We start from the raw sequence: 123,075 nt of genomic DNA on the forward strand, positions 1-123,075 counted from the left end.
GTGCTGCCGGACCGGGTTGCAGGAGAGGCCAACTCAGAATGCAGGGCGGCTCCGGCTCCTCTACAGCTGCTCAGGAGTCCAGCCCGGGATTTTTCTGCAGCCCTCCCAGCCGCTCGCTCTGCCGGGGGAGGGGGAAATCCCGGACATTGTGAGTGCTTTACAAATTCCCCCCGGACGCTATTTATAGCGCGAAAAGGAGGACATGTCCGGGTAAATCCGGACGAATGGTAACCCTACCCACGGAGTAAACTTTGCATCCGAATAAATCCAGGCACTTCGTGTCCTTAGATTTAGGTGCTGGGGATTGCTGACCCTGCCTCTCTCTCTCATTTACTGCTAACACTACCAACGAGCAAGGCTATGGGCATGTGAACAGGTAGTTGAACCCCTTGGAGGGCATGAAGTACTTCCTCTCCACACCCTTAGCGATGGACGGGATGGAGGCCAGGGTCTGCCAAATGGTCTTTGCATTGGCTTGTATAGTTTTGATGAGAGGTAGAGAGACCCTGGATGGTCCTGCTGGTGCCAGGATGTCCACCATAGGGTCCTCTGACTCTACCTCCTCAGCCTGCAGGTTCATATTCCGTGCCACCCTGAGCAGGAGTTCCTGGCGGGCACAGCTATCTATAGAGGGTGGTCCCGAGATGGAGGTGCCCACCACTGCCTCATCTGGGGAGGATGACGAGGATGCTATTGGGGGAACTGGGTCCTCCGGACCCTCTTGGTCCTCGGGGACCTCCTGCCCCGCCTCTAGCTCCGTGCCAGCCACTCCAGGGTCTGGCTCAGGAACTGGGGTGGGTTTCAGAGGAGGTGGTGCGCCCGCCGACTCCTCTGCACCCCTGGGGTGGGGCAACTGGCCACTGCCACTGAGCCTGAGACCTTGGACTGGGCACCCTGGGCCTGGTGGTACATCCATGGGGTCCAAAATGGCCACTGTGCTGGCCCGTGCCACTGCGCAGGCCATGGCCCTGCACCGATGTCAGGTCTCTCCCGTGCTGGGGCCACTGTGAATATTTGAGCCCCGTTTCAGAGTCCGAAGACAGGGACCGGGACCGCCATGGTGCCACAACCTGGAACAGTCCCACCAGAGGGGTCCGCGCAATGAGCTGGAACGGTGCAGAGATCGGGACCTACTGTGTGAAGGTGATCAGAACTAACTGAACAACTGTAAAATACAAACAGTCTGAAAGAGAAGCTAGGGAAAAGTGAAGAGCTTGCAAAGCAAGACACCACAGTTCCAACGACCGTCACTGGCGGTAAGAAGGAACTGAGGCAGCACCATGGAGGCACCACTCCAGGGGGCTCCACAGCCGACCCAAGGGGTGCTGCTAGAGGAAAAACGTTCCAATGACACTGCATGTGGCATGCACACACCTAATTGGAATTGATATAGCAATCACGCGAAGAATCTCATTATCTCATCAGCCCAGAAGTGCAGTGCTAAATCATAGCAAAGAATGTAATTACATAACTAATTGAAATTAGACTAATTAGACTGAATCTAATTAAATTAGTTGCCATCTCTAGTGCAGGATAATGCACCTCATTCCTGGACTGCAACACCCCTCTCCTATTGCAATCTTGTGTGTCTTCATCTTCACTTCTCATCCCATATGTACTTGGTCTGCCACACCCTTGGTATTCTGGTCTTGGGTCACTCCTGAGGAGACTCAATTGTGCCATTTTTATACCAAACCAGGTGGTTATGTGCAAGAAAAACAAAAAAGGGCAACTATACCCACTAAAACAATTTTTTTTCACTTCATTTTTATAAATAAAGAACTAAGGAGCAGAGGCTTCATCACAGAAACAGCAAAATCTCAGGTCATGGCAAATCTTGAAAAAGATGAGGGCTGCATCTAAGGCCTTCTCTACATTACAGAAGTTACCAAGTTTAAGTAAGATTAGTACTATAAACTCTGCTGTGGTCCCACTGAGAGACTGAGATTCAACCCTGGGGAGATTCTTACACTAAAGCTTTGTTCCTTAGTAGATCTTTTCCCCCTCCTGTCCACACAGGCAAGAAGAAATTATGAACAGTTGGATCACAATCATATTTCACCTTGGTTACTTCTGTAGTGTAGAGCCAAGGTGTACAACAGCTCATTTAATCCTAACCCCCCCCTCCCCCAATGCCTTTCCGCTTCCCTCCGAGCAGCCCAGTGACCCAGACCTTGCTTCTTCGGACCACTATTCTCACTATGCTCTAGGCATGGGATCCAGGTGTAGCACTAAACTTTAAATAAAATCCCTAAAAGTCAGGACATTGGTTTCATCACAGCCACATATCCCATCATAAGACCCGCAATAATATAATCACCTTGCTGAGTTTCTCTGAGATTAACAATGGCAGAACTGTTCGTAGAAGTGAACTGCCAACAAACCAACCTTACAGCTTCCATTGCTAAAGGGAACATGCAATTACAAACGCAAGTTTCATATCAGGAAAGGAAATGATGACAGGAAGACCAGTTCTTGAAGTACTTTTATAAAAGAATTTAACTTTCTGAGATACTTTTACAGTTACCTGAGTATTTGAAATTACAAGTTCAAGGAAAATTCAACAATGGAATTTCAGTACAGTACTTTACAATCCAGTGCTGATGATGCTAGTGCATATACTAGTTCACTAGGGCACATATTCACACACTCTGATTCTGAAAGAAAATGAAAAGCCACCACACACACAAAAACAGGAAGGGGGGCTGGAGATACCAACAGCGTGGAAGATGTTTAGATTACAAATCCAGTGCAGAGTGTTAGGAAAACATGAAGCAAATAAATGCCGAGTTATACCCCGGAGTTATACACCAGTTTGCTTTTTTGCCATATATTAAAAACTGCAATATATGTGGTCACAAATTATTTTTTCTTTTACACAAATCAACTGGATAAATTAATATATATATATATATATTATATATATAAAATGTTATACTTAGGGCCCTACCAAATTCATGGCCATCACAAAAACCCATCATGGACTGTGAAATCTTGTCTCCCCAACCCCTCTCTCTCTCCTCCCCCCTGGTGAAATTTGGTCTTTTTATGTGCTTGTACCTTATACGAAAGGGATTTCACAGATGAGACCAATGTTTCTCAAATTGGGGGTCCTGACCCAAAAGGGAGTTGCAGGGGGTCACAAGGTTATTTTAGGGAGGTTGCTGTATTGCCACCCTTACTTCTGCGCTGCCTTCAGAGCTGGGCGGCTGGAGAGCGGCGGCTGTTGGCCAGGTGCCCAGCTCTGAAGGCAGCGCTCCGCAAGCAGCAGTGCAGAAGTAAGGGTGGCAATACCATACCATGCCACCGTTACTTCTCTGCTGCTGCCTTCAGAGCTGGGTGGCTGGAGCGTGGTGTCTGCTGACTGAGGGCCCAGCTCTGCAGACAGCAGTGCAGAAGCAAGCGTAGCAATACCATACCAGGCCATCCTTACTTCTGCCCTGCTGCTGGCAGCGGCTCTGTCTACACAGACAAGTTCCCGGCCAGCAGCTGCTGCTCTCCAACTGCCCAGGTCTGAAGGCAGCGCCGCCACCAGCAGCAGCACAGAAGTAAGGGTAGCATTACCGCAACCCTCGCTACAATAACCTTGCGACCACCCCACAACTCCTTTTTGGGTCAGCCCCCTACAATTACAACACCGTGAAATTTCAGATTTAAATAGCTGAAATAATGAAATTTATGATTTTAAAAATCCTATAACCGTGAAATTTACCAAAATGGACCATGAATTTGGTAGGGCCCTATTTATACTGCAGCAAATTTAAGTAATGACCCTTTTACGACATATTTCATTAATATGTTAACATTTTCTGAACTACCCAGAAATATTAGACTGTGTTAGCCGCAAGATCAGTGGATCAAAATTGTTATGGGAAAATTAACATTTTCATAAAGCAAAATCCCAAATAGAGTTATGGTAAATCTTATATAACTGGATCCACGTACATTCTCACATGCATACAGTAGAGACAAAGTGTCAGTTTCCTGCAATTTACAGGCTGCTAAATCAACGTAAGAAAGGCATATACATGTTCATTGATCTCTACCGAAGATCGGAGTCAAAATTCACTCTACCCATCACGCGGTATGCCAAATTGTGTGCTTATGCACATGATGTTTTCCCCAGGTCCCCATAAAGAGCAGAAGAGTGCATTAATTGCTCATATTAATTCCTTTTTATTTCAACATAACATGCTGTAAAAAATTAACAGATTTGTTACCATTTACAATGCTTACAAAGCAAAATGTATTTTAAAAGCAATTTTTAGTTCTGTTTTCAGAAATATTGCTAATTTAACACTTACTATAAACCTATTTTTAAATGTTAACATTTTGGCCAAAATGCAATATTTCATTTTACATATTAATTTTTCAGTGAAGTATTCCCTATTTGCAATATTTTAACATGACTTCTCGTGCTTGGGATATCCAGCCCCCTTTCTCCCTCCCTAATACAGCAGTAAAGACATATTAACATGCCATTTAAATTAAAGGAAGAAATGGAGTAAGTGAGACCCCGGACTGCAAAAATATATACAAGCATTTACCTTTTTCCTGAACTAAACATTTCAACCATAAAAATATTAAACAGCCGCACCCTATAGAACTAGGGCTATGGCTATTTCAATTATAACTATTCTTTATTTTAAAAATATAGGGCAGAAAGCCTTTTGGGTGATATTTATACATTAATATTTCTAGGTCTCTACATGATTCATGAATCATTATGCAGAACACAAAAACTTTTTTCCATAGCTTAATCTTACATTATCTCACTTAATCTAATCTCTCTCTTGTAAATATGTTAGCTAGCTAGGCTTCATTATAAGAATTATCAACAGAAAATATTTATCAGGCTTTTGTTCCATGAGCCATATGTTGTAAGATATCCATCAGATGTTTTGGGAGTTGGCAGACATTCCTCCAGGTAAGCTAGTCAGTTTACTTCTCATCCACCAGGGAAAAGCTAAAAGTGGATCAATTTCTCTAAAACCAGCAACATGTTTACATGCATTTCTTGGACTATGCATGGCAAAGAAAGTAAAAACACTACAGAGGTCTAAGCCATTCCCCCTTCTTACAAGCACATGCTGAGGAACAACTGATCCCTTTGCATGATCTGGCACAGAAAAGCCCTCACAATAAATGTTAGGAAACATTTTCTTCCGAGATGGAAGTTCGATTGGACAGTACCCATCTGTCCTCTTCCAGCTCTAATATTAGAAGCCTTCCAAAGGGCACTGTGACAGTGGCAGGTATGCATTAACATGCACTACTGCCATTTCAAGTGTCATCTCTCTTCCCATAGTTAGAAACTCATCCCACTGAAGTTTAACCATCTGGAGGGAGGAATGCCAGGGAGAGAGCTGACCATTTACAGAAAGTGCATTAATTCCAAAAGAGGAAGTATAATGTAAAATACTATTGTATGCTGCTAGAGAACTGTAATACAACAGATTATAACAGGAAGTGAAAGGTGTTATCCGTCCAAATCAGAAAGAAAACACACTACAGAAGTTACTGCTCAGAAGCAACTCAGGGTTGAGTTAGTCTGAACACATTCGTTCTAACCTCTACGGAGTTACTGAATTTAGTGATATAGCAACATTTGGAAGTCTGCAATCCTTGACTAAGCTTTCTAGCACCGACTATCTCTTAGCCAATTATAGTACATCAGTTCTCCACTAAAATTATAAGCAAGGCTGCTTTATAGCCATGTTTTAGAAACCAGTTACATGCTATACCTCTTCCCAACAACTGGATAAAATCTAAGAACTATCTGATTGGGCACTTAATAGCAACATCAAGTCTACTTTCCATTAACTCATTTGACAAGAAACATCAGTTTGCAAATGTATTCAGTGCATTTACTTGCAATCCCAGGTGGTCTCGTCTTTTGCAAAATGAGTGTTGAAGTACCACAGTGTTAATATTGTATCTGACGTTAAGTGTGTGTATTATATGGAAATGGATCAAAATTCTTCTGAGATAGGAGAGGGCGCTCAAACATAGCAACAACCTCAGACAGGTTATCATGCCAGAATTAACAGATTTAAAAAAACAAAAACAAAGCTATACTCTGGACATGTGCAGTAGTTCTACACCCCCTTAGCAATGATCTGAATGAAGATGAAGTGTGAAAAAGCTCCAGGAGGGGGGGAAAAAAAACAAACAAACAGTCAGGCCACACTTGAGTAAGAAACAACAGCACAAGCAATGGATTTGCTCATAGTACCCAGAGGGTAGTTACAAGCCGGCTCTAATAACACTGTTGTAAAGAGGCTTATGAGGATGCTGCAGCATTGCAGCTACCAATGGACTTCCCAGTGCATCAGTAGCAAAAGAAATGCTACTAAAAAGGAAAGACAGACTAGTTTTTAAAAAAAACGGTCATTAAGGAGGACACATTCTAATTAATGAAGAGTGAAACAAAGCAGAGCTGAGAGCTGTATTAAATCTCTAGTTAGGTCAGGTATCATTTGTAGATGAATAATTTGCTGATTTGATTTCTGGAAGGGCTCTGTAGAAATCCAGAGTTAGTGGGGATAAAGTCTCAGGATAACATCCATTTACTTACACACTAGTAATTGTTTAAATAAATCCTAGTCAAGTTTACTTTACAATGAGATGTGCAACAAGCAGAGGAAGTGAAGAACGTACATCACACAAGTTCATGTTCTTCAGGGTGCAAATTCACACATGTGATTACTCTTGCCCAAATCCTTCTGTTTCTTCAATTGCAAATAATAATTTTTCCTTCAACTGCTCATAACTCTTGTAGGGTGGCAGGTCCAAGCGATTGAAACTGAAAATAAAAATTAAACAACTTCTAAAAAAGAATGAAAAAAATCAAAACACAACAAAAACAATCATTTTACTAACAGATGCACCTTGAACATAAATCCAGGGTACTCAACTCCCCAGTATCCAGAGTAGAAATCACACTTATTACACAGCTATTTATTTTATATTTAGATAGAGAAAGAAAAAAATCCAGATAGCCTGGGTCTACACATTTTTAAAAGGTGACCAGTGATTTCAGATGCCTTTATTTTTGGGTGCAAATCTTGACACACTTGAAAGAGACTGGATTTCCAGAAGTCTGGTGCACTTATCCTCTGAAAATCAGATCCCTTTAAAGTGTTAAGCTAGGCACCCAAAATCATTAGTCACTTTTAAAAGTGTATGCATGCCCTGGAAATATTACTCTACTGAAAACTACTTATCCCCCCTCCCGAGAAAAATGAAAATGGCTGAAGGAATGAGTCTACCAAAGAGAGTAAGTTGCATCTTTTCTGTTTTTATTTTTTAAGTCAAAGGGGAATTTTTCTAATATAAAATGCATTGTGATTGATGGAATGAGACCAGATTAATGCTGACTTTTTTGGAAGTAATTTAAAAATTGTATATAAACTTAAGTTAGACAATAGCCATGTATTCTAGTTGTGCAGCTGTAGAATTTGCAGTAACAACTACCCCTTGCCATAGTATATTTGTCTGACTTTTAACTTTCATTTAAATACATTTTTGTGAAAATAACCTTGAAAATGTGAATCACGTATAAAAGAGAAGCAGTATTCTCTCCCTCAATTTGCAGACAGCAGCTTTGTGAGGTGTCAATTGACCTTTATCTCAATGATATGTCGATTCTAAAATTGGCATCTATATGTTTCAATGTCCACACTCAACTATTTCACTGCTAACCATTTTAGCAGGAATATAAAGCTAAATCCAATCCCAAACTGCCTACCCATGCCTTCACAGGTGGAGAATTTAATGCCATAACAAACAGATTTATTCACAATATTTTTCAAAAAATGTAATGAAGCTGCCATAGAATTTTCAGTATACTGTACCACAATGCCACAGAATATGGGGACCGTACTGTACATTAAAGACAGGTTCTGGCTGTTGAAAGGTTCAAGTTATTTTGGAGTGAATAAGGGCAGGATTCTAACAATATACAATAATCAACTAAACTTTAAAGTCATGAGAAATTTGAGCTTCTCTTAATGCAGGAAGGAACAAATTTAGTATGTTAAAATGGCAACAGTCAGACTTTGTTGGCATTCAATCATCTTTGCACAAGATTTACCACAGTAGAAAACAATTCCCACAGGGACCCTTGCAGCGTTCGAAACTGGCAATTAATTGAGACATTCCTATGACCAGATGTTTATGTAACCCACACTAACAGAATGAGACTGTCTCCTGATAGTGACTGCACTACACAGACAGAGTTATGGGTCTTTGCTTCGTGCTAACAGATTTTATCCTTTAACTCAAGCAGTAGAAGCTCACACTTTTAGATCTGGAGGTTCGGGGTTCAATGACTGCAGGTGACTTACCCAAGGATATTCTTACAGAAGACAGCTGGCTGTGAGCGAAGATTAAAGCTTTATTTATAGAAAGTGCAGTTACAAGGGAAGAAATTGCTATCCAAGAAACAACTTGAAGTCAGAGTTACAGCTATGCATAATTTCTGACTATCCTGGCTCCATTTTTTGTGTCAATACTTTATTTTTACTGAAACACCCATCTCAGCTGCAGAGCACTAGTCCAATGTATCCCCCTTACCACACTCCAAAAAGCAGTCTCTATCATTTGTGCCTTCCCTGCCATACTCCAAAGCATTAATAAATTTCATGCAATATAAATACTTGGCTCCTAACAGGTCCATCAAAATATGCCAAGAACCAAACTATAAACTGGGGCACAACCAGTGACAGAAGAAATGCTATATATCTGGATCTAGCTGTAGAAGAAAAATAACTAGGATTGTGTGATGCTCTTCAGTTTCTTTTACAGGCAGTTCCACTTTTGCTGAGGGCATTGTTTGCTACAGCTGGCCAGAAAAACAAGTGGAGGGCAATAAAAAACGTAAATCAAGTTAAAAAAAAAGGTTGATTACCCACTGGAAACAAATATGTGGATCACTAAGGTTTAGAATAAGACTATAAAATTGTTTTGGTACTACACTAAACTACAATTCAGTTCAAAATGATTATCCATACTTATTTAGGGCCTGACTCCAAAAGGTCCTGGGCATTCTCCACTTTAGCTAAAGCAAATGTAGGATTTGCAGAATACAGGTGATTATGGCTGTAAAGCAGATTCCAGGCCAGAGTTAATTTTTGTTTGTAATCTCTGGACCCCTAGATATTTCTGAGCATCAGAATGTTGCTATATTAACCCTTGCTAAAATATTAAAGTACTCCATCAGTAACCAAGGATTATTAGGACAATAATATTCTAATCTAATGAGTACTCACCAAGTATGACTTCTAGGTAACCAGTTTTCTTTTCCAACTTTTTCAATACAAAACTTTTGGGGTCCATTGCTCCCTGCAATAAAAAAACAAGTATTTTAAAGTGATTCTCATGCCAGTTGCAAATATGGGTAAGTGTGGGATATAGCTCCTTTCCTTAATGCAGTAGATAATATACTACACATCAAATCTGAAGCACCTCAGAGAGACAAGATTATCTTTACTGGCGATAGAAGAATAAGAAGTGTGCCTCCAATCACTCATCTCCAGCCAGATCAAACCATTTACATGGTGAAATGCACAAATTTAAAAGAAATGGTTTTGAAGGAAGTCTGGGATCACTTGAGATCAGTGTATGTTTTTTTTCCCACCCTGTCATGGTTGAAATATAATGGGGAATTATGAGAATAGCTAGTGAAATATATTTGGTTTGATTCATTACAAAAAGAAGCTGTTCATAAACAATCACAAAATACAGTTTTGTCCTATTCAAAAATGAGCTAATACATTAGAAGGATTATTCTGCATACCCATGAGGTCAGCAAATCCTCCAACTGGTAATCTGCATGTTCCTGTAACAAACTGCAATAGTCGCATTCTCTTCTCATTATCTATTTCTTTCACAAACTGAAAAGGAATGAATATAAAACAGATATGTAGGTGCACCTTCTACACACAATTATTTTCACAAAGAACATCAATGACCATAAATTAACCAATTAGTTATATTACTGTGAAAAGCCTCTGGAGCAGTAATAGTTTGCATTAATAAAGTATCTCTCAGCACCTTACAAAGTTAGGGAAGCATTATCATCCCCATTTCACAAATAAGGCATTGAATAGAGAGGTTAAATTGCTTCCCAAAAGAACATGAGTTAGGTGAAGAGGAACATGAAGTTAAATGTAACATAATATGTAAGTTATTTGGTTTCTTTTTTCAGAATTAAGAACATGTTGGGTTTCTGTCTGCATAAGTGACTATCAGAATTTTCTTTGGAGTGCATCAAGATAGCTCCTAATTATTTTTATTTTAGGAAAGACAGAAAATAAGTTTCTGAAAAATATTCTAAAATACTATCTGTCCAAGAGGTGATCATTTAATACAACACTGTTCTAATCTCCACTTTTGAACGTCAGACTCTCAGTATCCAACATTTGACACAGAATCATAGAACTGGAAGGGACCTCGAGAGGTCATCTAGTCCAGGCCCCCGCACTCAAGGCAGGATTAAGTATGGTCTAGACCATCCCTGACAGGTGTTTGTTCAACCTGCTCTTAAAAATCCCCAATGATGGAGATTCCACAACCTCCCTAGGGAATTTATTCCAGTGCTTAACCATTCTGACAGTTGGGACGTTTTTGTTAATGTCCAACCTAAACCGCCCTTGCTGCAATTTAGGCCCATTGCTTCTTGTCCTATCCTCAGAGGTTAAGAGCAACAATTTTTCTCCCTCCTCCTTGTAACAACCTTTTATATACTTGAAAACTGTTATATCCCTCTCAGTCCTCTCTTCTCCAGACTAAACAACCCCAATTTTTTAAATCTTCCCTCATAGGTCATGCTTTCTAGATCTTTAATCATTTTTATTGCTCTTCTCTGGACTTTCTCCAATTTGTCCATACCTTTCCTGAAATATGGCGCCCAGAACTGGACACAATACTACAGTTGAGGCCTAATCAGAGTGGAATAGAGCAGAAGAATTACTTCTCGTGTCTTACTTACAATACTCCTGCTAATACATCCCAGAATTATGTTTGCTTTTTTTGCAACAGTGTTACACTATTGACTCATATTTAGCTTGTGATCCACTATGACCCCCAGATCCCTTTCCGCAGTACTCCTTCCTAGGCAGTCATTTCCCATTTTGTATGTGTGCAACTGATTGTTCCTTTATAAGTGGAGTAGTTTGCATTTGTCCTTACTGAATTTCATCCTATTTACTGCTAACATCTGGGTGGAGGTTGCCTTTCTACTGGTATAACAGGGAACATATCCTTCCTGGGAAATACAGTCCCATTTTGGTGGCAGTATTAATATTAGGGGAGGAGGGAAGAGAGTAGAATGTAATTTTGATAACAGAAAAATTATGCTCAGGTTGGATAACTAAGCTGTACTGCCTATTGCCAACAGCCAAACATCTAGTTCTCCAAGCGTCATGGCAGTCATAAGGGAATTAATGTCTCCAGCACCTGCAGGAGAATATGTATTTCCAGGCTTGCTGTATGCAGGGACTAATAGTAGCATCACTAATGCGGTCTCCATTTCAGATTCACAATTTGTAATAAAGCCCTGGGAAGGCAGAGGGACAGCTGGGCAGGATACTGGAATCCCTTTAGTGCTTTGGAGTTCAGAATTGTCAGTAGTGCCAGTCACTAGCTGCCCCTACAAGGCAGGTTTTAACAGGGTTCCTCAATTTAGGAGGAAACAAGCCTCTCTGATCTTAGGTCCACTCCAGCCGAAGTTGTGGAATGCTTTATCATAAAACTGAAAACCATCAGCATTGCTAGGACAACTACTTCGCACCTTATGGCCATTTCTTTCTTTTAGCAGGTAGCATGTTTTCCTGATCTGTGTAGGGCTTTATTAATAAGACATGATAGAAGGGTGGGCTTTGCTGCAAGTTCTTAGAGAGAAAGGCCACTTACTTTCTCATAACTGTTGTTCTCTGAGTTGCGTTGCATATGTCCATTACACTGTAGGCACCTGCACTGGTGCTGAAGAATTTTCCTTAGCAGTACCCATTGGGCAGCCTTGCCCACTGCTCAGCTCCTCGGAGGGCGGGAAGGGCAGAGAAGCCTCACCCTTCTCCAGTTCCTTTGCACTAGAGCCCAGTGGTACTCTGATGCACTGGGGTGGGAGGGTGGGCCGTGTAACAGACACATGCAACGCATTCGAGAAACAGCAGTTACAAGAAGGTCAGTAACTGTTTACATGGTGACACTCAGAGCATGGGATTGCACCCCTGCCCATCTTGACAAATAGCCATTAATGGACCTATTCTCCATGAACTTGTCTAATTTGTTTTTGAATGCCATTATAGTTTTAGCCTTCGCAATATCCCCTGGCAATGAGTTCCACAGGTTGACTGTGTTGTGTGAAGAAGTACTTTCTTTTGCTTATTTTAAGCCTGCTGCTTAATAATTTCATTGGGTGACCCCAAGTTCTTGTGTTATGTGAAGGGGAAAACAACACTTCCTTATTCACTTTCTCCACAGCATTTATGATTTTATAGACCTCTATCATATCCCCCCTTAGTTGTCTCTTTTCTAAGCTGAACAGCCAGTCTTTTTAATCTCTCTTCATATGGAAGCTGTTCCATCCCCCTAATCCAGTGGTTCCCAAACCAGGGGTTCGTGAACCTCTGGGGGTTCACAAAATGTTACAGGGGTTTTCGGGGGAAAAATCCCTAATGGCAGCCAGAGCTGTCCCTAGGGACCCCGGGCAGCACGCGGCCAGCAGCCTGGAGCCCCTGGACTTCTAAGAGCTAAGCAGATCAAAGCAAGCATATCTCTCACACTGAGGAGATTTAAACTTCAAGACTCCTTATAAAAAAGGGAGGTGGGTATTTTTTGCTGTTTTTAAAATTAAATAGGCAGCTAGTATTGTTTTTAAAATTATTATGAAGAACAAGTTTAAGCTTTGTTGTAATGTGCCTTGTTTGCCTGGACTGCTCAAGATCTGAATGCTTGTGTAGGAGGAACTCTGAGTTGGCTTCTTAAATACCTTCATGCTGTTTCAAATCTGATACTCCTTGATGAAACATAGGAGCCTTGTCTTATAACAGGCTTATTCAAAGTGATACAAGCTACGAAAGTGAGATCTTGGAAGAGTGTTGCCGTTTTCATAATGTAATAAAAATACTGTAATGATAAATAATAGTTAATACTAAAGAGTGGGTAATAAGCATGTCATAAAAACAAATTTTATATTTCCAAGATCACTGCTTTTATAATTTATACTCAGGTAAAGGAGAAAATCCCTGGAAATATTCATTTTTAGGAGGGGGTTCGCGAGACTTGACATTTTAGTGAAAGGGGTTCACAGGTTGTTGAAGTTTGGGAACCACTACCTTAATCAAATTTGTTGCCCTTCTTTATACCTTTTCCAATTCTAATATATCTTTTTTTTTTTTTTTTTTTTTTTTGAGATGGGGTGACCAGAACTGCATGTAGTACTTAAATTGTGGGTGTACCATGGATTTATATGGTGGCATTAGGATATTTACTGTCTTCTTATCCATTCCTTTCCCAATGGTTCCTAACATTCTGTTAGCATCTTTGATTGCCACTGCACATTGAGCAGTTGTTTTCAGAGAGCTAACCATGACTCCAAGATCTCTTTCTTGAGTGGTAACAGTTAATTTAGACTCCATCATATTGAATGTGTAGTTGGGATTATGTTTTCCAATGTGCATTACTTTGCACAAATACAGTGGCACTGGACCTATTATGGTAGCACAGACTTGTTTTGTGATTTTGGTTTTTGCTCATCATGCTGTAGCATCATCCCATTCCTTCTGTAATTCTTACTTTTAAAAACAAAGGAAAAATCAACCACAAACCTGCCAAAACCACATAATCTGTTTGCTCGTCCTGGTGTAGTGCCGATAGATGGTGTGTCTCTGCCAGTCATTCAAGTCAATCTCTTGCATTCCACATAAAAGCACCTTTTGGGGGGGGGGAGGGGGGAATATAGAGGTATAAGCTGATATTTTGTTTCAATGGCTTCTATATGGTGTCAACAAAGGACATCTGTCCTTGCACTTGGAAACACCTACTATGACTGTATATTCACTTTTTATTTTATTTTCAAGTAGCTGCTTGGTTCCACCAATCAATAAGCAGTAATGCTGGTGACCTCACGGACACAGAGCTTTATTCAGACCTGCTATAGGAAAGGGTAATCACTGATTATGAAGAAACCAGATAGAATGGGATAATCTTCCCTAACGAAAAGATGAATAACCGCTTGTTTTTGAACCTCAAATAAAGAGCTCAGTTATGACTACTGAGTGTGAACCATAACACTGCTCTCTTCTGTGTATATAACTTTTCCATATTTTTGTTTTTAAATAAAAAATGCTTCCCAGAGGGAAATGTGTTAACCAAAGAAACTGTTTAGGAAAAATTTTCAACACTAACCAACAGTTTCTTCAACAATCACACAGCTCTGTTTTGCAAATTGAGGGCTGGACTCCCACTGAGTCTTGTTAACTTTAACATCAACAGTGCCTACCCATACCCAAATAAAGTCCCTCACCTCTAGTTCCTTGGCATCAAAGTACTGCAAGTACTGCTGTGGAAGAATTTCATTGAAGCCTTCAAAGAAAGCTTGTGTCTGTTCTTCAACACCTCGGGAGAGTCTCCATTCTGCTACCAGCCTGGAAAAGGAAAAAGATAAGGTAATCTGTCATTTAAACTGTCCCATGCTGCCCAGATCCACATTTCTTTTGTTAGCCTATTTTGTGATGAACTGTGAACTATGTTAAAGAATATTATGGAAAGTTCTGAAGACAAAACTTAATTTGTAACTGAATCTCAATACAGTGTAAACCAGCTTTAAAGTGAAGTTAAAACCTTCTATTTCTGACCATTCCGCTAAGAACTAGCTTACACGATCAAAGAGGAGGCAGTATCTATCCAGTGATTATACTAATGAGTGCACAGCAGTCCCTAGGTATTTGAGAGAAGAGAAAAAAAAATGTATTTTTGTCCAATATTCTCCCCAGAAATCTCAGTCATTAACCATGAAAAGGTAAAAACTAGGTCAAGTTGAACTGGTGAAGATAATGAGGACTGCTAGCTTACCAAGAAACGACTATGTCCATTTGGAAAGTTCCATATTTGTGTCTGTTAATCATGAAACTTTGCTCTGTGGCAGAAATTCCACTCTCCATAAATAAAAGGGTGAAAAGCAGGCAGGAGACCCGGAGAACCTGAACCCAGGGAGAAGCAGATATTATGCTGAATTCAAGCCTAACCTGTCAGGAGAATTGGAGTCTAGAGGAAAGAAGGCTAATTTCTGGTATCAATCCTAGCAACTCAGGAGACAAAGCAGGATACAGAGAAAGAGACAGAAAATTGGGAGTGCAATAGGAATCCACACTTTATCTGGGCTGCTGGAAGCTAGAAGAGAAGTTTTTTTTTTTTTTTTTTGCAGATTCTATTCAGGGGGTTTTCTATTATTAATACCTTCCAAAATATAAAAGTGTTCCCTATCTAATGTGTTACCCTTTGTGTGACTTAGTATTATTTATTTAGAAATGTTCAATACAGTTTGACACTTTGTCACAACTCATTCATGTAATTATACCAAGACCTGCCAACCAACGGTAATCTTAATAGAATAAATCGTTTAGAAATTTTAAAAAAAGAGATTCAGTTTATTCTGTGCCTCCAATACCCATTATTAGTGTAAGGTGTTCATACTGCAGCAAATATGGAGGAATTGACTTCAATATTAACAAGTTTATTTGGCCCATACATTCCTGCATTCCCTTTGCTAGTATTCAAGATAAGTGTCTTTTTTTTTAAATAAAAGATCCCTCCCACCCAACACAGCTTCAGAATGTTCCTGTAGTGAAGTCAATCTCATATTTATGACACCACAGTGTTTTCCAGGCCTATGACTGTGACATCACAAAATAAGCATTTTGATTGCACTGCACGTGCAGCTAACAGACAACCAGCTGAGAACAGAACTTTTAAACATATTTTTTGATAAACAGACAATAAGAAAGAAACATTAAAAACACATGAGATGTAAACCAATGTTTTAAATCTGACAGTAGAAAAGTGGTAGCTAGTATCTCAGTGGACTCTGAAATGGTTTATAATCTGACATTCAGATTTTTGACTATCAGAGCATATTGGACATTAAGCTTGAACATCTTCAGTACAAGAGTGGCTCTTCAGCTTCTTTTAAAAGTCACTCTTCAGAAAGGACATCCAAAACAGTCACTTGCTGCTAATAGTATCAGTTATTCATTGAAAGTATTTCTGTGGCGCTTTAAATTATGTAACTAGAGAAATTCAATTCTTGCTTGAATTAGGGAAAGAAACAGATGGAAGTAAAGGAATAGATAAAAAAACCCTCATTTGTTCTTACCTAATATATTCTTCTTTATTTTCTTCTGTGACCAAAATGTTGCTACCATTAGGTTTCAAATCATGGCTCTTTATTTCACCTAGAATTTCTTTATCCACTGAGAAATACATTTCCAAGCCACATTCTTCAATATTGTTTTCTCTGCAAGAAACAAACATCATGTATGGTAAAGAACTGCCAAGAGGTTCTGTGCTAACTAGATGAGGTTTTTATCAAGAGTCTTATTAAGTAAACTTTTTTGGAGTTCATGACTCAAGTTAAGAATCACTTTTGACTACAGGCTTTTCAAAAAAAGCTACGTGTCTGAGGTTACATGTACACTTTTCTACTTGCACAATGTGTACAGGCTGAACAGTAATTTAGTTGGATGACTGCATCAGCAAAACATGCCCTCTCATGATTAAAAGGATCATTTATTGTAATTTCCCTCTTGTAGGTCTTTCAGCAGGGCTTTTCTGCCATTTCCAGCTTGTGCAGACTGTAGTACTTGATGTCTGGAGTTAATGTGATCATACTGTATCAAAAAAATGCATCCCTGCATTTTCCCCCTCCCCACTTTAGCTGATGATGATATACCAATCTGATTTTACAATGGAACTTTTGACTTTAGAGCCCATAAACATGTAAGCTCTAGTGATTATACTTACTTTCTAAGCCTCAGTTTCATGGATACCTTTGCTCAAACCCCAATTACTAGCTAAGGTTCCCTTCGCTCAGTCTTAAGCTGCTAGGCCACTGGGGCTTTCTGTGGCGAGGTGTGGGACTTACTTCTTTCTGAAATTTATCTCAATCAATTTCTCACTAGTTTTAAATATATCTCAATATCATAGAATCATAGGAACGTGGGACTGGAAGGAACCTCAAGAGGTCTTCTAGTCCAGTCTCCTGCACTCAAGCAGAACTAAGTATTGTCTTTTTATTATAAAATATTAATTCCAAAAAGTGTTTTTAAGTTTGACCATTTGTAATTATTGTTTCCTACTCTCAGTTTCCATTTCCTTCTTTTTAAAGAGGTTCCTCCCTGTTTTTATTTGTTAAGTTTATAAGGCATTTTAAAACTATGTTCTTAATATTATTTTATTATAAAATAAAGCATCTTGAGTGCTCCAGCAATGCAGGTGCTTTATAAATAAGAACTACACTTCTATAGTTTTTGCTACTGATCACATCCACAGGGCCCATTTTTCTCTTATATTTGTATTATTATGGATCAGCTCCTTGTTAATCATCAGAGTTGAATCTAGCTTTCTATTTTAAGCATTATTTTCAAATCTTCCTCTACTTTCCCCAGAAAGTAATTAATCTTACTGAAATTTTTAATATTACACCTCAATCAAGAGTAGTTTTTTTCTGGAAGTCTGCTTAAATTTTTTTTTGTGTGTAAAGTTACGATGTTTTCAAAATACACCTCAAGTTTTATAACTTGTTTTTACTCAACTTTCCGAAGTGACTTGGACCGTCAAACTCCAAATTGTTTTGTCTCCCTTGCAGGGGAGAAGGGCCCTTCAAGGTAGGGGAAAGCTCTGAGGTAACGGTACACAGAGCATGGACAGGATATTGAGGGGGCAGAGATGGGAGAGAAAAGAGTTGAAAGGTCTTGGGGTCAAGGGAGGGGGTGCAGGGAAGCACAGGAGTCAAGGATAGGAAAAGGCAGAGATTTTAATCAAGTTAAACTTTGAAGTGCTTTAATTGCTTTAGAAATACTTTTTTTTTTATTTACACACTATGGAGTATATTTTTTGCAAATTTTAAGAGACAAGTAGAATTTGGATGGGGTGATTGATGAAGGATTAGAGGGAAGTGAGGAATAAGTTGAGATCCACTAGCTGTTCATTTCAGACATCCTAATACTTGGTGTATTTTTGGTTTTGTTTTTTCATAAAAAGGAAAGAATTTTTTTGAAAAGAAAGTAATACTGGGTTTGGGTATTAGCTGACTCCACTGAGACACCTTTTACATTAACTTACACTAAAGAAGCTTTTTTTTAATATTGAATCTACCGTTAGGCTATACAATATTTGATTATCTGTTGGAAATAGAAATGTCTGAATAATGTGTAAGACTGCTTATATTCAGTTAGATGAATTCAAAGGGAAAAACAAAAACAGAATGCTAGTTTGTGCAATATTAATTGAATTATGGAGGACAGTTAACGTTAGCATTACCAAACTACTGAACAAGTATGTTGGAATTATAGTAAAATGCAAGAAGTTCAGTGCTGGTCTGCAACGTATACAGTTCTGTTATTCAATATCTGTCTGCAAAACATTTCAAATCTATATCTAAATTACACAAATAAAATGATACATCAAAAACATCTGGACTTTTATTTCAAGAATGAATGAAAACGTTAGAAACTCACTTTACCCAGATGAGAGAGTTGTAAAACTCTGGATCAACAGATTCTAAATCCTTGAGTCCTGTTGGCTTGTTTAGGATACGCTTATAGAATGGCAGAGAGAAACCTGTATCTATGAATCTCACATGGAACAAAGCCTAAAAAACATGAAAACGGACAAGGAATGATCCAAAGGATGCTTGGTTACCTAATATTCCAATATAATGTATCAAATAAACCCTGGAGCCCAAAGGTGTTGTAAGATGTTCTGTAATACCATCACTACAATTGGCACACCTCAAAATGTGATCTGAATGCATTAGCTGTTACAGCCAGCCATCTGGCAACAAAGCACTAAATAGTTCATCTCTTGATTTGAAACAACTGCTATGTTTTAAACTAGACATTTAAAGATAAACACACTATGGTGGATGTGCACGGATTATTTGAACTTACCATAGCAATGAATCTGCCAATAAAACGGAAATATTTCAGGTGGTCTGGATTAATGTAAGAAGCTGGGTTTATCTGTAAGCAGTAGTTATCCTTCCCTACATATTCAAATAGGCAATACATTGGGTTCAACACTTCATGTGACAACAGAAAGAACCATTCCCTGAAACCACACAAAAAACAAAAATATCATGAACACTTCAAAAGAAAACGGGATGACATTGGAAAGTATTCTTGCTACTACATATGCTAAAAATTATTTTAGGGACTGGCTGGTGCTCAACTGTTAAAACTGGCCTATCTAGAAAATTATTAAGCTACCTACTGTGTGCTAGCAGTGTCAGTATGCTACATGGTTAACTGATGCAGCTCAAAAAAGTAGAATATCTAATGTCCAGAGTTGGCTAGTTCACAAATGACGTCATCACTGACTTAAGCTTCAGATGTAGTTTATTGTATCCATTAACATATGCCTGGGTGTCTAAGTTCAGCGAGCATTTCTCGTTTAGAAAGTTAATTTATTTTCTCTGTGACGGGTATTTACAAGTGCTGCTTCTCTAAGAGAAGCAGGAAATCTGGTAGAGATCAATTCTGACAGGTTCATATTTTAAAAAAAATTATTACCACCACCCTTTGTGGAAGAGGTATCCATATTATACTACAACTTGTTTCCAATTCTTTGCTGGGATTGTTAGTTCAAGAATTCACTTTTTAACCTTAAGACTAAATACAAATTAGAATTTCCTGGTAGCAAGCATGTGTGTTTTATTTGCAAAATTAAAAATTCAAGTATAATCTCCAGGTTAAAGAGTGAATCGCATGAAATATACTACTGTCTTTCTCCTCACAATATTGTCATCTTGCATTTTACATCACACTGACAATACTAAATAAGGTTAATTCGCAATGCTGATTATGAAAAAAACAAAGTATAGCAAAAACAGATCTGCAAGTAGTATGTACATATTCATTTTAAGTACTATAAAAAGACTTGCACATGGAACAAACTTTGAGAATACTTATAAAATGCTTTCTTATTCATTCTTTCAATAAATCTCTAATCTGCTGTTCATGGTTTTGTCTTATGAGTTATTGTGCAGAGTTGCATAAATGCTTGCTCTAAACTTTATTGAGGCACTTTAAACTTAATATATATTCAAACAGGAAGACACATCCTCCTCCAATAGTTTTGACAATGCATTTTAGAGCTGCAGAGGTGATGATATGTAGAGAGGGGAAAAAACTCTCATTAGCATTTTAAAAATACAGCAAACAAAGTATCTCCTTGTGAGAAACTTCCACACCAGATATTCATAGAACGAGGTGTTCAGATTGATTCATTATGTGAAACACACATTTCTTTAGTTTACCTTGCAACACCTCCATAATCTAAACCTTCTTCTCCAGGAAAAATGACCCACAAGCGTCTTCGCAGATCCTGAGGGCTGAAGCTCATTATCTTATTGAAAGGAAAAATATGGTTATGAAGAATAAAAGCAGCTGGTCTCAGAATATTACTATTTGCTATTCAATAGTGATGAAATCATATTTTCATTGACCATGAAGTGAATTAGGTGCAGTGCATAAAGCAACATTTCAGGAAATGTTTGAGGACTTGGCAGAAATATATTTCTATCTAGCAGATTAGAAGATGAAAGGGGTAAAAGTAAGTGAGACAGAAAGGAATATAAGAATTGTTAAATGGAATGTATTAGTCGCTCAAGTATAGTCTTTCAACTATAAAAAGGATGACAATCTGGACCCCAAATCAGTAGCTAATCCAAAAAGAAAAAACAGGGCTATTGAGCACCACCAATATGTCTCACTAAATGGTAAGCTAGCCAGGAAGAATAGGAGAGAAGTCTCTAACAGACATGTTAAACAACTAAAAAAGCCACAAAATAAATTATTTAAAATGTGTTTACAAATTCACATTTTCCATTCCACAGTTTCCTCCCACAAGTAGATGTATTATAATTTTCAAGATAAAATTAATCTTTGCATACAGGCCATATTTCTTTCTGGTACCAAGAAGAAACTTGGATGCTAAAAAGCAATGTCCTTAGTGCTATTTTTGGCATAATACCAAATTTGTGACTGTGCTGATTTGGTCAGACAGCAGACATTCACAACAATCCAGTCGATGTGGTAATTTCATATAAATCTTTGTCCAAGGACAACCACTGTTTGCTCTCCCATGAGACCTTGAATTTGGAATGAAAGCCACATTTTAAAAGCTTTCCTAGCTGTCGGCAGTTGTGATGTTAAATTCTATACTTCCACGAAATTCAACTGTTATTAATGAAAATCCTTGGTGCTGCTGAAAGACCGCAGGGCTGGTAGTGAGAAGCTCCTATTTGGAATCCGGGGTATTTTCTGTGTGCCAGGTGAGTCAAAATGTGAAAATAGGCATCTCGCAGACCAAGAGCCACAAACCAGCCTTGGAGATGTAAGGAGGGAATTAGGGTGGCCAGAGTCACCATCCTGAATTTGAAGTGATGGTTCAACTTGTTGAGATCTCTCAAATCTAGTAGCATGTCCCAATCTCCCTTGTTCTTTGGGGTTAAAAAGTAATGGAAGTAAAACCTCTTCCTTCTGAATTCCACAAGCACCTCTTCCACCGTTCTGAAATTTAGAAAGGAGTCCACTTCTTGTTTTAATAATGTCTTGTGAGAGGGATCCTTGAAGATGGATGGGGAAAGAGGGTGGGGGTAGTGACTGAAACTGAATAGAATACCCCTTTGCTTATAATTTCTAAGACCTACCGGTCTGAGGTAATCAGAGTGCAGGCTTCCCAAAATAAAATGGCAGTTGCCAAATGGGGGAAAAGAGAGATCTTGGAATGGTTCTGACTAGATCTCAACAATGGGGTCCAACTTACTGCTGTCAAGTGTACATGGGGCATACAGTAGAGAAGGAAGAGGCAGAAGGGCCCCTGCATTGGATCGTCTGCTTCCTATTTGGTGGCTTCAGTGTCCTCTCTGGATTGTAGTAATAAGCAAAGGGCCTCTGTCTCGTGAAGCTTTGGGATCTGGCCTGCTTCCTGCTACTAGACACTGGCATGTAGTCCCAAGAAGAAGAAGAGAGTGGCTCTTGAATCCTTCAAAGAATGCAAGGCTTCATCAGTATGGGCATTAAATAGGTCACAAACCCTCAAATGGGAGGTCCTCAATCGTTGTTTGGACCCTGTTTGGTATTCCAGAAGAATGGAGTCATGAAGCCTTGTGCATTCTGATGGAAGTAGCCACTGAACATGCTGCCGTATCATAAGCACATAACGGCCTCAGCAATGTTCGGGCTGACCTTCGGACAAAATGGATTTCAAACCCTCTCTACATTCTTGGGAGAACTGTCCTATAAAATTGTGATACCTTGCCCCAACTGATGTAGTCATTGACAGAAGTGCCAGATAGTCTGAAATACACATCTGCAGACTTGCAGAGGAATACGTCTTCCTTCCAAACAAAGCAAGTTTCTTTGTGTTATTTTTGGAGGCCCTTAGTTTTTGGACCCTCTGTGCACCACCACCGCTACCAGGGATCCCGGAACTGGGTGGGTGTAGAAATATTCAGCCCCTTGGGAGAGGATCTCACAATATCTATCTGCTCTCTAAGACATAGATACCACAGATTCTGTGGTCTGCCACAGTTGGCTTTTTTTTTTTTTTTTTTTTTGCCAATTCCAATATCCCTTCATTAACAGGCATAGCAAGTCTACCAGGTATGGAGGAGTGCAGAATGTCCATTAATTTTTGGGATTTGCTTGAACTACCTCCACAGGAATCTCCAAGATCTCTATCATATGACAAAGGTCCTGGAAAAATCTTAAAATCATCAGGCTTGCTAGGAACAGAAGAGACTACTGCCTTGTCTGGTAAGGAAGAGGATGCGGCTACTGGAATCAATTGCCCTTCCGTATCCCACAGGTATTCTTTCTTGCTATTATGATTTTGCCAGTGCAGGGCATGGGACTGTACAAACTGGTCCTCTTGAGCAGACCTACATCATCCTGTAGGAGAAGGAAATTGCATACCCCTAGGAGCCCAATAAAAGAAAGACTATATATTGCAGAGGTAATGGGTTGGGGGCGATAGGGTTGGATAACATGGTCAATATTCCCCAGGAGACCCCTGAGGTCTATGTTTGTAATGGAGAGTCCTGGATTCCCTCTCAGACCAGTATGGCTCATAAGAGTGACTGTGAGGTGAATGGATGGGGAATAACTTCTTGCTATGTTCAGAAGGACAGGAAGTTTTTCCTCCAAAAGAGGAGATACCCTGTCTGGAGTCCTAGGGTAAGTAGTAGTTTCGAGTAGTACCGTAGATACCTGGTACTTGCTGAGACTGGTCTTGCTGAGGCATCAGAGAGACTCAGTTTGGACCGTGAATTGCAGCATGAGGTGAAACAGAAGCTTGGTGAAATTTTGGTACCTTCTAAAAGGAGGCAAAGAGATGGTGACCTAGGTCTGCATTCACTGCACTCCTTCCCCTTTCTGATGACTGGATGGAAGAGGTCTTAGCAGCTAAAGGGTTCGATCTCTTCAATGAAGAGTGAGCCAGGGAGCTTGGAGCTGAGCTACAGCTAACAGGAGCACTAAATGAAGAAGACTCTTAGAAGCTGAGAAGAAAGGGCCCACCAAGTCTTGAGAAGGCATTCATTGAGCACTCTAGAAGAAAAAGTTTGAGATGGACCTCCTGCTTTCTGTGGTCTCTTGGAGAAGGAGTGACAGATCGAGCATTTATTGGGGATGGGCCCCTCTCCAAGGGGAAACACAGCAGATTTTGAATGCTGGAGACTGTGTTTCATTCATAGCAGCTAGACCCTGGTACCAGGTACTGTCCCTCAACCTAACAGAAAAAAAATTTGCCTTTTTAAAAAAAAAAAAAAAAGGCTTTGGACATTATAACAAGGAAAACTGTACTAACTGATAACTACCCAAGAGAAAAATAAAATACAGTGCATCAAGAAGGAGATATTGTAGTCGTTCTGTCTCATTACTACAGATAGAAAGAAGGAATTGAGGGTGGTTGGGCCCTCTCTGCCCTTTATGCCATCAAGTGATTTTTCCAGGAGAGGGGGAAGGAAGGCTGTCTAAGGTGCAGGTGTGGCCCCCACAGACACTGCTGGCCAAAAGAATATGCATGCACGCCAGAAGTGGAATCCATGTGCACTATCATTCGAAGGAGGATTTATTTTTCTTAAAAGCCTTTTAAATATTCTTTAAAAGGATTTATTTCCAACTGAAGACTGTGGGTTTCTGCATAGCAAATCTGAATAATTAATACACCAGTTAATGATACATGTGTGCTTGTGAGAGCAGCAGAAGAGAGGCAAAACAATTATGATGTAATCTTTTTGACACACACAAGCACCAGAGATGATAGCTGTATGCTAAGTTTTTAACATTGCCTTGTGTATCCAATTATGAATCTGCTCCAGGAATAGCATAACGAGTGCTTTTTTTAAATCATCACTTTAACCATTATTAATGAGATATCAAAAGATTAAGGGTGATGTTATCGTTCAGCTACAAAGTTCAAAACATTTGCCCTGTACCACTTTGTACACAAAGTAAGCAAGCATGTGTTAACAATACAATACCTGCTGAAATGAGTCCTCAAACAATGTCTTTCTGGACACTGTAATCTTTATGTGTTGTGGCATAGCCAGTTGCTGAAATGCAAAATGTTTCAAAAGTGAAATATATACAGCTTTTAAATAAGTGTTTTGAATAAACATTCAAACAAAATTAACAGAAAATAGAAAAGGGACTGGAGAATCTGTCTGGCCTGTATGAAACAGAAAAACAAAATCAATGTTTTGAGTTTTTAACTTATTCCCAAGAACTGGGACTGTCCTTTTGTTCATTGTACACCACTAGTACAATGAGGCCTAAGGCACTACGCTTATATTAAAGTAATAATTTGCTTTTGATCTCACTATGATATATATGATCCCAAGATATAGTTTTAAACGGGTTCTAATATAATAACCTAGCACCATGTGATATTTTCCTAGATCTATAATCCGTTCTCAACAAGAGAAACTTCCCACACAATTTTTATTGAAAGTTGTTCAGTTTTAAACTAATTTATATTTACACTTATTTTCCTCACAAAAAATACAAACTGCAAAATTATTGATGCCAATGTCTCTGTTAATTTTCAAAGTAGATTCTGAGCGACTTATGAGCCTAAGGCAGCGGTGCCCAAACTTTTCCTCTTGTGCACCCTCTCCTCCCACCCCGGAATGGAATGTGTCCATACCCCCTCCCCCGGGCTGGGAGCGAAGTCGTGGCCAGGCTGGGGGCTGCGGCCAGGAGCTAGCAGCCGAGAGCAGAGGGCTGAGCTGCAGCTGGGAGCAGGGGCTGTGCGCAGGGACTGGAGCAGAGTTGGGTGATGCTCCCCTCTCCACCCCCCATGGAGGCTGGCTTTCCCCTTCCCCCCACCCCCAATATGTTCCCCTCAGGGGGTGCATACCACAGTTTGGGGACCACTGGCCTAAGGGCTTCTCTTCACTCACGTGCTACAGTAGTGCAGCTGCGCCACTGTAATGCTTTAGTGAAGACCTTACTATGCCTACGGGAAACCTCCTTCCGTCAGCATAATTAATCCACCTCCCCTAGAGGCAGTAGGTATATCAATGGGAGAAGCTCTCCTGTCGACATAGGACAACCTACGGGGGGTTAGGTCAGTATAATTACATCACTCAGGGTGCAGATTTTTCACATCCCTGAGCGACAGTTATACCAATATAGTTCTGTAGTGTAGGCCTGGCTTAAGTTATGGAAGTCAACGAGGCTGAGGGCCTGCCTACATGATGTTCTGGTTCCTGGCAAGAGGGGATGTGATCTACCCTGCACTAGCCTGGTGTGGATTAACTATTCTTGCAGACCCTGCTGATGCACATTAACACCCTGTTAATGCGCTTTCATCTAGTTCCTTTTCAAATAGGACTAAATCAAAGCACATTAACAAACTGTTAATGCACAACAGCAGGGTTCATATAGGCAGCTAGTCCCTGGCAGGTCAGTAGGGGTAGCTCATACTGCAGATTGCTGCAAACTATTTGTTCCTGTAGACAGCTTCTCAGGCATTTAAGTCACTTCACACTTTTGAAATGTTATCCTTTGAGTCTAAGGCCATGTCCACACCAGCACTTTTGTGGGTATAACTTTTGTTGGTCAGGGGTGTGAAAAAAAACAAAACAAAACCCTGACCAACATAGTTTCACCACCACCAGATGCACCAGTGTGTACAGTGCTATGTCAGTGGGAGACAATCTCCCTCTGACATAGTTATGGCCTCTCGTTGGAGTGGTTTAATTATGCCGACAAGAGAGCTCTCTCCCGTTGGCATAGAGCAGGTACACGGGAGACCTTACAGTGGTGCAGCTGCAGTAGCACAGCTGTGCCGCTGTAAGGTCTCTAGTATAGACATAGCTTAAGATTTTTTGGTCTTATGCTAAAGACCAAGGGATTTATTCTCTTGACATGTGGGAGGTTTGGAAAATAAAGACCTGCATATCAAAATGCATATCTAATCACCAGAATTTTGCCATACAGTACATTTGTTTGATGCTTCAAGGCTATATCGAAGTACAAAAATACTTAGGAAGACTTTGATTTTCTGCCTTACAAGTATGGAATTAAAGCAGAAACTAACTCCACATTATCTACACTAAAATCCATTAAATGCCTTCAGGCAAACTTCTGTACAAGCAAAGCAGAAATAGGCTCTTCTATTGAGCCTTTTAGAAATGTTACTACAAAAATCATCGATGAAGACAAAACTGAACCCTTCTTTGTTTTAAAAAAATTTAAAACCATGTTGACGTCTAGTAGCTACTGAGTTTTAAAGCTTATGCTGGCCAACTGTATTAGTCTAAATTGCTTCAAATGATGTTTTAAAATGGTCCCAGAGGAAGCTGTTTCGATGCAGCTTTAGAAGATGCATTTCAACAAAGCCATTTCCAAGGTTAATTTTTTTTTTTTTTTTACCTGACACCAGAACCGGAAATACTGGACCTTCGCTTTGAAGTCACGCACATAGGCTATCTGGGGCCCATTATCTCTGGAAACAGGAAGAAAAAATAAGCTGCTGAAACACTGCTGAAATTCAAGATAACAGCTTCAAAATACTACAGTTATGAAGCTCTGTGGTTTACCGGGCTGGTTAAACAAACCAGTTTTTCTAATTGGGTGAATGCTTCGGAAAGGCCATCATTCACAAAAGGTTTTTTCTTTTTCTTTTTTTTTTTTTTTTAAATATTTAAGATTAATTTACTTTAAATTTATTTTTAACTTTCAAAATGCACCTATTCGAAAGATTCTGGGTTCATATGCAATTTTTTTTTAAAAAAAAAAAGATGTCTTGTTGACCAAAGTTAACAAGAAAATTCTTTCAACAAATTAACTAAATGCCAACCCCAAATTCCAATCTATTTCCACCCAACCTGACATAAGTTAGCATGTCAATTCTACATGCATTCAAATCCTGGTTCTCAGAATGCTAGAATATATTAAAGGCCTGAATTTGCATCTACCTGCACACTGAAACACACAGAAGGAGAAGGGAGGACACAGCATAAGCACAATAGCTTTTATTGACTGAGTGACTTAGTTAGAGGCCAAAGAGTCTTATCTAGTACTTGGCTGGAAAGATCACAGCCATCAGAGGGGCCTCAAGGATTAGGAATTGTAAAGCATTCAAAATATGGCATATGTAGGGGGAAGAGAACATTCAAGAATGTTGAAGATCCTCAGTAGAAGAAATATGGGAAATTAAAAGCTCTACTGGTATGCCAAAAACCTGCTGCAAAAAAAAACATACTTGGCAATACCTGTTAAATGACGCATATCTAAAAAAGCTCAGTGTAATATAGTTTGTCTTCTTGAATAAAGGCTTACAGAGCAGATTTTCCAGTGCGGGGATCTATATACGTTGTAGTTCTTCTATTGTGATCCACAAAATAGGGAATGCCATCCACAGTAAATCTCATTTCCCAGCCCTCTGGCAAGGGTTTCTCGTTTAACTGACTATGGGACACAAGAAAATACAAAGATAATTGATCAAGTTAATACATTCTGTCAACTGATCATGGACAGGGACAACACAAATTAGCAGAAATTCTGGAAAATTTGTGGTGATTTCTCTGAGGAATTTTCTGTTTGATTTGTTTCTACTTGGCTTTACTCTTAAATTTTAATGCCAGATACCAAAATTGAGAATAATCAATATCAGCTTGATAAATTCCAATAGCTAATAGAAATCTGAAGAAAGCTGGTAAAGTTTCTGGATGTTTTCTCTCCTCAACATGCAGAATTTTGTTTGATAGTATAACCAGTTTTTTTTTTAAAAATCTCTCAGTAATTTTATTAAACAGTATTTGCTATTATTCATATAATAATGGAAGTCAGAAAGAGGAAAGACATAGCATGTCAGAGATATCACCATTCCATTAATATCTGCACAGATCTTTGAAAAAATTGCCAAGAACAGATAAGATAACTTCAAAGCAAAAGCAAAATAATACTGTTTCTTTTATACTGACCCATTATCATTTAGGATGGCTTCAAACATTGTGTGGTAAATTTAACCATCAAAAATATCGGGGGTTCTCATTTCACACGTTGCAGGAAGTCCCTGGGATGATAACTGGAGGATCTGACTGGTAACATCCCTGCAGTAACTGTGGCTCTCAGAGCATTTTGTTTCCACACAGTCACTCTGAAGGTATTGCATGCCTCACCAGGAGGCCAAGAGCTTTTGAGCAGTAGTTTGTAGTTATTATTTATTTGTATTATTTCCTAACAGGAGGCTTGCACATTTCCCTCAAGTTCTATGTTTCATAAACTAAAGGTATATATAGAAATACTCCACCTTCTTTAAGGGAACTTCAGTTCCACTCTACCGTCATCTTAATAATCTGACAGATAGTTTAAAAAAAAAAAATCCTAACGTGTGTTATTTATGCTGCCTGTCTACTTTATGCAGTTCTTTCAGCTTGGACAATAAATAAATAATTTAAAAAGACAAGTACATTTAACTTTTGGGTTCTCATGCTCTAGTGCAGCAGTTCGCAAACTGTGGGTCAGGACCCCAAAGTGGGTTGCAATCCCGTTTTAATGGGGTCGCCAGAGCTGGCTTTGGCCTCTCCCGCCCAGGCTAGCGGCGCTCGCATGGGCTCAGACTTCAGTCCCCTGCCTCCTGAGGTTTTGTAGTAATTTTTGTTGTCAGAAGGGGTTCGCGGTGCAATGAAGTTTGAGAACCCCTGCTCTATTGCTATGCTGTAAAGTATGAATTACAAGCCCTAAGGGCAGGGTTGCTTAAAAGGCTATTTCTATTTAATTTCCTCTATTAATGGAAACATTTCCATTTGGTCTTTGACTTGGTAACAGTTTTTTGTTTGGTTTGGGGTTTTTTTGCAAAGAGGTGTTGCTGTTAACTTGGATTTTCCTAACTGTTTTCTTGCTATGTAAGCAATGTTCCTTTTAATAATTTCTGCTTTAGTTCTGATCACTTTCTACATTTTAAGTGAGTCTTGTCTGAAAAGCCGATAGAGGGCAGCAAGGTACGCTCCAAGCTTCAGTTGTCAGAAATGCCTCTTACTTCTCACTTTCAACCAATGTTCCCTCTAATTTTTTATATCCATGTGCGGAATGATTTTTGTTATGTGCACCAATATGGAGGTGATGTGCGGCGGGGATGGTGCTGAGGGGTTCGGAGTGAGGGAGAGGGCTCAGGGTTGGAATGCGGGGGGTTGAGGGCTCTGGAGTGCGGCCAGGGTTGAGGGGTTTGGGGGTACAGGAGGGGGCTCAGGGCTGGGGCAGAGGGTTGGGCTTGGGGTGCGGGGCCTGAAGGCTCTGGCTGGGGGTGAGGACTCTGGGGTGGAGCCAGGGATGAGGGGTTTGGGGTGCAGGCTGCCCCAGGGCTGCGGCGGGTAGAGAGGATTCCCCCCAGCCCTCTCTCCGCGCAGCAGCAGCACCTGGGCTGGAGGAGAGAGTCTCTCCCTGCCTCTCCACGGCAGCTCCGAGGATGGGGCCGGAGGAGAAGTGCCTCTCCCCACTGCAGCCCTGCACGACCCAATTTTCTCCCCACCCACCTCCTACCTCGGTGCTCTCCGGGCCTTGGCTGCATGCATGCACGGTCCTTGACAGCCTGCAGCACGGCCGCACTTACAGGGAACTTAGTGCTCAACTAAAATAATTATAACACATTAAAAATCCATTTGAAATTATTCAACTGATTTAAAAATTCTTACCCCTGATTTCTGGGGTCTTCCCATTGAGTGATACGTGTGTTGTGATTGACAAAATACACTCTGCCATTGCTGTCAGTTCTCTTTTCTAAGAGGAAATAAAATGTGAAGAAATTTCAATTCCAGCAAATTTACTCCTCTCACTAACTATGCTTCAAATAACCAATTAGTTGGACATCTTGTGGCAGTGTCTGTTTTCTTGGCACCTCAATCTCAAATTTAACATATCTGATTCTTCATCATTCCCTCTCCAAACCCATCATTTCTTACCAGTTTCTCAGCACCAGAAATCTATTTTAATGTGAATACTAGTGGAATGTTTTGAAGTGTACCATAACCTACCTGCTGTGAAAAACAATATTTAAGGTGTTCATCTGATATTCTTTAGGGACTTGTTTCTTTTGTGTGTTTGTACAGCACCTAACACAAAGGGGCCCCCAAACCCAAGTGGGGCTTTTGGACAGCAGCATAATATATTTACTATGACTAATTATAACAACAAAAGTAGAAAAGCTTTTCCCCCCTCCCATTATTTTAAAAACAGGTTTCTTCAGCAGATGCCCAAAGGAAGATAACTTATCACGGAAGAACCAGATTTGCATTTTACCTTAATTAGAATTTTTCTTACTTTTGCTGGCTGTTCTGGAATGCTCATGCAGATATTTTTCCATGTTTAAAAATTAAAATACCAATATTTATCTTTTTATTTTTAAATAAATCTGAGCCTTCCATCTTTAACAAAAACTATACTTAAAAACATCCACATATGTACAGTTATTTATTATACTATTTATTTTCCCATTCAGAGAGGGGAAAAAACAAACAAACTATTTTTAGTTGGAGAGGAAAAAATGGAAGTAGTTTTCTCCACAGGAAAACAAACTTCCATCATGAGCCATTATAAATCCCAACTCCCTGGGTTACTGCCATGGGCCCTCAAATATAGTTTAACTGGTTAATGGACGAATTAAGAAATGTGCCTGAGTACACCAGACAAGTATGGCAGCACATGAATGTGAAAGCTGTTCCCCTGTTCAAATATGAGCCAAAACTGCAGCAAAAGAAAAATGTTTACACCCCAAGTAAATAAATATGGATGTTTATTATTATCATCCCACACAGTTAAAATATGTTTAGGAACATATGCACACACTTATACACATATGCTGTTGAAAATCCATTTCTCCTTTACTTAACACCAAGATTCAGTCTTCTGCAATTTGACAACATTAGATAAGTACAGAATATGAGCTCCTCACTATGTTTTAGGTGTTGCAGGAGAAACAGCCCTGAAATCAGGCCATGGCAGGTAATAAGCATTTTAGTTCAGCTTTAAAGGAAAAGCCTACGTGCAGAGGCATGTTTGTAAGGAGATTATACAAGTAGCAGAATTCTACTGTACATGGAGATTTGATTTGGGGAGGGAGCAAACAAATTAATTAGCAGTGTTTTCTGAAATTCCACACGTGTAGAAAAAGGCGCCATGTGGGCCTGCCAGTTTAATGCATACCTCCAAGCCTAGAATTCCAAATAATAATGTTTGAAACTTTTGAAAAGTTTGATTTGCAATTTTTTAATGTTATAAAAAAATCCATGTCTAGCTCTGCCAAGTAAAGGTATACAACCTTAAAATGACATCATTCTGATTACCATCTTGTTTTCCCCACCCCACCACCTGAATACAAGGCTTAGTCTACATTACAAAGTTTTGACAGCATAGGTCTATCATTTAGGAGTGAGTAAACAGTGAACAATATTAGCTAAGAGAGGCAGAACAAACAAAAGACAACCTTGCTTTTACTAAGATATGTATGGTCAGCAAAATGCCAGATGGGGAGCAGAAATTGGCACTGTTATCTGAAGCTGCAAATAGACCAGAGGAATGAAAGGGGCACTGTGTATACTCCTCTGCAAAAGGAGGTAACCATGCACTCCCCACACACCACCGCTGAGTCTATGGAAGAGGTTCAAGCATATCAGTATGAGATATGGCATCCTCCTCCCCTTCCCAGATACCAGTGTCTGCCTTTAGAAGCACAAATGAGCAACTTGAAAGACAATTTCTATTGCCATATACTTTTCAATATTTTTCTGCTTTAATCCCAAGGTATGTACCTGTTGGACAATCAGAGGAGCTACTTCATTCCTATGGACCCAAATCAGAATTCAACATATATATTTTATACTAATACAGTTTATACATTGTTTAAAGAAAAATCCCTGTGTACTAATTGTATGTTATTTGTTAACCTGAAACCATGGGCGGAGACATTATGTAATCTTTGACTATTGGCAACTGTGCTTATCTTGTCTTGCTGCTAGACCTATCCAGGGGCTTGGGACCTCCTACCCCGTCACTTCCCTCTGCCCATGGAAAATCCATATAATTCACTGTAATCAATTGTTTGGCAGTGTCTCTGAGCCTAATAAGCAAGGTGACACTCCGCCAACACTGTGTGTAATAAACCCACGTGCTTGATTCTACACGGTGTCCATTTTGTTCCTTCAATATTGACTGCTGAAATTATGCGGGAAATATTTTTCACAAAGGGGCTGGCAGAACTATACAAATGCTTTCAAGACCAAGACCAACAAAAACTTTCCAAGCACTGGCTCTCTACCAGAAACAATACAAAACAATCTGTATGACTAAAATGGTTAACAGCAGCAGGAAATAGTCCATGTTGTATGATAAGGACACTTAAAAAAAAGTCAGTTGCAACTTAGAAGTGTAACAGAATAATACTGGGTACTTTTTAATCTATTTATGGAACTGCATATAAACCGTATCAGGAGCTGGTTCTTAAATTGTACTTTTGATTATATTTAATAAAAAGGGGATTTAAATTCAGATTTCATAAAAAAAAAAGCAAAGTACGATCAAAAACATTTGGTAAAATAATTTGGCAGAAGTATGCTTTAATGTTTAAGTTATGTTATAAAACACCATTTGAATAAGACTTACCCCATCCATGTGGCAGGGTGCCAAGAGGATCAAACTCTGCATTCTGTGTGGGGGTAACATCTTGGTTCTACAGATTACACACAAAAATGGTGCATTAATCATGACCACCCACCACCAATTTGCTCTCCAGACTTCTAATTTAGCCATAAATCACTAAAGCAAATGCATTCTTGCTAGTGCTACATATGGCATCACTGTCCACATTTTTTTTTCCTTACAGAAAAGATATAGATTTATTTCAAACTGATTATTCATTTGGACTCTTTAACACTCTTTGACCAACTGAAACTAGGGGCTCAGAGTAGTGCTATTAACATATTTTGCAGCAATTAGTACAGTTAACTGTAACTGCAATGCCAAGGGATTAAATATTAAACTTTCTTCTTTGGAAAGTGCCCCACCCTACACAGAAGGGAAACAAGTCTCAGACCTTGTTTACACCAGTGAGCTTACAGTGGCACAGCCATACCAGTGCTGCTGTAAGATCACTCATGTAGCTGCTGTATGTCAGCAAGAGAGAGCTCTCCCGTCGACATAATAAAACCATCTCCACGAATGGCAGTAGCTATGTTGGCAGGAGACGCTCCCTCACTGACACAGCGCTATCCACTGGTACTTTTGTCACTGTAAATTATGTTGCTCAGGGGTGTGTTTTTTTCATACCCCTGAGCGACATAAGTTATACAGACAAAAGTGCTAGTGTAGCCATAGTCTCAGAATCCAATACATGAAAGCCTAACACAATCAGGGAACACACTGCTCTGTTCTTGTAGCTTAATGTGGGTATGTAAGTAGCAACTAAAAACCTACATCACCTGTCTTGCTAAACTAACTGCAAGCAGTATTTGGAGATGTCCAGTCAAAGTCTACCATTCACTAGTATTTGGTGGATTTTGGATTGCTTAACTCCCCTTTTTTTCCTCCCATTCACATGCTATAATTGCATTTTACCTGCATAAAATCCCTCAATTGCTTCCTCTGGGTGAACTTCCCATACTAATCTTTGGCCAACCAAGAGAAGATACTACATAGTGAAGTGACTAAGATTTAGAATTCATTTAAGACTGAATACAAATAGAGTTAACCTGAACAAGTCTCCAAACATTACCAGCATAAAAAGCCACAACATCTGCTAGCTAGCAACAACATCTAAACCATAGCTGGTATTGAACCATTTTCTAACCAGTTTGACCTTTCTCAGTAAATCGGTGGACTTTGCCACATGAGAAATATTTCACAAGCTATATACAATACAGCAAACACTACCATTTGTCAGTTATAGTTGTGCCATACATAACAAAAGCAAGGGAGGTCTAGGTTGGACATTAGGAAAAAGTTCCTAACTGTCAGGGTGGTTAAACACTGGAATAAATTGCCTAGGGAGGTTGTGGAATCGCCATCTCTGGAGATATTTAAGAGTAGGTTAGATAAAAGTCTATCAGGGATGGTCTAGACAGTATTTGGTCCTGCCACGTGGGCAGGGGACTGGACTCGATGACCTCTCGAGGTCCCTTCCAGTCCTAGAATCTATGAATCTATAAAGGAAATAAATTAAGGCTTCCAATTGTACATACCATCCTCTACTCCCACATTCAGAGAGACACACCTCATCACAAACACACAGCCACCATACACCTCAAAGAATGCACAACTTTAACTCTGGCATCTTCTGACAGCCCCTTGCCAAGCCCAAGTGTGTGCACCTTCACAAAGCTGCGCAGAAGGGATGCAGAAGAAGGGGAAGGAAGTTTGATCTGTTTGTAGTGGAGGTGGATGGGGGGCATTTGGGAGTGGGGGGGGGGAGGGGCTCCATCATACTTTTTTCCCCTCTATATCAGAATAGACTTCTCACCCCGTATATGAACCTCTGATTAAACTGTTGCATAGCTCCTTGAAGCTGACTGCGTTGAAGTTGCCATTGCTCATAATTCCGGACAGATTCCAATGTTGGTCGTTGCCATGTTGTCGTTCTAGTGAAGTGGTCGACATAATAAATTCTCCCCATGTTGTCAACTCGTCGTTCCCAGCTAAACAATGCAAATAAGGCGTCTCAACAGCAAGCAGCACGTAGCACTCAAAGGCTTAGAACCATTTTAGAGTCAGACAAGCAGCAAGGCAAGCAGGAGATAAATGTGGAATTGGACGTGGAGTTTTGTTAAATGAAAAGTTCAATGTGGTCAGCACCCATCTCCCCATTACAGTTCCTGCTGAAACAATCTAAAGAGCTAGAGAAAAGTGCTATCTAAAATGAGAATTATTCTCAGAGCAGGCCTATACTATAGCCAGTATCGACACTCTGAGATCAATCCACCGGTGGTCGATTTAGTGGGTCTGGGGGGGGGGGAGGGATAGCTCAGTGGTTTGAGCATTGGCCTGCTAAACCCAGGGTTGAGAGTTCAATCCTTGAGGGGGCCACTTAGGGATCTAGGGCAAAAATCAGTACTTGGTCCTGCTAGTGAAGGCAGGGGGCTGGACTCTATGACCTTTCAAGGTCCCTTCCAGTTCTAGGAGATAGGATATCTCCATTAATTTAATTTAATTTAAAAGAAAATTTAGTGAAGACCCGCCAAATCGACAGCAGATCACTCTCCAGTCGACCCCTGTACTCTACCCCCAATGAGAAGAGTAGGGTAAGTCGACAGGAGAGTTTCCATCGACTCCCCACAGTAACTCGATCTAAGGTACGTCGACTCCAGCTACATTATTCACATAGCTGGAGTTGCGTAGCATAGGTTGACTTACCGCGGGAGTGTAGACATAGCCTCACTTTGTTCCACACCACCACCATCTACTCAGCCTCCCCACTTGCCGTGCTTTTAAATGGTGCTCAAGAGCTGCTTTACACATCTGGCTGGCTCTGTGTAAGTCACTACTGTTATTATACATTAGTTAGATCTGAGGGAGGGGATGGACACGTGAAGTAATTGCAGTCTACTGGCCTCTTTAAAAAAAAATTAAAGTAACATTATCAGCTCTGGCTGCAAAACTTGAGATACTCTCATGCTCTGGCACACTTCTAGTCTAACCTCACAACACCAAAAGAGTGCCCACATTTTACTTGGTTTCCACTTCATATCAAGTTGAAATAAGTGACATTCACCAAAAACCTGAAATGAGCAGTGGTCAGGTATTAAGCAAGGTCAGTTGCAATACCTGTATTGATCAATACCTGATAAACTCTCTCCACTATATCAATGTATAAGACGTAAAGTTTAGTGCAATTGGTTGGTGCGTCTGTTGGGGGTGGGGTGGGGTGGTATTTTCCCCTTTGAGATCAATTTGCTCTGCAGTTCTACATTTTCTTGTTTTGTATGCAACAGGAGTGAGAGTGTGAATATGATATGAATGAAGTGTGAAGGAAACAAATATTTTTTTGGTTAAAAGATGCAGTGTCCCCAGAAAACCAGGAAAAGGACAAATATACAAAATGTGTGCTCCTGTGTAAAAGCTAATGCTCTTGGCTGCTGGGCTATTAATGACTGGAAGAGTAGGGTAGCAAAGCTCTGCTTAAGGTGCAGGTGTGCAGCAAGGTTAGCAGATGGGAACCTGAGCTATGGTAACAGGATAGAAACCAGAGACCTCAGGAGAAAGCTAATCAGGGAAGCATTTATATAGAGCTGGTTAGTGAACCTAGTATTTTTGATTCACTAAGACTCATGTGCTGTTATTTGTGGTAACCTTTGCTATGGTTTTTCAGTTTTGGTTCCTTTCCCCAGGGTGGGGAAGACTAACAATCTATTTTCTTTTACCATGACTGATCTTGAGCATCCTTTTTCTTTATAAGCAGACACAGTTGCTTGGTGTCTGACTGTGAGTAAAACTTCCCACTCCTCTTTTTCCTATACCTTTTCCCTCTCCCCCAACCCTAACACAACAGATACAATGCATACAGATTTTTTTTTTAAATCCTTAGAGAATAAGAGAGAAAAAATGGCTAAGCCTCACATCCAAGGCACCAGCATGTACCACTCATATAGGGATACAGATGGTCCAAAGAAGCATTTTGCAAGCTCTTAATTGGGTCACAAAGTCTCCTGGGGCTTATCTACACTAGAATTTTTTTTTTTTTAAACTGGAGCTAGCCAACATGTTTATACTTGCTAGTCTGGATATTCCACTAGTGTTTGGTATTTACCTTAGGGCTCAGCCTAGGGCAAACCCACAAATGTGTGTGTCCTAGAGTAAGTGTGTAATATCGAGACTATTTTTTATTAAAAAAAAAAAAAAAGTGTTAGCTAGCTCAAGTTAATTAATAATCAATTAACTTGAGCTAAACTATAGCCTAGATATATCACCGGAGGCTAGATGTCTTCTACAGACTCACCCTGGGGGAAGAGGTTCTGGCCGATCCCACGTTGTCCTTTTTTCAACGTGATCTACATAGTATACTCGACCATGCTGGTCCACTCTTTGCTCCCATCTAGAATTAAAAAAGGAAAGGTTACTCAGCTTATGCAGTAAGTGGAGCTCTTCTAGATGTGTCCCCCTAGAGGTGCTCCACTTCAGGTGTGTGCATCCCATGTGCCTTTAATCAGAGACTTTCGGTAGCAGTACATGTTCAATCCGTGCATGCGCCCTACACATTCTCATGCTCTTTACCAAGAACATACAGGGCTGCATGGGTGAACCATCTCAGTTCCTTCACCACCGCAAAGCCCCATGGAAGAAACACTAAAAAAAGAGTAAGGAGAGTGGGTAGTGGAGCACCCATAGGGACACACATCTTGAACTCCAGTTATTGCACAAGATAAGTAACCTCTCCTTCTTTGAGAGGTGTCCCACTGGGTGCTCCATATCAGACTTCCAAGCAGTATCCCCATCAGGAGTGGGGCGCTTTGGAGGCGAATCTAATACTCAAGATAATACTACACTACCAACTGCAGCATCAGTTCTAGAGAAATAAACCGTCACATAATTTTTGGAAAGAGTATGTATCAAGGTCCAGGTTGAAGCATTGCACATTTCCAGCGAGTATGACTAATGCCACAGAGGTAGACAGAGAATGGGCTAGCACTCTAGAAGGAGAGGGGATACACCGACCAATTTACAGCAGGAGATAATGCATCCAGAGATCCATCTTGAGATTCTTTGGGTGGAGATTGTGGATCCTTTGGATCAGTCAGCAACTGAAACAACGAACAGTTTGGGAGACTTTCTAAATGGTTTGGTTCTGTCCAGATAGAAAGCTAATGCTCTTCTGAGATCCGAGGTATGGAGAGTGGCATCCTGATCAGTCAGATTTCTCTTTGGGACAAAAACTGGGAGATGGATTGACTTGGTTGATGTGAAATAAAGAAGACACCTTACGTAGAAATTTAGGATATGGCCACAATGAAATTTTGTCCTTGAAAAAATTGTAAATGGATGGTCCACCATTAAAGCGCCCATTTCCCCAACTCTTCAGGCAGAAACAATGGCCAACAAGAACGGCACTTTCAATGTCAGGGGAAGAAGGGAACAGGTGGCCATTGGCTCAAAGGGGGTTTTCATGAGAATTAAGGAGCAACTTTAGATTCCATACCAGAGTAGGGTCCCTAATTGGAGGAAAAAGGTGCATCAATTTTTTAAGGAATCTTACTTTTGTGGGATGAGCAAACACCGAGAATCCCTCAGTTGAGGAATAAAAGGTTATTATAGCCACTAAATGAACCTTGACAGAACTGAAAGAGTCCTGAGTTTTTTAATTCCAACAGGTAAGGAAAGGATAGTGGAGAGTGAACAATGGAAAGCTGTGATGAAATCTCCTCCATTTCTGAAGATAACACTTTCGTGTGGATGCTTTTCTGCTATTTAATATAATAGTACCTTTCATATCTCTGCAGAACAGGAAGTCTCTATATCCAAGAGCCATCAAACTCAGATGAGCAATCTCCAGGTTGGAATGAAGAGTCTGACCAAAGTCTTGAGATAGCAGATGGGAAATGGGCAGAAGACTCCATGCTGGACAAGAACCAAGATGAATTAGGTAAGGGTACTAGACTGGTTTTACACACGTTGGGACAATCAATATTATTTTGGATCAATCTCATTTGATATTGTTCAACCATCAGTGGCATTGAAGACCTCTCCTCCAAGGAACAAGGAAGGCATCCCCGAGGGAGTGAAGGCCAAAGCTTCCTCTCAAGCAGAACTTTCTGTATTTCCCATTGGCAGTGGTAGCATACAGTCATGAACTGCCCAAGCCAGAAAAATGTGATTGAGAACCCCCAAGTCCAGTTCTCACTCATAACCACAGGAGAAAGGTCCGCTGGGATAGTCTGCCATGGTGTTTTGTATGTCTGGAAGGTAAGAGGCTGAAATGAGGATATGGTTGGCTATACATCAGAGTTCCATAACTTATTTGCTTTGGTACAGAGAACGAGGGACCTCATTCCCCCATGATGACTTATGTGGATTTGTGCTGAAAAGGAGCACGGTTCCAGTGACAGTTCCAGGGGCTGAAGCTACTTTGGCGGGTCCCATCTGGTGGATGTTGCTGGTATCAAAGATAATGACTGCTTTGGGGGTGCCAAAATAGCATGAGATGTCTGTTTCTTCATCGTTACCAAGGGAGCCTGGGTGACTTGTTTAGGTACCGAATGTAGCATGGGGTCTGTAGATACTGCCTTTCTGTAGGTACAATATTTAGACTTTTGTAGTATGGTCATTCTTGGGCAGTGCAGAGGATGCCTTTAGTACTAGGCATGCTTGGTACCGTGACCTCTGGAAGACTTCAGAGCCCTAGATACAGTACACCAAAGGAGCCTGGAGACTCAGCGGTACCCAGACCGGGACCTGAGATCTCCAACAGTCTTTTTCTGAGAAGACAGGCTTTTTTGAAATAGGCTCTTTATGAGGAGAACTAGTACTCTTCCTTTTATGAGTCTTTCCAGTAACCTCTACTGGTCTGTCCTGCAAAGGCCTAGGTGAATGCAATGCAGAAATTGACAAAGCACTATGCTCACTTGGAGACCAATGTACAGGGAGTTCTCTTGGCCTGGATTTGAGGCCATCACTAGGAGCCTGACTCTAATCTCCCAGTTTTTATTAGCTCTGCTGTTAAATGCTGAGCAGATACTACACTTTTGAGGGAAGTGTGTTTCCCCCAAACAGTGACTACACCAGGAATGTCCAACAGACTCCCAGCAGGTGAGGCAGCACTTAAATCTTGGAGATCATAACATATCCCAGAGATGAAATCTGACGAGTAAAATAAGCATAAAACAAACTTCACACAAAAAGTAAAGTGTAAGCATAAATTAAACTAGAAGTAAATAACTACATTAAACTAAACTAAAAAGTAGCAGATTCTAAAGCTAAACTTCAAGTGGTAGATGCTAGAGATTCTGTCATAGGCTGAGGTGGTTGAGAAGGAACTGAGGGTGGTTTGCCTATACAGCCCTAGGTCTTTGGTACCAGGCATAAGGATATGTAGGGCACATGTGTAAGATGAACGGATACTACCACCAAAAATCTCTGATCAAAGGCTCACGGGGCGCACGCACACCTGAAGTGGAGCACCCATATGGACACTACTTGAAGAACAACAATTCATGTCTGGTTTCAAGTAGAAAATTATTCAAATCATGCATTTGCAGTTTAAAGCTAACAGAAATGCTATAATTACTTTGTATAAAATATTTATTATTTGCAAAGCACTTTTATAACTAGTACCTCGTTCACAGGATCTATTAAAACTGTGTACAGGAGGCAGTGGTACAACATAATACTTAAAAGGGTAATTTAAAAGGAAATATTTTCAAACACTTCAAAAGCAGAATGAATAGCAATCAAATTCCAAATAGGCTAGGGATGGAATTCTACCCACTAAGTATTAAGAGAGCTAACACCCCATCTCTGAAGCGTGTGCCACAAAGATGACAGCAGCCAATTAGAAGCAATTAATTTGAATCCAATTTTTATCCATGTGATGTCAGTGGCACTGGATCCAGAATATGAAAAGAGCAAGCTGGCACATAAACCTGAATAAAACTTTGCAGACACTGTAATTAGGAGCTGAAGTATTTTAAAATTTTAAACTTTATCACTAATTTTCTATATGCACAGTGAGATAATGTAAATACCTGAAAGAATAGGAGGGTGACCAAATTGCAGGAAATGGAAAAGAATGACAAACTGTACACAGCTCAGTTTATCCACAGTAAACTAACAGAATGGTTCAGAGCTGTAGGGAAACTATTCTAGCCCAGATGATGAGGCTCTAAGATCAGCATAATGTAGACAGCTTGTTATTTGCTGCAGTGCAGCAAACTTAAATAGCAGGTTGTAAAATTACATTGAAGACATAGATTCATAGATTATAGGACTGGAAGGGACCTCGAGAGGTCATCGAGTCCAGTCCCCTGCCCGCATGGCAGGACCAAATACTGCCTAGACCATCCCTAATAGACATTTATCTAACCTACTCTTAAATATCTCCAGAGACGGAGATTCCACAACCTCCCTAGGCAATTTGTTCCAGTGTTTAACCACCCTGACAGTTAGGAACTTTTTCCTAATGTCCAATCTAGACCTCCCTTGCTGCAGTTTAAACCCATTGTTTCTGGTTCTATCCTTAGAGGCTAAGGTGAACAAGTTCTCTCCCTCCTCCTTATGACACCCTTTTATATACCTGAAAACTGCTATCATGTCCCCTCTCAGTCTTCTCTTTTCCAAACTAAACAAACCCAATTCTTTCAGCCTTCCTTCATAGGTCATGTTCTCAAGACCTTTAATCATTCTTGTTGCTCTTCTTTGGACCCTTTCCAGTTTCTCCACATCTTTTTTAAAATGCGGCGCCCAGAACTGGACACAATACTCCAGCTGAGGCCTAACCAGAGCAGAGTAGAGCGGAAGAATGACTTCTCGTGTCTTGCTCACAACACACCTGTTAATGCATCCCAGAATCATGTTTGCTTTTTTTGCAACAGCATCACACTGTTGACTCATATTTAGCTTGTGGTCCACTATAACCCCTAGATCCCTTTCTGCCGTACTCCTTCCTAGACAGTCTTTTCCCATTCTGTATGTGTGAAATTGATTTTTCCTTCCTAAGTGGAGCACTTTGCATTTGTCTTTGTTAAACTTCATCCTGTTTAACTCAGACCATTTCTCCATATAGCACAAATACTGCTTTATCATTCTGTAAGATACTAAAGATGTTTCTTTGACCCTATGGATACCATCTAGTCTTGAGGTGCTTTATGCCTTCAGGACCAGCTAGTTTCCTCGGGTTATGGGGAAGTCTGGAAAGAGGGTGCCTCTGTGGCTAAGGAAGGAAGCTTCAGGAAACCCTCCGTGAAGACAGTCCAACCCTGCACACCATCTTATTTTGGCTTGAAACCTGCTCACCTCTCTCAGATGGCTCTCCCATTCTGTTCATGCTAAAGCGTGGCAATGGATGGATAGCTCACAGCCAAACGAACCAAAGATGAACACTTTGTGGCATGGAGCTAGGAAGCATCTCTATGATGAAGAGGAAGCTGCCAGATATGTGACTGAATGTGAGTGAGAGCATATGACATTGTCTGCTGTTTGGCAGAGGTCAAATGATGACTAGGGAAGTGAGAGGAAGAGAAACTGAAAGAGTGGTCAATGATGGGGCAGGGACAGGAACAAAGAGGCAGGGTTCCTAGTTTTCTTGGTAACTTTTCCTCAATTTGGAGAACCAAAAAGGAGTTAACTCTTGAAAAGACTAAAGTGCCCAGAGATTAAAACATATTTTCAAATCCTCTCCTACTTGTTTGTTCCCCTCTTCCCCAACCATTCTATGGGGTATGGGGACTCTATACCAGGCTGCTACTAAATGTTTTAGTGTACTGGCAACAGAGTGAAATTAAATAAAATCCTCACCTATGAAATGCTAGAAATTTCAGAGATTGGGAATCTAGTAAAATTGCACTTCTTAGCCAGCATCTTGGGAGCTGCTTGATGAATGGGAAAAGCACTGCAGGCAATAAGTCCTGAAAAGAAAGCATCTTAGGAGTCCCAAGTCCTTAAACTGGAGCTGCTCTGAGCAGTATTCCAGCATCAACACACCTGTGATCTTGGTGCAATAAAAGATATACACAAGACCCTGTTTACTGTGTGGCCAACTGGATGTAAATTTTGTGGCAACAACAGGTAAATAAAAAATTGAGGTTTTTATTTAATTAAATTTAAAAATTAATAATACAATCAGTACAGCTCTACCCCATATGTTACAGATTTTTTTCATTAAATTCAATGTTATTAAGTCCCTAAATGTTCATTTTGCCACAGATTTTTGCAGACAGCGTATATCTGCATCACAGAATTTGTCAGTGGGTAATGAGTATACAGCATTTGGGACTTTTAACATCTGAAGAATGAGTCAACCTGGTATTGGGGAATAAGTAACAATAGCTTGATATTTCTGCTGAAATTATCAGCAGAGAAATACTCAAGGTTAACATTTCCAATTCTATCGTTTGATTTCAGAGTTTACATGCAAGTATGGTGAATGGGGCAGTTCACACTCCTCAGAGCTACTGTTTCAGGCTGCCTACAGATTAAGGCAGGCAACACTTCATAAATTACACTGGTCACATTGGAAAGGTTTTCTTCACAATCATGAAGTTCAGACACCCAGTTTTGAAAAAAAAAAAAAAAAAATGCTTACATTCTGAAGTGCAATTCTGTGGCAAGGGGTTGATTCTCTGGCAAATTCTACAACTGAAGACTACGTAGGATCATGGCTACAGTGTTCACTGGACTTGTGCTATTTGGAATTAAGGACTTTAGGATGGCTTCTAGATCCTGATTACCCCAAGCAATAACTGCTTTCCTCAAAATAACAATGTTAGCTCACTACAACCTATATCATACTACGTGATCACATCATGATTTGAAGACAAAGGTTGCCAGATGAATAAAAGCTCAATAATTTGAGGGCATGTTACCAAAGAGAACAGAAATACCAACAAATTTAATTTCTTACTTGCATAACCTATGCCTCAAAACCAATCAAACTACACAGATAGTCTTACCGGGCAAAACACAAAAGCTATGGGTGTTTGTTTGCAGTACGTGAGATAAAACAGAACTAAACAGTACAATAGTACTGAACTCCTACCCAGGTGGAAGAGGACCTTGACTGACAGTACTGTGTGGCTGAGATGGAGGATTTACTGGCTGGAGTTGTCTGGATACTGGAGGCGTGGTCAAAGCGGAAGCTGCAGGAACTGTTGTTCCAGCTGTTGCCCCCTCAGGGCTCTGTTCTGAAGGTGCATTTGGAGTTGTACTTGGTGAGGATCCTGCACTGGACTCATCATTTTCTATGGACATAGATGAAGGACCATTGACACAGCCTATGAAATCAGAGAAAACAAAAATGGAAGAAAGGTTCTTAGTTGGTTTTCTCTTATTATTGTTTAAAACCCAAGAAATCTGTTTTAGAAATTGTTAATCCACAAAAACAAAGGCTAGTAAAATAGGTCTGTCAAAAAAAAGGGTAGGTGTAAAACCACACATTTTACCTTACTGGAACTCAGAAGCAGTTCTTTCCTACCTTGCAGAAATGCTACATTACTAGTACTGCCATGGATTAGCAGATAGCTTTTATATTTCTATGACGGAACATTCATTATCTTTAAAATAGCAAGTTGCCTACTTTCAATAAATACTGAAGGTATGTAAATGAATCCCTTTTTATGTTGCTCAGTTAAACTATTTTTTTTTTTTTTTTTACAAATGAACTATACCAATTTCCAAAAAAGCAAATTAGATGACATTGATCTGAAAAGAAACTTCACTCGAGAGAAAGAAAAAAAACACAATGGGTGGAAAACTTTAAAGGGAAGCATTTAAAGTTTCAATTTGGTCAGCAGCATATCATTTAGGAAAAAACAGGAAACAAAAATTGTGTTTGATTTGGCCAAGATAAGTAGGTTTGAAAAGTTGAGATGGACATTGCTGTATTTTTTTTTAAACAAACACTGAAATAATCTTTTAACAATGTTCTAAGCATTGTAAGAGATAAGAGAGCTGCACTGCCCATGTAGTTATATTAAAATATTATAAATGAGGGGTGCAGTGTAGTTTAGTGATGAAAAAGAAGAACCCAAGTCCTGATGTAGTCTACTTCCTGAGCTCTGTAGGGGACAGCATTCGCTATAGATGCTTTCCTGAGAATATTCCATGCTGCACCTAGAACTGGCTATTCAATCAAATACTATTCCCACTTCTCAGTGGGCTGCTGGGATGGCCTGGTCTTTGCTCCCATGAGGAAACTGACTCCCACAAACATCCCTTTAAGAAAAATTCATTGTGTTTTTTTCCTATAAATATGGTTTTCTAAGCACTCTATATCTGAATACAATTGTGTAACACATCATACATACCTCGATACAACGCTGTCCTCGGGAGCCAAAAAATCTTACTGTGTTATAGGTGAAGCCACGTTATATCGAACTTGCTTTGATCCATTGGAGTGTGCACCCCCCCCCCCCCCCCGAGAGCACTGCTTTACCGCGTTATATCAGAATTCGTGTTATATTGGGTCACGTTATATCGGGGTAGAGATGTACCTACACTTGTCCACAGCTCGAGATAATGTCTCCTAAGAAACTCTAGGGGGCCACTTAAATGTAATCAGAAAGGTCTGAATGTCATGGCCTTTTGTTAGCAACTGGCAGATGATAAAAAGTAACAAAAACATTTACTCTATTTTAAGGCAAAAAAATTAAGAATTTGGCAGCCTTTTGCTATTATATGACAGTTTTTAACACTGTAGATGGTTGGATTTGTAACAAACCCACTGTAATCTACCGGAGCCAATGCTGCTACCTGCTCAGGAAGGCTGTTTTAGACACTAATCCTTCCAACGCTTACTACCTAGTGTAGTCATATCAAAGTCAATTGGATAGGTCATGGTAGTAAGCATTATCCTTGGTAGTATTTGCATAATCAGGCCCTTTGGGGGCTTTCTGCACTTCTGTTAGTGGTTGCAATATAGCCATTGTTCTTTCACAGACATGAAATGAGAGATTTCTAATGATAAAAACAGCAATTAAGAAAGAATGTACCAAGACAGGAAGCAAGATAACTGCTCTGTGGCAGAGCATTTCTGAAGGATTTGCTTAAAAAAAAAGGATCAGTACATCTGAGGAAAAGATATTAGAAATGGCCAGGACTGTTCAAATGGAATGTATCTTATAAATAGCTTTTAAATGGATGGTTGGCACTGGAATACATACCAGCTGCAGAAGAGGGTCTACGAGGAGTGGGTGGAGGTGGTCGGGAGGGTCTGGGAGGCCTAGCAGGTTTAAAGACTCCATTTGTGAGTACCGGCGAATCACTGCCATTAACAGTCCTGCTTTCACTGGATCCTGCATCCTCATAGCTTTCAAGGCCATTTGCATTAGCCCTTTGTGTGGGAAAAATAGAAACAAGAATTCTTAGGAATTTATAGAAGATATTAGAACTGAAAAGTTAACTATTATGGCTTTAAGTAGAGGAAACTCTGAAAAATCTTATCGGTTATAAACATATTATACAAAACAAATAGTTTTTGTACAATGTGTTTACATATTTGTTATAGCAATAAACCTCTTCACAGTCCAGACATACAACTATACAGAATTTAAAATATATCTAACAGGAAGCATTTGTAGATGAGTTTAAACAGAGGTGAAGAAAAGCAAGAGGCCACGTTTGGAAGGATGGAATAGAAATACTGGAAACAGCAGAAGACATGGGGATTGGAAAACTGTATAAAATTCTCAGTTTGCTTTCAAAACTTATTTTTTAAATCAAACGATTTTCATACCAGCATGAACACATCTCATAAAAATCACAGATTTGTACTATGATACTGATGAGATTTTTCAGCATAACCTTAATAAATAAAGTAATCCAACATTAGAGGAAATACTTACGAATTAAACTCGAGTTTACGTAAAGGGAAATGAATACATGGAAAGTACAAATACAATACAATTTGGAGTTATTTTCAGTATTTGCATGTTGCACTTATACCATATTTGTACTTCTATAGTGCCATTTTATAGGATCTAAAAGATCTTAACAAAAATTAAGGAATTAAGCTAACATCATTCCTGCAAAGCAGGCATTATCCTCATTTTTCAGATTAATACACAACGCCTAAATTTATGAAAACAAAACAAAAAACTTTTGTAAACTTAGAGTTAAGGTTGCTAAGTGCAATTCAAGAGAAGACACACTGGAAACACTTGTTTAACAATATTAAATAGTAGGGAAATCACAAGCTAAGATTAGGTAAACAATCCTGGCACTAAATGTCACATTTCTATTGTATCAGAGAAATTTACTTGTAAATATAGCCTCTGTAATAAACTAAACTAAACTGCACTCCTTTTAAAATACCAATGTAATTGCCATGACAATGGATTGCTGGGACGTTTGGAAAAGGAAATAAGCACTTCATTTCCACGGGGATCACATGACAATTCTATAATCCAACTGAAGTGCCACAGATTTTTAGATAGTGTTTGTGCGCCCCTCTGATACAAGAATATTCCCAAGGTATTAATAATTTGGGAAGCTCCTTCCATCAGGAATGGAAAAAGCATTAATGAGGAAGCATTACAGAAAGCATTACAGAAAGCCACAAGGTACTCAAAAGAATGTGTAATGTACTCCTACTGGCGGCTTTAATTTGAAACCTTTCTTTGTTACGGGTAACAATATGGCATTGCTTTTTTATGTTTGAATTGTAAAGCTCTGTTAAACCTTAAGAAGACACACATTTTTCAGATGTATTGGCCATCCACCCAAGCACAGAAAATTTCAGCCTGAATGATTCAAATTTGACAAAATTACAAGCAACTGAAAACACGGACTTGTAATGGAAAATGTTTGACAACTTTAACTGCAGGCTTCAGTGCCGCCTATCATGAATTTTCAAACTTTTACATAAGCCATAATTCAGATATAAATGACTCAATAACTGAAGACCTTTTTTGTATCAGATTAGAATTGCTGCCATATAAACTTATCAGACCCTACACTTCTGAAAATAAAATTCTGTACAGGTACATTGTTCATTGATCAGTGTGGATGGGTCAGAATAAGTTTCACAGTGGACCACTAGTTGCAATCTCATTTAGGGAATCATAACCAAGTATCTCTGTAATAAACATACTATTTGTACACTTGGAATTTTTTATTCAAAGTAAGAGAGGCTAGGAATAGAAGTTGTATTTCACCAGATACGTGGAATCAAGCCCAATTACGTACATGTTTGACCTAAATATACAGCACTACTTTTGCTCTGTATCAGGGACAGTGCTCATGATAATTTAAGTTACTATGCCTTATTGCCCCCAAAGAATTTAAAAATAAGTGACTAATCAACAGTGATTTGAAATTTACTAGAGTTAAAGCTTAGTTTTTGCTCAGTCCCAGAACATCTTACTTGGGTTTTGAACATTAAGGTCAAGAGCATTATATTTTATCCTCTTGCATACATTATCAAAATCAGCCTCGGGGGTGGGGGAGGGGTATGAGGTATATAAAGATGTTATTTGATATATAAGAACACTTATGCTACCCACACATTCTAGAATCAGTTCGTTATATAAACAACGCATAGCTGTCCCAAGATAAACCCTCACTGAGCATCATATAATTGTAGCTGGTATGGAGATTGTGTAAGTAATTTAGACGTTCATATATTTGATAAACAGCTCCTAGAGGGCAGAGAGGTCCTTCTGTTTGGGGGCATACAGAACATATTGCCTCAGCAGCAGAGATGGCTTTCAACATGTGACAGGATGAAAAGTATCCTTGGTACCTAAGAATTAAAAAGTACCCTTTATGCATCCAACTGGTTCAAAATGCAGTAGCTTGCCTACTGAACACAATCAAGTTCAAAGTTTCAGTCCATTGTCTTCAGAGTCCTCACAGAACTGGCCCCAGATGTTGAAAGAGATTGTTTTAATAAGATCAAAGCATCCTACAAGAACTGTATTGTATTGGAACAATGGACACACTTATTTCAGTTTAATCTAAATCAAAAAGGAGCAGGATTAAACTAAACCAAAATAAACATTTTTAAACCAAATTAAGAATATCACCATGAGTTTGCACTGATTTAACTAAACCAGCTTATTTAAACCAGAGCAGGTCTGTGTATAGACACGGCCCAAGACCTGGGAGGAGGAAGAACTGACCAAATCGGTTACACAGGCACAGCCTTGTGAGCTCACAACCATTAATCTCAGCAAGGTCTGGGATTCATTCAGTCATTAAGTACTTATCAGTTTAACAGTATAAGGCAGCAGAAGGAAACCTGTTTTTTTTTTTTTTTTTTTTTCCTTTTTTTGGGGGGGGGGGGGGAGGGGGCAAGGGGAAGAGGCCTGTAACTCAGGAACCTCTTGGTCAAATGAACCCAAATTTGGATCACTAATAAGAACGGCCAAACTGGGTGCTCCAGAGGGAATGAACAGAACAGGTAATCATCAAGTGATCCATGCCATTGCCCATTCCCAGCTTCTGGAAAACAGAAGCTAGGGACACCATCCCTGTCCATCCTGGCTAATAGCCATTGATGGACCTATCCTCCATGAACTTGTCTAGTTCTTTTTTGAACCCTATTACAGTCCTGGCCATATCCTCTGGCAAGGAGTTCCACAGATTGACTGTGCATTGTGTGAAAAAATATTTCCTTTTGTTTGTTTTAAACCTGCTGACTATTCATTTCATTTGGTGACCCCTAGTTCTTGTGTTATGAGGAGGAGTAAATAACACTTCCTTATTTACTTTCTCTATATCAGTCATGATTTTATAGACCTCTATCATATCCCCCATTAGTTGTCTCTTTTCCAAGCTGAAAAGTTTAATCGTTAGACAAACCAAATTTCAAAGCAATCCAAGTAACTGTCAAGTATCAGGGGGTAGCCGTGTTAGTCTGTATCTACAAAAACAACAAGGAGTCTGGTGGCACCTTAAAGACTAAACAGATTTATTTGGGCATAAGCTTTCGCGGGTAAAAACCTCACTTCCTTCAGATGCACAGAGTGAAAGTTACAGACGCATGCATACCTGCATCTGTAACTTTCACTCTATGCATCTGAAGAAGTGAGGTTTTTACCCACCAAAGCTTATGCCCAAATAAATCTGTTTAGTCTTTAAGGTGCCACCAGACTCCAAGTAACTGTTAAGATTCTAGAGCACTTACAAGAGCTTTAAAGCATGCAAAATGGCAGAAATGGAAACCCTCTGGCTGTTTTTCTGTATTGGTGAAAAAAAAATACAGAAAAAATATACTTTTTCTTAAATACCATTCTCATTTTGGGTCCCCCAAAGCTTTTGTGGATGACACTTACTACCTTGGGTGAAACTCAACAGACAAACCATTCTGACCCATATCACATCAACAGTTTGATCTCTAGCTCTGTGGAGAAAAGCACCACATAGAATGGAAAATTTTAGAGTAATGGCTATTTTTGGGGGGATTTGTCTCTGCAACCCCTAGCTCGAATGACCTCAAATCTGGACTACTAACCTTACCCTGCACACTCCCGTGGTCCACCTAACTTCAAAGGAATCCGACTGAGCATACTGATTTTAGAGTACTTAGAAAGGTTGACCTTTAAACAAGAGTCATAATGCAAGCTTAAGTATAATGGTGACGCTGCACTGCTATAATAATCTAAAAGCAGCACATGAACAACTCAGGCAAGAAATGAACTCCTACCTTGTGTCATTTCTTGCTCTGGAACCATCGTTCTGCGTGGGACCTTAAATACCAGAAAAAGAAAGACAATGAACTTATTTAATGTAGACTTCAAGGTAGAAAATAGACTTCAATGCTCAGATTCATTTCTAATGTTGAGGTTAATTGAAGAGCACCTCCCTATTTGTGAAAGCTTCTTTCACACAAATCTATGTACCAGTCACATTTTAAGCTATTATTACTGAGGAGCACAAGAAAAGAGCATTAATACATTCTTTCCCCTCAAAGGTGTAACAACACAGAGTCTGAACATTATTCAGCTATTGTGTGATATTGCCAACCACACAAGCCCATCAATCATGAGCAATCACTTTTGTTTCCTGTCCCCATGACAGACTCAAGCAACCTTCCACTGCCAAACTCCACCTTGTAGAGAGCTATTTTTAAATGTCCTTCTCTCCCTGCTCTCCAGGTGGCAGGATAAGACAGCAGAAAGAAAGCTGCCTTTCTGGAATTTTTCCTTCCTCTGCTTCATGGATTCCTCCCTTGGTGACAACAGGTGTGGGGTTGTTTTTGCTGGGCCAGCTCTCTGGTACTCTCTTAAACTGGGCCCTTTCCCCATCACTCTGTAGGTTATTCAGAGAGAACAGAGGAACCGTTGGCAGCTTTAGCAGTTGGCTATTCTCCAAGCAAAACAGCAGTTCCTGGTGGCCTCAAACAGAACTGTAGCATATCAGCCTAAACTCCAGAGTTCCTTGTAGCTCCTCATTCAATTGCCATGTACAAATCTGGCCCCAAAACACAGCACCTGTGGTACTGTGAGTTGGGGGAGGTTTAGGTTGGATATTAGGAAAAACTTTTTAATTAGGAGGGTGGTGAAGCACTGGAACGGATTACCTAGGGAGGTGGTGGAATCTCCTTCCTTACAGGTTTTTATGGTCAGGCTTGACAAAGCCCTGGCTGGGATGATTTAGGGGGATTGGTCCTGCTTTGAGAAGGGGGTTGGACTAGATGACCTCCTGAGATCCCTTCCAACCCTGATATTCTATGAATTGCACATTAGCCTACGTCTGGTTTCCACAGAAGAATATGAAGTTAACCATATGCTCAGATATCACTATGATGGGGACAATATAAAAAAAAATCTAGGTAGAAATAAGCACATATGTAAGGTAATATATTAATTTAATCAGATCAAGCAAGCAATTGTAATTCCAAGAACAGAAAAACCATGACTTTATATATAGAATATTGCAAGTACTTCCCACAACTACATATATATCTATTCCCTTAGAGTGCATAATAAGAATGTATTGGTTACTTTTCCCCCTCTCAAAAAAATAGCCCTTCATATTTTTGTTTTTATCTTGTTAGTTTCCAGTAAAATCTGTATTTTAAACAAATGTTTGCTCCTCTACAGCCTGGCTCTTCCTATTTGATCCTGCAGTGAAGTTATAACACTGAATGTGTAACTTCTTAAGTCATCTGTAGGTCTATGGATTGGGAGATAAGCAGAGGACGACTATTTTTCTTGTAGGATCAGTAGAGGGGAGAGCTTTTATTCAAGGAAAGATCCAAAATAATAGTGTATCTTGATGCCCATGGGGAGTGGGTGGAAAGTCAAACCTGGGACCTGAGCCTCCACTGCCTGAGATAAAAGACCTGGGTCTGTTAACTCAAAACCTTTAGTGCATTCAAAAATGTATATGCATGGTCCAGCTACTAGAGGGGGACAGAGCACCACAGTCTGTAAACGTGGGTTACAACAGTAAGTAGAAGACAAAGATACTATGCATTTTCATTTATAAAACTTTTTTTTTTTTAAAGTTAGAGGTCTTGATTGATTAATGAGATTCTTTAAACGTAGTAAAGCACGTTAGATATTTGTTTCCTTCTTTCTCCTCCCAGCGAGCCTTTAAGAATAGGATAGCTGAAGTCTGCCAATAACATGAGGTGACTTTCTAAAACATTGGAAAGAATCCTTGACTTTATACTTGACTTGTCTAAAAAGATTGAATAGTTAATGCATTGTTCTCTATGAAGAACATCAAAGCAAAGTTTGTTTACTCTAATTTGAAGAAAAAAGGAACCTAAATGAAAACTATAATGAAGATTCTCTATCAAGGAATCCATTTCAATTAATCCATTTCACACATGACCAAGGTACAGCTGTGAAGAAGAGCACAAACGAGTACGGAGCAATAACTGGAAGGAATAGCTGCCAAAAACAAGGAGGAAAATTAATGTCAATAGCACCTATTTTTAAATGTATTTTTTGCTGCGTTAGGAAAAGGCATGCATGAAATCTCAAGAAGTGTTGAGACCTATTGTTTCCTCTTGTCTTCATTGTTCTAAATCTAGTCTCTAACTTTTCTTAGGAAAGCAGAAATCTCTTTCAGAATTAAGAGCTCATCATTAGTCTCATTACTTTGATAGAATGAGCCAGCTAAGTCATAGTTTTATACAGCCCTATATAAAAAGAGTTTAGAGTCACCAAGTTAATCAAGGTGGACTTGACATTAGAAGACTGTTTTGGCAGATCTACTCCCATGCTATGATACAGAATGTTTGTACAGTGAAGACCTAACTTTGATAAAGGACTCAAGTGGTATCATGGGCTTCATGTTTACTTACTGCAACAAACATGCTCCACTTAAAAAGTATAATGATTTTTTTTTTTTTGACCGCTAGCCCTGCAAACTGAGCCTGGGCTATCCAGCTTATATAGCAATAAAATTTAACACTTGTGCAGTCCATTTTACTACTGGCATTGGTGTAACTGTTTGGAACCTAACAGTTCCACTGATGAAGCATAAGATGGAAGAGATTCCAGCTCACTTAATCGTAGCTGTATAGGTTCTGTAGGATTAAAGGAGTAAAAAAAAATAGAGAATTTATTTCATCACAAAAATGAGAAGATCTGAATCTAAATACACATAGGAAGTAGATCTGCAGAATAAGGTGGTGTCATTTTACAGAGTCTATTAGGGCAGACCCACATTTTAAAAAAGCATAAAAAATTCTGCTAACCTCCAACTCTTAAAACAACATATTAAATACCAGTGTTGACAGTACAGGTAAAATTTTTGAACATTTTACTTCATAGTTGCCCAGTATCAAGCTTAGTCATTTATGCTGGTACTTCAGGCTTTATGCTCTTTCTGATATTGTTCCTAGGAGTCTGAAAATAAAAATTAATTTCCCTACCTAATTTTTCCTCTTTCCATTTACAAACATACATTTTTTTTAACTTAGTGAGTGAATTTAGTGCTCAGGAAAGGGAGAAACTAGAAGCACAAGCTCAAACCAAATGTAGTATACAAAGAGGCTTTGCAAGTTTTCCTGCCTAATTCTATCAACATACCTAAACCATGCACTGCAAATCCCATGCAATTCCAGTCCTTGTCCTTTCTTTAGGAAGAAATTCCCACCAGGGCAAGGTATGTGATAACATGATAAATAGGGGAAGGGATGATACCAAAAAACCAAACTTATTTTCACTTGTGACCAGGGAGTCAGGTTTGAGCACAGAAGTCTTCAGAAGTAGTAAGTAAACGTAAAAGGCTAGTTCTCTCTCGGATTTCTTATGATATTTAAAGGATACTTGAAATTCATATGACATTTATTGTTCACCTCCTTGTGGTTTTGCAGTAACAGCATCATATGAATTGCCATACTTGCAATTGCCAATGATCCACCTAGTCTGGTACATCATCTCCGACAGCAACCAATATTGAACTCTTCTGAGGAAAGGATAAACCTTTCATAATGCCCCCATTCCTGCTTTACGGAAGAAATTTTTATCTTATGCTCTCAACCATCAGTGCTGAGAATCCTTATTTTTATTCTAGTGTAACTGCAAAATGCTGCTCTTATTCTTTAAGGTTTTTAATCTTAAAAATATTGTATTAAGCTATTTGCCACTGAAGAGGTCAACAAAACATTGGGAATGCAATTTGTGCTCCCTCTTCTGGCTTTTTAGCAAGCAGTAAAGCATTAAATATTATAGATCCTTCATTAACAGCAGCTCGTTTTGAATAATCAGTGACTTTATTTTGAAGTACTCTGTTTGATTTAGGGCTTGTCTACACGGTGGGGTAAGGCAGACTATGGGGTTATGATTTCTAAAGCGCAATTTACTGCACATTAATTGGTCCACATAGACCCTACTGGTGTCCACTAAAGGTTCTCTAGTGTTCTTTAACATCGTACTATTTGAAACCAGCAAGGTCTACACAGACCAATTAATACTCAGTATGTTAGTATGCTTTAGAAATCATACCCCTGTAGTCAGCATTACCCCATGGTGTAGACAAGCCCTTAGAAACTGAAAGACTTTTAAACAAGACTACAATAACTGTAATGTACAATTATATAAATATTTAAAAGTTGTCTCTGTCTGCAGAATCCAAAAGGCCACACCCTGTGTACTGCAGCACTGTATACCCTTTAGGTAAATTAAAAGAATAAGTATGATTAGAAATTAAATATGAAAGTGAATAATTCAGTCATTACAGTATTCCTTTTATTTTGCTATTAAATTCAGATTATTTTGCATTACTCCTCTCTTTGTAAATGCCACAGATTTACGTACTGATGATGTACAACTACGTTGAAGACTACGTCAGTTAGGAAAGCTGGCGGTTTTGACAGCTGGATAGACGTATTTTGACATCATGGAAGGTAGTTTGGGATTGTGAGATAAGGTAGCATGGTCCAGAAAACAGGTGCCCAGTATTATTGGTACTGCACTAATATCTAGGAGTCCCAGTCCTGGACCAGGACTCCAGGGTACTATGTACTGAACAAACACACAGAATTTAGGATGAAAGTAAAACACATGGAAGTGGCCTTGTGTTAGAGGTAGGGACCAAAAGATCTGCAAAACCTTCATTCTAATATATTTGGGGCTCCGTCTTGAAGAGCTGAGTGAACTATGTAAAAGTACTTTCAAAAATGGGACTGTGAAAATTCAAGATGTGTGACTACTGCCCACAGTGGTGTCTCCTCAGAATTACATTAAGGCAGTTTAGGTCATAGTACGAATATATTGCTACACTGATATCACTATTCAAGCTTCTAGATTATGTTCTGGTAGAAAGAGCATACTTGAAAGTGCTCATCTGAACACGGGAATATGCTGTTAGTTCAAAGAGCAGAGTTTAAAAAAAGTCATGGTTAATGCAGTTAATCTGCAGATTGTTATCAGATGCTGAGGGCAGAGTCCATCTGAAGTCTCTATGCAGTACACAGCAGCTCCAACTCAAAGTACTGTGTCAGCTGCTCATTCTTTGAGACCCATAAAAAAAAAAAAAAAGAGAACCATAGGGAAAGGCATACATGGATAAAATAGTTAAATGACAAGAAAAGGGCAACTCCAGACACCCAAACAGCTGACTTTATAATCTACACATAAATAAAAAGCTTTGGGAGGAAATAAGAAACCCAAAGTGCCTAAATGGTTAGTACCTAGGAAAAAAACATTCCATTTAATGAAATTCTATAAACATGCAGACACTAGCTGCATAATAAAGTAACTAGCACACTTGGCTATGAGTCCGTAATAATCTGTTCAGCTTTAAAAAAATGAAACAAAGAACAAAGAATTCAGAAAACTGAATGAAACAGATGACACAAAGAAAGGAAAGTCAGACTGAATATTGGAATGAATCTTGAAATAAAATATTTTGAAGTCCCATCACTCCTTTTATTCAATTATTTTATGGATCAAATTCAAACTTCAAAAGAAACAGAAAGGTTAATGGAAGAGTTCAGTCTTTACACGAGTGCAATATAAGCGCTGTAAGTAATTATAAATAAAATGTTGTACTATCTTCCAGTAAACAGCTTTAGATAAGCAGAGACTACATACCCTATTTACTTGAACAAACACTCACTTCTTATACTTGTGGCATCACCATTAGTTAGGAGCTCAGGATCTACCTGCATCCCATCCAGACAAACAGACAAGTCTCCTATCACCTCTGCTGGTTCTCGGTCACCGACAAGCTGCAATGTCACAACCACCTGCTCCACTAGAAAAGAAAGTGCAGAAAAATTAGAAGCTTCCCTTTACATTAACATATTACACCTCTACCTCGATATAATGCTGTCCTCGGGAGCCAAAAAAATCTTACCGCGTTATAGGTAAAACTGCGTCATATTGAACTTGCTTTGATCCACCAGAGTGCGCAGCCCCGCCCGCTCCCGGGAGCATTGCTTTACCACATTATACCCGAATTCACGGTATATCGGGTTGCGTTATATCGAGGTAGTGGTGTATTACATTTTATTAAAGAAATTATTATAAACCTACAGGAAAGGATTATAAATAGAATAGCTCTGAATCCTCACAGGAATAATGTTAATAATATTCATGCTTTTTGCAAACAGTCCTCCCAAACCTCCTGTAAATAGGTATTATTCCTTTAAAGATGGGGAGACTGAAGCAGAACAGTGAAATGGCTTGAACACAGAGAGAACCAGTATTAGAACAGGGGTCAGAATTCTGGAGTTTCTGGCTGTTTTGTGTTTAGACTACTGGACCACACCTCTCAGAGCTGACCTCCAAAACACCTTTAAGAACCAGAATTCTTAATATTCCTCATGAAGTGCATATACAAGTTTTATATACAGACAAGAATATTTATCCAGTCATTGAAAAAATTTACATTTAAAAACATGAAGCTTTTCTCTCTTGCATCTACAGAAGGAAGGGAATTTACTTTTACAGGCTAAGCCACTGCATCTAGTCACAATGGAACACAGTTCCGGATAAATATCTTTGCAATATCACAACAGAATATCTGATGTTAAATATAGCAAGAGTCCCTAGGTTAACTTTCTTCCAACTTTAGCAGTGGAATAACACAGCTATCAGGGCACTGGCCTGTTCTGCACTGTTACATGGATACCAATAAGTCCTGCAATTACAGTACAGACAGTTGAAAGAACCAAAACAAACTATTCTTTGGAAGGCCAGAACAAAATGAAGCCAATGCAAAGATATGTGCAATAGTAATGTGGATTCTCTGAGGAGGGCTCCTGTAACAGTATTCAATGTGCTTCTCTTTCCAAACAACGTGGAAGGTGCACATATTCAGCTACATAAGACATCTGAGTCTTGTGAAATGATATAGCATCTCACCAATTTAAGCAAGCAAACAAAAAACACCCTTCACATGCATATTTGTGTGTCTAGTGCCAGGAACACGACTCACACAGCGTTTAACTTTAAAATAATTATCTTCCGTGGCTGTTTTTTTTTTTAAATTATCTAATCTTCAGTTGGATTTTTCACTCCCACATTCCACCTCTTACTCCACACCAATGAGGTGTAAAATACCATGTTTGTAATATCACTATAAAAACAGTGTATTATAAGTAAGACTACACTGCATGATCAGCCAGAATGAAATAAACTTCAAGAGAAAGCTCTGAAATACCATCAGTAGACAAAAAAGAGCAATTATACTTTAGATATATTGTTTAAATTGTCACATTATTGTTTGTTTGAAACACCTGAAAGGGTTAAACACAGCAACTTGAACAATGCAAGTCTGACAAATTTCATACAAATAAGGTAGTTTTTTTTAGTTACACACTTACGTTTCATATTGTTTGATTTCAATGTCTCATGAATCTCCAGAGTAGCACTACCCAGTAGAATATCAGACTTTAATGTCTGATGGCTCCAGACTCTAAAGTTTAATTTACTGATAGGAGTGACAATTCTGTTGGGGGAAAAAAAACAAACAAACAAACCATAGAGAGAGCAGGACAATGGTGAACACTGTGAAAAGCATCACAACTAAACTGTGATACACATCAGCCTTCATTTAAAAAACAAAGGATATTGAAAATAAAATTGGTAATATTTAACTGATACACCAAACTTCAAAGATTAATAAACATTAACAAACATTATAACAGCTTAAAATGCATTAATTTTCTTGTTATGTGGATGACGGGAAAGCAAGATACCAAAGATAAAGAGAAGTCAAAATGGTTACTAAAACTGTTCATGCTTGGGTCAGAAAGTTAAGATTGTTTCTGAGTATAGGAGGCATAGCATCAACTTAATCATGCTTGTGTGAAAATTGACTATTAACTATTACAATTGACACCTAAAATTGCTATAACCAAAATATTAGAGAAAAATTTCTTTTATTTCACTTTTTTTTTTTTTTTTAAACTTCATGTAGGTTCAGTTTTACTGATTACCTTGCATGGTCCTCTGTGAACTTTTCATATAGCAAGAGGGGAGAGAATATTTCTTCAGAGAACAAAGCCCTTGTAAAACACTAACATTGGCAAGGGGCCTGCAGGAGACTGTTAGTACTCAAAACTACTTTTAATATTTTGAGAAGTTGACTAGATTTCAAGTGATTTATGTCCCAATGTGCACTGCTGTGAAAATGCAAAGGTCTAAATTGTCACATATTTTGCCCACATTGCTGTGATGAAGGTGAAAGGAACTGGGACTCTATGAAAAGTGGTTGTCATAAACTGATATAGTATTTTGCACTACCATGCTTTTGGCTACAAAATGAAATAAAGTTACCAAGAGAATCCCTTTCTGAGTAATAGTGGGCACCTTCATGAACGGGGTCTTCTCTTTGATATGACAGTGCTATACACTTAACCCTAAATTCACTCCCCAAAACTCCCAGAAGCAGTGAGAGTGTATTGCTTTCACAGCATTCTAAACTCTTTCTGGCCTTGAAGTATGGGTCTCAAGTTTAGTCCCCAAGGCTAGGTCTACACTAAAGGGGGGAGGGGGACGACGATTTAAGATACGCAAATTCAGCTACGCGAATAGCGTAGCTGAATTCTGCGTATCCTATTCGACTTACCCCGCTGTGAGGACGGCGGCAAAATCGACCGCCGCGGCTCCCCCGTCGACGGTGCTTACTCCTCCTGACGAGGTGGGAGCAAGCGCGTCAATTCGGGGATCGATTTATCCATCTAGATGAGACGCGATAAATCGATCCCTGAGAGATCAATTTCTACCCACCGATCCGGGCGGGTAGTGTAGACTAGCCCTAAGTAATTCCCCCTGTAGAATATAAATGGTCACTACAGAATCTGCCATGATGTCTAAAGCAACTTGAATGCAATCACAGAATGTAGCGAGCAATTTACCTGTTCACTCTCACCTGTTCCCCTCTCCCTCCCCAAAAGCCTGTTTAGAGCAAAACAAAGGAAATCCACTTTTTAAAGCTTACACAAAAACTGAATAAATCTAGTGGTTCATGAAAAGTGCTAGATTAACAACGCTGGAGACAAAAGTTTACCACAGAACAGGTGCAGCACCAAAAGTTTCTCTCACAATGTGCTGCCAATAGGAAAATTTATCTGTGCCTTACAAAATATTTCCTTTCTTGGAGTAATGAGGTCCACAGATCCATGACATTTGGGGTCTTTGCTCTATGCAGCCCTGGAGGCAGAACAAACCTCTCAATCAATGGCAGGGGAGATGTGACTCTCTGTGAAACTGCCAGCTGAGACACTTCTATAAGCCTAGGAAATGCCTAACACTCTATATCAGAAAGGAAAATTAAGCATTAAGATTGTTCTATTTAATCTTCCCACAGATCAATGAATAACAAAGTTGAGTGCCAATTAATAATCCCATATCTTTCCTCAATTTACTGCCCATTCAGGGTGGGTTTAATCTGTGGACCTCGTTATTTTAAGAAAGGAAATTTTCAGGTAAGGCATGAATACATTTTTCTATGCTTATTTGTAGTGAAATCTAAAGATCTACGACACTGGGATTTTCATAGTAGCGTACACTCAGGCTGAGGAGGGAGGAACGATATACATGTGTTATATGTATGTATTTAACACATACATATAAACACATCGGTTATGTGATGTCAAAGAGGGTAACCCTTTCCTAACAGTCACTGGGATATTACAGCAAGGAGCACCCGTCTACCAAAAGGCAGCATCAGACAATGACTGGATTTCCAGCTTGTAGAATTTGGAGAAGGTATGAACAGATGAGCAGCTGGCTGCTTTACAGATTTCCTCATATGAGGCATATGATCTTTTTGACCATAAACTTGCCATAGCTATGAGGGAGTGAGCTCTGGTTTTGGAAGATGAAGTTATGCTTTTTGCTCTGCGTGCTTCTGATATACAATAGTTTAGCCACCTGGAAATGAAAGATTTTGAAGCCTTCTTTCCCTTTTGACACCAGATGATAAAGCAATAAACAAAAGCATTTGCCTTTCTGAACTGTGCTGTGCAGTGGATATGTTACTTGGAACATCCACAGAGTTCTCAAAGTATACCACAGTTTCTCTTTGGGGTGAGATGGAGCTGGGCAGAAGGATGGAAGGATAATTTCTTGTGTTTTATGACCCTGGAATCACTCTTTGGGAATAAAGGGCAGGGTCAGTTCTGAGTACTACTTTATCTTTATGAAAGGCGCAGTATTGAGTTTCCAGGAAAAGAACTCCCAAATCAGGTACTCCGTGAACTGACATGGTTGCTATCAAAAAGGCTACCTTAATGGCTAGAAAGTAATGAGACACCTTCATGAGTGGCTCAAATGGAGGCCTCAATTGGCACTGAGAACCAGGTTAAAATCCCATGAAATAACTCTGTGCTCCTCTTCAAGAGGATGTAGAAGAGATGCTGCTCTCAAATAAAAAAAAAAAAAGTTTGGGCACCTGGGTAAGATGAAATCTACTACCTGCCTACTGCACTAAGGATGCTAGACAAAGCAGCACCTTGAGATTTGAATTTCGGAACTGCAAGGACTAACCTAAGCCCATCCTGAAGAGAATCGATGGAGGCACATCATGTAGGGGTGAGACCCCTTGTCCTGGCAGCAAGGGATAGAGCTCAACCATGCTCTTGAATTCATTGAGTTAGGTTTCTTTCCGGAAAATAAAAGTGTGCAATTTACCAGTCATGGACAACATTTTTGACTTAAGAATCTCCATTCAAGAGCCAAGCAGCTAGGCTTAGACTGTCTGGATTCAGATACATGATTGGCCCTTGTAATATCAGATCCCACCCAGATGGAAAAAGTATGGGAGGTTTCCATGCCGTGTTGAGGAGGTCTGAGAACCAAAGCCTCCTTGCCCCATACAGGGCTATCAGAACTACCAGTGCTGCATCTCACAAAAATGCTACAGATGATCAGGAGAGGGGAGGGGAGGCCAAGAAGAGAAGACACAGAAACCTTGTGATTTAAGTGGGAGGCAAACAGATCTGTTGCTAGAAGATCAAATTCTTTCACTAGGAGATGAAATGCCTCTGGGTATACATCCAATTCTAAATTATCTAATTTCTGCATGCTGAGCCAGTTGGCCATATGATTCTTTTTCCCTTGGATGAGAAGGGAGTGAATTGGCTGCAGATTCTCTCCTCTCCAAGTCATCAAGAGATAAGCTTCTCTTTGACCGGCAGTAGTCCTTGTTCTGCTATATCTGTTGATGTATGAATGGGTGAGGTGTTGCCTGTTATGATGAGCACAGGAGGGAGTCCAGATATGGGAGCAGAGATTTGACACCATATTGGATTGCCATGAGCTTTCACCAGTTTATACTGTGCTCATTCTTTTATTTGGACCACATTTCTTGATCTCGCATGAGCACCCCATCTCTGCAGGCCTGCATCTGTTGTGGTAACTGTTCTATTGGGAAGCCCAACTTGAATTTGCTTGGACTCATTCACCATCTGAATTACCTGCAAATCCCGCTGGAGAGAGAGACAGACATCCCTCAGTGAAGGTAAGAGATAGTTTAGGGAGATATAAGAGGAAGCTCTGTAGTGGCCTCATGTGAGCACTGGCCCACTAAGAATGTCTTTTCAAGAAACCATTGAAGTGTACGAATGGATACATCCCTTGAGTGGTTGATGGTTTTGATAAGACTCCTCAGCTTCTTCCATCTTTCCTGCAACACAAAAACTTTGTGGAGGACATTGTCTGTCTCCACTCTATGACGGGGAATCTGCTGAGACTATGTTAACTGACTCAGTCTGCAGCATCCTTATTGTCAGGGTGGTGCTATCCATAACCCTAGTTTTGGATAAGGCTCAGATAAGGAATTTGACCAGGAAGAGGAAGACATTTAAATCGATCCTCTCCTGGCTGAGAGCTGCTATTAACACTACCAGCACTTTTGTAAACACGTGAGGTAAACATACTTCTGGGCTGTTGCTAAACCAAAAGACAAGGACCTGTACTAGTAGTGTTGTGCTTCAAAAACAAAACATAGGTGCCTCTGTGAAACTGTAAATGAGCTATGAGAGAGGCATTCTTCATGAAGTTCCCTTTGCTGATGGTGGCCAATATGGATTTCAAGGTCTCCATATTGAATTTTGATTTCTTCCTTGATCTATTGAGATATTTAGGGTCAAAAACTGTCCTGTGGCCTTCTGAAATTTTTTAGTTTTGGGGAGATGGGGGGAGGCGGTAAGGAAGGAGACTAGGCCCAGTTTGGAATAAAGGCCTTGTTTCCTCTGTAGGGGGCCTGATTCTATTAATTCCATTAATAGGATAACAAGGAAAGCTATCTGCGTGCCCCTACTCCTCCCTCTAACTCAGGGAGAAGCCCTTAGGCCATGTCATTTTTTTTTCTTTTTAGGTTGAGAGTCCACCAACGTTATATTTATGTATTTAATATTGTTACCTAACGTCCCCTGATCGTCTCAGTCCCCTCTTTCAATCATGAAAACTATGCCTGCCTTTACTTGGCTACCTGTGAAGGTCGATATAGTTAGGTGGCCACTCTTTCAGATAAAAATCTCTCCCAGTTAGAAACTATGAGTGTTTGACCACCAGAAAAATAGGCACATTTATCTCAAGTAGTGACACCAGGATAAATTTTGACTGGTGCACGTTAAGGAACCTTCTGGCCTTATGAATGGAGGGGAGGGGGTGAGGGGGAGGAGAGAGGACAGAGATAAATAAGGAGTGGGTCAAGAGACCCTTACTGCCTGCTGGTTCTTTCCCATTTGTGTTGCTATCCTTCCCTACCCTCCAAAGCCACTTGCTAGAGGGGAGGAAGTGGACAGGCACTGTAACCTGCTACAGAATCTAGGAACAATAACCTGGACATTAGGGCATGGTAACCCACAGCAACCGAGAATGACAACTTGATACTTTCCCAGTCTTTTACGAGTGGGAGGAAAACCCTATCCCACTATTACTTTCTCAGAGGGATATGTGGAAGCTATAGCTTGACTAGGGCATCTGTAGACCTTTAAGTTTAATTTACCAAACCCTGTATACCCATACCTGAAAGAGTCTGCTTGGGTGTTTTGCCTACATATACATTTTAATACTCGATTCTCTAAACTTGCTTTGGACTGCTGGCCTTCCTCCCATAAGGAGGGAGAATTCCCTTTGTGAGGGTGTGTGTGTTAGAGGCCTGATCTTTTCGGCACTGTTCTGTCACATTCCACACTTTTTCCTCCTAACCTCTGTAAGATACTTTGACATTGTTTCTACTGCTAAAACCCACATGTGAATCCTGACTACTACACTCATTTACCTGGTACTCACCTATCCCGTCCAGTCCATTCAAAAAACACCACAGCTAGAAAATAAATAAGGTCTACCTATCCTGCTACTCATCACCCCTCCCCCTTAATTCCATCAATTGTTTATACTTTGTTCCACTTCACGTTCAGTCTTCTCTTCTCCAGCAAGGCTCTACTATGGTACCTGTCTTCTTCAGGCATTGTCTACCATAAGAAAATTAAGACCCAGAATTCTGCACCAAGGCTCCTCTACCAGCATCGGCAATGGTGGAGGCTGACGTGTAGAGAGAACTTGGCTATTTTTATGTATTTGCAGTATGGTAGCACAGAAGCCCCAACTGATATTGCTAGGCACTGTATAAAGTGTTTCCAGCCTAAATAAAATTTTACCATCATATCCTCTAACCTGCTCTGCAACCTCCTACATTGCTGAATTATGGGGTCTATATTTGCTGGTATAGATAACCCCCATACCACCACCAATATCACAGTGCTAATGTGGCTTCGGAATCTCAAATGCTATTTCCACATAATCTGATTATGTCCTACACTCTGCCTAAGCCTCTGTTCTCTTTCTCCTCCTCCCACTTACGTTTTTTTCTTCACATTGCCACCTAGATCTGGAACACTCTCTGTTACATTATGTAAGACTAATACGTAGCTGTTATATAGCACTTTTCATAAGTAATTCTCAAAATGCTTTATAAAAGAGGTGATATTTATTCAAGCAACTTTGCTCTCCTCCAAATGTCTCCTTTCAAGTTACCTTTTCATTCACTAATCTCTGTGGGTGGAGCGAGGGGAAAAAAAAAAAAAAAAAAAAAAAGAGGTAGGCTACCCGGCCAAAGCAGTATTCACTTCCTTATACTTCCTGCAGTCTAACATAGTTTTTCGTCGTCCTTTCTGCCCACTACTGCCTGATGTCATTTTTGCTGTGTTATTGGTCTGATGTAGACTAATTTCTTAGAGGAAGGGACATGCTCTTTTTATAGGTCTTTACAACACTATGAACACCTCAATATAAATTCCAGCTCATGTGGTCATGCCTTAACTTTTTACTGATTCCAATCACATTCTACTGAAATGACAGCAGCATAGAAGATCTTTAGAGGAAGGGTTAAGTAACATTAAAATACTATCAGCTTATTTTGGGCTCTTTTCTCCCCTAAGGTATCATGGAAGAAAACAATAGGAACAATTAAACTGCTCACATTTCTATTAGTTTTAGAACGTCCAAGGAGAAAAAAAGTCATTCGTGGCTACCACAGCAAACTGGTAGCTAGAGCTGACCAGAAAAACACCTTTTCATCAGTATTTGTCAATTCATTGTAATCTAAACGTTTCACAAAGACTGTTTGATTTTGACAAAATTCTGACAGGATCCAGCAGAATTATGGAAAGAAAACTGTCTGGTTTCCTGCAAAGTTGCCTGCCTGGTTCCTTGGCAGCCTGCGGTTGTGGGGGCCCAACATCCTGGAAGCACCACCACCCAGGTCCTCAGCAGCCCAGGCTCCCAGAGACCACAGCTTTGGGGCAGCCCACCAGGTGGGCTACCAGAGAATTGGGAACCCCAGGGTTTCCAGGGTCCACAGCTCTGGGACAGCCCACCAAGCAGACTGCTCAGGGCTCCATTTCCTTTCACAGATAGTTTAGAGATTTTTGGTTTTCATTCCAAATTGGAACTAAACCAAACTCTGAAATATCAAAAACTTCCACAAAACAGATTATTTATTCTCTTCCCGGCTCTACCAGTAGTCTTAGTTTACAACTCAAGTACAGTGGATCTGCATACAATGTAGACTAAACAGGGCCAATGTGCAGAAAATGCTCATGTATTGATGTGTGTTGGGTGGCAGACCTGGAGAGTGAAAATACTTTGTATCTTATATTTTAAAAAGTGGGTTGTCAAGATTAAAAAACAAAAAACAGTTTCTGCTATACAACTGGCTCCTGCAATCTTAGTGTTTTAATGTATATAAAACATACAGGTCTTGTTCTCTTAAGAATGGCTCTTCAGTGCTGTGTTACAAACCAAATAAAGAGAAGAAATTAACTTTGCATCCTGAGTCAGGCACAGGTATGGAATATTCTCCCACTAACCAGGGTGTTCTCAGGTTCTCTAAAGGGGACTTATAATGCAATATTTCTGGAACATAAGTGCTACCAGAAATACTAACAGCTGCATACAATTTCAGTTGATTCCAATGTTCCATATGATGCATTCTGGAGCATTTCTAGAGAACTGGATTTCAAGAAAGATAAAGAAGTTCTCTTTTGCGGGTATACAAGGAATTTCACACTTGCATTGGAGGTTGGATCTGTGCAAGTAGGAGTTACCAAAAAGCATGCTCTAAAATATAACCTGCTAGATAACTAATAATATGACACAATGAATAGCTGTGTCTTGAAACCAGAGTCCAGAATTTTGAGATGACAACCCCCACACGCCTGGTAAATATGTACTGAACAAGTGAGCATGGGATAGTGTCAGCTCTATCACAGATTTTCCTTACTTTTCATGTCAAAAAGCAGCTTTATTTGCATATCATATGTGCTAATATGGAATATATTTCTGTGTTAACACTGCATCCCTTCCATGCCACATAAGTTAACACACAGCATTTACATAAATGCTTCATACTATAGCAGCCGTATTACAGTACCACCTTTTTCTTTAAATATGAAAAACACTGGTTTTGTCATATTGTGTTGTAACACAGAGCGCAGTTTAGAAATGATTCTTGACATTAATTGCCTATAACGTAATAATTACTAAATTTCATATATTGATCTATAAAGCAAAAACAGCTCCAAACCTACACTGTAAGATATTGCTTCCACTTCGGACTATTTGTATTGTTGCATTTTTCTGTCTTCTTTGACTGTCCATCTACTGAGACTTCCACATAAGGGCTAGGTCCAAACCATTTATTTTTATTTTCTTTTAATTTTGCTGAGATAACTGTTAAAAAAAGGGGGAAAACAATTAATATTTTATTCTATTAAATAAGCTATCAGTTAAAAATGCACTTTGAAAACTAGCTGCATTCCTGTAACAAACTAATTTGTTAAAAATGCATACAACCTTGTTCTCCTTAGTATAGAAAGTAGCTATGGCTGTAATAACCTAAAATACATTGACATATAATACAGCTCAAATAAAATAAACCCCACAAGACTACTGCACAAGAATTATCTGTACCTTGAACTAGATTCACTATTATGACATATCACACTTTTGTGCACTGTGATTTCAAATCAAAGAAGAATTTGATGCAGACACTGGATTTGAAGAATTCAGCTAGTCTGAGAGCAGAAAGTTCAGTGCTCCAACACTAGCTGAATATATGAAAGTCTTTCACACTAACACCGCTAGAAGGTTACAACTGACCTCCAGGAAGCTAACGTGTTTGGTGTCTCCAGCACATACTAGTTATGGAGGTGCATGTTACCCTCTTCAAAGAGGCTGCAATGTTGAGACCCTGCCTCATACTACCGCTGCCTGCCTTGATTCAGCCTACACTTTCTGGAGAAGATGGCACATGTAATTGCTTAGGAGGACTACAGTAAAGATTTCACCAGTGCATTTTAAATGCACATCCAAAAAGAGTTTTGCACTAACTTTTACCAGTCTGTTTACACATTATTAAACACTTTTTTGGCTTGTCAGTTTCCTTATAACATTATTAGATATGCATATGTGTACAATGCCAATCTCTTTAGAGGCAATTTGACTTGAAGACCTGTATGCGCTCAGGAACAGATGAATTCATGTTATCTGCAAATTCATTACCTGAACATCTAAATTTCCTCTAGTATGTTACTAGGACAATGGCTCTTGGTTAGCCAAAGGTCAGAGGGGTCCCTTAAAGTTTGAAGTAAGACATGTGAAATCTTCTATATAGGAAACTTTATAATCAGAATCCTTAAGTGTTTAAAAACTGCAACATTTAGTAGCTGTGCAACATCCTGGCAGCAGCAACCCATATTTATCCTTGATTATTCAAAGGAAATTAATGTCACCCCATGGCATTCAGATAAAAAATGGTTACTTATCTATACTGTATCTGTTGTTCTGCAAGATGTGATGCTATCAGGGACCGTGGTTCTTGAACCCTGGTCCACTGGGGTCTTTGGAGCCAGCAGGTTCCAACCTGCTACCAAAATGTGCTAACTTTTGGCAAAATAGGAGCTGAACTCAGACCGAGGACCTCAATCCTGGAAGCTGATTGGCAGAATGTTGGGAGTCCCTGTATAAACTCGGAACAGGAAGTTGTCCATGCAACTGGAATCCACCTTGCTCTGGACTATGTGCCTTGTACTTCCTGCTACTGCTCCCCTGCCTTGACTTCCTGGTATCCTGACTTGGCCTGACTCTGGTTATCAATCCATGTTTCCGCTCTCAAGTTTGTCTCCTGCTTCTGATCTCCTGGTATCTGACCCGGCCAGACTCCTGTTCTGACCACTAAGTCAGACTGTCCATGTTCTGGTTGTGACAAATGCAGATGTGTATTCCATGTAGGAGTGAGCGAACTCAGCACACCAAAACTGGAGAACTTTGCCTGGCAATACCAGTAAGGGTGTGGTTTACACCCTGTGGCCCTAGCCCCTCCCCTGGCTTTGTAAGGACCACGTCACCCCAACCCTGTGTAGTCAAGATGTCTGTTCCCTCTGTGTGCCGCCCCAGGCCCTTTTCCTACTACACCCCTGTCAGTTCCTTCACACTGAATTTCAAAAGTGCAGACAGGATGGAGGATGGGCTGTGAAATAACATGTCTAGGTAACATCTTGAAGAATAACCATTACAGACAGATATGTAATTTTTTTTTTTTTTTTTTAAACCTCTGAGTAGATGCAGCCATGTATTCCATATAGGTGACTCACAATCAGTACTCTCAGGAAGTGGGGCTTGGAATCTATTTTAAAAAGGACTACAGGATTGCCTTCCCTGATTTGGATGCAGTAGGAATGGCATAATGGTTTGTAAACCTAGGTGCGGAGGACCAAGTGGCAGCCCGGCAAATGTCCAGCATAGGAACATCACTAAGGGTTGGTATACACTAGCTCTTACTTTGTTATAACTTACTTTGCTCAGGGGTGTGAATAATCTATGCACGTGAATGACATAAGTTACACTGACCTAAGCGCTGTCATGGACAGCGCTACGTCAGCAGGAGAGCTTTTCTCGACGATATAGCTACTACCTCTCTCAGAGGTGGAGTTACTATGCCAACGGGAGAGCTCTCTCCCATCAGCCTCACCAGACACGCTACAGCAGCACAGCTCTAGTGCTTCCAGACTAGCCCTTAGAAATGGCATCGACGTTGCCTTGGCCTCTGTGGAATGAGCTCACACCCTTGAGGAGACACAGTCTGAGCTACTTCATATGCGGTCATGATATAGGAAGTTATCCACCTGGAGGTTGTCTGTGAAAAAGCTACTTGCCCCTTCATTCGGTCCACATATGAAACAAACAGACGAGATGAAGAACAGAAAGATTATATTCAGGTAAAAAGTTAAACATCGCCTGACAGCCAATGTGTGAAGATGCTGCTCATCTGGGGTTGAATGCGTTTTAGGAAAGAACACTGGTAGATAAATAACTTGATCCAAGTGAAACGGAGAAGCCACTTTAGATAAAAACTTAGGGTGTGGCTGATTGGTTACTTTGTCTCTGGAAAATTGCATGTAAAAGAGGCTTTGCCATCAAAGCCAGCAACACTCTCACTCTCCTTGCACATGTTATCACTACAAGGAAAACAGTTTTCTGACACAGAAGGGAGAAAGAAGTAGTAGTCAGAGGCTCGTACACAGGTCCCATAAAAGCTGCTAAAGCAGTATTAAGGTCCCACAAAGGAACCAATTCCTTAATCAACAGGTGGAGACAAGCATTTCCCTTTCAAGACCCTCACCACCCTGCAGTTCGAACACACGGACTTCCCATGGACGGGTGGATCAAATGCCAAAAATCACTTCCAGGTGCACTGCCGATGAACTAAGGGCAAGACCAGCAGACTGAAGGCGTCACAGGTAGTCCAAGATGTCCTGGATAGAAGCCATCTTTGTTTGAACTCACCGAGCTAACAATCACAATCACATTGACAACCACTTCCACTTGGCCAAATAGACCACTCTAGTGCAGGGCTTCCTACTACTAAGCAAGATTTCCCAGACCACCTCCAAACATCGTTCCTCCATCTCATCTAATCATGCAGCATCCATGCTGTGAGATGCAGGGAGCTGAGCACTGGATGCAAAATCTGATTGATGCCGAGTCAGGAGGTTGGGGTGAAAAGGAAGAGATATGGGAGGCTGAACTGATGATGTGAAGAGGTCAAAGAACCAATATTGTTTCAAAGTATCAGAGGGGTAGCCATGTTAGTCTGTATCCACAAAAACAACGAGGAGTCTGATGGCACCTTAAAGACTAACAGATTTATTTGGGCATAAGCTTTTGTGTGTAAAAAACCACTTCTTCAAATGCAAGTGGTTTTTTTACCCACGAAAGCGTATGCCCAAATAAATCTGTTAGTCTTTAAGGTGCCACCGGATTCCTCGTTAACATTGTCTCAGCCACACTGGAGCAATGAGAATCAACTTGGCACAATCCAATTTCATCTTGAGAAGGACTGCGGGATGACTGGAACTGGAGGAAGAGCATATGGAGTGCCGTTTCCCAGCTCCAGTGAAAAGCATCCGTCAGGGAGCCCAGACTGAGATTCCCTCAAGAGCAAAACAGATGGCATTTATTGATGTCTCTTGTGGTGAAGAGGTCAATCTTCAGGATGCTCCAAACCGTAAAGATGGACTGCAGGACGTTGGACTTCAGAGACCACTTGTGATTCAGGGACAAGTTTTTACTGATGTGACATACCAGGTGATTCTGGAACCCTGGCAAATAATCCGCCACAGGGATAATGTTTCCCCCGATGCAAAGTGTGCATTTCATCCTCCTCTCGTAACTAATCCACCTAAAAGATAACAGCTTTCTGTAATAGCTACAAGATAGTTAGCTCAAATGACAGAGGTCCCTGAAGCTGATGCATGCTCTTTATGGCTTGTGAAAGAGTCATGAGCAACTGGTGTTACTCATGAGCAAAATAGCCAATACCTCATTCAGGACAGTGCTGGCGTCCTACAAAAAGAAGTGTTGGAACACAGGGCAGTGGGAGGACCCGGGAAGGAGCACAGGGAAGCTTGGAGAAAGGCAGGGGCAGCAGATGAGCTGGGAGAGGCCAGGGGAAAAGGAGGTGACTCCGCACAGAACCCATCCTGTCCCTGGCTCCTGTTCCCCATGGGAGGCTCCACTGTCCAGGAAGCCCCACTACCCTGCTCCTGACATAGCCTGGCTCCAGTTCTGCCCTGGGCTTCCAGCCCCCATGTTCTTGGTTACAGCTGTACAATTCCTGGCTCCCTCCATGCTGACCCACTGCCACCTAAGCCTGGCACAGACACCTGCCGGCTCTGATGATGCTCTGCAGCTGGGGAGAAAAAGGAAACACGTGGCCTAGGATCAGCAGAAATATTGGAACTAGGGCTGTCAAGTGATTAAAAAAAATTAATCGCACTGTTAATAGGATACCATTTATTTAAATAGTTTTGGGTGTTTTCTACATTTTCAAATAAACTGATTTGAATTACAACACAGAATATAAAGTGTGCAGTGATCACTTATTTATTTTTGATTACAAATGTTTGCACTGTAAAAAACAAAACAAAAAGAAATAGTATTTTTCAATTCACCTAATACAAGTACACTACTGCAATCTCTATCATTAAAGCTGAACTTACAAATGTAGAATTATGTACAAAAACTAACTGCATTCAAAAATAAAAAACACTAGAGCCTACAAGTCCACTCAGTTCTACTTTTTGTTCAGCCAATTGCTCAGACAAACAAATTTGTTTACGTTTGCAGGACAGAATGCTGCCCGCTTCTTGTTTACAATATCACCTGAAAGTGAGAACAGACATTTGCATGGCACTGCTGTAGCAGGTGTCGCAAGGCATTTATGTCCCTTCATGCTTCAACCACCATTCCAGAGGACATGCGTCCATGCTGATAACTGGTTCTGCTCAATAACCATCCAAAGCATTGCGGACCGACGCATGTTCATTTTCATCATCTGAGTCAATCAGATGCCACCAGCAGATTTTCTTTTTTTGGTGGTTTGGGTTCTATAGTTTCTGCATCGGAGTGTTGCTCTTTTAAGATGTGTGAAAGAATGCTCTACACCTCGTCCCTCTCAGATTTTGGAAGGCACTTCAAATTCTTAAACCTTGTGTCAAGTGATGTAGCTATCTTTAGAAATCTCACATTGGTACCTTCTTTGCGTTTTGTCAAATCTGCTGTGAAAGTGTTCTTAAAACGAACAATATGTGCTGGGTCATCATCCGAGACTGCTGTAACATTAAATATATGGCAGAATGCGGGTAAAACAGAGCAGGAGACGTACAATTCTCCCCAAAGGAGTTTAGTCGCAAATTTAATTAACACATTTTTTTAACGAGAATCATCAGCATGGAAGCATGTCCTCTGGAATGGTGGCCGAAGCATGAAGGGGCATATGAATGTTTAGCATATCTGGCATGTAAAGACCTTGCAATGCACTCAAAAGTGCCTGTTCTCACCGTCAGGTGACATTGTAAACAAGAAGCGGGCAGCTTTATCTCCCGTAAATGTAAAAAAACTTGTTTGTCTTAGCGATTGGCTGAACAAGAAGTAGGACTGAGTGGACCTGTAGGTGCTAAAGTTTTACATTGTTTTGTTTTTGAGTGCAGTTATGTAACAAAAAAATAAATCTACATTTGTAAATTGCACTTTCACGATAAAGAGATTACACTACAATACTTGTATGAGGTGAATTGAAACATACTATTTCTTTTGTCTTATCATTTTTACAGTGCAAAATATTTGTAATAAAAGATAAAGTGAGCATTGTCTACTTGGTATACTTGGTACTTGGGTTGTAATTGAAATCAATATATTTGAAAATGTAGAAAAACATCCAAAAATATTTTATAAATTGTAATTGGTATTCTATTGTTTAACAGTACAATTAAAACTGATTAATCACAATTAATTTTTTTTAATCGCAATTAATTTTGAGTTATCGCGTGAGTTAACTGCAATTAATCAACAGCCTTAATTGAAACACAATTCTAACTCCTAAAAAGGTGCTGGAATGGTGTTCTGGGACATTCTGGCACAACTAGAGCACTGATTCAGGGAAGAAATCTTTCCTTCCTCCTTGAGGCATGGAGGAACAATGAAGAAACCTACCTGGATACATCAGTTATAGCCAACTATTGCCCAGTGTCAGACATTCCATTCCTGAGCAAGCTCATTGAGAAGCTAATCAAAGGCCAACTTCAGGATCATCTAATTGAAGCCAATATCCTAGACCTAACAATCTGGATTCAGGTCTGGACAAGGGACTGAAACTGCTTTAGTGGCACTGATGGATGATCTCCTGATGTCAGTGGCTAGAGGGCAGATATTCATTCTCATTCTCCTGAACCTCTCAGCAGCATTTGACACTCTCAACCATACAATATGGGTTAATATAATAAAATGGGTCAAATCCTTCATGGAGGGACACACTCAATGAGTAATAATGGGAAACCGCCTCTTCACTAGCAGACCCCTCTACTATGGAGTCCTACACAAGGATCAAATCTCTCTCTGGTTCTATTCAACAGCTACAGGCAGCCAGCAATATGCAATGACATACAGCTCTACCTATCCGGAACCACATATGACCATACTACTGTCACCAAGATGGCCCAATTCTTGGACAAGATCAGCTTGTTGATGAAGAACAGCTGATTAACGCTGAACCCAGCAATTGGAGAAGTGGTACTGGGAGGCAGAGGAAAGCATTTTGAAGAGTTTGCAGCTACAGTGCAGTCTCCTTTGGTTGAAAGTACACGCCCACAATTGGTCAATTCAATCCACCGTTAGGAATACTCTTGGATTCCTCCCGGATGCAAAGCTTTCACATAGAAAGCATTACTCGTGAATGCTGCTATCATATCTGGTTGGCGAGGAGCATCCCATCCTGGCAAATGATGGTTTGACCTCAGCCTGATCTCAGACCATTGTCACTTCTTAGCTGGACTACAGCAATACAGTAAGGCTGAGCCTGATCTTCAGCACTTAGGAAACTCCTAATACAGAACACTGCAACCCATCTCAGCAACACAAGCTACCATAATCCTAGCAAACCTGTCCTCTGCTCTCTACACTAGTTTCTCTCAGGATATCAAATCAAGTTCAAGGTCTCAGTCCTTATCTTCTCTCAGTGGCCCAGGGTATCTAAAAGATCACGGAAGTCCCCCAGCTGAAGACAGCTGTCAACAATTTCAGTCCTCCAGCACAAGACGACATTCTACAATAAGGGTAAGGCTTGCCTGTTCAGAAGTCAGAGCTTTCTGGGGCTGGTCCAAGAATGTGGAGTGAACTCCCCCACAGGAACTAAGGACCATAACAAACCTCACCACATTCTGCTCTAAGAGCCAGGTGCATTTCTTTGAACTTGCCTTCTCTAACAGATATCTAGTTACACATTGCTATACGTTTACTGTAAAAAAAAAAAAAAAAAAAAAAAAAAAAAAAAATCCATAAGAAAGCACTCCACTGCACACACTTGTCCCTCCCACTTGATTCAGCTCTTAATTGGATTGTATGCATACAGTCTTTAATGATATGATCACATTTTTTCCACAGCCTTATTTACCACACACCATTCAAACATTGCACTGAATACAGAATTATGGATTTCATCATGGGTTTTCATGGCACTCACCACAGTAACATCTTAGTATTTCACAAGAATTAATAAACTTATCTTTACAACACTCCTGTGTGTTAGAGGATGATGGTATTATCCTCAACTGACAGATAATAGCTGTATCTCAGTTCCTTAAAGCTAAAATTGTCAAATGGGTCCATGAATTTTGTGTTCCCAATTGTAGATGCCTGGCGCCTGATTTTTCAGAATAATTAGCATATTATAGCACTAAGTTCAGAGCACAGTGACCACTGACCTCAGCCACTTTTGTGAGTGCTGAATACATAAAAACATAAGAATGCCCCTAGTGGGTCAGACCAAATGTCCATCTAGCCCAGTATCCTGTCTTCCAACAGTGGCCAATGCCAGGTGCCCCAGAGGGAATGAACAGAACAAGTAATCATCAAGTGATCCATTCCGTCGCTCATTCCCAGCTTCTGGCAAACAGAGGCTAAGGACACCATTCCTACCCACCTTGGCTAATAGCCATTGATGGACCTATCCTCCATGAATTTATCTAGTTATTTTTTGAACCCTGTTATGGTCTTGGCCTTCACAACATCTTCTGGCAAGGAGTTCCACAGATTGACTGTGCGTTGTGTGAAGAAATACTTCCTTTTATTTGTTTTAAACCTGCTGCCTATTCATTTCATTTGGTGACCCCTAGTTCTTGTGTTATGAGAAGTAGTAAACACTTCCTTATCTACTTTCTCTACACCAGTCATGATTTTATAGACCTCAATCGTATCTCCCCTTAGCTGTCTCTTTTCCAAGCTGAAAAGTCCCAGTCTTATTAATCTCTTCTCACACGGAAGCCATTCCATACCCCTAATCATTTTTGTTGCCTTTTCTCAACCTTTTCCAATTCCAATATATCTTTTTTGAGATGGGGAGTCCACATCTGGTAAACCAAATACTTTTGTAAACCAAGTTGGGTAGCCAGATAATGAGGATCACAGTGGCCACCTACAAAAAAATTGGTTTACATGACTTGCCAGTACCAAATAGGGGCTTTGCAGAAGAGGAAAAGATAAATTACAGTTCTTCTGGTTGGTGTTCAACTGCCTTAACCATGAGACCATCCTTTCCTCTTCCTGCAGTCCCCTGCCTCATTCACAACACATCTTCCAACTTCTGCAACAAATGAAGCAGGGGTCTTACATACAACAGTCTCAGGAAGGAGTGTGATCTGAGAATGAGCAGGTATCCTTGTGGAAAAAAAATAGCATGCAATTTAAGTCTATCATAATGCATATTCAAAAGGGGTCTGAATTAAGGTTGCACTGGAAAAAAACTTATTTCTGGCATTTCCTAACTTTTGAGTATTTGACTTCAAAACCTTAATATTCTGATAAACTAGGATATTTTACATACAAAAAAAGTTCTCTCCCCTCACTACAGTTTTCATCCATTTATTTTTTTAATCTGCCCCCCTTTCAGGTTGGTGAGTGGATGCTCAATTTTTTTTGCTGTAACACTTTACTCCCTTCCAAAAACCATATACCACGGTCTTACAGTGCTCTCCTTAGCCAGATGGAAGAGGGAATGCAGCGCGCTCTGAAGTTTGTCATCATTGCTTTTTCAAGTCAGCTTGCAGAGGGCGAAGTACTCCTCCCAATTCCTGCTGGCCCACTCAGTAAGGGGCCAAAATTGGTCCCAATCTAACATGCATTGCCTCTAGCTGCTGCTGTCCCTCCTTTTGTCATTCTCCTTGCTATTTCTGTGTGCTGTTTTCACTTTTTTTCAATCTATTCCTTCCATCCTCCCCAAACTCAAGTCTGTGTAGTTTCTGCACATAATCCCAGATCAAGCAGTTGGACTGTATTTCTCTGGGAAAAAGAGGGTGGTTGTGGAGAGGAATCCTCCTCCATAGGTTACATAGGTGCAGCTGCTGCTCCATGGATACTCCTCCAGTTTCATGGCTGGAGTAACCTCCGGGTCTGTAGCATCTCTGTGGGAGGACTGCCAGTGAATGTGTGTAGTGGCAGATCCACCATCACAGTCTCTGTTCCAAATCCTCACTGAACATGTTGTACAATGAGCCTTGCAGGTACACATGGAGCTGCACACCCAAAGAAAAGGCTCTATATATCACTCTACTCTGCAGAGAATCCACACCAATTCCACCAGCAAGGTCTTCTGCATCCATGAGTATGGTGCAGAATTTGCCTTATGGCATATCAGTAATATTGGCAGACGCACTAGAGCAATGAAGCTGAATTGGCAAGTTATCAATTGCAGCACTGTGGGGGAGGCATTGTGTGTGAGACAATGTCACATACAAATCCACTGCTGTGTGCTCTCTTTAACCAACCTGCCTCACAAGTACTTAAACAGAGTATTATTCCCAAATTTAAATGTGAAACCTTGTATTTAAATATTCCCCTACAGTACTTGCAGCCCAACAGCTATAACATATTACTGCATGAGAACCAACAAGAGAACATGACTAGAAGAGAGCAGTATAAATTTACCTAACTTGAAATGTACAGAGTATATTATAAAAGGCAATAAAAATATTAAGATTTAATCATTTTTCAATTTTTAAAGTATTATCAGTAAGGAAAATATTTTATGCGTACAATTCTTAACCTGACAATTTCCCTTTAAATATAACTGTATGGAGGAATATGAGAAAAATAAAGAAATTTCTCCCGTCTGGTTTTTACCATGTTATAAACTAGATTTTAGGAAGTAAAAGATACATGTAACAAAAGATGTAATTAATAAAATAGCATTTCTGTGAGGGAATTACAGCAACACTATTGGTTTCATTGCAGAACAAAGTTGAACGTCTTGTCCTCTTCATATCCAAAACATCGTGAAACACAACATACTGCCAGTAGCATCTTATTACTTAACTATGTACACAACGTTTTTGTTTGTTATTTTCTCCCGATTCCTGGAAGGGAAAAGTATTTAGTCTTTTAAAAGACTTACCAGTAATCTGAAGCTGTGATTTCATGGCAAATCCACTGACAGTTCCTGATCTTGGCCCACTGCCAGCCATAATATGAGCTGGGCCTTGAATCTGAATGAGGAAGTAAAGCAGACATTTAAAACTCAATAGTAAAGTCTAAAATCAAATTCTCCATTTTTTGGCATGCATATACAATATACTGAGGATAAACACAATACACTTGTTTTCCTTGTAACTATGTTTCCATTTTGCCTGGGTATAAGATTAACTCTATTTATTAGCTAGTCACATAGTACCCAGGGCTACACCATCACACCTGGCTGTCATTCCTGTTTCGTGTGGTCATCCCTCTCTACTTCCCCACTCCCAAAGAGAAGGTTCTCCTAATCCTCAGAAGGGTTGCCACCCATCTAATGTATGGAAATCTTCACCCTCTTGATGCCAGAAATCCTGAACAGTCAAGTTCAGTGCCAAACACTTTAAGAGCATTAAGAGGCAGAACAAGTAGAGTGGCTGTTCTTCCCCTGCCTCTGCACTCCCCAAATAAGATTATTCTTGCTATTTATCTTGTAACTTTAATGTAACTTACAAATACAAATTCAGTGCAAGACAAATATTTTGATTTGTTTGTACTAAATCGGGTCCAGTCTACAGCTGTGGCTCCTGGTTCTACAAAGCACTATTCAAAGAGCAAACAAAGCAGTCTCCTCCCATGCTGTGGAGATGCCCTCCATTTAGATCCCAACTCCAGCACAGTTTTCCCTTGCTCTTTCAACCTTTGGACTCTCCTCTGTCTACTCCCAGCGCACACTGGAGTTCAGAGAGATTCTCCTTACACCACTGATTTAAAGACAAAGTACCTATCCTGAAAAAAACAATGCATCAGATCAGTGGCTCTGATATGCCAACAGATCTAAGTGATAAATGTGTGGTGCTTATTTAATAAAAAGTGGAAGATGTGACGAAAGTGTCCGGTTATGCTCGTCTCCCACAGATTTTAAAGCGCACTGTTCAATCTGAAGGGATAAGGAGGTAAGGAGGGGACTATGCCATACACATAATGTTAATGAGTCTACCACAGCTTCCAGCGAAGGGATGTAAACCTTTAGCAGTGGATGCTTATGCACTCAGTGCAAAAGGTTCCAGGTTTGTTAATTTTCAGTGGACAGTCCAAGCAGGGTCAACTACACATGAACATGTCTATTCAATAAAAATTTCAGATTATGTATTGTGCAGCGTAGAATATGAATAAGGAGACTAAATATACAAAAACGATATGAACATCCTTGCTTGAAAGTTACAGTTTGAAGTGAAATTTCAAATACTTTGTCAATTAACGTGAAATTGATGTTGCCCATTTTTCCTTTTTTACAAACAAATGTGGAAACTCGCATTATAAATTTAACAGTCAGATGGTGTTCACTACTGGAAAGTATGGCAAAGCAAAAATATTAATGTACCATTGACTGTTACAATATCAGAGAGCCAAGGTGCACGAGGTAATATCTTTTACTGGACCAACTTCTGTTGGTCCACATTTTCTCTCTAATATCCTGGCACCAACACGGCTACAACAACACTGTATGTCACAGTACTATATGCTGCTATTAATGCAATTAATTTTTTGTACTAGTTATGAATCAAACCTTTCTAATAATCTTGTACAGTGTGAGAGTTCTTTTAATGTAAATATTTAAAAAGAAGTCTGATTAAAATGGATAAGACATTTAATAGACATTTATAGAGCAGCTCCATTCATATCTGAACAACGATTAAGTCTAGCAAAATTAAAAACCTAGGTATCTTTTATACTTTAAGCAAGCAGCAGACCAAAGTGTCTAGACCAAAGCAGACATACCAGACAGCTTGGAGGTGTTTGCACTCAGAGTGAAGCTGCTATTTTCCATGCACATAATACATCTCTACTAAATGTGATAATTACCTGATGTTTGAATTCACAGACAGTAAGTGCATAAAGCATAAAAATGTAATCCTAAAATCTCTCTCATGGCAATTTTTAACTTAGAGGCTTGGAAAATACTCAGTATTAAAAGGCCTCAAAATATGTGACCTCATTTTCACCGACAATATGGTGCGTGGTAGAAAGAAATTGTGAGTAGTCCTATTTAATTAAATGGGATTATTCACATGTATAAGTATTTTCAGGAGCAAGACCTAAAACTTTTACAAGCAACTTGCTTACTGATGAGTTTCAGGTGGCTATAATTCCATTAATCATTATTATTAAAAATGACAGACCAGAGTCTGTTGTATATTGGGTAGTTCTTCAAACTTCAGTGAAATCTCAGTTTTCGGTGGCTCTGTCAATCAAATATGAAACCTGGGATACTTTTGTTGGATGTTTTCTAAATTTCATAAAATCCATTGGTCTGTCGTTGCATGTGGGTAACACACCACAAATCAAGTATCATTACTCAATTAGAAAACAAATTATAATAATCAACCTAATGAAATGATCAAATAAAAATCCAAAATTGTTAATGAATAGCCTTTGAAGAAAGAAGAAAAAAAAAAGCCAAAAACTCACCAAGTCATACACATCCCAGCTGGCTGCAATAGTTAGACTTATTTTAAAGCACATAACACCTCTGGTACAAATTAAATATATTCATTAAAAATAAAAATTCCCACCCATTTTGTTCTAAACAAGTTAGCTGTATAATTTAAGTCTTTGGATCACTTCCCTGGCCTAAAGGGAAAAAATTCCAACATAGTAACATTTAAAAAATAGATTTGAGACAGGTAGGTTAATTATGCCTTGTAATATTTTCATTTCTACTGTAACCGTGTTTTCAGTGATTAACAGGTAACAGCAACTTTTTCAAAAGCTTCAACTGCTTGCCAAAAATAGATAAGAAATGTCAGCACTGTTCCTACAAACAGGTGCACTACAGATCCTGACATCTGCGTAGAGATAACGATCTGCACCTGCATCTGTTTGCAGGATTCTGCAAACCATTCTGTTCAGGTAGACCCTTGAACCCATGAAAAATGTCCTTATTAACTTAATATACCAGGTTGGATGGCCTCAATCAACGTGTGAAGCGTCTATATTAAGAATTAATTAGTGATAGAGGGAAGTATTTTAATTTTAATTAGTATAAGAACACTTTCTTATTACCAATTAAAGCGTGAGCTGTTCTGAAAAATGACTAATAGCAGCATAGGAAGGTTATATGTTTATTGTCTCAGTGATTACCATACCAAATACGTTGAAGAGTAATCAGATGACTGTCAGCCTTGCAAACTCAACTTCAGTTCTCTTCCATCTCACAAGTCACTACCAGTAATAAAGACTCCACAAGCACACTGATAATCATGCAGCCCCACAGTCTGGGGGGTATGCCCAAATGTAACTGACTAGAAATTAGGCCTAGTCTACACACAAGTTGCAATAGTTTAACTGAAATCTGTTTTTAAATCGAAGTATAATTGAACAGGTACAAAAGGTTGCATGGCACTTTTTTGGAACAGCTTAACTCAGTTCTCAACTGACTTAAGCTAAATTGAAATAACCCGGGTCTCATCTGAAGTAAGAGTTTCCATACAAGCCTTTTGCACTGGTTTACCTATGGGCTTTAAAAATCACATCTTAAGTTAAAATCAGTACAATTTTCTCATGTAGACATGTCCTTACTAAACTATTTTATTGATGGATGCTAAAGGAATAAGAGAATGTAGTTCACATTCTTAGTTGACATCACAGAACTCTATGTTATTGTATCAATGTTTTCTGTATCAAACATTCTCGATTACAACCAAAAACATGCTTTCAAAATAAAAACAAAACACCCTGCGAGTCTTTCCATCATTTCCAGACTTTTCCATCTTGGGCATCATCATCAATAGTGGAAGTTCTATGAGCCAACAAGTAGGCCCTCAGTAACACTCATGCAACCAGTAGGGTTGCACACGTGTAACTGAGTTGAACTCCATAAACAATCCTGTTGATGCACAAGGAATAGAATCTAGATCACGCCTCCCTAGTTGTCATGCTACTTTTTACCCATAAAAGAGCCAAGAACTTCCTACCACGAAAGTCAGCAGATAATCATAGAACTGGAAGGGACCTCGAGAGGTCATCTAGTCCAATCCACTGCACTCGTGGCAGGACTAATTATCTAGACTATTCCTGACAAGTGTTTGTCTAACCAGCTCTTAAAAATCTCCAATGATGGAGATTCTACTACCTCCCCAGGCAATTCAATCCACTGCTTAACCACCCTGACAGTTAGGAAGTTTTTCCTAATGTCCAACCTAAACCACCCTTGCCAGGGCTGGCTCCAGGCACCAGCGAAGGAAGCAGGTGCTTGGGGCGGCCAATGGAAAGAGGCGGCACATCCGGGTCTTCGGTGGCGGGTCCCTCAGTCCTTCTCGGAGCGAAAGACTCGCCACTGAATTGCCGCAGAAGAATGAAGCGGCGCGGCTGAGCTGCTGCCGAAGTGCCGCCAATCGGGGCTTTTTTTTTTTTTTTTTTTTTTTTTTCCCCCTCTTTTCTCCGTTTCGCTGCTTAGGGTGGCAAAAAAGCTGGAACCGGCCCTGGCCCTTGTTGCTATGTAAGCCCATTGCTTCTTGTCCTATCCTCAGAGGTTAAGAAAAACAATTTTTTTTTCTTCCTCCTTGTAACAACCTTTTACATACTTGAAAACTGTTATCACATCCCCTCTCAATCTTCTCTTTTCCAGACTAAACAAACCCAATATTTTCAATCTTCCCTGTTAGACATGTTTTCTAGACCTTTAATCATTTTTGTTGCTCTTCTCTGGACTCTCCCCAATTTGTCCACAACCTTCATGAAATGTGGTGCCCAGAACTGGACATAATACTCCAGCTGAGGCCTAATCAGAGTGGAGTAGAGCAGAAGAATTACTTCATGTGTCTTACTTACAACACTCCTGTTAATACATCTCAGAACAATGTTTGCTTTTTTTTTGCAACAGTGTTACACTGTTGACTCATATTTAGCTTGTGGTCCACTATGACTCCCAGATCCCTTTCCGCAGAACTCCTTCCTAGGCAGTCATTTCCCATTTTGTATGTGTGCAACTGATTATTCCTTCCTAAACGGAGTACTTTGCATCTGTCCTTACTGAATTTCATCCTATTCACTTCAGACCATTTCTTCAGTTTGTCCAGACTATTTTGAATTTTAATCCGATTCTTCAAAGCACTTGCAACCCCTCTCAGCTTGGTATCGTCTGCAAACTTTATAAGTGTACACTGTATGCCATTATCTAAATCACTGATGAAGATGTTGAACAGAACCGGACCCAGAACTGATGCCTGTGGGACCCCACTCATTATGCCCTTCCAGCATGACTGTGAACCACTAATGACTAAATATACACAAGGAAGAAGACTTAAGTAGGGAAGAATGATATTTAGATTAACGTTTTAAGAAAAATTGAATTTCCTTTAACTTTTTTTTTTTTTTTAATTAAAGATTGCATAGAGCTATTTTATTATAACAGTCAAGCATTCCAGGGTATCTGATGTGTCTTCTTGTTGTCTCCAAAGCGTAATTACCAAAGCCTAGGATATTTAAAATACGCTAATTATAACAAAACAGATACAAAAAATCTTAAATCAATAACTAAATTCCCTGAGTAAACTGAATGTGACTAGGCCCTCATGTTTGCAATTAGTAATAATGACTCTATTTATTTATTATAAAAATATCAACATTTTCCAGGGTCTGTGACAGCTAAAAGCAGAAACAAATCTGTTTGCTTTGAAACACTGTTATATACTATGACTCCATGATATAAACGGTACTCATTTAGGAAACTTTTCATTGTAAATCAGCTGAGTATTGTGCTACAAAATCAAATATATTTCTTAAAAATTGAAAATGAAGAATATTGCACTTAAGCTTTGTTTAGCATATAGAAGGATGTATTAGGACAATCAGGGAATCAGTGCTTTTAGACATCCAGCAGAGTTAATAATTCAGTGCTTGACTGGGTAATATCAATGTTTGCTTTTGACTTCTCGCAGTTAAGGATTTTCTCCAGGAAGTTCATTTTCATGACCCACGCTCCTTGTAGTATGTGGAATATCAGATGAACTATGCTGCACCGCTTCCTAATGTAGAGGCAGATAGGATGCACTGAATTCTGAAGGAATGCTAAATGATTTTAAACCATTTGACCAACCTTCAATGTTATACAGCCTAACATTTTCTGGAACTTCCAGAGTTCACAGACAGCTTTCATTTTTTATCCTTTGTGTAAATTCACACACATAATGAATCAGGAATTCATAGAATATCAGGGTTGAAAGGGACCTCAGGAGGTCATCTAGTCCAACCCCCTGCTCAAAGCAGGACCAATCCCCAGACAGATTTTTGTCCCAGATCCCTAAATGGCCCCCTCAAGGACTGAACTCACAACCCTGGGTTCAGCAGGCCAATGCTCAAACCACTGAGCTATCCTTCTCCCCCAAAATATTGCGTTGTGGCCCGTACAGGGATCAAACCCATGACCTTGGTGTTATCGGCATCACACCATAACCAGCTGAGCTAACCGGCCACTTCATTCACAGGTAGTGAGTGATTCATAGATGATATCAGCAACGTAGGTGCCAATAGGAATAAGTCTTTATCATCCCTGTTACTTTGAATTTCCCCTTCAAACTTTTTCCTGTGAAAGGTCAGCTATGATACTTCTTCACAGATGAGTGCACAAGCTGCAATGATCCTAAAGACAATTGACAGTATAACAACATGAGCTGGATTGCTTACTTCTCCTTGAAAATACATTGCCTGAAGCTGCAGGTATCGTTTATCTATTAAAAAGGTCAATATAATGACCAGATTCACCACCGAAATTTTATATGCAAGTTTATTGGGAGGAAAGCCTAGGGAAGACTATTTGACTTGACCACATTTTATGCATTTTGGAAGAAGGATGTTCCTGAAAATAAAAGAATTTAAAGGCATGGTTCAATTTCCAGAGCTTGATAGCATACATGAGTAGGAAAATGACAATCAGGAATGTGTTCGATATGAACCTGAGTTATACAAAGCACTGTCCAAACCCAAAGAAGAGAGAGTGTGCAATCAATGTGAGAGACAGACAAGCACTTTCTATTGTACTACCTCCACAGACTATCATGAATCAGGTCCAAAAAAATAAAATAAAAACAATTGTTGGACTTTAGGTAAGAGGGGTTTGTGAAAAGAAACGGCAGTAGATGCATTATTCAAGATTAACTTCAGAAGATAAAACTACATTAACTGAACCGTTCACCTTCAGAAGTTCACAATTATTCAAGTAAGTTGGATGGGAGTTCACATTGGAGGTGGTTATTTGAAGACAGTGTTCTGTCATGCAAGGCTTGGGAAGCAGCACAACAAGAGGCTAGCAGATCCAGTGAGACTCAAAAGATCTATATAACTCCTGTATGCCTGTCTTTGGCACAAGCATTGGAGCATCTGCTGCTGCTAGCTGGCCCTGCTGCTTCACTCCTTTAAACGGCCAGTCTCCCCTTCTGCAGAACTCCTTAGCCCCACTTGTGTGGAGCAGTGTAAAGTGGTACCTCATGCCTCCACTAAACCAAACCAGACAATAAAATGCAAGGAAGAATTCCCACTACAGAAATGTTAGGCAAGCAAGCGATTGCTTGATATTGCTACTCTCCTTTCCCTGCTGCTGTTCACAGTCTGAAAAGACTCCCCATCTCTTATCAAATTGCTGCCTTTTGAGGGCAGAATGCTAGAGAAGATACAGGGAATTCATTAAACTCTCTAGCATGGGGAAAAGACCAAAGAACAGAAGAAGGCAGGACAAGCAAAATGGTGGTGAAGGAAACTCAGGGTATGTCTATACTGGCCGCCAGATCAGCAGTCAGCGATTGATCCGGGGGGGAGGGGGAGGGAGTGTCGATTTATCGCATCTAGTCTAGACGCAATAAATCAACCCCCGAGCGCTCTCCTGTTGACTCCTGTACTCCACCGCCACGAGAGGCGCAGGCAGAGTCGACAGGGGTGAAGACACCACAGTGAATAGATCTAAATACGTCGACTTCAGCTACATGGCGTAACTTAGATCCATCTTCCTGCCCCCCAGTATAGACCAGGCCTCAGGTGCACAAAGCAGCAGCATTTTTATACATGTATGCAATATCTGGACAAAAAGGCAAATTGTGGCTAATTATGCAGCTTCTAAATTTTTCAAACTTTTCACAAATTATGCTCATCTGAGATGAAGCCAGAACACTTTCAAGCCAAAAGGAATTTTAAAAAATTATTAGAGGCATTAGAAGTAAGATAACTGGTGTTTTATTACACAACAGTTGGTCCCTGAATTTAGAATTAAGAATTATTTATATCAGGTAATTTAGAAGAAAACATCACCTTTCAGAAATAAGCACAAATAAAACCAGCTATTACAGTGTCTATATTCAGGTACAATTCAGTACTGATTATGAAAGAAACTAAAAACAGGTCTCAAATACTTTATTTTTTTAAAATCAATACAGAAAAGTAGTATCATAATTTAACTCTGCGTATTGAGTCAACATATAAGTTACTGTTCTGGTATAATCAGTCAGGTGCAGCTTCAAAGACAATACTGGTAATTTCAGAGCCAGAATAAAGTACCAGTGAGAAAAAGAGGAAAGTTTTGAGTTGCTCTCCTGTGCTTATTTTAAAAAAAGGCACTCACATTCAGGATGATGTGGAGAAAAGGGAAGACAGTATAAAGCAGAAAAAAATGGTGAAAACCTGCCCAGTTCTTCCCATACTTTCCCCAACTGTATACTCCCTATGGAAGAAACATCTGATGTTTTAAAATACACCTCAACAACTCTTAAGAATGTGTATTGAAAAGAGGTTGCTACTTCAAGAGTAGCAGCATTTCTCTCTCTCTCTCAGACAGACTCATCCTCCTGTTTTGAGACAGGTGGCAGTCCCTTCACCTTGATCAGCCTACCTACTAGCCTCACTTTCCTCCCCCTTTCCAATGTGTAATGTCACGTTACACACCATAGCAACTTTTCCTTTAAGCCAGTTGACCCAATTGTATGCGGTGGATAAGACTGATGACAGTCTGGTTCTTTATACACTTGCTGAATCTCTGTTCCCATTTCTTCCACCAGCCAGTAAGCAAGCAATACATGCAACAAATCAAAGCATCAGCCTGACACCCTTCTGGCATCCACCACTAGCAATAGATCATCCAAAAGAAGCAGTATTGTCTGCGTAATATAAGTGCAGTTTTAGATCTGGGTAAGGATCAAGGAAGCTTAAGGACTCCAGTTGAGACTGCAGGTCCATACGCACCTTCTCCACAACTTTACCTAAGAAGTGTCAATCCCTGGCAAGATTGTCATCATCAAGAGTTTCTTTGCTTTTCTGAATTTCCACCCTCAGACCCAACCTGAAGAGGAGGATGTGAGAACAGGAAAACCTTTCTGAACCCAGCACAAGCTGACAGGATAGATAAGGAAAAGGGGGGGAAATGCATATCCTGGCTACCAAAGGGGGGGGGGGGGAAAAACACCTTGCCCTTTTTTACGAAACATACAGAGAAAATACTTCAGTGACATTGTAACCAGATACTCAGAATTGGCCCAACTTGCAACTTTTGACCTAAATTCCTAGTGATTTGAAACGTTCTCTCTACAAATTATACAGATTAGTAAAACTGGTCAACCAACTCTATATGCCTGGAGAAAGATACCCTAATAAGAGCCTTGCTGAAATCCAAACTGCATTCTGATGACTACAAGTTTCCTGAATCCAACAGCTTATGTTATAAACCTATGTAATATTCATTAATTTACATTTCTATGCACAGAAAACTAATTCTATGGCTTGCATGCAATTAGGATAAGGTCACATGACATGAATTACATCTTCTATAGATATGCATGATTTGGTCTGAGTAAAAATTTAGAAGTAAGGCATTTTAACCATTAGAACTGCAGCATATAACATTAAAAGAGGAAGAAAGAAGAGGAAAGAAAGGAACAGAAGAGAAATAAGGGTAAAATGATGACTAGATGATATCCTCTTGGTAGCATACCACCATCAGTGAACTGCTCATGGGGAGACAAAGTGGATAAATTAGAGAAGGAAGGAAGGGGCAGCGCAACACTTATTACACACACATCTGGGATAAGAAACTAATTTGGAGCCTATAATTTATTTTCTGTACCTCGAAACTAACAGCTAATGAATTAAAGGCTTAAAAGGGTGATCGTTCTGATTAGATTTTCACATACGTTCATACAGAGAAAAGGTACAATTTTCATGTATAGCATTAAGACAGTTGGCTTCTTGAAGCCTGGCAAAGGAAAGCACTGCACAAAATAATTAAAGCCATTTGTGAAAACAAAAATTGTATTGTGACATTCCCCAGAGTACAATCTGGACTGCTGAACAGCTGTGTACCCTCATTTCTCCTGGGGTGCTCTCTTTTACACTACTTTGCCATGAGAACAACCACTCCTGGCCTGCTCTCACACAGCCTCTTGCATTTACATTACTCCCAGCTGAGATTTGAGTGCTCTAACCAGCTGCTCCTGAATTATATTGCAGAGTGACACCAGCAAATTCCCTGTCCCAGACGTGCCCCCAGAAATGTGCGCCCTGTACTGCCCAGCTCTTTTCTTCTGGACAATACAAGCTCATACATAATCCATCATTTTATTAATAGACAATTATATGCACAAACCTTGTTATCGCAAATGGATTTAAATAAAACAAAACAAGTTTATTAACTACGGAAAGACAGATTTTAAGCGATTACTATTAATCAGGCATAAAAGTCAGAATTGGTTACAAAAGAAATAAAAGTTAAAATGCAAACTAATACCTAACTTAACAAGCCAAATGAATTTAAAGCAAAAAGGTTTCTTTCATCATATGTTTAAAGCAGTCTGGCTGGATTCCTTTCAGTCAGGGCCCTTCCTCCCCCGCCCCTTTTCCCCAGTTCAATGAAGCTTCCTTTGTCTTTCCAGTGTTGTTGATGCCGTGAGTACAGATGAGGGGAGAGAGGTAATCTGGGGCCTCTGTTCCTCATTTATCTCTCTCTCCCTCTTCTTTGAGAATCGTCTTCAGGTGGGGTTCAGGCGGCACAGTCTGTTTGCCCAGGAACCTCCAGCTGTTCTATTACCAAGATATAAATTTCTTGCTCATGCCCTTCTTTCTGCCAAAGAATGGCCACTTAACCAGGTGACAGTCCATTTGATTATGTTGACACCCAGCTGAGGCATCAGTTTGCCGTTTGTTTCTGGTTTGTGCCTAGTTTTGGAACGTATCTTAGAGAGTAGAATTTTATAACATCACGTGCAATGTTGCCACACATATTTTACCAGGACAATAATGTTCAGCGGCTGATGCGTTTTCAAATGATACCTCACAAGGCATACTTTATACAAAATTTATCACAGTCTTGTAAAAAGGATGAACACAAGGGTACAGACTGTTGCATGTATATTTTTATTTCAGCTGTTTCCTCGTCACGATGCAATCCATTTAGAAAGGAACATAATACTGCATACACAAACAGCCTAGTTATAATTGATTCACCATGACAACAGTACTCAAAATGACTAGCTCTGAATTGACAACTAAAAAACAAATTATGTCAATCCAGGCCCAAATGCTGAAGTACCGCACAGGGTCAAAGCCACTGGTGGAGGGGGGAGAGGGGAAGAGATACCTAAACTGAACCCTTTGCAGCTACAACCAATTAAAAATTTTTGCAGTCATGAAGAAATTATTGGGACAAAATTCTATGGCTTTTGTTTTTCAAGAGGTTAGACTAGATCGTATTGGTCCCTTCCAGTCTTAAAAATATATTTTAATAAGACTGCCACACAATGATTGTATTCAATCAAAGCAGAGACCAATTTTAAAACACTTAAATTCAAAGCTTCCATGAAGGTACTTACATTTTCAGCACAACTGCAATGACAGTAGTAACATCAATTCTGGGGTGGAAAGAGCACTTGAAAGTGAGCACCTGACTCCTCCCACATCAGGTCGCAAACTACCTTTGCACAGACTCAAGTCTACAGACTTGGGCCCACAGGACTCCCAGTATGGCTGGAGCTCAGGCTCTCAAACTCAGTGAGGGGGCTGGGACTCAGACCTGAGCTCCAGCTTGAATGGTAAAGCCTACGCTGCTACTTTTAGTGCTGCAATGCAAGCCCAAGTCTGTAGACCTGGGCTCAGACTTGCTGCTGAGGGTTTTCTAGATTTGGGGGGTTGTTTTGCAGCCTGGATGTACCCTCAGGTGGTTATTGTAGGATGGCTGAAAGTGCTGTGTTGTTGCCATACTTTGGCAATATGCAGGTAAGTATGGGGGGTGATCTGTGAGGATTTGTGTTCTTCAATCCATCTCATGAAGGGAAAAGGAGGAGACCATTTTCCAAGAAACAATGACAGGATGAACTGTATGTAGGCTCCCTATTAATCAAGGTCAGTTGCTAATAGAGGGAATTGGGCCTGTCTTCATGCAGAAGCAAGTTCAACATTTCTTACTTCAAGAAGTTTTCTACCTACTTTTTCAGACAATACTCATCAGATTTACACAAAAGCTGGCTCCATGAAAACGGATCCATTTTGGGGACAGACACACAACTGTGAAGTCTTCTCTTGTTGAGTTTCAGCAAACTTACTCACAGATGCTCTAGGCAGGATTGGGGCTGCAACCTACAAATTAAACTCATGACCCTTATGATTGGTTAAATATAGCTGGAGAGGACACTGGGATTAATAATGAGATGTTGTCAATGTTCCTTTCAAGAGGTCAAAATGCCAAAGTCTCTCAACGGAGACTGTTCAATGTACACTCAAGAAATCACCCTTGACATTAACAATTTATAGAGTCATCAATGTCCCTCCACTTGTCTTTTCTGGGAAGATGTTAAAACAACTCTGGCACCTCCAGGAATCCTCAGATTTCCCTCCCCTCACCCAGTTTGGTATTAAGACCTGGACATAGAAGTCAGACAACTCTAGACTCTTGTTAATGATCTCTATTGTGGTAATGGACAAAAAATATATAAATCTGGGCACTTGTATTATGATCCTCAGCACATACTGTTAGAAATGAGGCATGGCTCTCCTTCACAGCCCTTTTTATCCAAATATTCTATCTTCTACATTAAAATTTTACAGATAGGGAATTGAGCCAGTCTGCTCCTCCTCCTGCTAACCGGACCCCTCCTCCAGGCACTCTGGCCAGGCCCCCCCACCTCAAAGAGGAGTTATGTGAATACTACTTGTTTTCTGGGTTTCAGATGTTTAAGTTTGCATTACCTTCAGTCCCTCCCACCACAGATTCCTGTGCACATCGAGGGGCAGGGAGGGGGACTCAGAATCCCAAGAAGAGTGGGATCACTCAAATCCCAGAACATAGAGCAGATGAGGAAAGGGGCTCATACCCCCACAGAGAGATAAAGCTCTTCTAGATCCTATCACACACACAAGATAGAATTCAGGGATGACAGGACATCACACTTCCTCTCGTATTCTCCAATCCTTCCTGTCCTCTGCACCCTCTCCCCCCTTACCTGAGTTCCTACTATACATTCCCATTTATCCCCTCCCCATAACACCTTCATCCCTCCCTTTCTGTAGGCCCAAACCCCTCTCCCCCTATTACCACCTACTCTTGCACCCCAAAACATCCCTCCCCTCTCACTGAGCATTCCCAGGGGTAATTTATTCTCTTTTCAAAAATAGTTTGAGGACCTTCTGACTGTTCTGCTGTACTCTGATTACATTTCTCCAAACAAAGAACAAACACAACCTTGATAGACATTTTCCCCAAATGCTTACAGTTCATCTTCAGACTGCTGCCCAAGGTGGGCTTCAAACATCAAAGTTGCAGATTCAGAGAGATATTAAGCGGTCCCCATTCATCTCAATGAGGTGTTCTCAGCTCAAAGAGAATACCCAATGGAGATTAATACAGCCTAAAACAATAGCTCTGAGGCATGGTCTACACTACACCATTAGGTCAATGACAGCTATTCTGGTCACTTTTCCCACATAGATAAGATTCTCCCTTGTGACACCCCATAGATTTAGGCCAGTTCTACACTTGAAGGATAACTACACCACTCAGAGGTGTGAAAAATCCACATCTCAGAGTGGCATAGTTAAGCCAACCTAAGACCCCATGTAGACAGCGCTAGGTTGATACCTAGCTACCACCTCTTGGGGAGGTGGATTACCTATGCCAATGGGAGAATCTCTCCCGCTGGTGTAGGTAGTGTCTACACTGAAGTACTACAGCGGCACAGCTGTGCCGCTAACATTTTAAGTGTAGACAAGCCCTTATCCGTAACTAGCACCACTGTTTATTATTACTTTTTTGTAGTGATTTGGTCATTTTTCAATCTACAGGACAGTACTCATATACCCAAGCCAGTCAGAATGAATTCTGTGAATACGATTTCATGCAACACAAACAAAAGCTTTACTGAAATTCCAAATAATATCTACCAAGTCTCCTTCCACTAATTCTGTAGTTCTATCTAAGAAAGCACTTCGTCTGACAAGATTTGTAATCCCGTTCCTTGTTACTCATGTTTTCATTATTCTTTATACGTTTACTGATTTTTTAAAATGGCATGAATATTCAGATCATTGGGTTTTTAAGTTAAAATTAGAGTGTAATTGCCAAGATCACGCTTTCTTCTAGTACTTCTCCAACTCATTATGCTTTTTCAAAATTAACTTGAGGGTTAGTAAATTTATTGGCCAATTCTTTTGGCACAGCAGGATCTACTGTCCTCCAGACCTTTTATCTGTATATATTGTGACAAAGTTCCTCCTCTACCTTGGTGAGTCTGTGCTTATTGGCGGATTTGCTCGCTTCACAGATTCACCCTGTGGGGTCAGGAAACAGTCCAGAGACCTTCCCCTCTGGTAGAAGCTATAGTCCAGGTCAATTCCTCCTGTGTTTGATCAGGAGTTGAGAGGTATGGGGGGAACCCGGGCCCGCCCTCTACGCCGGGTTCCAGCCCAGGGCCCTGTGGACTGCAGCTGTTTAGAGTGCCTCCTGGTACAGTTGCACGACACCTACAACTCCCTGGGCTACTTCCCCATGGCCTCCTCCCAACACCTTCTTTGTCCTCACCACCGGACCTTACTCCTGATGTCTGATAATGCTTGTACTTCTCAGTCCTCCAGCAGTACGCCTACTCACTCTCAGCTTCTTGCACACCTCTTGCTCCCAGTTCCTCACACACACTTCCTCTCCTCTGGCTCCCTGGCTTGACTGGAGTGAGCCCTTTTATAGCATCAGAGGGGCCTTAATTAGAGTCAGGTGCTTAATTGCCTCACCTGACTCTTAGCAGGTTAATTGGAGTCAGGTGGTCTATTAGCCTGGAGCAGCCCCTGCTCTGGTCACTCAGGGAACAGAAAACTACTTATCCAGTGGCCAGTATATCTCCCTTCTGCTACTCTGCTGTTCCCAACTGGTCTGGGTCTATCACAATATTCAGATTGTTCAAGTATTTCTTTACCTACTTTACTATAGTTATTGTTACGAAGACTTTGTCCATTATTTTCAAATTGCCCCCATTTTTCATGTTGCACAGATTTTTTAAACAGGAATTAACAAGCCTACTTTCTAATATTAGAAAATTTCCCAAAAACATACTTGTCAAAGCCCTTCAGCTTGTATTAACTCATTTTGTCTTCTTGCTGCCCTCCTCTTTCATGGGAAGCCTTGCCTGACTGGATTTTCTTGTTTAGCTACCTCACCATTTTTCATTTCCAGAACAGGATTCTTTTTACATTCAGATCTTTTAGAAACCACACAAACCACAATGAGCATGTCTTACTATTTGCGTGAATCTGTTGCATCTTCATTATGGAATCCCTCCCCCAGCCCTGTTCCACAGTTATGAATTTTCAGATTGTATCTCCCCATCACCACCATTTGACATACCGTGCCACCCCTTAACATGTTCCCATTTTGTACACATCTAAACTGAACAAGTGGGCCGAATGGGACCAGAGAACCACTGGTTCTGTATGGAAAGAGTAGGAAGGAAAGAAGCACAGTAGCCCAAGTACCACTTCTCTCTTAACTGGCTGGAATATCATTTAATCCAAATAGTTGCTTCATTACTAAACTAGTCCTCTCAGCAGCCTGGTGCATCCATTGAGATCAGGCTTCTTTCTTTGCTCACCCTAGGCACTAGAACGACATTGGCTAAGATTGTGTCACACTAATATTTATTTCTCAACGGATTCTTGAAGTCATCCTTGAGATCACTGAATCCCCTGTAGTGTGTGTCATTTGCTTCCATGTGCACTACATTTAGTGAGACTTCCTAAGAAACAATCTACCCTTTTTGTCACAATTATTCAGGCATCCTGCTGTCTATCTGGGTCACTATATCTTGTGCCAGATTTCTTCTATGAAGTTACTAATCAAGATAACAAAGAGAAGGCAAGTAGAGACTCCCAATTTAATTTTCACAACTGAGCTACTATTAGAGTGTGGTTGCCTCACAGTCTGTTCCTTCGCAGCAGCAGAATAAAAGAAGATAAGGTTAAAGGTTCCAGAGATCCCCTCTTTCCTCACTTTATTTATTCTTCCAGGTGGACCTGCATATTGTTTTATTTTTATACATATATACGCACACACACACACACACACACACACTCGGAAAAATACACAGGTCCACCACCTCTGCTTTCACACACCCTTCAGACACAGCTTTCAAGCAAAAAGCCTTAGAACAAGCAACATATTCATTCATTAATCACAGTAAGTGTAGTACTGTATGTGTTTGATTCGGTTATCCCTCCAAAGCACTATTATCTTCCCTTCCTGTTTACTGCTCAAAGTTTGGTTAGACACATGCCTTTATACCTGCCTCTACTCTATCCTTTCATTATCAGTAATTGTTCATACACACCTCTGTTCACCCAGCTCTACACAGAGCTCTCAAACTAAGAAACCCAGCCTCACCCACACAAGGCTATAGCTACACACTGCCCATCAGTCAGCCATGATCTTCAGTCACTCATCACTAAGCACAGAATCTTTAATTGCTTCTGTAATTGCTTTGAAGAATGACCAATCTTCCCTAGCATTTTTGCCATTCCATCTATTTTTTTATCTAATAAAATAATTGCATCATTTGGCAAAAATGAGATAATTTAAATACATTAAATTAGCTTTAAAACATGAAATCATCAGTTCATTTTTGCTTACATCCACTAATTGCCACAGGACTTGCATTTTTGGTCTACAGAGCCAGTACCAAAAAGGACCAAGCTATCAGCAGGACTGGGTCCTATTGGAGGAACTTTCCAAAATGTAGTAATGATTTGTCTTGATAACGTTGCAAAGTTCTTTCTATGGTATATTAGGCACTCACAGATCCTTGACCATTTCAAAACAAGTCCTAGGGTAAAGTTTACAAAAGCACCTGACTGAGCCTTGTCTACATGGGAAAGTTTTACCAGTTATACCGGTACAACTCCCTTTGTTGACAGTCTTATTCCAGTATGAGTGTTTTTTTACGTAGGCTAAACTGAAAAATTGTGTTCATACCATAACAAGTGGCTACTCAGGAGATTATATGGCCATAACCATAGCACTACAATTGATAAAACTTTCCTGTGTAGACAAACCTTGAGGCTGCTAAATCATCTGGGAACTTTTGAAAATGTTACCTGTAAACTTTATTTGCTTGCCGCTGTTTTAATTTAACGTGTAAATAACCAGGAATTTGCTCTATCTGATTGCAGGGCAGGAGGATTAGAGTTATACAAGAGAAAGTATGGAATAAATTATGTTAAGGATAGGATGTGAAATCCTACAGGATAAGATGCAAAGAAATTCTCTTAAACGGGAGCATCTCTCTCCACCTATGCAAAACCCATCAACTTGGGGACATATTTATAAGCATTTTTTTCCCACACAATGACAGACAGTTTGTACAAAAACAACAAGGAGTCTGGTGGCACCTTAAAGACTAACAGATTTATTTGGGCATAAGCTTTCGTGGGTAAAAACCTCACTTCTTCAGATGCATATGTTGTTTTTGTAGATACAGACTAACAGGGCTACCCCCTGATACTAGACAGTTTGTAGCCACCTTAGCTGTGTGCTGATTGGGCCACAAGCATCCCAGGGTTGAGAACCACTGCTTTAAAATGTTAAATGTAACGTTGCTCTGGAAGTTTGCCATTCTGATCCAAAAAATGGCACTTATTGCTAAAGAAAACAGTCTCACTTATTTAATGAAGGTAGAAAACATTTGATGTTTTTCATTAATTAACAGATTTGTTTAATTCCAAGTATGTTTTAATTTTTATCTCTTCCATTTTTTGCATTAGCAGGAAATTAAAAAATGGGATATTAACTGTTCAAATGTTAATTACTGCAGAAATAAAGATCCATAACAGGTTCAGAAAAAAATGAATTATTAACTTTTTGCTGACAATTCTATTTGGCAATCAATTAAAAGAATGCACCAACTGTCTACCCCAGCATAAGTTTTTCCTCTACATATTTAGATTATGAAAGCTTCATCCATGTTTGAGTAGAGGGGAAAGATGATAAATGGTCTGTATTGACTAAACAATGCATTGTAAATTAGTAGAAGAAAACCCACAGAATTTCCATTCACTTTTTAGTGTATTGGGAGTTTTATTCTCTTAATGGCACTGTTTTCAATGGTGAATTGGAGGGCCAGGTCACCTTCCTCAATTTGATGTTTTCTCCCCTTTTTCCTATTACACAAGAGGAAGGCTGACTGGCCCTCCTCCTAAAACACAGCCCAGTTTTGTTGGCCTTCTATCTCCCAAACTCCTTTATTTTCGTTTCCCTTCTTTCCCTACTGCTCTGAATGATCTGGTCTGCAAGAACAGCCTAAGGTTATATCTATCCTACAGACCTTATGGGGGCACAGCTGTATTGCTGCTTACGGTGCCACTGTAAGGTCTCCCATGTGGGCACTCTATTCCAATGGGGGAGAGCTCTCACATCAGCATAATTAAACCACCAACAAGCAGTGGTGGCTATGACGACAGGGGAGCGTCTCCCGCGGACATAGGGTGACCAGACAGCAAGTGTGAAAAATCGGGATGGGGGTGGGAGGTAATAGGAGCCCATATAAAAAAAGCCCCAAATATCGGGACTGTCCCTATAAAACCAGGACATCTGATCACCCTATGCAGACATAGCACTGTCAACACCAGCGCTTCTGTCGGTGAAACTTACGTTGGTCAGGGGTGCGTTTTTTCACACGCCGACCAACAAAAGTTATACTGACAAAAGTGCTAGCTAAGACATGCATCTTCACTAGGGGAAAAAAGTGTGTTCTGAACTCAAGGTAAAATCCTAGTGAAAATAGCTTGCAGTTTCCACACAAGTTTGCATGGCCAGTTAAAGTCTACATCACTCTGCTAACTCACGGAAAAACTATCAACTGCCTCGTCTTCATAAGAACGTTTACCTTGAGTTAGCAAACTCAAGTTAATACATCTTTTTTCCTAATGAAGACAGAGCCAAAGAGTCCAAGAGCAAGTCAGCGGTCTCCAGCTACAGGCACCTGCACTCCTGCTTCAATGAAATTGGTCATCTAATCAGGTATGCACCTAAAGGTACTCTTTGCGTGCAGTAAGTGAAAATGTGACAGAAAGTTGAATCTTTTTTTTTTTTTTAAATAAAAATTGCATATTTTTCCACAGGAAATGTAGGCCCATATATATGGATGTTATGAACAGGTACATTTTGTAGTTAGAAATCAAAGTAAGATGGATACTTTCTGTTCAATTTGGGACAACCATAATAATACAGTCTTAGCTATGATTTGACAATTTCAGTTAAGCTCCTAGTGGACAGCTGTTTACAAATCCCTTCATCACAGCTGGCATCTTTTAGCAGTCTCAGAAGAGGAGAAAGAATTGAGCAAACATGGAGACAATAACCTCTAATCCCTAAAGTTGTTCCCTCCAAACCAGAGTTTGAAGAATACTGGCAGGGTACTGTGTGAAAACTTGCGCCACTCCTGCCAAGCTGGACCTGCTCTATGAATAGTCAACTTCAGTCTTCTTTGCTACAAATCCAACACATTTCAAGAGCACTAAAATTTACAATCAAAATTTTTAATATGAACACTTATTGACAGCAAATAAATTTAAGCCCAACACTCATAAAATAGGGAAAAGTCAAAATTAGAAAAAGATCAGACTTTTTCCGTCTTAAAGACTTATTTGGAGACAACACTCTATAATAGTCATGAGACAAGAATAAATTTGTCCATTCCTCTGGGTTTGCCAGTTTATAAGAAACTCAATTCGTTCTGTGAGAACTTGTAAAACTTCTCAAAATCAAAAGATGCTTCTAAAAAAAAGTAGTGTTTTTGCACTGAAGATTTCTTTTGAAACTACCTTAAAACAAAAATACCTATATAAGAAATTAACATTATACTTGATTAAATGATCTACATGGATTCCCAGCTAACAAGTGCAAGTAAATCTAAACACAAATCTCAACATATAAAGAGAAAAAACTTGTTTTTAAACTAATTTTGTGAAGCTGTTCTGCTCTGCCTTTCATAGACTTATGAAGAAAAACTTCATAAATAGCTGTCATTACAATTGGTCAAATGTTAAAAAAAATTCCATTTAATCATAATATACGGTACATCAAGTATAAATGGGACAATTTTTAAAATTAAGAAGTTAACAACATGAGTATTTTCAAATTGCTTTCCTTGTGTTACTGCATCTCAGAATACAGAGGTACTAATAAAAATACCTTAGAGAGAAATCATTCTAAACACTGTTTAGAATGATTTCTCTCTAAGGAATTCATTTATATATGAATTTGTTGCTATGGTAGGATATATAAAAACAGAAAAATAAACACCCCCAATTTACTTGGTTAAAAAGTGAGGTTAGCATATAGTATGGATTTGCTAAGCACATGCACTTTACACTAAACACTATGCTGAAGTAAACATATTTACAGATAAGACTATCTGCTTCCTCCTTCCCTAAATAGAAGGTAGACTTGAAAACATATTGAGGGAAGATAATCTAGATAAAATGCTTGTGTTTTGAGTGACATATTTATGGAATATACTTTTAGGGGAATATAAAGAGAGTCTGGTTAACCCCCCCCCCTTTTTTTTAAATCGTATCTTGCCTTTGAATTAAAGTTCCATTGGTGTAAGTCAAAGTTTTATTACATTTAAAAGTCAGCTAACAAAGTCAATTGTACATATTAATACTAGTTAGCATGTTTTGTCTTCAAAGCACAGATTAACTAAAAAATTTGCAACACCCTTAGGTGTGGAAACAGACAAGGAAGGTTCAAGGAAAGTGCAGAGGGCCAAAATGCTCAGCACACAGGATTTACTATGCACCTGTTCAGAAAGGGTTCCGTATACCGTGGAGAAGTGTGTACAAAATGCTCAGCAACATGAACAGTGCCTGAATACTAAGTAGGAGGAAGTGGATACTGTGATCAAAGAGATAATGGTTACAGGATATATACAAGGCATACCCTATGTACATTCCAATGAATACAAATAAATAATATTATTTTATTTTGGTTGTTTAAAAATATGTCATCCAGTACCCTGGATGCATACACAAAATAAACAATTTGGACCTATGGAAAAAACATCTCTTCCAATCCAATTTGATTCCCCTCACAAGGCTCACACACCAAGCCAGCAACTTATTCATACTATCCAGCCCAAAGATAAACCTAAAGACTTGTTTAGGCCTGGTCTATACTAGGAGTTTCTCGAATTTAGCAGCGTTAAACCGAATTAACCCTGCACCCGTCCACACAACGAAGCCCTTTACTTTGATATAAAGGGCTCTTAATATCGGTATCTGTACTCCTCCCCGACGAGGGGAGTAGCGCTGAAATTGGTATTGCCATTTCGGATTAGGGTTAGCGTGGCCGCAATTCGACGGTATTGGCCTCCGGGAGCTATCCCACAGTGCACCATTGTGACCTCTCTGGACAGCACTCTGAACTCGGATGCACTGGCCAGATAGACAGGAAAAGTCCCGCGAACTTTTGAAATACATTTCCTGTTTGCCCAGCATGCAGAGCACAGGTGACCATGCAGTCCGAGAATCAAAAAAGCACCAGCATGGACCGTACAGGAGGTACTAGATCTGATCGCTATATGGGGAGAGGATTCAGTGCTAGCCGAACTACATTCCAAAAGACGAAATGCCAAAACATTTGAAAAAATTTCCAAGGGCATGATGGAGAGAGGCCACAATAGGGACTCACTACAGTGCCGTGTGAAAGTTAAGGAGCTCAGACAAGCCTATCAAAAAACAAAGGAGGCAAACGGTCACTCCGGATCAGAGCTGCAGACATGCCGCTTCTACACTGAGCTGCATGCAATTCTGGGAGGGGGGAGGGGAGGGACACGCCACCAGTACCCCACCTCTGACCGTGGATTCTGAGGCGGGGGTAATCTCAGCCATGCCTGAGGATTCTGAGGATAGGGAAGAGGATGACGACGAGCTTGCGGAGAGCACACAGCACTCCATTCTCCCCAACAGCCAGGATCTTTTTCTCAGCCTGACTGAAGCACCCTCCCAACCCCCAGACAATGAGGCCATGGAAGGGACCTCCAGTGAGTGTACCTTTATAAATATAAAACATGGTTTAAAAGCAAGCGTTTTTTAATGATTAATTTGCCCTGAGGACTTGGGATGCATTCGCGGCCAGTGCAGCTACTGGAAAAGTCTGTTAACATGTCTGGGGATGGAGCGGAAATCCTCCAGGGACATCTCCATGAAGCTCTCCTGGAGGTACTCCAAAAGCCTTTCCACAAGGTTTCTTGGCAGTGCAGCTGTATTCCGTCCTCCATGGTAGGACACTTGACCATGTCATGCTAGTAGCAAGTAATCTGGTATCATTGCACGACAAAGCCTGGCAGCATATGGTCCCAGTGTTTGCTGGCATTCAAGCAACAGCCATTCTTTATCTCGCTGTGTTATCCTCAGGAGAGTGATATTGTTCATGGTAACCTGGTTGAAATACGGGAATTTAATTAAGGGGACAGTGTGGTCGTTCCTACTGGGCTGTTTGCCTGTGGCTGAAAAGAAATCCTTCCCTGCAGTTAGCCAAGCCGGGGTAGGCAGGGGAGGGGAATCTTCCCTGATACCAGCCATGCGGTGGGGGGAGGGATAAAGCGATCATCCCAGAGAATTGGATTGGGGGGGGGGGGGTTAGTTTGGTTTCTGCTGCTGCACGTTAACAAGAAAACTGCAGCACGCAATGGGCTTTGCTTGGTATGTGGGAAAGGAGGGCGCTGCTTGTAGGAAAGCTGCAGAAACCGAAAGACAATGGCTTACCATGGCCGCATGCAAGCCGAATTCTGTTGCCCAGACCTGCGTCTGTGCTCTCCAACACCAAAGCCGCAGGCACTCAATATTAAGATGCAAAATGCGACCTTGTACCGAAATCACGTGCCATGTAATGTGAATAGTGTTGTTCACCATGAAAGAGTATAAGTATTGTTCTGTAAAATTTATCTTTTTAAATACTTCTCTCCCTTTTTCCCCCCCTCCTGCAGGTGCAAATCTTTCAAGCCTCCCTCCTCCGTCCCAAAGACTATCTCAGATAAGGCGTCGAAAAAAAGAGGATGCGAGACTAAATGTTCTTGGAAATCATGGAATCCACCCACAATGAAAGAGCTCATCTGAATGAGTGGAAGGACACTGTGTCAAAGTACAGGAAAGATGCCAGTGAAAATGAGGCCATGAGGGACGCTCGAGATGAGAGGTGGCAGGCTGCAACGTTGGGGCTGCTGCGTGATCAAACAGACACGCTCCGGCATCTGGTGGAGCTTCAGGAACGGCAGCAGGAGCACAGAGTGCCGCTGCAGCTGCTGTATAACCTCCCTCCCCCCTCACCATGTTCCATAGCTTCCTCTCCCAGAAGTGCAAGAACGTGGAGGGGGGGGAGGCTCCGTGCACCCTCCCACTCCACCCCAGTGGACAGCCCAACCAAAAGGCTGTCATTACATTGAACTTTTTCAGTGGCCTTTTCCTTCCCTTCTATCCTCCTCCCAAACCCCACTCAGGCTACCTTGTCAGTTCTCTCCCTCTTTTTATAATCAATTAATAATGAATGCATGATTTTTAAACGATAGTGACTTTATGTCCTTTGAAAGCAAGCTGGGATCGAAGGGGGAGGGTGGGTTGCTTACAGAGAACGAGTCCATCAAGGGGATGGGTTTTCATTGAGGAGAAACAAACAGAACTTTCACACGGTAGCCTGGCCAGTCATGAAACTGCTTTTCAAAGCTTCTCTGATGCGCAGCGCTTCCTGGTGTGATCTTCTAATCGCCCTGGTGTCTGGCTGCGGGTAATCAGCAGCCAGGCGATTTGCCTCAGCCTCCCACCCCGCCATAAAGGTCTCCCCCTTACTCTCACAGAGATTATGGAGCACACAGCAAGCAGCAATAACAATGGGAATATTGGTTTGGCTGAGGTCTGAGCGAGTCAGTAAAGTGCGCCAGCGACCTTTTAAACGTCCAAATGCACATTCTACCACCATTCTGCACTTGCTCAGTCTGTAGTTGAACAGCTCCTGACTACTGTCCAGGCTGCCTATGTATGGCTTCATGAGCCATGGCATTAAGGGGTAGGCTGGGTCCCCGAGGATAACTATGGGCATTTCAACATCCCCAACTGTTATTTTCTGGTCTGGGAAGTAAGTCCCTTGCTGCAGCCGTTTAAACAGAGCAGTGTTCCTGAAGACGCGAGCGTCATGAATCCTTCCCGGCCATCCCATGTTGATGTTGGTGAAACGTCCCTTGTGATCCACCAGTGCTTGCAGCACCATTGAAAAGTATCCCTTGCGGTTTACGTACTGGCTGCCCTGGTGCTCCGGTGCCAAAATAGGGATATAGGTTCCATCTATCGCCCCACCACAGTTAGGGAATCCCACTGCAGCAAAGCCATCCACTATGACCTGCACATTTCCCAGAGTCACTACCTTTGGTAGCAGCAGCTCAGTGATTGCTTTGGCTACTTGCATCATAGCAGCCCTCACAGTAGATTGCCCACTCCAAATTGATTCCCGACTGACCGGTAGCTGTCTGGCATTGCAAGCTTCCACAGGGCTATCGCCACTCGCTTCTCAAAAGTCAGGGCAGTTCTCATCTTGGTATTCTGGTGCTTCAGGGCAGGGGAAAGCAAGTCACAAAGTTCCATGACAGTGCCCTTACACATGCAAAAGTTTCGCAGCCACTGGGAATCGTCCCACACCTGCAACACTATGCAGTCCCACCAGTCTGTGCTTGTTTCCTGGGCCCAGAATCGGCGTTCCACGGCATGAACCTGCCCCATTAACAGCATGATCTCCAAAGTGCCGGGGCCCGTGGTTTGATAGAATCCCATGTCCATGTCCTCATCACTCTTGTCGCCGCGCGGCCGTAGCCTACTCCTCGTCGCCTGGTTTTGCAGGTTCTGGTTCAGCATAAACTGCACGATAACGCGCGAGGTGTTTACAATGTTCATGACTGCTGTCCTGAGCTGAGCGGGCTCCATGCTTGCCAGGGTATGGCGTCTGCACTGTTCAGCCAGGAAAAAGGTGCAAAACGGTTGTCTGCTGTTGCTTTCCCAGAGGGAGGGGGAGGATGTACCCAGAACCACCCACGACAATGTTTTTGGCCCCATCAGGCATTGGGATCTCAACCCAGAATTCCAATGGGAGGAGGAGACTGCGGGAGCTATGGGATAGCTACCCACAGTGCAACGCTTCGGAAATCGACACTAGCCCCAGTACATGGACGCACCCTGACGAATTAATGTGCTTAGTGTAGCCGCATACATTCGACTTTATACAATCTGCCGCCAAAAAACGGTTTCTGTAAAATCAGAATAATCCCGTAGCGTAGACATACCCTTACACATAGTTTTTGTACCACTTTAACTATGCTGGTTTCTAAAACATTAGAACAGTACACCTCCCTAGTGTGGGCAAAGCTATATTGGTATAGCTAAACTAGATCAATAGAAGCACCTTTATACCAGAATAACTGCATCCACATTAGGGGGTTATACCACTTCAACTATGTAAGTTTCCAAACCAATATAGTTATAGCAGTACTAACTGTACAGAAAAGCCCTGTGAGAAAGAGCGAGATTTCCAATGGGACCTGAGGTCAACAGATTTAGGCCCTGACTAACCAAGGCAAGAAACAGATTTCACAGTTGAGGACTCCTCACCAAGAGAAATCTGTCTAGGCTCCTTGTCAATAAATCAGGGGATTGCTAGCTCATGTTCCTCAGATCTCAACTGTTGCAGTAATAGTACCAAGGTAGAGAAGCAGCGTCTCAGGCACCATGGTCTAGCTGGTTTAAAGCTTTATACATTTAAAAGTGACCAAACCAGCATGCCCAACTTTTGGATTCTCAGTTACTCCAACTGCCAACCAGGGGAAATGGTTACCAGAATGTGCTTAAGAAGTGTTTCTTTGAAAAAACTGAGAACAGGACCTCCCACAAATAGATCCAAGGGTTTTAATTAAATAAACTCTCTCAAAGGAAGTTCACCAATGTCTCACGTGTGCTGTTCATCCTGACTTACCAGTCTGCAGCTCACTTTCTAGCTAATAAAGTGAAAGAAGCTGAAAGAACAAAGCTCAAACCTTAGCTGCTCTGCTAGCAGCTCAAAGCCACATTCTCATTTCTGAGATACAACCATACAGAAGTTATAAGTGACTTGCCCCAAAGTCACTGAGTAATCATAATAGCCAGGATACAAGTCCTGTGACAGACTTGTGAACCAGAAGCAATCATAAGCAGCCTGTCTCAATACTTGGGTTTATTTAAAATAAAGTGCTAATTCTCTGAGATATTCACAAATTCTAAATGTTCTTGATGACTGAAGGGCCAAAAACTATGTGCTGTGTATGTAAAATCCTAACACAGGCTATGTCAGCAACTTTTTACAGGCCCAAAGTTCAGAGTTTGGTCAAGAGGCCGAGAGGCCTACCAAACAGTGAACAATATTAGCTAAGAGAAGCAGAACAAACAAGTCACAACCTTGCTTTTTACTAAGATAAGCATGGTCAGCAAAATGCCAGATGGGGAGCAGTAATTGGCACTCTTATCTGAAGCTGTAAACATACCAAAGGACTGAAAGGGGCCCTGTCTCTTTCTCCACTCCTTTTGCAGGAAGAAAGAGCCATGCTCTCCCACATACCAACCTTGAGTTCATGGAAGAGCTTCAAGCATGTCAGTATGAGATTGGTATCTGCGAGGGACAAGGAAGGATGTCCTATGTTTGCCCATTGTGTTTCTAAAGGCTAACTGAAAAGCAATTTCTATTGCCATGTACTTTTCAATGTCTTTTTGCTTTAACCCCCAGGAATATACCTGTTGGACAATCAGAAGGGCTACCTCATTCCTATGGACCCCAAATCAGAATTCAACATATATATTTTATACTAATACACTTTATACATTGTTTAAAGGAAAACATCTGTGTACTAACAGTATGTTACTTGTTAACCTGAAAAGATGGGCAGAGACATTATGTAATCTTTAGACTATTGGCTACTGTGCTTATCTTGTCTTGCTGCTAGACCTATCCAGGGGCTTGAGACCTCCTACCCCGTCACGTCTCTCCGCCCATGAAAATTCCATATAGTCCATTGTAATCAATTGTTTGGCAGTGTCTCTAGCCTAATAAGCAAAGTGACACTCCATCAGCGCTGTGCATAATAAACCCACATGCTTGATTCTACATGGTGTCCATTTTGTTCCTTCAAGATAAAGTTTCATTTTGTATGGCTATCAATTTAATCAAATTCATAGAACAGATCATAACCAGATTAAGGAATCTGAGTGGGAATGCTAATTTTCCTATGCCCTCCTCATTCAAGCCCTTTTGAAACACAGAGCAGGCTATCTTTTCTCAGTCCAGGGCTTAAAAATTTGCTAAACATCCATTAGCCAGAAACCAATACAAAAGAGAAATGAAAAACAGTGAGACCCAAGTGGAACCTTTTGGTGAGATGCCCAGACTTCCCTTCAACTTCTAACTGTTGACAAAGAGGAGAGCAGTAAAAAATTTTTAACAAGATCGGGTCAATGGATCCTACTCAGAAGCACCTGCTTTCATATTATGTTCTGGCTAATTTGATGCCACACTTCCTAGTTCTGCTCAACCAATGGAAAATAAAAGGCACCTTTACTCTTTTCTCCCCACTTCCCAATGGTAAATGGTGCGTGAATTTTTCAAGCCCTACCTCTGCTTGACTGGAGCACATGTATTAAAGATGCTTGTTTCAGGACCAGCTATTTAAATGCAAACATTAGCAACTCTATTCATACAAGGCAACGGACACATCCTAGTTATACATTTTGGAACAGCTCAAATAGGTGTGAGGAAGAAGCCAGTAGTGTTTCTGGACAAAAGAACTGGAAGAAAATGCCTTACTTGTGAAAATTCCAAAGGCATTGCATTAGCATTGTCTGCTTGTTTAAATAGTTAGAATGAATAACCAATGTCAATGTCCCCATATCATGTTTCCTCAGAGAAAATCTATGTCCTCAATATTTTTATTAGTGTGTCCTGTGAACTAGCTACAGTTAGTGTAGAAATTCTATGTATAATTTAAGAGTTTAATGGAAAAATGTCAGAGGTTTTTAAAAGTTTGCATAGAGCTGGTAATAAGAAATTTTCCAAGAATAGGAACCTCATTTTCAGGTTTTCAAGAGTTTCTTTTACAGATTACAGTGAATCTTCCTGAAAAAAAAAAAAAAAAATCACAGATTGTTCAATATAGATTTAAAAGAAAACATACAATCCCTTTGGAGGCCTTTGACATGGCAATAACTCTCCTCTATGACCCAAGTTCTAAATACAACACAAAAAAGCAAGAATATTATTTACTTTCTTCTCTAGAAGGAAAAAAAGTGGGATGCAGACTACCCTTTCTTTTCCCAAACATGGGCACCAAATTAGTTCAGATGCCTGACAAAACACAACCAAATGAACGATGCCAAACAGATGGACTGTCTGGAACCTTTAAAAAAAACAACAAAACAACACCACCACATTTGCTTGATTCTGTGCCAGACATTGGAAAAACAGAAAGAACGCTTCCAAGCTAGATAGGCAAATTGTGATTACATCCTATTTTGCCTTCTGGAGCAAGCATGTGGGCAAAGCTCATTTACTGTAAGCAGCTGAAAATGTTCTTCTCCCAACTACCGTACATGTGCTGTGCTAAATGTCACTCCCTTCTGAAGTGTGAGGGCACACAAACTACAATCAACATCTATCACAAAGTAAATCAGACCAGCAGACTGACAAATCTGAGCATGAAAAAGCACAGAACCGGACTGGCAAACTTAGAAGCACAATGTCCATAGTGTAGTTTATAGCACATCTATACATTTCATTATTACCGTTTTCAGCTAATGTGCATAAAATAGTCTTCCTCATTTGTTTTGACTGAAAGTGGAATTATTTATTGTTTGTATACCACCAGCATGTGAGGCATTTTAACAGATGGTTTAAGTTAACATGAATAGTGTTATTTAACAAATTCACTGCATTATAATCGATTCATATAAAATATATTTGTCTAGGCACTAACATCGCTAATTGATATCAACACATCTCTGTGACGCGTTTGTCGATTAACCATTGGATGAGTCAGAATATGGAAAAAAACAAATGGATTTTGTAGGCCTCACTAGAAGTGGATAATTTATTTTTGTAATTATTTTAGTTTAAACTTTGCTAGGAAATGGGATGGTCGATTTAAAACCTAAAGCAGACTCCTGACATATTTTAAAGTATGTAATTTTTAAACTACATTTGGTAATGCTTGTTATCCCATCTCTTCTTTTAAAATATTGGGAAAGATGTCTAATCTCTAACATAAGTACACCTCCTGATATAACACAAATTCGGATATAACGCAGTAAAGCAGCGCTCCGGGGAGGCGGGGCTACGCGCTCTGGCGGATCAAAGCAAGTTCAATATAACACAGTTTCACCTATAACGCGGTAAGATTTTTTGGCTCCCGAGGACAGCGTTATATCGGGGTAGAGGTGTAAATAAATATCAATTCCCATGGCTGCTTCACCATGAACAATTGGAACATAAATACCTAAACAGGAGAGAAAAAAACTATATTGCTTAACAGTTTTATTCACATAAATAATCTTTAAACACTGTGATAACTGTTTAATTTGTAAGGAGCTTTCAAAGTTAGTATTCAGAAGCCTCAGTTATTTCCCACTCCATCAGTTCAACTTCTTTCATACCTACTATACCATATCTTTATTTAAAGATGTAAGAAAATTCAGTTTGAATCATAATGCAGATATTGTACTGATAACTTGGAAGTGAACTTATTCACAGAGATGGTTAAAACTATCAAACGGCAACTAAGAACACAAACTACAATGTGTTCGTCTCTTTTACAGCAGCACAAACCAATGTAACCACAATTAAGTCAGTAGAACAGCCCTCAACTTTCACAGCTGGAAGAGAGAACAGAACTTGATCCACTGCTTTCAAGCAATTTTTTAATTTTACCCTCATGAGATCAGAACAGGAAGATGGAGTCATGTGGGACTTTATTCCTAAATTTCTAAGCCTGTTTTTCAAGTAGTGCAAACCAGCAGTGGTTCAATCTGCCCTCATTCCTTCATTACTTCTAGTCTGGCCTTTACACTTATTAGGCAAGATTACCCCCAGTAAAAGGAAAACGGAGGAAGGGACGGAGTAGTAAAGACTGAACAAAACAATGGGAAACACTGTAAGGAACAATCCAGAATTAGCCAAAGGAATAGAAAAGAGGACCTAAAAGACCTTTCCCATCTCTAATTTCTTGGAGTCTAATAAAAGTTCGTTTCTGCTGAGAGGCTTTTGCCAATTCAAAGAGTAACAGATGTGTTTCAGTATACCAAATTACAAGGTAGGCCACTCACTCTACACCTTTGCTACTTCTGCCTCTCACAAATCTGGTGCGGTTTTCCCTATTATAAATTATAGCTATCAAAACAAGCTAAATCTTGAAAGAGAGGTGGCAGAAAATGTCAGACCCAGTTAAATAATGGCTCCCACATCATTTCAACCTTCCTCTACCTACCATTTGGATTTTGTTGTCACACAAGATCAGTGGTGCCCATTCAGATACTGGAGGGTTAAGTAACTAAGACCTATCCATGTTTCCAGACTAAAAGTGAGGGCACCGATGCCGCCATTCTAGAGTGACTTTATTTATTAAAGATACTACAATACTGTATAGTAATAACCACACACATTGCAGTTACACCCACTTACGCTTTAGTGTTTTGGACCATTACTTTACGACACTGCATTTTTTTATAGGACAAAGCAAGTAAACGCCAGTGAGATGGCTGCAGCAAATGAGGCTCTAGCAAGACTCACCAGGATAGAGTGGAGGCACTAGTCAAAGGAGGCTCATTCCAAGGTCTGGGGAAGGGGCTGAGCTAGAGGATTATTAAATTGAGAGGAATGAGTTGGAGGGAACGAATTATCAGCTCATGCAAGCCAAACACCTGGAGGATCATCGGGGGAGGGGGGAGAGGAGGAGGCAGGCAGAAGATCTCAATAAAATGGGTATCCTGTGGGAGAGAGGAACCTAGCAGAGGAGGCAAAACCCCCAGAGCTGGCAAATCAGAGGGGGCTGGTCAGGGGGGTGGGAGGACAGGGAAAGGGCTGTGGTCAGAGCACTGGATCTGGTAGCCAGAGTGGGCTGGGCGGGGCTGTAGCCAGAGATCAGGGCTCTGGGGTCTAGCAGCGAGAGGGGGCTGGTCAGGGGGGTGGGAGGACAGGGAGAGGGCTGTGGTCAGAGCACTGGATCTGGTAGCTAGAGGGGGCTGGGCGGGGCTGTAGCCAGAGATCAGGGCTCTGGGGTCTAGCAGCCAGAGGGGGCTGGTCAGGGGGGTGGGAGGACAGGGAGGGGGCTGTGGTCAGAGCACTGGATCTGGTAGCTAGAGGGGGCTGGGCGGGGCTGTAGCCAGAGATCAGGGCTCTGGGGTCTAGCAGCCAGAGGGGGCTGGTCAGGGGGGTGAGAGGACAGGGAGGGGGCTGTGGCCAGAGCACTGGATCTGGTAGCCAGAGTGGGCTGGGCGGGGCTGTAGCCAGAGATCAGGGCTCTGGGGTCTAGCAGCGAGAGGGGGCTGGTCAGGGGGGTGGGAGGACAGGGAGGGGGCTGTGGTCAGAGCACTGGATCTGGTAGCCAGAGTGGGCTGGGCGGGGCTGTAGCCAGAGATCAGGGCTCTGGGGTCTAGCAGCGAGAGGGGGCTGGTCAGGGGGGTGGGAGGACAGGGAGGGGGCTGTGGTCAGAGCACTGGATCTGGTAGCCAGAGTGGGCTGGGCGGGGCTGTAGCCAGAGATCAGGGCTCTGGGGTCTAGCAGCCAGGGGGGGCTGGTCGGACGGGGGAGGGGTTGTGGCCAGACGTCCTGCGGGAAGCAGGTCAGGGGGCTGCCCCCTCCCCATGCCCCGGGGGCAAGAAGCGAAATGCCTCCCCGCTCCCAGACTGCACAGGCTGTGACCCCCGGGGAGGGGGCGGCGCCCCCAAACCAGGCCTGCCCCACCCCGAACCCCTCTTCAACGGCGGAGCCGAGGCGCCACTTCGAGGGGAGACCGGGAGGGATATAGCCCCTTCTCCGCTGCCACCTCCCGCCGCGGTGGGCTCCTTACCGGTTAGGGCGGCGGTGCCAGCTCCTCAATCCTTCCGCCAAGATGGCAGCCAGTCCGAGCCCAACCTCAGGCAGCGACTTTCCAAAGTCGGGCGAACAATGCGCATGCGCAGAGGCAGCGACGACGGAGGCGGCTGAAAACTATAACTCCCAGCGTGCCTCGCGGGTATTACGCATGCGCGCGGAGTGAGCGAGCGCTTGCATGGGTGGGGCAGGGTTCGGCGGCCTGGGCCTGTTGTAGGGCCGCGTGTGTTTCACTTCCGTGGGGATTTGGGTGTGGACTTGGCTTCCTCAGGGGGCGGGAAGGGGCTGAGCCGTGGGGCCCCCCAGACAGGGATCCTGGAAACGGGGCTGTGTGTGGGCGGCTCTGTGCTGGCAGTGGGATCTCCAGAGACAGGGACCTGGGGGGAGGGGGCTGTGAAGGCATGTTCAGAAGCGCTTTGCACACTTTTCATACAGAGACGCTAGAGTACAGTTATTCTGTGAAAAGTGGTATTGAAGGGTTCCAGTTGTAATCTCTAACGGCACAATTCATGGCGAATCTCAAAGCAACATGGCCTCCTTGCAAATCCAGTGCCATCTGGATCGATTTTTGGCAAGGTGTTTAAGGTATAACTGTGTATGTGCAGAATCTAGCCTCAATTGGGGCTTCTAGGTGCTGCTGAAAATGACATTAAACAGTGAAATATCTAATGCAATCTTCAGTGTACAGCTCTAACCAGCTCCAGTACAAAAATATAGCAACACTCGGCACCTTAGACTGGAGATAGAAACATGATACAGTTTCAAAAAGAGATTTCTGCGTTGCATGGATCTATGTACCTCATTAGAAACAATTAATAAAATGCACTTAACAGCCCTGAAGACTAAAGTCCTTTTCATCCACAGATCTGTTACAGAAGGAGGGAAGAAGGGCAGCCTTCCCAAACACTGCCTGCTACACCACAGTACCACAACCTTCCCCTGGAGATAGCATTCCCATCACTGCATTAGTTCCATTGGGAGCATTGCTGACATTTAGACTGTTCTTCTTTTTGCGGATACAGACTAACACGGCTGTTACTCTGAAACTTGACATTTAGACTGTGTTGTCTAATTCTGTTTGGAGCACAGTAGTTAAAACACCAAGAGACTGACTGCATTACTGCTGCCCATCACCCATGGACATGCACCATTGGTAGTGCAATCATGGGAAATTTTAAGACAGCTGAAAGTGTAAACAAGGCCTAAGAGTGAGAGGATAGTCTAGTCTCCATGGTCTGGTTAATCCTCGGCTTCTGATGAGAGCACCAACAAGACTGTCAATTAACAGTACAGTAGAATCCTTTTTTTTTTATGAACTAATTGGAGAGTGAGGAATTCATAAAATCAAACTGATCATAAAACTGAACATCTCAAAATTACAGTAAGTACTGTGCATAAGTTTCAGTATGGTGACATCATTGCTTTTTTCTTGTCCTTCAAACCACTACAAAGCAATTTCCAATGCACTGAAGGTATTAGAACATGAAGGGATGTTGACTTTTTCTTCATCAACATCACTTTCATTATGTGATTCCCCCCCACCCCTGGGTGAGGAAAAATGGTTTATATAACTGGTCTTTCATAATATCGGTGTTTGTAAAATCAAGGTTCTGCTGTAATATATTGCACTTTCATCCACTGATCTCAAAGCACTTTACAAAAGTGGGTAAGGATCACCCCCATTTTAACCGATGCATCGAGAGGTTAACTAACATATTCAAGGTCACACAGCAAGTCATTAGCAGAGTTGGAAACAGCATCCTGGTCTCCTGACTCCTCGACCTTTGTTGTTTGTTATGTGTACTAGCATAGAGCAGAAGGGCTTGTCTACACTTACCAGTAGATTGGTACTGCTGCAATCAATGCATGGAGTGTCGATTTAGTGGGTCTGGTGAAGACATGCTAAATCGATGGGAGAGCACTCTCCCATCGATTTGTGTACTTCACTTCCCCGAGAAGTGTGAGGGAAGTCGACGGGAGAGTGTCTCCCATTGACACAGTGCAGTGTAGCCACTGCAGTAAGTGGATCTAAATATGTCAACTTCAGTTACGTTATTCACATAACTGAAGTTGCGTAAGTTAGATCAATTTACCATGGTAGTGTAGACCAGCCCCGAGAGTGCCCGTCGTGAACCCTATTGTGCTAGCTGTTGTACAAACACAGAACAAAAAGACAGTCCCTGCTCCAAAGAGACCTCTGCAGTCCTCCCGTTACAGAAGCAGTTTTCCTAATAGGGACAGTTGTCTACTTGGGCATTGGACTACAAATCCCAAGCAAATATCACATAAGCTCCTGAGTAGTCATCAGATCTTACCTATTTTCATATACTGCTGATCTAGTCTAAATATTAAATAGCTATTTAGCACTTTCATGTGCTTTCAGACTTTGGAAAGTTGCTGATGAATAGGAATAGTAATATTTATATTTCCACAACATTTTTCATCTGAGAATTTCAAAGCACTTTATTAAGTCTTACAGCTTCTCTGTTAGGTAGATAATTATTATGACAACTGATTAACATTTTACTATTGCCCTTGTGATTTTGAATTTTGCATTTGTAATAACACAATTTCTCATGTGCCATTCTTTCTGAGAATTTGTCCCTGAAGATGGAATCATGCCATCCCACAAGGAAGTGGGCGAATGCTAATTGTTAATTATCATTTGAAATCCTCTTTGGCTACACAGGATCTAGATATCAGTAGGGACAGATACTTGGCTTCCTGATTGTTGGAAAATACTATCAAAAACTTCAAGGGACATGAGAGACTATCATTTCCAGGAGAACCAATGGGGGCGAAACTAACACATGAGTAATTATTTTGTATGGCAATTGAGCACTACTGTGTTGTTGAACTGCTCCCCAATGCATAATCAGAGTGTGGGGAAGGAATTTTGAGGTGCGTAGGGAAGGAAATGACACCACCAAGAAAGGAATGTATTTTAAACAGAAGGACACTGTGTATTTTGGGAATATTGTTTCCCACCTCCCTGCACAGGAAGTGGAGCATTATTTTTCTTCATACGAAATGGGACCTAAAAACATAACATCACGGCTCTGCTGAGGCCTCTTTAGAGACAAATCAGGTCAGAAAGAGAGTGCATGCAGTTACAGTGATGTGCTGAGACATGTCGTCTGTTCTGTAACTGAGCATTTGTACAGTAGATTCTCTTAGGAACCTTAGCAGTACAGAATGGCCAGAATTCTCAAACCTGTGTGTCTAAATATATGCATTTTAACCTTAGGGAGGTAGTGAATTGTAGGGCCAGGAGCAGGGAGAGAAGTCAAGCCAGAGCCTGAGCAACTGCAGCAGCACCAACAAGCTAGAAGGGGAAGAGGGTACCTTTACTGGCATTTATGAAAGCATCAGGCATGGGGCTGTGAATAGAGCTAGCTGACATTTTTCAGGCTTTTGGGATGGGGGTAGAAAAATTACCTTTTTTGGAATTAGAAATTTTTGCCAAAAAAAAATTGTTTTTCCAAATTTTTTCAATATTGTTGACAAAAGTGGCAAATAAATTGTCAGTTTTTTGGTTTCTTTTCCCTCCCACTTTCTCCCTCTGTCCTCTATTCTGATCCCTTTTCAGGGGAGAAAGAAGGGAAGGGAAGGAAGAAAAACTCAACATGTTTGATAAAAATGTTTATAAAAACTTTGAATAAATGGAAATTTTTTCCTTTTCTAAATTTGTCAAATGAAAATAACTGATTTAAAAAATAAATATTTTTTTATTTATTTTCAACCTCCTCTGTCTGAATTTGGTAAGGAGATGGGAGCAGATGGCAAATGAGCCCTAGGTGCAAGAAGTTTGAGAATCACTGACTTGCAAGGCAAATGGAAAGCCAGGGTGATGGGGCATTGCTGAAGAATGGTAAGTAACTGAACCTCACTGGCACAGTGATCACAAACTTTACACAAACTAAATCTATGAAAGCTTTGATGCCTGATGACTGTGTGGAGGCTTAGGGGAGATGAGTCTCAGGCCATAAGACATGGTCATAGCATGGACACCATCCGCATCTCTGGCTAATTGATATGGTTGCTGGTATCCTGAGCAGAGAAATTGAGGCCTGAATGAGCGAAGGAGATGAAACAACTCGTTCCCACTTTGGACATGCTTCTTTCTGGTCAAACTGGATGCAAATTGGTGTGAAGAAGCTTCCTCTGTCCAGTCTGTGTGGTCAGAGGACTTCACTCTATTAGGCTGTGAATCCAACACCTTTATCCACCAATACATTTACTCTTTATATTGCTCAAGAGAACATAGACAGAGTAGCTGGGACTGTCAAAGAAGCCTAAGGGACTGGAGCACCCAAATCCCCTTGAACTTCAATAAGGGATCATTCCCTATCTCCATTAGGCCCCTTTGAAAATCCCAGCAAACAGTGAGATGTGCTTTAAAAATGCAGATGGTGTGGAAGGAGGGAGACTTTATCTCATTTTAGACCTCTATTGATTTCTGCCTCAGGCAAGCCTGCAGTTTCCTGGTTTGTTTTGCTGTAAATTATCTACATCCAAAAGGCTAAATCATCCAGTTAAGTTCAGGGAAATGATGCAAAATATATCAACTTTGATTTAAAAAAAAAATTAAGGTTGAAAGTGTGTTTCACTGGAGTCCAGCTAACACCTCAAAACTCAACATAGATCAGGGTTCCTAGGAGCTACGGTAGTACAATTAATAAATAATAATTTCAAATTCTGAACAAATATTCTTCACCTTTTAAACCTCAAGTATTAGACTGTCTGGAAATGAACACTTCAGGGATCCGACCCATTCCCAGCACCTTAGAACCCTGCACAATTTGCTCTCCCCATCCAACCTTAACTTCATTCTGGGGCAGCAGCTGGTTCTACAGCAAATACCTTGGATACTGAATCACCGAGTTAAGAAAGTACTGATGCCAGGGAACAGTGAGCTGTTATATTTGTCCCAGCACCTGCCCTTAACATACCAGATGCGGTGCTCACAGTTTACCAGATTGGATTAGGGAAATACCCATATTGGGCTAAATTTGCGACCCCAGGTTTAATCCTCAGCTTCATTGAGCTCATGTTTGGCATAGCTGTGAGCAGAGATGGTTCTAAGCCACCTTTATACCTCCACAGAACCTGTGGCTGGCTAAGAACCAAACCAGCCCCTGGTGCAAGAGGGCTGCTCTAATTTCAGAGGTTAGACCAGAGCCCAGTTGAATCCCTTTGCTGAGGATCCCACATTGGTTTGAACTAGCCCTGATACTACACCTCTACCCCGATATAACGCGACCTGATATAACACGAATTAGGATATAATGCGGTAAAGCAGTGCTCCGGGAGGGCGGGGGCTGCGCACTCCAGTGGATCAAAGCAAGTTCGATATAACGCGGTTTCATCTATAACACGGTAAGATTTTTTGGCTCCCGGGGACAGCGTTATATCGAGGTAGAGGTGTATTCCATTGACTCCCGCAGAGAATTCTCCTCTGGTTCTTGTTTCACTAGCTGGAAGCAGTGGGTGCACAGACTGCAAGTCCCTAGATATGAGAAATTAATCCCTTGAGGATATACAACCAAAAAAAAAAAAAGCCATTTTTTAATCCTTGGATCACCTCTGCTACTTATATCAGGCAGTAGTATAAAAGAGAAAGTGACAAGAGTTTTGAGCATAGAGGCTCTTATCTAAATTGGAGACAGTTCCTCTCTTACAAGGTCTTTGAAACAAAAGAGAGGAACAAAGGCTTGTCTGGTTATGTAGACTCTGTCCTAAGATCCTACGCTACCAGCACTCCCAGCTATCTTCAAGACACCACTGACTTCCTGAGGAAACTACAATCCCTAGATATGAGAAATTAATCCCTTGAGGATATACAACCAAAAAAAAAAGCCATTTTTTAATCCTTGGATCACCTCTGCTACTTATATCAGGCAGTAGTATAAAAGAGAAAGTGACAAGAGTTTTGAGCATAGAGGCTCTTATCTAAATTGGAGACAGTTCCTCTCTTACAAGGTCTTTGAAACAAAAGAGAGGAACAAAGGCTTGTCTGGTTATGTAGACTCTGTCCTAAGACCCTACGCTACCAGCACTCCCAGCTATCTTCGAGACACCACTGACTTCCTGAGGAAACTACAATCCATCGGTGATCTTCCAGAAAACACCATCCTGGCCACTATGGACGTAGAAGCCCTCTACACCAATATTCCACACAAAGATGGACTACAAGCTATCAGGAACAGTATCCCTGATAATGTCACAGCTAACCTGGTGGCTGAACTTTGTGATTTTGTCCTCACCCACAACTATTTCACATTTGGGGACAATATATACCTTCAAGTCAGCGGCACTGCTATGGGTACCCGCATGGCCCCACAATATGCCAACATTTTTATGGCTGACTTAGAACAACGCTTCCTTAGCTCTCGTCCCCTAACGCCCCTACTCTACTTGCGCTACATTGATGACATCTTCATCATCTGGACCCATGGAAAAGAAGCCCTTGAGGAATTTCACCATGATTTCAATAATTTCCATCCCACCATCAACCTCAGCCTAGATCAATCCACACAAGCGGTCCATTTCCTGGACACTACTGTGCTAATAAGCGATGGTCACATCAATACCACCCTATACCGGAAACCTACTGACCGCTACACTTACCTACATGCCTCCAGCTTCCATCCAGGACACACCACACAATCCATTGTCTACAGCCAAGCTCTAAGATATAACCGCATTTGCTCCAATCCCTCGGATAGAGACAAGCACCTACAAGATCTCTATCAAGCATTCTTAAAACTACAATACCCACCTGCTGAAGTGAAAAAACAGATTGACAGAGCCAGACGAGTACCCAGAAGTCACCTCCTACAAGACAGGCCCAACAAAGAAAACAACAGAACACCACTAGCTGTCACCTTCAGCCCCCAACTAAAACCTCTCCAGCGCATCATCAGAGATCTACAACCTATCCTGAAAGATGATCCTTTACTCTCACAGATCTTGGGAGACAGACCTGTCCTCGCTTACAGACAACCCCCCAACCTAAAGCAAATACTCACCAGCAACCACACATCACTGAACAAAACCACTAACCCAGGAACCTATCCTTGTAACAAACCCCGATGCCAACTCTGTCCACATATCTATTCAAGTGACATCATCATAGGACCTAATCACATCAGCCATACCATCAGGGGCTCGTTCACCTGCACATCTACCAATGTGATATATGCCATCATGTGCCAGCAATGCCCCTCTGCCATGTACATTGGCCAAACCGGACAGTCTCTACGCAAAAGAATTAATGGACACAAATCTGACATCAGGAATCAAAATACTCAAAAACCAGTGGGAGAACACTTTAACCTGTCTGGTCATTCAGTGACAGACCTGCGGGTGGCTATATTACAACAGAAAAACTTCAAAAACAGACTCCAAAGAGAGACTGCAGAGCTAGAATTGATATGCAAACTAGACACAATCAACTCCGGTTTGAATAAGGACTGGGAATGGCTGAGCCATTACAAACGTTGACTCTATCTCCCCTTGTAAGTATTCTCACACTTCTTATCACACTGTCTGTACTCGGCTAGCTTGATTATCACTTCAAAAGTTTTTTTTTTTTTTTTCTCTTAATTAATTGGCCTCTCAGAGTTGGTAAGACAACTCCCACCTGTTTATGCTCTCTGTATGTGTGTATATATATCTCCTCATTATATGTTCCATTCTATATGCATCCGAAGAAGTGGGCTGTAGTCCACAAAAGCTTATGCTCTAATAAATTTGTTAGTCTCTAAGGTGCCACAAGTCCTCCTGTTCTTCTTTTGCGGATACAGACTAACACGGCTGTTACTCTGAAATTTGAAACAAAGGTTACCTCTGCCCTCTGTTGGGGAGTTACGGTTGGGAAGCAGCAGCTACTCAGAAACATACACACAGAATCAGAATCTGGTGGAATGGGGATCTGTGGTATAGAGAAGTCCTGATCAGGTGGGCTGTGGTGAAATCCAGCTTCAATTATATTTGGCAACAGGTTTGTACCTAATTTAACATCACTGGGACAAATGTTACTTTTAGATACACCAGTGTAAATGCAGACTAACACCAATGAAACTGATGAAGGTGCTGCCGATTAGCATCAGTGTAACTGGGGAGCAAAGTTTGGTCACTTATTTATATTGAAAAACGCAAAAGACCCAGTCAGGACTGGAGCCCCATTGTGAGGATGCTGTGCAAACTCATACAAGCTCCAGTTCCTGCCGGAAGAATTAACAGCTTAAGAAGATAAACAACATATGAAGGATGTTGGAGATGGGTATATTCAAAATATGAACTTTTACATTAAATACCTTTGTGAATACAATATTGTGTGCACATAATACATTACATGCCAAAGCACTGTGTTAAAAGAACATAAAGATTGCAAAGTCAAGCACTTATAATTTAGGAAATGCCAGAACTAAGGTGCTTGTGCAACATACATTCGGCTTCTTTGTGTGTATGCATTATAATAGTTTTTAATCAGCCGATCAGACACTAGTATTCCCAGAGAACCCCTGCCTCATTCAGTGCAAAGGATGGATGGTTCTCACTGAATGGGTAACTATTCAATATTTCCTTTTATCCTCATTATTTAGTGTGTCCACTGGATAAAAGGAAATATTGCATAGCTACCTTATTTACTGTGCCTCATCCAAGCCCTGCACTGAGTACAAAACTATTAATTTTCTCATGTGTGTTTCTGTACTGCTCTCACTATAATATCTGTGTACCACACAAATAAATAAATTTATCTTCATGAGATGAGGGGTATTAATATCACCATTTTAAGGAGGGGGAACTGAGGCACAGAGAGTGAGGTCAGCTGTGTCCACTAATGTTGGGTGCCTCAGATGTCTCAACACAGGCACCCAGAAAATGAGGAACACCCAAATAGTGACCCCTAGTGCAGATTCTGGTTTAAGTGACTTCCCCAGCATCACACAGGAACTCTATGGTAGCTCTCATGGGTGGCATTTAATTGCTTTAGTCATGAGACCATCCTGTCTATATTACTGCAGTAGTCCCTGCTTCATTCACTGCACAACCCTGATTCGCTCCCAGAGCACAATCCAATCCTGTGCACTGAATGAAGCAGTGGCCCTGTGGATAAAATAGTGTATGTTTATGTAATTAAAGACTATCATAATGCACAATATGTTTCTTATAATGCACATCATGCACCATATGCTTTAGTCAAATAAGTCATTGCACTCAGCACAGGGATAACTGGGTGAAATTCTCTGGCCTATGGTATACAGGAGATCAGGTTAGATCGGGGTCGGCAACGTTTGGCACGTGGCTCGCCAGGGTAAGCACCCTAGCGGGCCGGGCCAGTTTATTTACCTGCTGATGTGTCAGGTTCGGCCGATTGCGGCCCCCACTCGCCACGGTTCGCCGTCCTGGGCCAATGGGGGCGGCGGGAAGCGGCGCGGGCCGAGGGATGTGCTGGTTGCGGCTTCCCGCCGCCCCCATTGGCTTGGGACGGCGAACCGCGGCCAGTGGAGGCTGCGATCAGCCGAACCTGCCACGTCAGCAGGTAAATAAACTGGCCCGGCCCGCTAGGGTGCTTACCCTGGCGAGCCGCGTGCTGAACGTTGCCGACCCCTGGGCTAGCTGATCTAATGGTCCCTTCCAGCTTTAAAATCTAGTTAGGTATGAATGAATCACAAGGAAGCTAAATTAGGGTTGGCAGGATAACCTTAATTTTAGCATTTTCTAAGTGTTGAGTACTTGACTTTGTAACCATCATGTTCTTCTAACATAGGTTTTTTAAAAATATAATTTCCTAAATTGTTAAAAAAGCAAACTAAAAAAAAAACAGAAAGTTCATCATGTGGAACTCTATTGATCTTCACAGTCATTAGCAGGGTTGGGATCTTTAGATTCATAGTACAGGTCTCTGCCATTTGAGCCAATGGAGTAACTGATAGCAGTAGTAGGCTGTTATCCTATATGTGACTCAGCCACTAGAGCAGAATGAGACACACACTGCCAATGAGTGTCACAGCTATTTGCCACAGAGCACAAGAATATTGAGGCATAGAAATCCTGAATTCGGTTTCAGGTTCTGGAGAAGAATGTGCTTTAGAGTGGTTATAGACCTTTCTGCTCCTGTCCCCTGGACTCTTGTCTCAGTCCCCGTCTGCTCCTATCTACAGTCCAATGGCTCCTGCCCCAGACCTCATCTGCTCCTGTCCATCTCTCCATGATGATTATCCCTGCCCCCCCTTGCCTTTATCTAACGCACCTGGAACCTGTTCTTGTCCCCCTCTGTTCCAATTCCCATCCCTAATTCATGCCCCTTATAAGCAATTTTACTCTACTGAAAACAGGGTCTTATAAGAATGTGTTAGACAACCTTTATAATAGATGGAGCTAGTAGCTTCATCAGATGTGCCTGTCTACTCCTCAGCCTACCCTTAATCAGTTGGGTAATTCACAAAGACACTTGTTAAACAATAATTGACTGACTGACTCTGGATATTTGCTGGGGAGGTTGTAGGCTAGAAGACTTGCGAGGCCAATCCTAGACGTATGAGGACTATGAAGTTTACAGTTATGTGCCCACACATAAGGGAGAGTCTCTTATGCCCCTGCACAGGCTACCAGACCTTGGATCCAGGCATACAGAAGTAGATGCTGTGTGCTGCTATTTGTCCCACTCCAAGAGTAGGTAGGCAGGGAGTGGATGGGGAATTGTCACAGCCTTGGCTCTGCTCCCTTTTTGCTAGCCTGTATAGCCATAGGTGCTGGAACTTGGGGTGCGGGGGATGCTGCAGCACCCCCTGGCTTGAAGTGGTTTCCATTATATACAGGGTTTACTGTTTGGTTTAATGGCTCTCCCCCACTATAAAAATTGTTCCAGAATCCCTGTGTATAGCTGAACCAGCACAGGGATGTTCTAATTTGCTACAGATATAAACCAGTTTATTCTCCATTAGGGCAGGAGGGAAGCAAGGGCTGGGATTTGTGTGTCTCAGAGGATTTGTGCTAGAGGTACTGGCATGCTCACCCAATCAGGGAACTGAAACTGAACCCTATGACTTAAACGACCAATCAGTGCAGTATCCACTGCAGCTCTGACAGCAAATACTGAATCCAAAATTCTCATAGGGAACTGACTGTGATCCAGTAACAGAATTTAAAAAATAAAAATAAAAAAATAGCAACATAATGTGGCAAAGGCTTTTGAAAATGAACACATCTGAGGAAATATCCTCTGCTTCCAGCTATTTCACAAACAGAAAATCTATCAGATAAAATATTAGTTGCAATCTATTCTCTCAGCTTTACCTCTGATGCTTGTGAAAAGCGCATTTCACAGAGCAAGGTAAGGGGAATAAGAGCAAAGCCAATGTAAACATGCACAGTATTGCCTAATTGGCCTGGTTCATTACAGGGCATTTTGTCCCCCTGTAGAGCTGCAGGCATTGGCTATTAATGAATGTAGGAACCTAGTCTGGGAGGACCAATGATCTGGTCTGGTCTGACTGTCCCCTGAACCTCCTCTGCAAACACACTCATTCATAATAGGTTAGCCAATTAAAATACATAACGACCAAGTAGGGTGACCAGATGTCCCGATTTTATAAGGACAGTCCCGATTTTGGGGTCTTTTTCTTATATAGGCTCCTATTACCCCCCGCCTTGTCCCGATTTTTCACACTTGCTGTCTGGTCACCCTACGACCAAGTCTAAAGTTCAGAACAGACCAGTGACTTAATCTGCATGCCTTCAGATCAGCCATTAGCAACTGTCGAATCTGCAGTTTCACCACTTGCCGGAGTAGTATTCTTGGGGTGTCTCTGGCTTTTTAACTACTATTGAACACTTTGATCCATGGGTGATCCATCACAGTGACTAGTATGATATAAATGTGATAGATCAGCTAAAAAAACAACAAGGAGTCTGGTGGCACCTTAAAGACTAACAGATTTATTTGGGCATAAGCTTTCGTGAGTAAAAACCTCACTTCTTCGGATGCAACCGAAGAAGTGAGGTTTTTACTCACGAAAGCTTATGCCCAAATAAATCTGTTAGTCTTTAAGGTGCCACCAGACTCCTTGTT

General features: G+C 40.8%; 1 protein-coding gene across 2 annotated transcripts; it reads right to left on the minus strand.

Moving 5' to 3' along the window:
• Positions 1 to 2,472: 2,472 nt before the first annotated feature.
• Positions 2,473 to 111,057, minus strand: ITCH (itchy E3 ubiquitin protein ligase). 2 transcript variants are annotated; one of them, XM_054045449.1, is made up of 25 exons: positions 110,971 to 111,029; positions 109,692 to 109,753; positions 78,288 to 78,378; positions 67,375 to 67,516; positions 58,657 to 58,781; positions 56,946 to 57,083; positions 51,070 to 51,112; positions 46,586 to 46,755; positions 44,464 to 44,698; positions 37,717 to 37,812; positions 35,245 to 35,419; positions 33,393 to 33,459; positions 30,431 to 30,515; positions 28,077 to 28,205; positions 27,168 to 27,240; positions 24,770 to 24,841; positions 20,540 to 20,628; positions 19,173 to 19,332; positions 18,741 to 18,874; positions 16,379 to 16,519; positions 14,531 to 14,651; positions 13,833 to 13,937; positions 9,800 to 9,896; positions 9,273 to 9,345; positions 2,473 to 6,805 (listed from the first exon to the last, which is right to left on the minus strand). In XM_054045449.1, exons 3-25 carry the CDS (start codon positions 78,355 to 78,357, stop codon positions 6,706 to 6,708), a joined length of 2,640 nt encoding a protein of 879 aa, XP_053901424.1. In that variant the 5' UTR covers positions 78,358 to 78,378; positions 109,692 to 109,753; positions 110,971 to 111,029; the 3' UTR covers positions 2,473 to 6,705. The 2 variants fall into 2 exon arrangements, with proteins under 2 accessions (XP_053901424.1, XP_053901422.1); XM_054045447.1 differs by lacking the exon at positions 109,692 to 109,753 and having other exon boundaries at positions 110,971 to 111,057.
• Positions 111,058 to 123,075: the final 12,018 nt, after the last annotated feature.

This window comes from Malaclemys terrapin, chromosome 12 (genome assembly GCF_027887155.1).
Source record: "Malaclemys terrapin pileata isolate rMalTer1 chromosome 12, rMalTer1.hap1, whole genome shotgun sequence".
Taxonomy (NCBI): Eukaryota; Metazoa; Chordata; order Testudines; family Emydidae; genus Malaclemys; species Malaclemys terrapin.

Coding starts and splice junctions, on each gene's coding strand:
- ITCH (XM_054045447.1), bottom strand. CDS start 78,357: ATGGCTGGCAGTGGGCCAAGATCAGGAACTGTCAGTGGATTTGCCATG. Junction 28,206..30,430: donor GAAGACCCCAGAAATCAGGG/GTAAGAATTTTT, acceptor TGTGTCCCATAG/TCAGTTAAACGAGAAACCCT. Junction 20,629..24,769: donor TTGAGGACTCATTTCAGCAG/GTATTGTATTGT, acceptor CCTTTCAATAAG/ATAATGAGCTTCAGCCCTCA.